At 40.8% G+C, this 101,097-nt stretch overlaps 1 protein-coding gene across 1 annotated transcript; it reads left to right on the top strand.

Moving 5' to 3' along the window:
• The first annotated feature begins 22,129 nt into the window (after window positions 1–22,129).
• ppp1r14c (protein phosphatase 1 regulatory inhibitor subunit 14C) lies at window positions 22,130–84,675 on the top strand. The gene is made up of 4 exons (XM_062977451.1): window positions 22,130–22,561; window positions 77,208–77,291; window positions 78,441–78,473; window positions 82,878–84,675. The coding sequence occupies exons 1-4, from the start codon at window positions 22,271–22,273 to the stop codon at window positions 82,950–82,952; spliced, it is 483 nt and encodes a 160-aa protein (XP_062833521.1). The 5' UTR covers window positions 22,130–22,270; the 3' UTR covers window positions 82,953–84,675.
• Window positions 84,676–101,097: the final 16,422 nt, after the last annotated feature.

The raw sequence follows: 101,097 nt of genomic DNA, 5'->3' as shown, positions 1-101,097 counted from the left end.
CAACAAGAGCCGGAGTCCCTTCACCTGCCGGATGTTGATGTTTGCCCTCAAGAATTCAGTAAACCAGGCCTTGGGCAGTATTCCCCTCCGTTTCCCAGGAAGGAATCTTATTCTAGAGACAGAGGAGTTAGAGAAGCTAATCGGAGAAGTCTAAGAATCGCTGCCAAACAACTGGCTGATTAGGTCTGCTTCCCTTGGGAAATTCTAAGGAGTAATGCATTTGAACAGAGTGGGTTTCGCTTCTCGTTCTCTAGGGAAAGAGATTGTTGGCGGGAAAACGAGACCCAATATAGGGGTTTGGCGCGAGAGATTCTTTGCGGAATCAATTGATCAGCTTCAGGAGAGAGATCGTGTGTGGACTTCGTAACCCCAGTTCCTTGCTTCCCGGATCAAGTTTTCGAGCCTTGCCTTGCCTTGCAGTTTAACCACGGACCCTGTTCCACGCTTCACGCTTTGCCTTGTTTCTAGTCACGGGCCTAGTCAAGAATCAAGTTTATTTCCAGCCTTGCTGTCAAGCTTCATTGGACTTCTAAGACTCTGACATTTCCCCACACTATTGCTTGGCAAGAGTGTGTGTTTCGGTCAAGTGGATTAAAACTTTGAACTCTAATATCATTTATGGGGCAATACATTTTTGGACTATATTTGACCTCTTTTGAAAGGTCTGTTTCTGAACTATATTCTTCACTTGTTTTTATTGCTTTTATATATTTCTTTAATAAAGATATTAGAGACTGGCCTCTGTGTAAGGTTATTGGTGCCCAGCAGCCAGGGTTCTGACACATATGCAGGTATAACTGAATGTATACTAGCATATGCCTTTGAGGACTTCATCACACGATGGACTGCAAGTGACCTAGGACATTTGCAGCACAGCTGAGTGGCGGAGCTCCACGCTGCCCATCACATAACATAGGCTCACTTCCAACGGGGCTCCATTGATGAACTGGGGCGCAAGCGTCCTATCACACTGCACCCAGAACACTGGAGGCTTCCCTTGTTTCACTGAAAACCACGGGGCCGGTGTGGGGAGAAGCCACATGGTGATGCTTCCCCACATGTAATGGAGAAGCATTGCTGCTGGTGTGATAGCGTGCCAGAATTGCCCAGCTGCTCCACCAATTCACCATGAAGGCTGGCAAATCTCCCCGCGGGCCCTCATCAATGTGATGAAGTCCTTTGTATTGTTTCAGAGATTGACATTCTATTCTGGATTCCAAAATCTGGGATGGAGTGGTGTTTTTACTGCAGGCTCTCCTTCACTATGCCTAATGAAGAGCAGAGAGAGGGATCAGAAAATGCCTGGCTATGTCTCCATTCTTAACACTAAATGATATAATCTACAGAGGATGTACTCATTTTGAGTCTGCTGATAGGGAAATTTGCAAATATCTTCCTCTTCCACCAGCTTCAGAGTAGACATTAGGGTGGGAGAATAGTCTGCAGTGGCCGTACAGTAAGTCTGGGAATGATGAATGTGCCGCTGTCACAGAGTTCTGCATGTAGAATCACTATGCTATGCTGAACCATATAGGAGTCCCAACCATCACATTATGTAACACATTTTTCCCCTGGGTTATGAATGTCATTTCCAAAATAGTTATATCATAAAAACATGAAAAAGTTTATTAAACTACTTTTTTTTTGTTTTTGCAGGGTATCCTGCAGCACATTTTGCTATAGCTTTTCAATGAATATCTAATAGACTATCAACCAATTCACCATAGTTTGTAGCCATAAAAACAAAGTTTCTGGACCATAAAAACTACTTTCAAAGTGAGTACTGCACAATTAAACAGGAACGAGCACTTTCAAATCAGGAACAGAACATTTTTTCAGATTTTGTTACATAGTGTTATCAGCCAATGATTCTATATCCTCCACCTGTCTCATGTTAGCAGTGATGGCCCTGGATATTATCAATAGCTTTCTTCTTCAGTTGCTTTTAAAATGTCTTGGTTTCTTCGCCCACTCTTCTTCTTCATCGTCACCAGCTTATTTCAATGTGTACAAACTGAGTTCAGAGTCCAAAAACAGTTTTCACACAATTAATTCATGAACGAAATGTGAAGAAAGGATGGAGTGTTGCTCTTCTCAATGGACTCTGGCAAAAGCAAACTGTTGCAGTCTTGAGTAACTTTTGAATGAATGAGTCACCAAATTGTTTCTTTGGGTAAACAAAAGAAATAAGCAAGGTAAGTGGAGAGCCTTGACCACTAAGAGGGGTTTCTGCTGAAAAATGCATCTACACTGTAGAATTAGTGCAGTTTGACATCACTTTAACCTCCATGACTCAATGCAATAGAATTCTAGGATTTGTAGTTTAAAGAGGCCCCATCACTCTTTGGGAAGGAAGGCATTGAGCTATGGCAGTTAAAGAGATTTCAAACTGGAGATAAGAAAACCAGTAAAACTACTTTTCTACAATGTAGATGCCCCCAAAGTGATTCCCTTTGCATTACAACCTGCATTTTGAATGAGAGTACCCTCAGAACTGTGCATCAGATGCTCAATGCTCTCTTGATCTATTTTTCTAACAAAGGCACAGATTTCATTTCTAATTTTCCTAATATAGGATTAAATATTGTAGAAGAGCATTCTTGATTTTTTTTGGTTTTTTCCCTTGACCTCTGATTGATGTGTGTTTTGCGATTTTCATAAAAACTTATATTTTAATCATTAGCTTTACTGGTTTTCTTCTCTCCAGGCCCCTCGTTTTGAATTATTAATTCTCCGTGTGTACCAGTAGGACTTACCTCTAGGTAAATGTGTATAGCAGTGTAGCATGGTATATTCTAAAAGGCAATTGAAATTCATGCATTTTTAAATGACAATCATGTTTTTTCCAACAATATTTCTCTTAACTAATTACATTCAATTTATTTCCAGGAGCCAAAAGTATTAGGAGTAATGTATAATATTGTATTTAGGAGTATTATACATTACTCCTACAAATAATCCTGAGAAGTAAGATAAGCTAAGAAGCTATGATTGGCTCAAGAGAATCACATGGGTCCTAGTTCATGGGGAAAATGATGTGACTTTATCTGTGTTGTATATTAGGCAGAGGATGTGGATGGATGTACATACAAAGTTCTTCCAACAGATCTGAGAGAAAGCGGTAATTTCCAGCAGGTCTAACAGAGACATCCTGTGTTTAGAGTATTGTATCTTTAATATTTCATTTATTGTTAATCATGCTGTGTGTATAATATGACAGAGCTGCATATAAAGGTCAAGGTAAAGGTTTCCCCTGACGTTAAGTCCAGTCGTGTCCGACTCTGGGGGTTGGTGCTCATCTCCATTTCTAAGCTGAAGACCCGGCGTTGTCCATAGATGCCTCCAAGGTCATGTGGCCGACATGACTGCATTACCTTCCCGCCGGAGCAGTACCTATTGATCTACTCACATTTGCATGTTTTCGAACTGCTAGGTTGGCAGAAGATGGAGCTAACAGCGGGCGCTCACTCCGCTCTCCGGGTTTGAACCTGGGACCTTCCGGTCTGCAAGTTCAGCAGTTCAGCGCTTTAACACACTGAGCCACCGGAGGCTCCTAGAGCTGCATATATGCACATACAAATGCATGAAAAGGTATTTAATAATTTGGGTATTTCCTTTTTTCAGGCTTTCCTAAATTCAGTGTGTACATTTCTAGGTTCCTCTGCTTAACAACAGTAATTTTTGATCATTAAAAGCTTGACTTGCCTGATGTCTCTGAATCAAGCTGCTGTAAAGGTACAGGAGCAGGTGATACATTCTTTCTGATCAGTTGGCAGCCCTGTCAGCTTCCATTGTTTCACAAATAATCAGAGAGATTCACATATCTAAAGATATTGTGCTATCTTTTGAACTTTAGAAAGTAAATTAATCTTATCAAGATAGCGTTTCTCTTTCTAAATAATAGGTGGTAACTTTTTCATACAAGAAAAAAGCTAAAACAATATTCTTTTGACGTGTTCAAGTTATCCGTTAATTAATCTATCACCTTGTTAAAAGGCAGAGAATACAAAAGAAAATAATCTTACAATCTGTTGATTGGGCCCTTATCTATTCTATTCTTTTAAACCCTCAAATCTCAAGGTAGATAACTCAATATATTGAGTACCAGCCAAATCAATTCACATAATAAAAGTGAAAATATAGCTCCCACTACTCAGGAGACACCTACGGCCCTCCCTCCAATGCCATTGCAGGTTATAGAGACTGCCATAATCATGTACAAGAGCCCTGCCAATGTCCTCCACAAACACCATACTGCCTACCACCCAAGTGAAGGCTTTCATAAGGGGACAATTTCATCCTAGATTTCCTGTTTTTCCTCCACCACAAACATCCCAGTGTTTCTTACTCTCTCCATTGGTGTGGAATTTGCATAACCCCTCCCACTGCCTCTCCCATAACCCTTTCCTATTATTTTCTGTGGCACACAGCAAACAGAGGATTTGATCAGCATCTGAACATACTAGAGAGGTTTGGGGAGAATTCACCAAGATTTATAAGAGTTGTAGGTGCTGGGATGTATAGTTCACCTGCAATCTGAGAGCACTCTGAACTCCACCAACGATGGACCTGGAAGTAACACAGAACCCCCATGACCAAGAAAAAAATACTGGAGGTATTTGAAGGAATTTATAGGAGTTGTATTTCACCTACATTCAGAGTGCACTATGAACCCAAACAATGATGGATCCGGACCAAACTTGGCATGCATACTCAATATGCCCAAATTTGAATACTGGTGGGTTTTCAGGGGAAATGGCCTGGACATTTTGGAGTTGTAGATACTGGAAATTATAGTTCACCTGCAATTAAGGAGCACTCTGAACTCCACCAAAGATGGAATTAATCCAAACTTGGCAAACAGTGCCCCCATCACCAACAAAAAAACCTGGAGATCTTTGGAAAAAATTCACATTGATTTGGGGGAGTTGTAGTTCACCTACATCCAGAGAGCACTATGAACCCAAACACCAATGGATTGTGACCAAATTTGGCACACATGCCCGATATGCCGAAATTTGATTACTGGAGGGGTTTGGGGGGGGGGACTGACCTTCCTTTTTGGGAGTTGTAGTTTACCCACAACCAGAGAAACTGTGACCTCAACTGATGATGGACCTGGACCAAACAGCACACAGAACCCCAATGACTGACTCAACCTACTGGAGGGATAGCAGGGGACTGACTCACCATAGTGGGAGTTGTAGTTAATCCTACAATCAGAGAGCACACTGAACCCCACTGATGATGCATCTAGAGCAAACTTGCCCAACATAATAAACTTTAAGTACTGATAGAATTTCTCCAGGTTAACCTGGCATGATGTCAGTTGTAACCAATCCACAACCTTATGCATTTTGTACAATTAAAAATTGACTTTTTCAAATAACCCAGGCAACGCCGGGTACCCAGGCTAATAAAAATAGAAACTTACAGTTTAAAAAATACTCCAAAAACCCCAGCCATAAATTAATTTCAGAGTAAAACTGTGAGAGAACAAGGCTGTTGGCAATGATTTGTCTGCATATCTGGGAAACAGTAACATTTTAATACCAGTTTTTAATTTGTACATAAGCCAAGGTAATGCATAAATCTGTTGTCTCATTTCTGTCATCCTTTTGCCTGGTTCTTGTTTGCAATGTTACATGGATTTTGACTGTGTAGTCCAGCCTTTGCACAACCTGTTGCTCTCCAGATGCTCTGGATTACAATACACAATCATAGTCAAGCACACCTGGAGGACAACAGGTTGGCGATGGCTAGCTTTCTCATTATTTTCGAGGCTCTGCGCTGTCTGCGATCATTCCCAAATCTACATATGCAGGCATGTAGCCGGGGGGGGGGGGGGGGCTTGAGGGTCTTCAGCCCCCCCCCCCCCAAATTCTCAGGGTGGTCTAACTGGGGTTCAAACAAGAATGTGAGAAACATACCCCAAGGCAAGATATTTTCATTGTGCAGGTCATTGACTAAACCTTGCATTGAGTGATACATTTTCAAACTCTTCTGTCAGAAATTGTCTTGAAACAATAAAAGAAATAGCAAATTTCTTCAGAAACAGTTCAAGTGCTAACAATATTTGCAGATTAATATTAGTGTTCATGTGCCAGAAACAAAGAAAAAAAGACTGACATGTTTATGTGAGACTCGTTTCATTGAGAGGCATGACAGTGCATTGACATTCATTGAACTATTTAAGCCGATTGTAGTTGCCTTAGAAGAAATCTCAGAGAAACCATGGAAAATCTCTTCTTCAGCTTCAAACTTTTTGACTGCAATTGAAAAAAGTGATTTCATTGTTAGCCTGTTTGTTTGTGAACAACTCTTCAGCCTTACTTTGCCCCTATCAATTTTTCTTCAGGAAAAAAGTCTAGATATGGCATCTGCCATAAACCACGCTAAGTCACTGTCTTTAGAAATTTTGAGAGCAGATGCAAAAGATCATTTTGTAAAACCCTTTGATTTAGCAAGAACAACATCTGAAACATTTTTTCAAAATAGCTTGACTATTCCAAGGCAAAGTTCAAGACAGGTGCATTGGGCAAATCCAGGAACTAATTCTGTAGAAGATTATTTCAGAGTTGCGGTGTTCATACCATGTGTCGATTCACTCATACAGAACATTACTGAAAGGTTCATGTCAAATGAAGACATTTTAACCAGTTTCCAGGTTTTCCTCCCTGGGTTTTCAGGTCTAGACAAAGTTCATCATACGGAACAACTGTCAGAATACTTTGAAAATGACGCAGCACTTGCTTCCGTCAAGGTTGAGTACATAATGTGGTGTAATATTACATCATCAATTAAGAAAGATACTGAGTTGAATTTTACAGGCAATGTTTATTTTTGTATATAGCAGCAGAAAGATCCAGTGATGGGGAAAACCCCATCTAATTAATATTTCCCCCTCTGCTTATAGCTTTTAACAGCACACAGCTCCATCAGGGAGAAAAAACCCCGGTGGCTCTGTGGCAAAGAATCTGCATGAGTATGCACAAGTTCTAGTCCTCTCACTTTCTGAAAGCTGACAAAATTACAGGAAGAGTCAATGGTGTTGTTGAATATTGTTGGAGAAGGGGAGAATGGAGCTAGATTATTTGGATGATAGAGAAGTAGGTAATCTCAGCTTGCCCAAGGAGGGGAGAAATGAGAGTGCCTTCAAATGAGAACATGCCATATCCCCCCCCCCCCCCCGGGAGCTAAGAGTAGCCAGATTTTCATGGTTACAATACCTCTCCTTTCCTTTTCTATGGGCCCTTCCAGACAGCCCTATATCCCAGAATATCAAGGAAAAAATCCCACATTATCTGAGTGTGGACTCAAATAACCCAGTTCAAAGCAGATATTGTGAGATTTTCTGCCATGATATTCTGGGATATAGGGCTGTGTAGAAGGGCCCTTAGAAGAAGAAGCAGAAACTTCTGCTAGCCACCTGAGGGCAAGAAAATATTCCTCTGTGCCCCATCCCAAAAGAGATCTATGTGCATAAGCTACACTGAAGTGCATGTAAATCACTAACAAGATGCTATTATATCTGTGTGATACTTCTCTCTGAAGAAGTATAATCACAGAACTCTGATTGTTAAGGGTCAAATTTAATATTTAATGATTAAGGGTTATTGTGCTTTTCTTCTGCCAAACAACTAATACATTTAGCATAAATCTGAATTTAAAACCAATATTTTATAATAAAACAAAGCTTTTAATCCAATCTACTAAAGAGATGCATGTTCTCTCTGTTCCTCTGTTTTCACTGACAGAGAAATAGCATCATATGTTCTCCAATGAAATTTCCAGAATCTTGATTATATATGCTGTCATCAGCTAGGTTTTTAATCTAGCAAAAAAATGCTGAAGGAATAAATATGCATCTGCATTAAAAATACACTGGACAAGCATAAAGGATGGAAAAGAAATAAGGAGACAGTTTTGATTTATGGAAATTAATTTCCAAGGTCCCATGTGTTGCCAGGTCACCCGGTCCAGAAAATTCCCACATCTCTTTTAACGATCTACAGTTATGACAGCTTTCATTTCTTGGCTCAACATCTACCCCCACCTGCTGTGTGGCAAAATTAGAGTCTATCATGCTGTACTGTTCGGACATCAGAGGATATATGACATCTCTCAAGTAATTCAAAGTCGCTGATCAAGAACAATGGATGAAATGAAAATATCTGAGCTAAGCAGAAGTCTAGACTGGGTCCTATGATAGGGCCTTCCACACAACCATATAATCCAGAATATCAAGACAAGGGATCCACAATATGTGCTTTGAACTGGATTATCTGAGTCCACATTGCCATATAATCCAGTTCAATGTGGATTTTATACAGCTGTGTGGAAGGGGCCCTGTCTCCAAGGCAGCTGTTTTTAAAAAGCTAATGGGGAAGTTTCCAAATTTTTAGGAACGTATCATGCAGTCATGTTGCCAATTGGTGTGAAATTTCATATACATGATATCCAAAGCAAAATGAAATAGCTGCCTCAGGGAATGGGCTTGGGATACCATGAAAGATCTTGCAGGCAGAAGGCCTGAGGAATTTTCTGCCTCCTGTGTCAAGATAACATGGCTGGCCTGGGGTACTGAGCACCTTTGTTTTTTTGGAAGAGTGCTCTTTGCTACTCCAACTTGGTCAGCAAAATGTTTGAGACAGCTCTTCCCCAAATGTATTTGAACCAGAATGAGATAGTTCTTCACAGAAATGCAAAAATCATTCCGGTCCAGGATTGCCATGAAGCCCTTAGTAGCTTTGAAGGACAGTGCTTTGCAGGGGGCAGTCTGTTACAGCAACAGATTGGGACAATGAATAAATAGAGAGACAGATACACACACAAACATGTGCAGGGCTACACATCTATTTTATCAGTGTGTCTCTGGTCTGTTTTTGCTCAACAGAATTAGGGCAAAGGAAGGACCTGTTGCAACAGACTCCCAAGCGTAGGCTTCACAAGCCAATTCTACTTGTGCTTGCTTAGAAGTCAGTTCTGCTCTATTCAGGGGAGGTCTTTTACTTAAATGTGTATAAGATCGGTGTATTACTGACTAGGATTCTGTGTTTACGCTGCACAAAATGTAAATTTAGCATATTTCTGACAATCTATTCAGTTGCGTAGTACTGAATGTAAAGTATTTTCTTTCATCAGGCTGTAAGTTTGTCAGGATGGCTCATAAACAGATGGCATATTGGGGTGCACTACAAGAAACAGCAGGATACTTTTTATATGTAAAAGCAAGCTTCTTCAGACTTCTTTTCTGAGATTTTGCCACCAATAGGCACAAACATTTCAATTTTCTTTTTCTTCTCCAACTATGAAAACATGAAGTTAAAAGAGAAAATTTGTTCATGATGCCATCTGTATGCATGCCTGTAAGCAGATGTTTTTGTTTCATTTGTAAGGGTCTGGATATATTTTATTTTTATAAGGAAAAGGTGAGGAATCAATAATGCAAAGAGGTTTTTAAAAAACAGTGCAGCTGTGATGGACAATTAAAGTCTTGTAGGCTCTGGTAATATTGATTTTTGTCCTGCCCTTGAGCCTCTGTGTTGTCTTTAAAGAGAAGTGTGTTAACCCTTCGATTTAAGGAGCAAGATGGAAAGAGCAGTCTTGACACCTGCATTTAGGCCAGTATTACTTCCAAGATGTAAGAGATGTTAAATCCTAGGGGAATGAATTGACACTCTGAAAAGAACTGACTGAAGCTGGAAAAATATTTTGTTTTTCCCCCATTCATTTGGTGGTGCTATTGTACTAATTGGTTATTTGCAGTTTTGCAACACACATGTATGTTTACACACACAAGTACTTTTCTTCTCTCATTTTGCCATACAAATATGACATAGGTAATATGAAATCTACATTTAGATGTTGGTTCTCCAAAGCAGGGGTTCTCAATTTTTTCAACCACCAAGTCCTTTTTTAAAGCAAAAGTTCCTCATGGAGTCCCAAGAAATGTAGATTATATTATAGTATATATGTATATATATCAGTCATAGGCAAACTTTTTGTCCAACATAAGCTTAACATTAACTTAACACTGGAAGGCCCCAGGGGCCATCCAGTCCAAGCCCCTTCTGCCATGTAGGAAAAGCACAATAACAGCACGCCCAACGTGTGGTCCACCAACTTTTGTAGGAAGAAGAAGAAGAAGAAGAAGAAGAAGAAGAAGAAGAAGAAGAAGAAGAAGAAGAAGAAGCAGCAGCAGCAGCAGCAGCAGCAGCAGCAGCAGCAACAGCAGCAGCAGCAGCAGCAGCAGCAGCAGCAGCAGCAGCAGCAGCAGCAGCAGCAGCAGCAGCAGCAGCAGCAGCGTATGATGTAAATGCTCTGAGCATTGGGCTGAGTATGGAGACTGGATCTGATTCCCTGCTCTACCATGTACTGGATGACCTTGGGTGAGCCATATACTCCAAGACACATAAACCCTTGTGATAGATTCACCTTAGGGTTGTCATAAGCTGGAAAGACTAGAAGGAAAGACACAATGGCAACAATATTATAGGGCTCCTAGAAGGTTAAAAGTGACCAATAAGGTGGTCAAATCGCTGATAATTACAATTATTCATGGCAATTGAAAAAAAGATTGTACATGGCTCCAAAAGGATATAGTCAAAATTGGCAATGATAAAATATAATGTAGAATATTAGAACCATACTATATCAAATCAAACTCCAATCTAATCCAGTATTATAAGAACTGAGGATGACAAGCATAATCTTAAAAAGGCATTTTCTTTATTTCCTCAGACTGGGAAAAATAACTCTTCTAAGATGCCTATTACAACACAAATATGTGGCATTTATAATCAAAGAAATACTGGTGTTACATATATGCAGATTAATTAAAATATAACCGACTGTTTAAAAATAATAATTAATTAAATGTATTTGTGTTCAAGTTTTCTTATGCTTTACATTTTTTATCTTTTTCTTGTTTTTAAAATGATTTTTTATTCATCACTTGTTTGTTAAGATGGTCTCTGTGTTTAGATCTCAAAAGAAACATGGGGTCTCCTCAGAGAAGGTGCAAATTTCATCCACCCCAAAACCAAATTGTACTGCTATAGATTTTGTGGATACATTTGATCAACATTAGGCCTGTTCCAAGACCAAGTGTCTTCTGGATGCTTGGCTGCCTCTCAAACCATCCTCAGGACCAAAAGAGCAAAGAGATAGCAAAGTAGGCAGGAACTTCAGGAATCACAGTGAAGCATCTGGTTAGATGAATGTGAATCTGTTGGGCTATTGGGGAAGACATATAAGCATTGGCCCAAACCAGTGTTTGTTGGACAGCCAACAATGGACAGGTTCTCGCTTTTTCCTGCTACTTGGCAGGGGGTTGGATTGGATGGCCCACGAGGTCTCTCCCAACTCTATGATTCTAAGCTAGGAATGAGTAAGCTATCCGGCCTGAGGGTCAGCTCCTATATGTAAACCAGTGAGGTTTTCGAAATAGCCTTTTGAAAAAAAAGGTTTTCTGCTACAATCAGTTATGGGGCATATCTTACTATGTTGCAGTAGTTCTTAATATTTGGTTCTCCAAATGTTTTGCACTTCAATTCCCAGAATTCCTGAGCATGACTATATTGACTAGGACTTCTGGAATTGAACTCAAAAAAAATCTAGAAGATCAAACATAGGGAACCATGGATATAGAGGTTTATAGAAACAGCAATTTCATCAGGCTTGAAATACACACACACACACACACACACGTCCCAGAAAACCTGAATTTTGCTGCTGTATATAAGGAACGTCATTTAGTTATATAATGGGACTTCAGCTTCCACAGGTTTTGACTTCCTTGGGGTCATTGAACCAAAGCCTGTAGATATCAAGGACACTCTGCAATTTTTAGCATCTTTTCCTTGGAGGGTCCCAAGACTCTCAAGAATATCCTTGGATGATTCATCCATCCACTGGCTCCCACGATTCTCAGCCCTGCTCTGCACTTTTCTATAGAACCACTCATGACTGTCTAGGGCAGTGGTTCTGGGGTCCCCAGATGTTTTGGTCTTCAACTCCCAAAAAAAAAAAAAAAACCACCTGGGGACCCCAGACTGAGAACCACTGGTCTAGGGACAGTGTGAATTCCAGTCCAGCAATATCTAGAAGGCTGTCCAGTTCTGATCCTTACCAATGAATGATGACTATATCTTCTGCTGTCCATGGCTAAATTCACTTGCTACAGCAAACTGCAAGTGGGTGAAAACCAATTTATCTCTGTAACACTTCAAGCGGAGGAGAAGATTGATGTTTAAATTTTTTTTAGTTGAATTTTTGGTTTAGAAACTACAGGATGGTCTTGGTGGCTATTCTGGGTGACGGGAGGATGGAACACTATCCAATTTTCAACAGTTGGAACTTTTTTGTTTGCTCTGGAGTGAATAATTGCCTGGAAAATTGAAAAAAGGTAGTGTGTCTGGGTTGTATGCATGTGGTGTTGTTGTTCTTTAGTAGATGCAAAATAGGGATCAGGGGCTACATATGGCTTGCCTGTCACACTTTCATGATTTGTTCCTTTATAAGATGCTTTTTAAATGTAAATTATGGCTTCCACCCTGTTTTCCCTTGGTTGGTACTCTATCTGCATTTCCCACAGCAGGCACTATTTTCACATCAATCAAGTGAAGAAAACATAAAAGTTTGCAGTCAAGAGAAACCAACTGAAAGTTCTATAGATTTGAGTGATTGTCTACCCACAACAACTAACCCGAGGCCCCTTTTACAGTGCCATATAATCCAAATTATCAAAGCAGATAATCCACATTATGTGATTTGAACTAGGTTATATGAGTGTACACTGCCATATAGGAGCCCTCGGTGGCGCAGTGGATTAAACTGCTGAGTTGCTGAACCTACTGACCAAGAGGTCGGCGGTTCGAATCTGAAGAGTGGGGGGAGCTCCTGGTGTTAGCCCCATCTTCTGCCAACCTAGCAAATGTGAGTAGATCAATAGGTACCACTCCAGCGAGAAGGCAATGGCACTCCATGCAGTCATGCTGGCCACATGACCTTGGAGGCATCTGCAGACAACATCGGCTCTTTGGCTTAGAAATGGAGATGAGCACCAACCCCCAGAGTCGGGAATGACTAGACTTAATGTCAGGGGAAAACTTTTACCTTTACACTGCCATATAATCCAGTACAAAGCAGATAATCTGGATTTTATATGGCAGTGTAAAAGTGGCCAGAGACTGTCATACTTTGGCTATATCGTGAGAGGACATGACTCAATAAAAAAGACAATAGTGTTTGGCATGGTAGAAGGCAGTAAGGAAAGTGGAAATCCACATGGCACATTGATAAACTTATTCAAAGAAGTTGCGGCCCCAAATTGCAAGACCTGAGCAGGACAGTTGATTGTGACTTGGAGGTCTCTTATTTGTAGGGCCATCATAGTAGTTAAAGTTAACAACAACCACTACCTTTATGGCAATGTCTTGCAGACAAACTCTGCAGAACATTTACTTGCACCATATTTTGGTGGGGCTCTCCTATTGTTAGCACTACTGTGATCATAGCATGAAAAAATGCCTTGGGATACAAGTTCACAGAGCTCCTGACTTCATCCTCATCCCTGTTCTAGCAAAAGGATTGGGCCCAAAGACAACATTCTTTACCAAAAGCATAGCCACTTAAAACCTCATTTCCTGTTGTCTTATGGATTCTGAGTTTGCAATCAAATCAGAGAAAGATGGGAAATAATGTATTTTTTCAGTAAATAAATACAATTAGCAAGAGACTATGCTTAGGAAAAACAGAATAGTGTTGGAACTATCCTCAGGACTGCATAATTATTTCACTATACTTGCTTGAATATATCAGAATGGTTCAAAGGACCTGATGCAACCTCTAATCATCACAGCAGCAATTACACCACAAAACAATTTGGCAGTCCATGGCCAACTATAAAACGTGGCATTCTTCTCCACCAGTCACTGCTTGCCTAAATGGTGGATTTGCAGCATTGTCTACAATTTTTATATGATATGATATGAAGGATTTGTTTTCCTCCAAATGTCTGCATTATGCTTATCAAACTTAATGAGAAGACTTTAGAGCAAACCCACTTCTTAATGCTGTTTCTGGGTTATATTTCTAATTTTTTTTAGCCAAAGCCTCATTATTACATGTCATTTTTGTTAACACAGTGCCTTGCCTGATCTTAACTGTGGATAACGTTTCATCTATTTAAAGGCTAATTTTAACAATGACGGAGTGGTCTTCCTCAGTGTGCTTCATGGTCTGTATCCACAGGCTTTTCATTATTAACTTGTGCATGTCCAGAGCAGAAATGAAGCTGCTATGGCTCTGTGCTGTCATGGAATTTTCTGCTGGTACAAGGTACAGATATACTGCAATGTTATCTTGTCCTGGCTCTATTGAAATAAATGTGCCACTCCTACTAATCTCAGTAAAGCATATATTTGTAGTAGCTTCTGCTACATGACAGATACATTGTTTTGTGAGTTCCTAAACATTGCCCATTATAGCAGACAAAGGCTACTTAGCGACATTGCATGTGCTTGTGCCTAAAATGTGATTGTAAATTTATGGGAACACCATGAATTTCATAGGATTTTTTTTGGGCAAGAAATATTCAGATGGGTTTGATAATTCCTTCCTCTGAATATAGCCCATTTATTGGCAGTCTTTCATCCAAGTATTAACCATGACTGACACTCCTTAACTTTTAAGATCAGATAGCCTTTAGGACACTGGTTCTCAACCTGTGGGTCCCCGGATGTTTTGGTCTTTTGTAGGCCAAAACACCTGGGGACCCACAGGTTGAGAACCGCTGCTTTATGACATCTACTTTAAGTGTATACAGCTTTAAAGAAGGAGCAATTTCCTAACCAACCCGTGCTCCATGTGTAATGATTCTGAAAACATATTCTGCTCTCTCCCTCATTAACTCTCAACCCATGAATAATGGATTCTGAGGCCCCTTCTACACTGCTATATAATCCAGATTATCAAAGCGGATAATCCACATTATCTGCTTTGAACTGGTTTATATGAGTCTATACTGCTATATAATTCAGTTTATAATCTAGAATATAATCTAGATTATATATGGCAGTATAGATAGGGCCTGAGGTGTATTTATGCTTTGAGAGACCTATTGGGTGAAAGCTGTTTTTCCACATGTGAACACTTGAAGCAGATTAAATATTTTACAACATGAGACCTGTGTCTATAATGTTATATGTATAATTTAGCCACTAGGTAGCACTGAATGTGGTAGTATCTGTGGTGTGTCCAATGCTTCCTGGGTCCATTCTAGTTTGTTTCTTCCCATTTAGCTCATTAGCTGATGTTGTCATGCAATCTGAAAGTAGCTAATAACTTTACATACAAAGCACATAATTCCTGCAAAACACATGGATCTATTCAGGTAGACAGATGTTGGAGCTGGGGTCTAGAACATACAGTCTTGTTCATTCCTCTACATATAAGCCCTATGTCTTTGTGTAAAAATAACAAAGCAAATAACTCAATGAACTGAGCCAAGCCTTAAACCACAGATTAGGTCACATATATAGTCAAAGAGATAAGCAAATTATTTATTCATTTTATATGTGTTGTCGAAGGCTTTCATGGCTGGGATCACAGGGTTGTTGTATGTTTTCCAGGCTGTATGGCCATGTTCTAGAAGTATTATCTCCTGACGTTTCGCCCACATCTATGGCAGGCATCCTCAGAGGTTGTGAGGTATGGAGAAAGTAAGCAATGAAGGTTTATATATTTGTGGAAAGTCCAGGGTGAGAAAACTCTTTGTCAGTTGGAGGCCAGTGTGAACGTTGTAGTTAATCACCTTAATTAGCATTGAATAGCTTCATCTCCTGGCTTCTTCCTGCCTGGGGGCATCCTTTGTTTAGAGTTGTTAGCTGCCCCTGGTTCCCATGTCTGGAAATCCTCTGTTTTCAGAGTGTTGCTTCTTATTTACTGTTCTGATTTTTGAGTTTTTTAATACTGGTAGCCAGATTTTGTTCATTTTCATGGTTTCCTCCTTTCTGTTGAAGTTGTCCACATGCTTGTGAATTTCAATGGCCTCTCTGTGTAGTCTGACATGATAGTTGTTGGAGTGTTCCAGCATTTCTGTGTTCTCAAATAATATACTGTGTCCAGGTTGGTTCATCAAGTGCTCTGCTATGGCTGATTTCTCTGGTTGAGTTAGTCTGCAGTGCCTTTCATGTTCTTTGACTCTTGTTTGGGCGCTGCATTTGGTGGTCCCTATGTAGACTTGTCCACAGCTGCATGGTATATGGTAGACTCCTGCAGAGGGGGGAGGATCCCTCTTGTCCTTTGCTGACTGTAGCATTTGTTGGATTTTCTTTGTGGATAGTTTGTAAGTTGTGTTTCTTCATCAGTTTGCCTATGCGGTCAGTGATTCCCTTGATGTATGGTAAGAACACCTTTCCTCTGGGTGGATCTTTGTCTTTACTCTCCTGGCTTGTTCTTGGCCTTGCAGCTCTTCTGATGTCTGTGGTGGAGTATCCATTGGCCTGTAGAGCCCAGTTTAGGTGGTTTAGTTCACCTTGGAGGAGGTGAGGTTCGCAGATTCTTTGTGCCTGGTCTGTCAGGGCTTTGATTGTGCTTCTTTTTTGACTTGGGTGATGGTTGGAGTTTTTATGAATGTATCTATCTGTGTGTGTAGGTTTTTTGTAAACTGTGTGGTCCAATTGTTGATTGGTTTGCAGATGACTAGAACATCTAGAAATGGCAGTTTTTTGGCTGCTGACCCATATTTAGCTTGTGGTCTATTAAGACTCCTAAATATGGAAAAGTTTATTTAGGAAAGGAACACATTGAAATGTATACCATGAACAAGTTACTCTTTTGGATTACAGTTCCCAGAATCCTCTCGCTAGCATTGCCAATGGATGTGAATCAGAATACTGGTTCATCCAACTATGATTCTACAAAGAGACAACTACCAGGTCAGACAATACCGAGAAGCCATAGAAATCCACAACAGAAAGGAGGAAACCATGAAAATAAACAAGATCTCTAAAATAATGACAGTAAATAAAGAACAACACTCAGAAGACAGGGGAATTCCAGGCATGAAACGATCAGGGCTAGCTAATACCTCACAACAAAGGATTCCCCCAGGCAGGAAGCAGCCAGACTTTGAAGCTGCAAGGGCATTCAATGCTACTCAAGGTGGCCACTTGCAACATTCACATTTGCCTCAAGCAGACAAGGATTCTTTCTCCCACCCTGTACATTCCACAAATATATTAACCTCACTGGCCTAGTTTCCAACAGACCTCACAACCTCTGAGGATGCCTGCCATAGATGTGGGTGAAATGTCAGGTCTGAATGCTTCTAGAACATGGCCATACAGTCCAGAAAGCTTGCAACAACTCACAGCCAACATACTGTGTAGTGTTGCCTTGAGAGAGCATCATCCACCTACATACTAGCAGGGATGCTTTGGTGAGAGCAGAAAAACTGCTTCTGTTGTCAGTCCTTCCAACATGGAATCCACAAAATCCACAGATTCTCACTACTTAACAATTACTGGGCTAGCATATTACACACTTGTCAGTTTATGGTTCATAGGCACCCTAATTTATATTCTATTGGCAGTATTTTTAGTCTTGGAACAATATTCTGAATCCAGAATCCCATTGACCTGATTCTATCAGTAGCATCTATACATGCTACAGGAGAGGTAGACAAACTGCAACACCCAGCATTCTTCAGCAAGGAATATGCACCTTTGCATCCTTCTATTTTAAAGTAATAAATGAATTGGGAGAGGGGAGTAATACAGTTTCAGAACACATACTTTTGGAGGTGTAAGATCCAAAATCCATCTTTGAGAAAGGTTTGGGGAGCAAGAGTAAACTGTAATAGGTGAGAGTGGCCCATCTACACTGCCATATAATGCAGCTTGAAACTGCATTATATGCTCAGTGTAGACTCGTATAATGCGGTTCAGTGCAGTTAAACTGTATTATACAAGTCTATAATGATCATAAGGAGCCCTGGTGGCGGAGTGTGTAAAAGCACTGAGCTGGAGACTGAAAGGTCCCAGGTTCAAACCCCGGGAGCGGCGTGAGCGGCCGCTGTTAGTTCCAGCTCCTGCCAACCTAGCAGTTCGAAAACATGCCAATGTGAGTAGATCAATAGGTACCACTTCAGTGGGAAGGTAACGGCGCTACATGCAGTCATGCAGGCCACATGACCTTGGAGGTGTCTCTACGGACAACACCGGCTCTTCGGCTTAGAAATTGAGATGAGTACCAACCCCCAGAGTCAGACATGACTGGACTTAACGTCAGGGGAAACCTTTACCTTATAATGATCATATAATGCTGTTTCAAACTGCATTGTATGGCAGCATAGATGGGGCCTCTGTAGAAACACAAAGCTGGGTGCTCCATTTGCTTTCCCGGCAGAGTTAGCAGTATCCTTTTCCATTGCCTTCTCGCTCTCTTAATAATGCATTATTCACAGGTGTAGCATCTTTGCTTACTGCCACTGCCGGAAGAGGAAATTGTAATTATCCACTCATGTTTCGGGACCTGCCAGTGTCAACCTAAGAAGGGGGAAAGAAAGGGAAGAGAGAAAAAAAGAAAAATGACATCACTTTTAAGACTAACCGGGTTTTTGTGTTTTGCATGAGCTTTTGTGGATATGAGACAGTTCAGTGCTACTCTGCTATCCTTATTTGGTGGGATTGGGAGGAGGAAAAAAGGAAACAGGAATTAAACGGAGTTGTAGAATGTAGCTTTAGTCTCACTCTTCCAAGAGACACTCCTGACGTTCCTCCTCTTCTCTCCCATCAGTTGATAGGGGGAAAACTATTTATGCAGCAATTAAAGTGAGAAAAGGAAGTGGAGGAAAGGATGAGGAGGTGACAAAAACGGAAACATTTTAAAAGCAAATGAAAGGGTGCGACGGCCAAGGATTAAGCAAACTGAAGGAACCCATTCACTAACTTTGTCATGGGAGGACTAATTTCCTTGGTAAGTGGTATTAAATTGCATTACATTTACAGTGTAGGGCAGGCAGTCCAGAAATCCTAACAGCCGGTAAACTGGCTGGGATTTCTGGGAGTTGAAGGTCAAAACACCTGGGGACCCACAGGTTGAAAATCATTGCTCTAGATTTTTTTGGAGTTCATTTCCAGAAGATCTAGTCAATATAGTCATGTCTGGAATTCTGGGAACTGAAGTGCAAAACATCTGGAGAACCAAAAATTAAGAACTACTGCAACATAGTAAAAAGTGCCCCCATAACTGATTGTAGCAGAATTTTTTTTTAAAAAAAAGACTTTTTAAAAAACCTCACTGGTTTACATAGAGCAGTGGTTCTCAACCTGTGGGCCTCCTAGTGTTCTGGACTTCAGCTCCCACAGTTCCTAACAGCTGGGATTTCTGGGAGTTGAAGTCCAAAATACCTGGAGGCCCACAGGTTGAGAACCACTGACATAGAGGATCTAACCCTCAGGCTGGATAGCTTGCTGATTCCTAGCTTAGAGTGAGAACTTGTCCATAGTTGGCTGTCCAGCAAACTCTGGTTTGGGCCGATGCTTGCCCGTCTTCCCAGGTAGCCCAACAGATTCACATTAATCTAACTAACCAGATGCTTCACTGGGATTCTTGAAGTTCCTGCCTACTTTGCTGTCTCTTTCTCTTTTGGCCCTGAGAAAGGTTTGAGAGGCAGCCAAGCATCCAGAAGACACCTACTGCCTCATCACACTAGAGTAGTGGTTCTCAACAGGGGGTCCCCAGGTGTTTCGGCCTACAACTTCCAGAAACCCCAGCCAGAAATCCCTTTCAGAATTTAAAGTGGAGTATGAATCCACTTTAAATTCGGTTTCTGCCTCCTGCAGAATTCTGGGGTTTGTAGTTTGGTGAAGCCCAGGACTTATCTGACTGAGCTGTTTAAAACCCCCTCCCTAAAGTGGATTTAAAGTGGATACAAGCTCTAGTGTGATGAGGCTACTGGTCCTGGAGCAGGTCTAATATAGATTTAATGTACCCACAGAATCTATAGCAGTACAATTTGTTTTTGGGGTGGATGAAATTTGCACCTCCTCCGAGGAGACCCCATGTTTCTTTTGAGATCTAAACACGGAGATCATTTTAGCAAACAATTCCCTACAGCTGTTAGGAATGGCGAGAGCTGAAGTCCAAAACACCTGAAGGGCCAAAGTCTGCCCATGAAAAGTGTGGAGGCAACTTGGCAAGGATGTACACCAGGTGTACAGTAGAGTCTCGCTTATCCAACGTTTGCTTATCCAGTGTTCTGTATTATCCAATTCAGTCTGCCTCCCGCCCAGAGCCATAGTTGTTTCTCTAGGCAGCAATTCTATCTTTATTTGTAGTCAATTTTTAGTAGTCAATGTTTTAGTAGTCAGTGTTTTCAATACACTGCGATGTTTCGGTGCTAGATTCATAAATATAGTAATTACTACATTGCTTTTTCTGTTGATTTGTTGTAAAACATGATGTTTTGGTGCTTAATTTGTGAAACCATAACATAATTTGGCATTTAATAAGCTTTTCCTTAACCCCTTCTTATTATCCAACATTTTTGCTTATTCACCATTCTGCTAGCCCATTTATGTTGGATAAGCAAGACTCTACTGCAGCATTTCTCAGCCTGGGGGTCGGGACTCCTGGGGGGTTGTGAGGGGGATGTCAGAGGGGTCGCCAAAGACCATCAGAAAATACATATTTCTGATGGTCTTAGAAACCCTTTCAGTTGTAGGTGAACTATAAATCCCAGCACCTACAACTCTCAAATGTCAAGGTCTGTTTTCCCCAAACTCCACCAGTGTTCACATTTGGGTATATTGTGTATTCGTGCCAAGTTTGGTCCAGATCCATCATTATTTGAGTCTACAGTGCTCTCTAGATGTAGGTGAACTACAACTCCAAAACTCAAGGTCAATACCCACCAAAGCCTTCCAGTATTTTCTGTTGGTCATTTATGTATGTATTTATTTATTTATTTACCTCAACCTCAGAGGAAGGCACAACCTACAAGCTGTCTACAGACTAAGAAAACAAATGCTTTGTTCAGCAAAGGACAAGAGGAATCCTCCCACCTCTGCAGGAGTCTACCGTATACCAGCCAGCTGTGGACAAGTCTACAGAGGGACCACAAAACGCAGCAGCATTGTCCAAACACAAGTCAAAGAACATTAAAGGCACTGCAGATTAACTCAACCAGAGAAATCAGCCATAGCAGAGCACTTGGTGAACCAACCTGGACACAGTATATTATTTGAGAACACAGAAATGCTGGTCCACTCTAACAACTATGTTAGACTACACAGAGAAGCCATTGAAATCCACAAGCATGTGGACAATTCATCAGAAAGGAGGAAACAATGAAAATGAACAAATGAAAAAACTCTAAAATCAGAACAGTAAATAAGGAACAACACTCTGAAAACAGAGGCATTCCAGACATGAATCAATCAGGGACAGCTAATACCTCCCAACAAAGGATTCCCTCAGGAAGGAAGAAGCCAGGCCATGAAGCTTTCAAGGCCATTAATGCTAATCAAGGTGATCAATTGCAACATTCACACTGGCCTCCAACAGACAAGAGTTCTTTCTCCCGCCCTGGACCTTCCACAGATATAGAAACCTTCCTTGCTTAGTTCCCCCCCCCCCCAATATATCTCACAACCTCCGAAGACGCCTGCCACAGATGTGGGCGAATCGTCAGGAGAGCATGCTTCTGGAACATGGCCATACAGCCCGGAAAACTCATAGCAACCCAGTGATTCCGGCCATGAAAGCCTTCAACAACAAAATGATATATATTTTTGATACTGGTAGCCAGATTTTGTTCATTTTCATGGTTTCTTCTTTTTGTTGATATACCTCACAACCTCTGAGGATGCCTACCATAGATGTGGGCAAAATGTCAGGAGAGTATGCTTCTGGAACATGGCCATACAGCCCGAAAAACTCACAACGACACTGTTCTATTGTCGGTAACATTCTGACCCCCAAAAAACGTTCTCTGGATGGGACGCCGAAGAATAGAGTATGATAACCAGGGGAATAGAGTATTATAACCGGGAGGAGGGGGTGGGGGTGGGTGCGCTCTAAAGCGGCGTAGGCCCCGCCCCCTTCTCCTCGCCCCGCCCAAGCCCCGCCCCCTTTCCCGGGCTGATCCGGCGGCGGCGGAGGGCAATGCGAGGTGGCGGCGCGCAGGTGCCGGAGCGGCCCTAGGCGCGCCCCAGCCTTGGCTCAAGGGAAGGAGGCGAGAGAGGGAGGAAGGGGCGCCATGTCGGTGGTGGCCGAGGCCAGCGAGTCGGGGCCCGCCGGGGCTGCTCCCGGAGGAGGCGGAGGAGGCGGCGGCGGGAACCGGGTTTTCTTCCAGAGCCCTCGAGGGAGCGGCGGGCCGTCAAGGGAGGAGGCGGCGGTGGTGTCCCCTTCGTCGGCGGCGCCCCCTCCGCAGCCCCGGCGACACCAGCAGGGCAAAGTGACCGTCAAGTACGACCGCAAGGAGCTGCGGAAGAGGCTGGTGCTGGAGGAGTGGATCGTCGAGCAGCTCGGGCAGCTCTACGGCTGCGAGGTAGGAGCCTCCCGCAGTGGTGTCGGGTTGCAGGACTTCTACGGTGTAGATCAGGCATGGGCCAACTTGGGCCCTCCTTCCGGGGGTTTTGGACTTCGACTCCCACCATTCCTCACAGCCTCAGGCCCCTTCCTTTTCCCCCTCAGCCGCTTAAGCGGCTGAGGGGGAAAAGGAAAGGGCCTGAGGCTGTGAGGAATGGTGGGAGTCGAAGTCCAAAACCCCTGGAGGGAGAGCCCAAGTTGGCCCATGCTTGGTGTAGATGCACCCACAACCTTGCTTTCTGGCTTGGGATTCTGGGAGTTGGAGTCCTTAGTTAGACACCTGTGGGACCACTGGCTTCGCCTCGGCAACATCTTCTGCATTTGCTCCTTCGCCTTCTCTTAATTTGCCTTCGAGGTTCCTTTGATGGAGCTCTCTCTCTCTTTCAAACCTGGCCCTTTGTATCTTGCCTCAGGCCCTCCCCTCGCCTCCAGTGCCTTTTAACATGTTATTAGCATTGCTGTTTCAATCTGTGTCCTTTAATAAATGGTCTTATGATTTATCTTTGTCTTTTTAAATATATTGTACTCCAGTTGGAGCCATGAGGAGATGTGGGTAATAAAAAATAATAATAAATGGTAGGTAAGGTAAAGGTTTCCCCTGACATTAAGTCCAGTCATGTCTGACTCTGGGGGTTGGTGCTCATCTCCATTTCTAAGCCGAAGAGCCGGCGTTGTCCGTAGACACCTCCAAGGTCATGTGGCCAGCATGACTGCATGGAGTGCCGTTACCTTCCCGCCGGAGCGGTACCTATTGATCTACTCACATTTGCATCTTCTCGAACTGCTAGTTTGGCAGGAGCTGGGGCTAACAGCGGGCGCGCATTCCGCTCCCGGGATTTGAACCTGGGACCTTTTGGTCCGCAAGTTCAGCAGCTCAGTGCTTTAACACAGGTGTGTGTTGTCGAAGGCTTTCATGACCGGGATCACTGGGTTGCTGTGAGTTTTCTGGGCTGTATGGCCATTCTCCAGAAGCATCCTCTCCTGACATTTTGCCCACATCTATGGAAGGCATCCTCAGAGGTTGTGAGGTATATTGGAAAACCAAGGCAAGGAAAGTTTATATATCTGTCCTAGGTGTGAGAAAGAACTCTAGTCTATTGGAAGCAAGTGTAAATATTGCAATTAATCACTCTGATTAGCATTGAAAAGCCTTGCAGCTACAAGGACTGGCTGCTTCCTGCCTGGGTGAATCCTTTGTTGGGAGGTGTTAGCTGTCCCTGATTGTTTCATGTTTGGAATTCTCTTGTTTTCTGAATGTTGTTCTTTATTTACTGATTTTAGAGTTTTTTTAAAAATACTGGTAGCCAGATTTTGTTCATTTTCATGGTTTCCTCCTTTCTGTTGAAATTGTCCACATGCTTGTGGATTTCAGTGGCTTCTCTGTGTAGTAAAACCATGAAAAGGAACAAAATCTGGCTACCAGTATTTTTAAAAAACCAACATCTTGACAGTAAATAAAGCTTAAGCGGCTAAGGGGGAAAAGGAAGGGGCCCGAGGCTGTGAGGAATGGTGGGAGTTGAAGTCCAAAACACCTGGAGGGCCCAAGTTTGCCCATGCCTGTCCTAGACTCACAGGGCCAGGAGAGACCCCAAGGACCAGTTAGTGCCAACCCATTCTGCCACAGAGGAACCCATAAACAAGACTTGCAGGGGGCTCTCTGAGTACAATATGAGGCCAGTTCCCTGATGGGGCTCTGCCTCCATACCAATTTAGCTAAAATGGTGAAACCCACATTCTAAGACCCTCTCACATAGTTGCAAATGTTTCCTCTGCTCATAATCGTCCTGGCTTCAAAATCCACAAACATCGCGGAATATTTCATTTCAGGCACCATGTGCTGTGGATCTTGCTCCCAGCTGCACTTTAGCTTGGAGGTTTACATTAAGCATAATGCTACAGTCTGGGGCTAAGCATGGTTTATGAAGTGGACTCTCTCTCGAATAATGCTGTGTAAATGGGGAAGAGCACACATTTGCACACTAACTTGTATTGCTGAATGTTTCTATTAAGAGAGAGGCTTGGCTAGGGATGATGAGATATATTTTTAAATCTTGACTGTTGCCTATCCTAATCTTGTCTTGAGCCAACTTAGTGCCTAGAGAGATCAAAGCCCAAGCAGGAGGTGTGTGTGTGTTCATTCATTTAACATAGCGAGCAGTCTTTTTTTCGAACCAGACTGCTGTTTTATCTGTGGAGAGTTCGGTAAAATGTGTCGAGGCTTGTGCAGGAGCACATTAAATGGGGCTCCGGCTTACGTTCTTACATGCTGGGAATCTTCCTGCTTAGAAAAGCAGTGACTGATGGCTCTGTGCATATGACGGTGAATGAATAGATGCTCGTGCTCTTTATTTAGGGAGCTGAACTATTGAATTTCCATTGTAGTTCTTTGCTTTTGTGCTGATTATTACTGAGTTTAAGGCCAAATTGCCAGTTGATGAATTCATAAATCCAGAATGACTTATTCTTTATTAAATGTTTTGATAAATAATTGCCAACCAGTGTCTCCAAAGCATTCTAGAGCATATTCATTGGAGGGAGGGGGGAAGAATAAAATGGTTTTGAAATAGAAGATGATGGGCTGTCCCCTGGACACAAAACAAGCAAAAAGTTCATCAGGTTATTTATTTATTTATTTATTTACAGTATTTTTATGACTTGCTTTTATGGTTTGATTATTGGTTTCATTGGTTTTTTGTCTTGTTTTTATTGTTCTGTTCGGGCTTGGCCCCATGTAAGCCGCCCCGAGTCCCTTCGGGGAGATGGGGCGGGGTATAAGAATAAAATTATTATTATTATTATTATTATTATTATTATTATTATTATTCCGCCCTTCTCACCCCGAAGGGGACTCAGGGTGGATCACATTGCACACATATAAGGCAAACATTCAATGCCATAACATAGAACAGAGACAGAGACAGATGCAGGCACGGGCTGGCCTTGAACTCACGACCTCTTGGTCAGAGTGATTTGTTGCAGCTGGCTGCTAACCAGCCTGCGCCACATCCCAGGTTAGTGACAGATTTAAGCAAGAGCAGCGAGAAGAACAAATACTTGACTTCTGCAGGTTTTCAGTGCATCCCTTGTGGACTCTGACCTTCTAGTTTTGTTAGAACAAATCAGCCTTCTGGCATCTCAGAGGTAAACATGTTTTATCATAGCATACTTTGTCTTGGAGTAGAGGTCATATTGGATCATATATCTGATGAAGAAGGTTCTAGTCTACAGAGAGGGAGACTTGATTAAGAAGGATTATATATTTTAAAAAATCTTTATAAAATGTCAGAAGACTCATAAGTCTGTCCCCATGAACAAACCAGTTTATTGACACAAATACTTTTTGAAATGGGAGAAACTGCTGTCATCCTTTCTGTCCTGGCAGTTGCTAAATCAGGGATATTTATTTATTTATTTATTTATTTATTTACATCATTTATATTCCGCCCTTATCACCCCGAAGGGGACTCAGGGCGGATCACATTACACATATTAGGCAAACATTCAATGCCTTTTAAACACAGGACAAAGACAAACAAACATAGCTCTGAGCGGGCCTCGAACTTATGACCTCCTGGTCAGTGACTCATTGCTCTCCTGTTGTTTTCTTGCCCTCAAATTATTTTTCAGCATAAAGGGACCTTAAAGTGGGAGTTTCTTCACAAGATTTATTCAAGGGGAGGCTTTCTCTGAGACAGAGGGAATGTGTCTTGCCCAAGGTCATCCAGTGAGTTTTCATGGCTGAGCATAGCCATGATCCAATGTTCAAACCATTACACTATGCTGCTTCTTGTAGTTGACTGCAATCCTCCAGATGTATTTTGATTACCACTCTCCTCATCCCTCAGTCAACTGGGCTAGCTAGAGGTGGGAACTGTAGGTCAAAAATGATCAAGAGAGCTATAGTGGCTACACTCTAAGCTACATAATTTATGGCCAGGGCCCAGTGATATATTTCTATCAATAATAATAATAATAATAATAATAATAATAATAATTCTTTATTTATATCCCACTTTTCTCCCTCACGGGACCCAAAGTGTCTTACAACATATTAAAATCACATGAACAACAATCAAAATACACCAATTATAAATATAAACATCATAAAATATAAATATAAACATCATAAAATTTGAGAAACAACTATAATATACAAGGAAGCTATGATTTACTTTTGCTTTTCTTCCTTCAGCAGTTGCTGACTCAAGTGGTTTCTTCATCCTTTGGATAAGGTTTTTAGGGTGCATAGAGTTTAAAAACAAATTCTGGCAAGGTCCTAATGTAGTATTGGATCCAGCCAATGTCAGGTTGCAGCAAACCACTTCCTGAACAATGAAAGAGCAGTGGCCAATCTGGATCAAGACCACAGTACTTAAAAAAACATATTTTCAACTCTGAACCATTCTCTTCTCCCCAAAAAGTTGATACTAGACTACAAAGGTGTATTTTACTTAAGAAGAGAGGGGCACAGAGGTATGTGGATCAAATAGCAGCTTGAGAGTAGGGACTGATCTTGATCTCAGAAAAGATAGAGAAGTATCCACCAAGCACCATGAACCTGGCCCCAATTTTTCATTCTTCTCTGAACCTGTGACGGCTATGAAGCTTTTTAATACTATAGCTGATGCCGTTAATGCAGCATCTTTATGCATCTTGTCTCTTTATCTCAGGAGTCCCAGTTTTCCTGGAAGTGCTTAACCTCTATCTGAGAGAAGAGCTCATTTACTGGAACTCCATCCCAAATCTCATGCATCTAGAAAATATATGTTAGGGAGAAGTGCTATCCCAATGCTAGCAGGTTTGCCAAGATTTCCTTTCACCTTCAACTTGTCTGTAGTCTTTTCAGCTGAAAGGTAACAAACATTTCTCCTTTTCTTCCCCTTTTTTGGTCAGAGGTGGTCAGCAAAGCTAGAGTTCCCAGCAAGTTCTGTAAAGGTCTTATGAGAAGAATGAAAAGAAAAGGGGAATGTTTATTTTCTACTCCACCCTGAAGGTCCAGTGGGTGAATAAATGAAAACAGTGGGCAGGAATAAATAGATGTTGCTTAAAGGTCATTCCCACTTTGCTTGATTGCTTTTCTGGTATCAATATAATATATGCACCCTGCTTTATACTTAAATATTGTATTTCATCATATAATTGTCGCTACTGCATAATAGTTGCACATCTATTTTCAGGGTGGCAAAATTGGTATATTTGGTATTCTTCACGTAATAGTTACATCCTTAGTTCATTTGAGTGTGACTATTATGTGAAGGGGGCAGGCACACGGGCAAGCAAGCTCACCCACTCGATCGCCTCTCCCCTCGGATCTATGGGGCTTACCTTGCTGAGACAAAACTCTGTAGCTGTGGAGGGGAGAGGTGGTGGGTGGGTGAGCTCATTTGCCTGTTCACCTGTTCCATTTGCATAATAGTCACACCCAAATGAACCAAGGATGCGACTATTATGCAAAGAATCCAAAATATACTGATTTTGCCATCCCAAAGCTCCAAGGGAAGTCTTGTAGCTCCTAGAGAAGGTAGGCATATGGGGGAGTCAAGCTTCACTTCACTTCCACACATGCCTACCCCTTTGCTTCCCTTAGCTGCCAGTCTAGGGACATCCATTATCCATATTTCTTCACTGCAGAATAGTCCCCCCCTTTTTGTAAAAAAGGGGGTGAGACTATTACGCTGTGAAATAAGGTATGTTAGTAATGAGAGCCACTCATAGGGCCCTTCCACACAGCCATATAACCCAGAATATCAAGGCAGATATTCCACAATATCTACTTTGAATTGCATACGAGTCCACACTGCCATATAATCCAGTTCAATGTGGATTTTGTACAGCTGTGTGGAAGGGGCCGTAGTGTTTGAGCATTGGACTAGGACACTGGAGATCAGAGCTGGAATCCCAGATTGATAATGGAAATCCACTGGGTGACCTTGTGCAAGTCATATATTTTCAACCTCAGGAAGACAAAAACAAACCTTTGTATATAGGCTTATATGTAAATGTGTAATATTACAGGAAACTGTAATCTTTCATCAATCCATATTTGTCTTCCTCTGTCCCTCACTACTTTTGCTATGTACTTCGTCTCATCACATGGCATTCAGTTTTCTAGGTCTTCCAATTTCTATACTTCCATTTGAGAGTTCCTTTCCCCGGACAAGCAGTCAACAAGAAAAGAGCATGGCATAGTGGCAAAATATGAGAGAGCAAGCAGGGCAGTAAGGCCAGTCAAATTGTTTTTGTGCCTTTGTTTTCCTGTGCTTCTGGAACTATGATTTGGAAAGTACAATTTGGGTTTTGGGGGACAGATGTATCTTTAGTCTCAAGGAAGTTCCTGCTTTCTGATAAGGAGGAAAGTTTCTTTTAAAGGACAGGGCCAGCTCAAATGTTGCACATGTGCTGAACAGCTCCTGAAACAAAATGTGCCTATTCTTAATATTTAGTGAGCCTGTGACTGGGGACCGGAAAAACAGCAAAAATGGAAAAAGATAGGAAGTCTTCCTCTAATATGTGTAAAGTTTTAACTACTACTTTAAAAAAAACCTCTTGAACATTCAGAAGTACCATCAATCTGCATGCAAGTCAATTTAACTTGTGGCCTTTGATTGCAATTGGGTGCTTGATTTGGCCTGAGACTAAGTCAGAGGGCACAATTCAGGTTGATTGTCCTTTGCTCCAAAACTCTGAGATCAAAACCAGCCTCAGCAATACTTCTGACATAAAGTATTAACAGTAAAGTACACCATTGAGTTTTATTGTACTTTCTCAGCAGTCTGTCAGCCTATAGTAAACAGTGAAACTACACTGAAGATCTGTTGTACAATTGGTCCACAATATTCACAGATTCTACATCCATGGGTTCAACCATGGACAGCTTGAAAATTTCCCCCACCCAACCCCTGTAAAATCCAAAAAGCAGATCTTTACTATTTTATGTAAGAGACACTATTTTAATACACCATTATTTATAATGGGACTTGACCATCTACAGATTTTAGGATCTGAAGGGGGTCCTGGAACCAGACTCCAGCAGATACCAAAGGACCACTGTATATAACCTTTTTCTGATCTACAACCAATATTGAGGTCCCAAACTTCTTTCATCACTAGTCATCATTTAAGGTCAGACAAGAATTGTATTGGTATCCAGCACAATTTTTTAAACAAGTTGTATTATGACTATGCAATATTCTGGTTAGCAAGTTAACTTCCTCAGTTTGTTCTCACTTCATCTTCTAAGTCATCTTCAAAGGCATCCTTGTGTACAGTGCATTGCAATACAATTGGAGTATCCCTCATCTGAATTGCTTGAGACCAGAAGTGTTACATATTTAGGATGATTTTTTTTTGGGGGGGGAGGGATTTTGGCATGCTTGCATATACATAATGAGATATCTTGGAGATGGGACCCAAGTGTAAACACATTCATTTATGTTTCTTATATACCTTTTTATATACATAGCCCAAAAGTATTTTATACACAACATATCTAATGATTTTGTTCATGAAACAAAAATTCTTTATTGAACTATCAGAGAGCAAAAGTATTACTGTCTCAGCCATCCAATTTTGGATTTTGGAATTCTGGATATGGGATACTCGACATGTAGTCTAATCAAGAAGTGTCTAGTTTATATATATTACTGTACTTATGTTGTTCGTATTCAGGAGAGGTTGTATTTTGTGGTCTCAGGCATTCTGAGTCACAGAGATCCCCTGCATGTTCAGAGACAGAATGAAGTGTTCCTACGCTGTCTCCTGCTCCTTTGAACAACTGTAACCCCAGCCAGGGCAGATCATTTACCCTGAGCATCGCCAGTTCACAGAGCCTCTATCTTATAAGGATTCAGCTTCCATTAATTGGCCCTTATCCAGCCATTACAGCATCTAGGCATGGGTCCAGCTTTTACACAGCCCAGCTGGCTCCAGTAACAAGGAGAAGTAATGCTGAGTATCATCAGCATTCTGATGGCACCCAGCTCTCAAACTCCCAATGACTTCATCCAGAGACTTCATGTAAATATTAAGTAGCACAGGCAAGAAAATGGGAAATCCCCCAATACCATTCTCTGAAACTGGCCCTGTAGATAAAAGCAGAAGCACCGCATCAGTGATTCCTACTGCAGTCCCATAGAGCCAAGCTGATAGATTATCATGCACAGTGATATTAAAAACTACTGAGGGAGGGATTGAAGCAATGAATATTAAGTACCTTCCCAAACTACAGATCCTTAGACTGGAACCATTAGAGCCAAATAAATATTCTGATTTTGGAGGTGGATACACCTTGATAGAGCTTACCAATATGAATTGAAAAATGACATTTCCAAACAATGGTTCTTTGTACCCTTTTAGGATCTTTGTCTCGCCTTCTGTCCTTAGTTATTTATGTCCGTTATCACACAGCTTCCAGTTTTTCACCTGCTAAAAGTGCATCAGTATTCTGTGACCAGTGAATGCACTCAGTCCTCATTGACTTGTCTGATGGGGTCAGGGGAGTTCCTTCTTTGCAGATAACAATTGCAATGTGCAGACAATTGAACTTGGATTTTGCTTTCTTTTTTATGTAGCAGGGAGAGCAAGAAGACAAGTTCCAAAAAGTGTGTGCCATGTTGTTTCTTTCCCCTGACAAGGCACGTGTTAGGGCATAATTCACATGGAATCATGTGGAGGGGAATGTAGTATTATTGGACCAATGAAATGGTAAAATAATTTATTTTACTTGAGACAATACCCAACTTTTTTTCTTTTGATGTGCACAAAGTAGATTTGAACAACTGTTAAAGAATGAACACTATTAAACTACAGGATGGAAAAAGATTGGCAGGAAACTGATTAAAGCTCACCAGAGAATTAGTTTAGAAGATAAAGGGTTTGCCAAACCAAATGTCTTTGTCAGCCTGTGGAAGGTATGTGAGAAGGGAGGCTGGCAGTCTAGAGTGTGAATGCAGGCAAGAATCTTGGCCACACTCCAACCAAGCACAGATGGGAGATGAAGGATTTCTTTTTTTTTGGTGCAGACTCATGGATAGAGGCTGTTCCTCTGGATGTCCTGGTCTTTACTTTCACCATTAAAATAGGCTTTCATGCAGTGGTTCCCAATCTTTGTTTTGACCAGGGCCCACTTGCTAGGGCCCACTTTGACCAGGGACTACTTTGACCAACATTAGTACCAAAAGGGTTACAAATCAGTTTTTGGTCAACTTTAGATTTGGTTTGGTTATTTAGGGTGCTGGTTCAGAAAATTGCATTGGATAGATCACATCAGCTTTAGTTTCTGATACAGAACATATGGCATCCAGTAGTCGTCATCTGCTCGCCCACAGAAAACCATATTTAATAATCTAGAGATGATGTGGTCTATCCAATGCAATGATCAGTTCTGCGGAAAGGAGAGGAAATAAAATAAATAAAATAAATAAATAAAGAGAAAAGAAGTTCATGGATTGGATTTTCATTCTTGTGACCCACTGCTCACAGGTTGAGAACCACTGCTTTAATAACTAGCCCTTGAATTGCACCCAGGCTTGAACTGGCAACCTCATAAAATAGAATGTGGGGTGGAGAGGAGTCACATCTTGGGATTGGATCCAAGCTTTAGCTATCCACAGTCCACCAGCAACATGTTTCTGGATTCTTCTTTGAAGGCAGTCTGAACTTTCCTTGAAGGCATTCTAGAGGTGCAGGACTGCCTTGTTTCCATCCATGTTACCTGCCTTGTTTCCATGACCAAACATCAAGTCCCAGGGTCCAATGGGATGCTACCATGTCAGTTAATGTGGAATTATAATGCTATAATTGTATAGTGTGAAAGGGCACCTGATTCAGCATGCATTTATGATAATCCAGCTGTAGAGCTGTGTTTTTATAGAGCTGTGTGACTCCATAGCAACTCAGAGCTTCAGCATCTGTACCAAATGATGTTTCCAGATTGTATTTTAATTTAGATCTGGAAATGTTACTTGTTTTAGCTTTACATTCATTGCCTTGTCCTTTCATCTATTCTCTCTGTTATATAAAATAGCCTGAGACTGTGCTACAAATGATTGAATCAGTTTGAAAACTAATTACGTAAGTGTGCTTTCCTGCAGAGAATGCTGGGAAATGTTGTTCTATGAAAATGTGACAGCTTCTTAACAGATATACTTAGGATTTTCAGAGCTCTATGTATTTGTTGTACATACGGGTTCATCTTTGTTGTAAGTCTTGGATCTTATATCAGAAACCAGAAAGATATAAATTAAACAAATCACTTTCCACTCCAAGAGCTCCTTGTTTAAGAACTGAACATACTGAATGTATGACAACTCCTTTCTGCCCAGGTATTTTCTATGTTATGTGTGAGGTCTGTAGGATGTCATTGTATAGTTTTAGGGAATATATGGTTCTTATTTATACTAATGTTGCATTTTTCTGAATGTCGAATCTCATAGGTATGAGAAATAACTACAGAAGGCATCGACTTATGAGAGGATTAGGAATGCAGCCTCTCCCAGTAAAAAAACTATCAATAAAACACATTTTTTTCACCTGATCAATTTTTCTTACTTTCTAGGAATCTCTAAATCCTCCAGTGTAACTCAGTGATCAACTCCTGTGGGACATTGACCATCAAGTTGCAGTGGAGAATCGAGAGATTCCTAGAGATCTCATCAACCAAATTCACAATAATCAAATCTTCAGAAGCTATTTTCTCTACCAAAGGGTGGGGCCAGCCCTGCTAGATACTGATGTTGTGGCTGGTTTACTTTACTCTTCTCAAAACCCAGCACATGCCACTTGTCCTAGTCAATTGCAGTAGGGCCATAAAATACTTGGACCAATCTGTTATCAAGTGGTCTGCTGGACACCTTAAGAGGCAGTTCCATGACTCCTGAAGGCCTATACTTTAAACAGGCTGACTTTATAGCCAAGTAATATGTAAGAAAGTTTGCAAACAATATGATGTTTCAAACTATAAATGAGATTTCACCCAAACTCTTTCGGGAGTGCATCATATCTGAAAGGCTTTAAAAGCCTTTTTGGCTTTTTATTGTGTGCATTGCTATAAAAATCTTGAAACCTCATGCAAGTCAGATAACTATATTTAGAACATAAATTAATCATTATTTAGGGAACCTTTTAGCTTTCGTTACAGTAATGGATACACTAAAACAGAAGGAAGTGATTTCAGGATGGCTCGTTCCTCCAGAAATAATGTTATCTAATTACAAGAAAAGAAAAAAAATAGCAAATCCACATATTTGTTTAAAACCCCCTCAATGCCTGACTGAAAGAATGAGAAATTGGATCACCATCACCTTCAGCTCTAACCACAATAAAACAGTCTCTGTATTGTTGAAACACAATCATATAAACTTCATAGGTCAACAAGTTTGTTATAGTGATTCAGAATAGAGGTGTTTGAATATATACCTAGTATACTTCATTGTCTTACAATATAAGAGTGAGTAATAGTTCATTTTATAGTTACAAGGAAAAGTTGAAACCATTGTTGATTGAAGAATCATGTTTGAAGAATCATGCTGTTCATCTGAAGGCTTCACATTCAGTAGTCTTCACAAGCAAAAATCAGGACAGTCATCCTGCTCTGTGTTGTAGAAGAACACAGATCTGATGGATCTGTCACTATTGCATAGCTCTCTCACTAGAAATGGGTGATCCTGTTAATTTTTTTCCTTTTTGCATAGTTCTGTTGTTATTATTTATTATGTTTCTTCATACTTTGCTTTCTCTCTACACAAAGGAGACTCAAAGTGGCTCACTTTAAAAGCATTAAATACTATTTGAAAACTACAAATATGCAAACATTAAAACAGATTCCATAAAAACTGCTTAAAAAGGTATTTGAAGCAAAAACTACAGGATCCCCTGACTTGATTTTAACAATCTCCGTCTTCAAAAGCCTGTCTGAATAAAAAAGGTTTTGGCCTGCCACCAGAAGGACAACAGGGAAGGGGCCTTTCTGGCTTTCCTGGGCAGGGAATTCCAGAGTCACTGGGCTGCTACCGAAAAAGAAGGCCTGTTCTCTCATTCCCACCAGCCGACCTTGCAATGGAGGTGGAACCAAAAGAAGGGCATCTCCTGAAGATCTCAGTGCCCGAGCAGGTTCATATAAGGGGATATGGTTAGCCAAAATAGCCTGGACCTGAGCCATCTAAGGCTTTAAAGGCCATAACCAGTACTTTTATTGTGACAGGAAACAGGTTGTCCACTCCCTGTAGCCAGCCCCAGTTAGCAGCCTCTGAACCATCTGAAGTTTCCGAACACTTTTCAAAGGCAGCCCCACATAGAGCGCATTACGGTTATCCAGATGAGATGTAACTAAGGCATGGACCACTTTGGCCAGATCTAGCTTCTCAAGGAATGGACACAGTTGGCATACAAGATTTAATTGTGCAAAGGCCCCCCTGGCCACTGCCAATACCTGGGCCTCCAGGTTCAATTCTGAGTCAAGGAGGACCCCCTAAATTGCAGACCCTTGTCTTCAAGGGGAGTGTAACCCCATCCAGCACAGGCTGGATCCCTATTTCCTGATGTGCCTTCCAACAGATCAGGAGCACCTTTGTCTTTTCTGGATTAAGTTTCAGTTTGTTTGCTATTAACCAGGAACTCTTTTAGAACTGTTTCCTTGGCTTTAGATGGGAAGGAGTAAAAGAGTTGGGTGTCATCTGCATATAGGTGGCACCGTATTCCAAAAACTCTGAATAACTTCTCCCAGCAGTTTCATGTATACGTTAAATAGCATGGGGGACAAAACAGAACCCCGAGGAACTTCATAGGACAATGGCCAGGGGTTCGAACAGAAGTTCCCCAGCACGATCATCTGGGTATGGCCCTTCAGGAAGGACTGGAGCCACTGCAAGACAGTGCCTCCCAGTCTCATCCCAGTGAGATGACCCAGAAGAATACCATGGTCGATGATATTGAAAGCCTTTGAGAGATCCAGGAGAACCAACAGGAAAACTCTTCCCCGTCTAGCTCTCTGCATAGGTCATCCACCAAGGCGACCAAAGCTGTCTCTGTTCCATAGCCAGGCCTGAAACTAGATTGAAATGCATCTTGATAATCTGTTTCATCCAGAAACCCCTGGAGTTGGGAGGCAACTACTGCATTCTCCAAAACCTTGCTCAAAAAGGAAAAGTTGTACACTAGCTGATAGTTATTCATTATGGAGGGGCTCAGGGATGGCTTTTTAAATAAAGGTCTCACAACTGCCTCCTTTAGGTAAGTGTACTTCTGCCTTGTTCCAAGAAGGCATTGGCCACCCCTTTCACCCATTTTGCCAGTCCACCTCTGGCCTGTTTGATCAACTATAAAATATGCTTTAGCCTGTGCTCGTTCAGATTCACTTGGAATTTTCTACCAACATAGCTCTAGTCTCTGTCTTACTTGCTTCATCACTGCCAACTCCTTGGAAAATCAAGGGGCTGGTTTGGCTCTGCTCCATGAGAAAGGAGCACAACCTCAGTACATTGCTGTATTGCGAGAGATGTATAGCTACCACCTAAACTGCATGGTATTTCCTAAATATGCTTCTCTCTTTTGAATCTCCTGAATGTGCTTTTTTCTGCTATATAAAAAACCAAATGTGATATCCATTTCTGTTTTGGCACTGGTTATATTGGAACTGGTTTGAATCTGCATTAAATAGTCAATGTAGTCCCTAGCCAGATGCATGTGACCCAGAGATTTGTTACCAGTTAAGAGTTTCCAATGCTGGGCTAAATGGGTGTCACGACCCAGGCTGCAGAGCACCAATAACCATACACAGAGGCCAGAATCTATCTAATATCTTTATTGAAGGAATATATAAAGTTAATAAAAACAAGTGTAGAAAATAGTTCAGAATTAGACCTTTCAGGAAAGGTCAGAATTAGTCCAAAAAAGCAATGTCCAATAAGAAATATTAAGGTCCAAAGTTGTAATCCAATAACCGAAACACTCACTTTGCCAGGCAAAGTGAGGGGAGATGACAAGGTCCTTTAGTCCATGAAACTTGAGCGAGGCTAGGAAATAACTTGATACTTGAAACAAGGCTTGAACGTGGAACAAGGTAACTAAGAACAAGAACAAGGTCCGTGGAATAACTTGATAAATCCGTGGAACAAGGCAAGGATTGATCCTGGGAAACAAGGCAAAGTCCGTAGATAAACAAGGCTGGGAAGCAAGGCGAAGGCTGGATAGCAAGGCAAGGCTTGAGCAGGAGCGAGGCTTGAATCGGAGCGCGCTGTCCAGACACAACTCGCTCCGAAGGCTGACGAATTGACTCCGCGAAGTTACTACGCGGGTAAAACACCTAAATAGAGTCTAGCTTTCCCGCCGAAGCAGTTCTCTGGGAATCAGAACCGAAAGCTAACTCTGAGACCAGATGTGAGACTCCCCAAAGATTCTCACGAGAAGCAGTCTTAATTGGCCACATTCTTAGCTGCAATCCTCGCACTCCTGCGCGAAGCTGAATCCAAACTTCTCTGTTGTTTACAAAACTCCCGGCGCAAGAATACGGGAGAAGTAGGCTCTGGGCTTGTTTGACATACTTCTGGGAGACAACTTTCTTGCAGGTGCAAGGTTCCCAGATCTGCCTGGGAAAGATCTGGCTGAGAGGAATCCAGTTCAGACTGGGAAGGTAAAAAACCCAAGTTTTCATCTTCATCAGGAATTACAATGTCCTGAGCAGGACTACAAGGCCCATGGGTCATCACACTATCCCCCTCCTCAAGGCCCCTCCCAAACTGGGGCCCTCTCCCCGAGGCGCGAGGTCGTGGTTTGGTGGGATAGGTCTGATGAAAGCGACGGGTTAGATCAGGAGCATGGACTGTGGAGGCGTCTTCCCAAGAGCGTTCCTCAGGGCCAAAACCCACCCAGTCAATGAGATATTGTAGGCGGCGGCGGTGAAAGCGAGAATCCAAAATGTCCTCAACCTCGAACTCCTCCTCCCCATTCATCAAAACAGGAGGGGGGGCCGGTTGGTCTGTATCAGGTCGCACACCATCCGCCGGAAGGAGCAGGGAACGGTGAAACACTGGGTGAATGCGCATTGAACGCGGAAGTTGGAGTTTGAAAGTCACGGGGTTTAATTGCGCCACCACTGGATAGGGACCAATGAAACGGGCATCTAACTTCCGGCAAGGGCGGTGGGAGGGCAGAAAGCGAGTGGACAGGAAAACCCGATCTCCTACCTTGATTTCGGGGCCCGGCTGGCGATGTTTGTCAGCGTGGCGTTTATAGTCCTCCTTGGCTTGATCCAGTTGCTGGAGCAAAAGTTGTTGCACCGCTGTGAGTTCCTGCAGCCAATCCTCTGCTGCGGGAACCTCTGAAGTTTCAATGACAGGGGGGAAGAAACGTGGATGGAAGCCGTAGTTTGCAAAGAACGGCGTTTCTTTTGTAGAAGCTTGAACTCCATTGTTGTAGGCAAACTCAGACAGTGGTAACAGAGAAGCCCAATTGTCCTGTTGATAGTTTACATAACAGCGAAGATACTGCTCCAAAGTGGCATTGGTGCGCTCCGTTTGCCCATCTGTTTGGGGATGATGAGCTGAAGATAAGCGAGAGTCTATGCCCAATAGTTTTTGTAGTGCCTTCCAAAAACGAGAGGTGAATTGAGATCCACGGTCTGTGACTAAACTCTTGGGCAATCCATGTAGTCTGAAAACATGTTGAAGAAATAGATCCGCAGTTTCCTTGGCCGTGGGGAGGCCTTCGCAGGGAATGAAATGGGCTAACTTGGTGAATAGGTCCACCACCACTAAGATCGTGGTGAATCCACAGGAAGGTGGTAGGTCAGTGATGAAATCCGCGGAAATTATTTCCCATGGGCGAGATGGGGTAGGAAGGGGGTGTAAAAGCCCTGAGGGCTTCTCCCTTCGTATCTTGGAGCGCTGGCATACTGGGCAGGTGTTGACATATTTTTCCACATCCTTGCGGATCTTGGGCCACCAAAAATCCCTTAGGATCAAATGCATAGTTTTAAATAGTCCGAAGTGTCCTGCTGGTTTGCAGTCATGACACAGACGAAGCGCTTTTTCCCTGCCCGGTCCGGGTGGGATATAAACATGATTTCTATAGCAGAGCAGCCCATCTTTAAGCGAAAAGGGGAAATGCAGACCTTGGCGAAGTTGGTCCTGCGCCCAGGCATCTGCTTGCTGACTAGCCCTGATTTCTTGAGCACAGATGGGTCCTGGAGTAGGGGAAGTTGAACCAATGGGAATGGATTTGGTGTTCCCCACCGTGAGCGTGGCAAAGTTCTCAGGTTGTAGCAGTTGGGATTCAAAGGTCTCCTTGCGTCCTGCAGCGTATTCCGGTTTACGTGACAGGGCGTCTGCTTGCTTGGTTTGGGCTGGGGTCACATAATGGATCTGGAAGTTGAAACGTTCAAAGAATAAAGCCCAACGTTGCTGCCTCTGATTTAGTTTGCGGGCAGTTCTTAGATGTTCTAGATTACGATGATCAGTGTGGACTTCAATGGGAAATTTGGCCCCTTCTAGCCAATGTCTCCAAGTTTCAAAGGCTGCCTTTATGGCCAGTAGTTCTTTTTCCCAAATGGTGTAATTCCTCTCTGGTGTGGTTAGTTGACGAGAATAAAAGGCACAGGGGTGGAGGTGATCTCCCACCGGTTGTAAGAGTACAGCCCCAATTGCCACATCAGAGGCGTCTGCTTGCACCACAAAAGGGGTTCCAGGATTTGGGTGCTGTAGAATTGGCTGGGAGGTGAATAGTTTCTTTAGTTGCTGGAACCCTTTCTCTGCTTGATCAGTCCAGCGGAAAGGCTGCTTTCCACGGATGCAGCTAGTGATGGGGTCGGACCAGCGGGCAAAATCTGGAATGAACTTGCGGTAGTAGTTCGCGAACCCCAAGAAACGCTGCACCTCTTTCTTGTTAGTTGGCGCCCGCCATTCCAATACTGCTGAAACTTTGGCTGGATCCATGGAAAGCCCCAGAGGCGAGATGCGGTAACCAAGGAAATCTACCTCTTGTAGATCAAAAGCGCATTTTTCCAGCTTGGCATAAAGTCCATGATCCCGCAATCGTTGTAACACCATTTTGACGTGGTTCTCATGTTCTGATTGTGATCTGGAAAACACCAAAAAATCGTCCAGGTAGATTATCAAGAACCTGTCTAGATAGTCCTGAAAAATGTCATTGACAAAATGCTGGAACGTTGCGGGGGCTCCGCATAAACCGAAATTCATAACTCGGGACTCAAATAATCCGAATTTGGTCTGGAAGGCGGTCTTCCACTCGTCCCCTTCCCTGATGCGAACTAAGTTGTAAGCCCCCCGAAGATCCAGCTTGGTGTAAACCTTGGCTCCTCGAAGCCGATCCAGTAGATCCGAGATTAAGGGCAGGGGATAGCTGTTCCGCTTGGTGATATTGTTCAATGCTCTGTAGTCCACCACCAAGCGTAGTTCCCCTGACTTCTTCTTCACAAACATCACTGGGGAGGCGGCTGGGGATTGAGAGGGTCTGATGAATCCCTTGCGAAGGTTTGTCTCTAGGAATTCCCTGAGAGCTTCTTGCTCTGGTTCAGTCAGGGAGTAGAGATGCCCTCGCGGGATCGGGGCCCCCTCCACCAAGTCAATGGCACAGTCATAAGGTCTATGTGGGGGTAATTTTTCGGCTTCTTTCTCATTGAATACATCCCAATACTCGGAGTACTTCTTTGGCAAGGTGATGATGGGCTCGGTGTCTGTGGCATGGCATACCTTGGCTACGAGGCAATGGTTTTGGCAATACGGTGAAGCAAACTGCAGTTCTCTGTTGGACCAGGAGATGTTAGGGTCGTGGAGAGTCAGCCATGGAATTCCCAAAATCACAGGGAAATGGGGGACCTCGGTAACAAAGAAGGAAATCTCTTCCATATGTTCCCTTATCCACATCCTGGTGGGTTCCGACCACTGACTTACGGGGCCCGTCTTGAGGGGACGGCCGTCTATGGCTTGCACCACACGGGCATTCTTGAAATCCTGATATTGTAATCCCAGAGAGTCGGCATACTCTCTATCGATGAAATTGTTGGTAGCTCCAGAGTCTATCATGGCGTGGATCATGACGGGTCCCCTTTTTGCTGACCATAATGTGACCACGAGAAGGAACAGGACCCCGGTTGGCGGCTCTTGGATGGATTTTTTGACCGGGTTGGCGAGCCTCTCTACACCCGGTCGTTGGCTTCCCCCGCCGGCTGTGTGCCAGTCGGCTCAGACGCCTTCGTCTCCGTGGAGGACGCCGCCGCAAGACGGGCGGCAGGCTTCCCTTTGGCTGGGCACTCTCTGGCGAAGTGGCCCCCGTTCCCGCAGTACCAGCAGAGGTTTAAGCGTTGACGACGGGCCTTCTCGGCGGCATCTAGTCTGGGACGCACATTGCCCAACTGCATCGGCACCTCCTCGCCTCCTCTGGGGTATGGGGTTGGCGGTGGGGGTCTCCACACCGGACGTGGCTGAACGCTGGCGGGAGCGGGGGGTTTTGCCCCGGCTCTACTGCCCTGGCCTCGAACCCACTGTTTCCTGTTGGCAATCATGACTTCAGCCCGTAAACATTGATCAATGAGTGCCTCGAGGGTCTGGGGAGGATCCACCTTGGAGATTTCTTCCAGCATTTCAATGTTGAGACCCTCCCGGAATTGTCCCCTGAGGGCTACATCGTTCCAGCCGGTGTTGTGGGCCAGCACTCGGAACTCGGCTATATACTGAGACATAGGTCTGTCTCCTTGGAAAAGGCGACGGAGTTTGTGACCGGCTGCCTCCAAATTGTCCTCGATTCCCCAAGTCTCCTTGAGGTGGTCCAAGAAGTGTTGCGCTGATCTTAGGTGTGGAGAGGCTTGATCGAACAGTGCCGTCGCCCAGCTGGCCGCTGGCCCGTCTAGAAGACTGTAAACCCATGCCACTTTGATGTCTTCTTGGGGAAACTCGGCAGCACGGGCCTCCAGATAAGCTTGACATTGGCGACGGAAGACATGAACCTTAGAAGCTTCTCCAGTAAACTTGGTTGGCAACGCCATGGCCGGAAGACGAACTCCGCGTTCCTTCAAACCCCTTATTTCTCCATCCTGTGCATTGAGCTTATCACGGATTCAGTCCACCTCTTCCTTGTCGATGGTGTAGGTAATCGGCTGGCCGCTCGGCCCAGGTACGACTCCGGTAGACATTCTGGCCGAGGTTAATTGGTGCTTAGGGTGGCGGAGTCAAACTGTCACGACCCAGGCTGCAGAGCACCAATAACCATACACAGAGGCCAGAATCTATCTAATATCTTTATTGAAGGAATATATAAAGTTAATAAAAACAAGTGTAGAAAATAGTTCAGAATTAGACCTTTCAGGAAAGGTCAGAATTAGTCCAAAAAAGCAATGTCCAATAAGAAATATTAAGGTCCAAAGTTGTAATCCAATAACCGAAACACTCACTTTGCCAGGCAAAGTGAGGGGAGATGACAAGGTCCTTTAGTCCATGAAACTTGAGCGAGGCTAGGAAATAACTTGATACTTGAAACAAGGCTTGAACGTGGAACAAGGTAACTAAGAACAAGAACAAGGTCCGTGGAATAACTTGATAAATCCGTGGAACAAGGCAAGGATTGATCCTGGGAAACAAGGCAAAGTCCGTAGATAAACAAGGCTGGGAAGCAAGGCGAAGGCTGGATAGCAAGGCAAGGCTTGAGCAGGAGCGAGGCTTGAATCGGAGCGCGCTGTCCAGACACAACTCGCTCCGAAGGCTGACGAATTGACTCCGCGAAGTTACTACGCGGGTAAAACACCTAAATAGAGTCTAGCTTTCCCGCCGAAGCAGTTCTCTGGGAATCAGAACCGAAAGCTAACTCTGAGACCAGATGTGAGACTCCCCAAAGATTCTCACGAGAAGCAGTCTTAATTGGCCACATTCTTAGCTGCAATCCTCGCACTCCTGCGCGAAGCTGAATCCAAACTTCTCTGTTGTTTACAAAACTCCCGGCGCAAGAATACGGGAGAAGTAGGCTCTGGGCTTGTTTGACATACTTCTGGGAGACAACTTTCTTGCAGGTGCAAGGTTCCCAGATCTGCCTGGGAAAGATCTGGCTGAGAGGAATCCAGTTCAGACTGGGAAGGTAAAAAACCCAAGTTTTCATCTTCATCAGGAATTACAATGTCCTGAGCAGGACTACAAGGCCCATGGGTCATCACAATGGGCCAGCACTCTGATTCAGCATAAGGCTCCTTTCTGTAACGACACTGGATTCTTCTTTTCTAACTTGTTACCATGATTGTTATTATTTTGCCATTGCATATGTTAGAAAAAGTTCTCTGGTTCCCCTGTCTATTTGAGTACAGTAGAGTCTCACTTATCCAACATAAATGGGCCGGCAGAATGTTGGATAAGTGAATATGTTGGATAATAAGGAGAGATTAAGGAGAAGCCTATTAAACATCAAATTTAGGTTATGATTTTACAAATTAAGCACCAAAACATCATGTTATACAACAAATTTGACAGAAAAAGTAGTTCAATACGCAGGAATGCTGTGTAGTAATTACTGTATTTACAAATTTAACACCAAAATATCACGATGTTTTGAAAACATTGACTACAAAAATGCATTGGATAATCCAGAACGTTGGATAAGCGAGTGTTGGATAAGTGAGACTCTCCTGTAGTTGTATAGAAGCAGCTTCTTAATTCTGTTTCTTTTGCTATCTTCCACTCTTGCAAAACTGGCCCTGGATGTCTCCCGTAGTTAATACCAATCCAGCCAGTCCTTGTGTAATAGTATTTTATTTATATATTTATTTACAACATTTTTACCCTGTCTTTCTCACCCAAGGGGACTCAAGGCAGCTTACAACAACCGGAAAAATTCATTGCCAACAAATCAATAAAAATCAACAACACATTTAAAACCATTAACAATAATCAATGAAAGTACATTATACAAGCATTAAAAACATATAAATGACTTAATTCCATTCTTCCAAGAACCTTGCACATAAACCTTAGTTCAGACCGTATCAATATAATGCTTACTCATTAAATGCTTGCGCACAAAGCCATGTCTTTACGTTCTTCCAGAAGCCCAGAAGAGTCGGGGCCTGCTGGATGTTACTAGGGAAGGCGTTCCACTACCGAGGAGCCACCACTGAGCAGGCCCTGGCCCTCATTCCCACCAACCGCACCTGTGAGGCAGGTGGGACAGAGAGCAGGGCCTCTCCCGATGATCTTAGCATTCTTGGTGGTTCATAGGAGGAGGTACGTTAGTACAGGTAAGTTGGACCAGAACCGTTTAGGGCTTTGTAGGTCAAAACCAGCACTTCCGCCCGTTATACTAATTGGAGCTTCCGGGCTGTCTTCAAAGGCAGCCCCACGTAGAGCGCATTGCAGTAATCCAAACGGGATATAACCAGAGCGTGGACCATCGTGGCCAAGTCAGACCTCCCAAGGAATGGGTGCAGCTGGCGCACAAGTTTCAGTTGTGCAAATGCTCCCCTGGCCACCGCTGAAACCTGGGGCTCTAGGCTCAGCGATGAGTCCAGGAGAACACCCTGACTGCGAACCTGCATCTTCGGGGGAGTGCGACCCCGTCCAACACAGATTATAACCCTATTCCCTGTTCAGCCTTGCGACTGACCAGGAGGACCTCCATCTTATCTGGATTCAATTTCAGTTTGTTTGCCCTCATCCAGTCTGACACAGTGGCCAAGCACTGGTTCAGGACCTGAACAGCCTCCTTAGTGTCAGGTGGGAAGGAGTGACAGAGCTGGACATTATCTGCGTACAGATGACATTGCACCCCGAAACTCTGGATGATCTCTCCCAGCGGCTTCATGTATATGTTGAACAACATGGGGGACAGTACCGACCTCTGCGGGACCCCACAAGACAATGGTTGCAGGGCCGAGCAGGTGTCCCCCAATGACACCTAGTATAGCTGGTGCCTGAGAGCCCTTTCACATTGTACAGTTAGAATGCTGTGATTACGCTTTAATTACAGCAGTTTCGAGAGCCCTATTCCAAGTTCCTTGACCTAAATTCATCCTATCATATAGTCTGCCCTGTTCTACAAAGCTGGGTTGTAGTCTGCTCCTGCTTTCTGGTGTGATCTATTGAATCTGAAGCTTAGAAGATTAATTTGCACTGCATGGTATTGCAGATATGTGGAGCCAATATGGTGTAGTAGTTTGAGTGTTGGTCTAAGATTCTGGACATCAAGTTTTGAATGCCCACTTAGCCATGAAATCCAATAAATGACTCTGGGCAAGTCATACTCTTTTAACTTCAGAGGAAGGCAAATTGCCAAGAAACTTTGTGATATGTAGCTTCACCTTCAGATCACCATAGGTCAAAAACAATTTGAAGGCACACAACAGCAGCAAAATGCAGATACATGTTAGTTTTCTAAAGTAAATGTATGCATCTAAACAAAAATGTACTTTTGGAGCTTTATATGGTAGGGAGACCTATATTTCAGTAGTTGTTTAACTGAATATATCATTGAGAAAATTGAGCAGCTTATGGCCCCAAAAGCTGTTTCTTGAGCCTCTGACCTCTCCAGACTCCTTGAACAGCCCCTTTTCTGATCAGAAGAGGGGAGATCTTAGATGCCCCTCCTGAAACCTTACCGCAGCTTCTTTAATAGATGTCAGCCCCTTCCCCATGGTTTGAGATAGATTTCCAATTACCAATGTATGAAAAGCCAGAAGTGTGTTTCCAGCCACAACTTTGAGCCACAACTCAATGGCTCCTCGACCACCGTCCCTACCCCTGTTATAGAAGGGCCTGGGTTGTATGTTTTGCTTGATCCGTATATAATGCATCTGTGTAGTAAAGGCATTCTTTTATCTCTCAGATAATTTGATCATAAGCACACATTGTTTCCAAGCAGATTTCAATGAATTCAGAGAGGGGTTTCAAATGAATGGTGTAGTCTTAGTATAACTTTGTAAAATGAGGCTACTTAGTTTCCTCTACTTTTGTGGATGTTCCCAGGATTATTATTCACCAGTGCCATGTATCTGGTTTATAGTACCCAAATTTATATAAAAATATCCTATGCCCTGAACCTCAATTGAACTTCTCAGTATTTCTCAGTATCTTTGGACTCAATTCATGCTAGCCAGTGGCTAATACAGGAATATTTCTATTTATCTCTACCTGCTTCAGTGGACGATCCCACCTGAATATATGCTGTGTGCACTTTGGAAATGAGCTGGTTGCCATGGTTACCAGCAGTCCTTATTTGGAGGTTGAAGAAAGCAGTACATTATAGGCCTTTTGCAGCGTTTGAGGGTGGTTCATACAGGCCATTGACATGCCTAATATTTATCCTCTCTGTCTTACTTCATGATCTGTTCTGATAATGTGCTGGATACTGATGGAGACAGGGAGGGTGCTGTATTGCTGAACTGATGTCTTGCAGTGATGGTTATGGGTACAGTGTTGATGCGTGGATGTGTTTATCCATTTGCTGTTTTAAATAACTATGTACAGGTCAGCTGGAGATTTGGCCATTCAAGGTGCTAGAGTGCCTCATTATCTTTTGGTCAGCGATCTTTTGGTCAGCTATGCTCTTAAGGGATTTTTGGACTAAAATTCTCACATCCACTGTTAATAATGCAGGTCAGGACTGTTGGAAATTGCAGCTGAATGTCATCTGGAAAGCTAGTTTCCTGTCCTAAGCAAATATTTGGATTTTCCCAAATATTGTCAGCCTTCTTGGGTAGAGCAACATTTAAGATGACAAAAGGAGATATTTATACATTTTGTTTTATAATAAATTTGAATAATGACAGTAAAAAAAATCAACTTTTGTTTTAATATAACACATGCTTAAACCAACACACTGGGTGTATTAAATACTACATTTCAAATCTGCTTTAGCATACTGGTAATTAACACAAATGTTGTCTACTATAATTTAGAATGACCTGATAAATTTCAGTTACTGCTATAAAAGGGATTAGCACAGTAATTGTAGAACACTTCTGGAGTTAGACTGACTTACATTCTTAGGTTCTTCCTCAAAGATGTATGTTAGCAGAATTCCTCAAAGGTAGGTGTTTGTGGTACTCTTTAGATGGCTATTAAGTACAGACATACTTCAGTAGACATAACCTCTGATAATGAACTGCTTTTTACAAAAAAAGCGATGGTTGCCCAGCCCTTCTTTTCTCCTAATCCTATTATATAGCTCAAAGGGGTTAAAAAAGAAGAAAAAACATTGGCATAGGAAGGATGGTGAAGGAGGGCAAGAGAAACACAGACTGTCGTCATTGGCTTGCAGACATATGTCTACAGTAAATAGTGGAATAAACAAAGCTTGTTTTGGGAAAAGAATGGAATTTTTCTCTAACTGAACCTACAATAACTGTATATGCCTATATAGTGATATTTTGACTTCAGAATTCGTTTCTTGACTGAGCTCTTTACGCAAAATGCTCTTATCTCAAAGTGAATTTCCCATTGAAATGCCCCAATGTTTTTGTTACGTGTTTTGAAATAAGAAAATGTATGTTATAAATAACAAATAATATATAAATGCACATTCACATGGAACAATAAAAAAGAAAGATAAACTTTAAAATGGTAGAAGCACAAAATTGTGGCAAGGAAGCACAAAGCACAAAGTGAAGAGGCATAAGCATCATTTTCTTCACACTGTACTCATTCCAGCCCCCCTCCCTTTCTTGCTCTCCCTCCCTCCCTCTCTTCATGAAGTCAAACATGCCAGGAATAAAAATCATACAAAATCCACTAACCCAAAGTTCCTCAAAGTGGACAAGAGCAAAGCAGACAGCAATCTCCCAAAGTGGACAAGAGCATGGGGCACAGAGGTTGCTCCCTTGAAGGTCTAAAGCCCTGTACTTATATATACGTTTTTAAGGTTTTATAATGTGTTTTAACAATGTTATTAATGGATCTGTTTATATTGTTTTGTTTTTATGGTTGCATCTTGGGCATGAAATTTTTCCAATTTTTGTAAGCCGCCCTGAGTCCCCTCGGGTGAGAAGGGCGGGGTATAAATGTTATAAATAAATAAATAAATTCTCCCATGCGAGCACTCCCTCTGGCAGTAGCACTTAATTCAAAATGCTGTTTGTATGTCAAAGCAAAGCCAGGAGCAGGCGACAGCTCTCAACTCAAAAGACTCTTAAGCTGGGATGTTAAATAGAAGTTTCATTGTATATAACAGGAGTTCTTTTGTGAGCATGCATGAATATCAGAAGAAGGGGAAGAAAGGGAAAATCACAAGAACAAAATTCCCTGTTCTATTTCCTCTACCCTGTAGAGAGGTTAATACAGGAGGCTTTTCCTCCAATACAACAATAGCTCTGGATATCATGATATATTCATTCACAGGAGTGGACAGCCATGATGCTGGAGAAATCTCCAATCTTTGGCAATGCTACTGCATTGATATTTCAAGTCCTGCAATGTTCTAGAGCAGTCCTGGAAGTTAGAGTCTCATCCTTATTTTCATGTCCATCTTGAGGGGGAAAATACATCTAGTGTGTAAAAAACAAAATATAAAAAGCAGAGCTCTGTAAATTCTATCAGTTTGGCCAGCAAAGTGGAAATTATAGAAAATGGCCTCGGATCCATTCCAAAATAAGCCTTTAAATTGTGTCTAGAAGGCTCAAAATGTTTTGTTTACTTATGATGTTTACCTGACCTGGTTATGTCATCTCACATGTGTATATCATTGACTTTGGATAAAAAGTTTGCGGAAACATATTGCACTTCTTTTGTTGGGTGTAGCAACCTATCCCTATCCAAGTTATTTTTGCCTCTGGTGCCAAATGTTCTGCTGAAGTAGCAGTACTCATAAACACACCTATTTCATTAACATATTAAAGGTAGTTTTGACTTTAAAAAGTTGCTTTTGAATTATTGTATAAGCAGGGTGTGGCAACTCTTTCAGAAACTGAGCCACCTGGTTAGATGAAGAAACTTGTGAACAATGCAAAAGTAGTCATGGCGTTTGGGTTGCATTCAATCTTTGTGATAAAGAGCTTCTTTAAATAGCCAACATTGAGATCGGTATAAAAAATGATTCTGTTGCACGTAATCTTATAGGTTCCAGGCAAAGTGTAAATTTGAACAGATTGCATGCTATAAAGAAAATTGTGTCAAGTAGAGATAGGTCATAATGCTATTTCATGTTATGAGTGAAGTGGGTCATATTTGTCAGCCCTCTTCTCTACATATGCTTCTTGCATCTAGTTAAAGTAGCATATTCAGGGATTATTATAAAAATATTCTGTTTGTGCTAATTGGCTGTAAGGTCTCTTGGTATATTCAAAATTAGCCCCTCTGAACTCCAAAGGGCACTTAATCAAAGCAGAATACTGATATGCCATAACAAAAATATAATGCAGAAGCATTTTTTTTTAAAAAAAATTGCTAATGGAGTTGCTTTTGTGACACCACAGTGGTATACAGCACAAAATAAATACAAATCATGATTCTCCAAAGAAGTAAAATTTTTGATTTCCAGAGTACTAAGAATTATAGACAGGGGAAGCCCTGGGGATGATGCACATTTGCTAGGGATATTCAAGCCCTAAATACTCAGCATCTACTAAGGCAACAAACAAACAATACTGCTAATCCTTTTTCTGCCTGGAAGAAAGAAAAAACAGCCAGTCAGTAGTATTTCACTAAGTTGTTTGCTTAGAGAGACACATGCTTCTAACATTATAGCCACTAAAGGGGAAAGCACCAAGATCTTTGAAGAACACTTGTCAAAGACATAGCCATATTAATGTGTTGCAGCATAAAAAGGCGGCGGGGGGGGGGGGAGAGATAAGGGGGTGAGATATGTGTACATGTTCTGGGGAGTAGAACTAAATTGACTAATTGCTTATTTTATCATAATATACATTTACTCCCTTAACTGCAAAGATGCAGTTGGTATTAAAGTAAGAGGTATAAATGATTTACAGCCAGCTCCCCACTCTCATTGGGGTTGGCAGCGCAGAGACCCCAGAAGACTGAAAAAAATCACAGATAAAAAAAAATATTTTTACCTCTCTAGGAATTTCTAGGTTCTCTACCACAACACTGTGATCAGTGTCTGCCAAAAACCAACTGAAGAATCACACTGAGGAAACACAAATGCCTAGAGAAATGTTCTCTTCGGAAATCTGTTGGTTCTCCAGTGAGCCACACTATAATGGTATAAATCAGTGGTTCTCAACCTGTGGGTCCCCAGATATTTTGGCCTTCAACTCCCAAAAATCCTAACCACTGGTTAACTGGCTGGGATTTCTGGGAATTGTAGGCCAAAATATCTGGGGACCCACAGGTTGAGAACCACTGGTATAAATTTACACTGTAGGACCAAGAAATTCCAAGCAAAAACATATTAATCAAATCTGTGAATAATCACATCTGCCAAAGTGAAACCTGCAAAATGTACATGTCTGTAGGTGTGGGAAAGGAAAGATGTGAATTGTGATCCATGTATCTTATTCCCATCATCTTATTATGTTGACCCCAGTCATACAACCATGTAACTGCCATATAACTTAGTGCTTAAATATTACCTCTATCAGTGTGTCTGGGCAGTTGGACTGAAACCTATGAAAGCTCATGCCAAAATAAAGCAGTAGTTTTTAAATATTCTGCTAGATTCCTTTCAACTCCTTCCTTTTTCCTTTTAATGATGAAAACTTGGTAATGCGTTATATTGCTTTATGCGATTTTGTTTCTATATCATAGTATTTAGGATTTTTCTAAAACTAGGTGCAACCTGCATATACTGCTGAAGATCACACATTTAGTGGCTGAGTGTTTGAAAGCTCTAATTCTGGAACATGACAAATGGGACGCAATTCTTTTAAGGTTGCTCTTTAAGACAATATCTATAACACCTATTTTCCATCCAGTGAATTTCCCATATGTTTTGATTGTAAGTGTTGATCAGGCCTCAGAACCATCTGATGCAATGCTGTTTAATCTTGTTTTGCTAGTGACACCTACCTCAAACAAAAATAACCTCCTCAAAACAGACATTTATCGTACGTCATATGTTACTGTGTTTCAGAAATAGGCACAGTATCTGGGTGAAACTGCTCTCTTAACTCTAGCAATACAGAGCCAATTGCAGAGTAGGTCAGGCTAAGCTCTTGATTCTGAACCAAGTTATTACAAGTTAGTGTAATAGAGTTTACTTGTGCTTCTGTCTAGGGGAAAGTCCAAACAGAAACATACCAACTACTTCTCAATAGATGACAGCAATTATGATTCCAGCATGGTGTTGCAAAAAAAAAAAAGTAGTACCACCATGTTTAGTAACTTTACAAAATTATTATTATTAACTGCATTTCTAAACTGCTTTTCTCACCCCTGGGGGGACTCAAAGCGGTTTACAACATAATAAATGGCAAAATTCAATGCCTTACAAATATATTAAAATATATCACATATCTAAATAAAATACATACAACTGTAGATTAAAACCATTCAAACTATAAAAACATCAAACAAAGACATATGTATAAAACATGCTATTACAGAAATTAGCATAGATTCCTTCTCTTCCCCCCATCTCGCTCTCCATAGAGTTTCAATCTTTCTTTATATACCCTCACTGCTCCCCCAGGGAGCAAGATGGTGGAAGCCCTCGATGACTGAGACTCCCACAAGCGTGGTCCTTTTATGCCCCAGCCTCTGGAGGCAGGCAGGTGTTCTTGCTGGGCCTGGCTTCGCAGAGTCACAAGGCCAGGGCCTCAGTTCTGCAAGGAGTGAGTTCCAGGAGCTGAGCCAGAGGCAACAAAGAAAACAAAGGCTGCCTCTTTCCTCAAAGCCCCTGGTGATGGTACCTTCACTCCCTTGATGGTCCTTGATGGCCCAAAAGTCAAAGATTTTGTGAAAGCTTTGCACATTTGCATTCAGCCTCACCCTGTATTGTGGAATCTCAACTTAAGAGTGTCCCAACTTAAAAGTGTTTTGAGGTAAGAGCCGTTGCTCAGCCTGGGTTTTGCTTTAACATACGATGTCACATACCAAGGAAGCGGAGCACCAAGAACCAAACACGGAGGCCAATAAAACTATCTAATATCTTTACTAAGGAAATATATAAGAAGGATAAAAGCAAGTAGAGAATATAGTCCAGAAACAGACCTTTCAAATGAGGTCTAAAATAGTCCAGGAATAGTTTGTCCAATAAATGATATTAGAGTTCAAAGATAAAATCCAATACCGAAACACTCACTATTGCCAGGCAATAGTGAGGGGAATTGTCCAAAGTCTTTCAAGGCACAAGGTAAATCCACAAGGAAGCTGGGAACAAGGCTTGAATCTAGGAAACAAGGTCCGTGGTTCAAAACGAGGCAAGGTAGTCTAAAACTTGATTCTAAGAACAAAATCCGTGGCTAAGGACAAAGCAAGGCAATTCTTGGAGACTTGAACAGGCGAGGCAAGGAAACTGGATTGCGGACTTAGCGAAGTCCACACTAGGCTGGAAACATGGAATTCACTCCCGAAGCTGAGCTGTTGTCTCCGCAAAGAATCAACAGAGCCCGATACTTTTATCTGGGTCTCATTTCCCGCCAAACGGGCGTCCAGCGTTCTCTTTCCCTAGAGAACAGGGAACGAAACCCAACTTGCAGGTGTGAGACTCTCTGGATTTTCCCAAGGGAAACATGGCTAATCAGTCTCTTGCTTGGCAGCAATTCGGGCACTCCTCCGAATTTTCTCTCTCACTCCCCTATCTGCCGAGAAGGATTGCTTTCTAGCGAAGGGAGGTGAGCGTTGATCAAGGTCAGTTTTAATTGGTTCTTGGACAAGAACCTCAGGCATCTGGAAAAACTCTGGCTCTGGCTGTGAAAACCCCATGTTTTCATCCTCATCTGTCACGGTGACACTAGGCACAGGACTACAAAACCCATGAGGCATCACATGCGAGCAGCATTTTGAGTTAAGATATAGCACAAGAGGGAGCACTAGCATAAGAGTACAGGGCTTCAGGACTTCAAGGGAGCAGCCTTCGTGCCTTGTGCTCTTGTCTGCTTTGGAAGATTGCTGTCTGCTTTGCTCTTATCAGCTTTGAGGAAATGTGGATTAGTTGATTTTGTGTTGTTTTTATTTCTGATATGTTTGGCTTCATGAAGAGAGAGGGAGAGGGAGCAAGAGAGGGGATGGAGGCTGGAATGAGTACAGTATAAAGAAAATGATGCTTCTGCCTCTTCACTTTGTGCTTCTACTGTTTTAAAGTTTGATCTTTCCTTTTTTATTGTTCCATGTGAATATGCATTTATATATTATTTGTTATTTATAAAGTACATTTTCTTATTTAAAAACACATAACAAAAATAATTGTGTATGTGTGTGCGCGTGTGTCAGGGGCCCGGAACGGATTAATAGCATTTCAATGGGAAAATTTGCTTTGAGAAAAGAGCAATTTGAGTTAAGAGCTCAGTCACAGAACAAATCAAACCCTTAATTCAAGGTATTGTATTTCCCTTTTAGGCTCAGCCACCTGAGATATGAAGGTGACACTAGTATCCTTAGCAGGTATGACAAGCAATATTGGATCAGGTATACCAAAACAGAGGCAATTCCTATAATGTTTTATGGAGGAGTAGCACAAAAGATAGCATTTTTAAGACAAGTCTTCGGGACTCTGCAAGTCCTCAATTTAGCATCTCCTTAAGACTAAAGAAGTATCTCCAACTTATACCACTATTAACTACAGATAACTTTACAGTTCATTTGAGCTACAAAAGGCTTCCTTGCACTCCTGTTGTCACTAATTTAGCCACCTTTGCTAATAGTGACGGCAATAGTGTGATGTGCAGTCTGTTAAAATATAATAATGGGTCGCTATTCCCTCCCCCAATGTTATATGCAGCTTCCTGCAGCTTTCATTTTCCCCAGTTGTTTTTAATATGATGATTCAATTGCATTTTAATGTTATAACAGTGTTTTAATTGTACAATATGACTAAATCCTGTACTGTATTTTTATGGTATGCTTCTGACAAGATGTTGACCATTGAGGGCCTGGAAATGCAACATGTAATCTCCAGGCACTTTTTAGGTTCTTCAGCATGATTTTATGGTATTCTTCCACTGGAGGCTGACCATGGAATTGTGCTGGAGTACCTAGAAATGATAGGGAAGTGTTACCTCTAGACATTTTCTAAGCCCTTTTAGCATGATTTTATGGCATGCTTCCACCAGAACTATAGCTTTTTGGGTAAGTGTGCAATAGATTAAATGTGTCGCACTACCACCTTTCCCATACAATTGCTGATCTTGCTGTTCATTATCAAGTTAAAAAATAATAATAATTCCCTGAAGGCCTGAGTAGATTGCTAATAGAAGGATTTTAAATTTTAGCTTTGTGCACAGGATTTCCAGCGAATGACAGCACAATCACTGCCTCCTAGTGAAAATCCTCTTATCAATCTGTTTCAAAAGGATTACTTCATGGTAACTGTAAGCTTTGCTTTTGATTTAAATGTTAATAGGGTAATTGTAGTTCTATAATAGAAAAAATGGGTCCATCCTCTTTTATGCTGTAAACCTATTTCTAGGTATGCTTCAGATTACAGGCTTAACAGCTGGCTGTTTGGTCCTGTTGATTTTTTTCTGCAGCAAAATAATAGCTTCCTGTATTCTGTATGTTGTATGTTGTTGAAATTCAACTCCCTCCCTCTCTTGCCTGAAAAAACATCCCAGATTTAAAGGCAGTTAATGTGATTTAAAGGTGGCTCCTGATCAGTGGGGGTAGAGCTAGGTGTATGTTGTCTAAGGTCCCTTTTATGTTACACAGTTATAATACTGCAATTCTACCTTAACTACCGTGACTGTAACCAATGGATTCCAGAGATTTGTAGTCTTTGGTGGCACCAGCAGAGTTCACTGGCTGAGAATTCGTAATTCTCCTCCATAAACAGAAAAAAAAAATCACAGTTATGTAGAGAGGAAGCATGAAGTTAGTGGAACCATAGTGCTATAAAGTTTCAAAGAAATCCAAGCCTGATTATTAGTTCACACTACAGGAGACTCATTGAATCAGGAAGAAGATGAGCATTCTTATGCAAATTAAATTGACTCAATTTAATCTACTGTACTAACTGGATTTATGTCACAGATGTTTGTAAGTATCAGAACAGAAAGCTTTGTTCATTGTTGTGAAATTGTTTTATCCTTTAAAAATGGACTCTACTAATGCCAAACAGGCTAAACCTTCAATGAAGTCAGACAGCCCAGTGTGTTTAATTTCCCATCCTGAGAATGTGTGCAAAAAGTATATAAAAATCTTACATTTTTAATTTTTAATTTCCTGGAGCATCTGCTGTTTACTTCCCAGGCAAAGGACTTAATAATTGGCAATAACTGAACCTTATGCTGTTGAAAACCTTATTTTGTTCAAGAGCCAAAAGTATTTTTGACAAGTAAGACTTCTGAGTTAGGTCTGGAAGCTTTCTTTTGCATAGTTCATTATGTCTTAAGTGCAATTATTAAAGTGGTAATGCTTCAATAGAACTGCCTGAAGTAGGAGATTATTCCATTTCCTTTATGAACAGGTGATTCAATAAATTCTATAAACTAATAGATTTCAATAGAATAGACATGGTCAGCTGTGGTCTTTTTAATGTGTTGGGTCACCTGCCCCTGCATTAGAGCACATAGCAAACTCTGTGATACTATGAATGATGTAACTGGAAACCACCTAGAGAAGCACAGTTGTTCACACCTGCAGTAGAGTTTCTTGATTTCTGGGCTACACATCTGAAATAGATGTGTATGAGATTCCATCATGTCCAAGCCTTTGTATATATGCCGGTCTGGTTCACTACTCAGAAACCCACATCCAGATTTGTATATTAAGAAAAAATGTGCCCAGAATGCATTCTATTAGGGGGAAATGGTTGTGCAAGCACAGAACTATGAGAAGTAGGTACAAAATCAATTTATTAGGAAAATGCACCTACATAAAATTCAACTTAATTTCACATAACTTTTGGGAGAAGTTATAAACTGATGTGAACTGGAGTCCAAACCAACATGCACTCAGTGGGAAGAATCCAGTTAATGCCATCTTCTGAAAAAACTGCTTCCATTAGCACATGGGTGTCAAACTCATTTTCATCAAGGGCCACATCAGCATTATGGTTGCCTTCAAAAGGCCATTCAATCCATGGACAAAGAATCTGTATATCTAGAGGGCCAACTATTTTTATATAATTGTCAATGTACTTTAGTTTTTACCCAAATTGTGTCCCCAGATGTTATTGAACAACAAGTCCCATCCCAACTTTTGATTATCCTCCATGCAGACTGGGGATAATGGAAATTGCAGCCCAAGAGCATTTGTGATCCTGAGGTTGGGGGAAAAGTTAAAGGACATTTGAAAGTCAGACATCATATCTACAAGCCTTGCAATGCAATTCAAACTCTATTATCCTGACTAAACAGAACAAATTACAGCCTTCCATATGGTACTGTATCACAATTCCCATCAGCTTTAGTCAGGGTGTCTAATGATGAGGAATATAGGAGTTGTAGTCCAGCACCTGAAGAGCCACACAAAATGAAATGATAGGCCAGATTCATCCCGCAGGTCTTACGTTTGACACATGTTCATCAGCAACATTGAGAGTTGGATGATCTACTGTTTTGTATTCATCCTAAAACCTCCTTTGGAGTGCTGACAACCCCTCTGGAGTTAGTTTCTAGGAGCTGCTGAGAGAAGAAAATTTCTTTGTGGACAAAAATACATTAGCTGTTGGATGTTTATGCACTGGATGATTTCTATCTGAAAATTGAACCAAAGATTATTTTGAAGGGTCTGTAGGGGACTTTGGGGATAGTAACAGAACTTTGTGGGTCACAGGAATTTGGATCCTGGGACCTCATGTGGGCCACTTGTTCTCCATCCTTATTTGATAACCTTTGAAGCATTCTGATGAGTTAAATCATAACTGTGAAGAATTTCTGTTACTTCTCATAGTTCCTGGATTCTAGAAATGACAACTCCTGTATATTCAAGATAAGACCTACCAACTTGTGGTCCTCAGATTTTGCCAGACTTCCACTTTCATGAGCTTCAGCAATCGATGACTAATGGTGAAGGATGCTTGGAACTACAGTCAAGCATCACATATCAGTCAACCCCAATTCTTAGCTTCGTTTCTTATATCTTTCCTTTATACTTTTGTGTGCATATGCCTTCAACTTGCATGTGCCATGAATTTCACACTCAGAGGACGTTTGCCTTTGCCTTCCTCTGAAATATAGCCTACAAACCCTAGAATTCCTTGGTGGTACATCATTCAAATGCTAACTGGGGATGACCTTGTTTAGTTTTCAAAATGAGACAGGATCCAGTGCCGTAAGGGCATTTAAGCCTTTGACCTTTATTCTTACTGGTAACATTGCTTCATTTCTTTAGTAAAAGACAAATCTGCTAGTTGGTTCCAAAATTCCTAATTCACCTCTGTTTAATTGGTCAGAATGGGATCTCAGAATGAGGTAACATTCTTAGTGCAAGGAAATTATTTCCATAGTATCAGATATAAGCTGGATCATGTCATATTTTCTTGAGTTAGAATTATTTTGTATGCAAACACTTTGCTATAATGCACTGGGCTGACCAGTGTCCAAGATAGGCAGTGAATACAACATGGGATCACATTTTCATGCCCATTGAGTGACCGGGGAAGATGAGGTGGATGGGATGCCTGTCTTTCAAGAACTGCTTTCTTAAAATGAGAAATGCAACTCGGTTGGAACTGAGAGATGCTCTCCCATATCTTTGCCCCAACCAACCCCCACCCCCCAAGCATTTTTTTGGTGGCAATCTCAACAACTTTTCTATCCATGACAGGATCAAAGAATGATGGCAAGTTTGTGTGGGGTCAGTTTTCAGGCACTGATCTTTTTTTGTGGGGGAGAAGCCCTTGGATTGCCATACAAAATGTTTGTGTGTGTGTGTGTGGTTTACAATTTTGAAATATTCTTGTTTTAAAATGTTAAAAGTAAGCCTTGTCACCAGTTAAGGTGTGCTTGATTTTCTTCTCACCTTTTGCCAAGAGTGATAGTATGCATTAAGATGGCACATTGTTCGATGTGGCCTGAAATGAAATGGTAAGGTCCATCTAGCTGAAAGAAAAGGAGTGTGTTTGTGAAATTTTCTGTGATGGATTAGGGCTACCTAAGTAAAAATGGAGAGTTCTCATCTGCCTTTAATAGTTATGTACCTGTTTTTCTGCAGGTGTTGCTTGTCAGATAACAAACAATAGCTACTGAAATTCCCTGTTCTACACAACCATTAATGGCACAGATGCCCTCTCCAAATTTCCCTCTGGCAGCCTAGCCTGGGCTTCCCAGAATGCCTAATGAGTTAGCCTGCTATCTAATTGACTCCCCAGGAGCCTCTTCTTCATGAGAGAACTGCAACTGCAGCACGTTCCTCTGTCAGCCCTTTTTTTTTGCAAGGTAAATATATGCTGAAGGATAAAAAAGGACCTGTGGTTGCTTCCTGCTTTCATCGTTGATAGGGCATAGCTGGCTCAGAGGGAATGTGTGTTGTCTACAGTCTAGACAGGCCCATACTATGAATGGAAATAGGTGTGGTTCTCCATTCATCTCTTTAGGCTCTTTGCTATTTTCTTTGACATGCTCTGTCTCTTATATTTTTGTTTAGGATATCTGGCTGTTTGCCCAGAACTAGCTAGTAAACCACTGTTTCTTATGCAGATATTTTTAATTCTTTAATATTCAGGCATTACGGGCTCAAATGTTGCATGTTAAGTATGCATCAAGAGTACAGATTTTCTGCAACTCCAATACAGTCTTGTTGGGAGGAGGAAATGGAAGATGGTGTGCATGGGACCATGTTTCAACTGTTCCACCAGTCCTATGTTTTAACTGCATGAAATATTGACAAGATGAAGAATTCCTGACACTTCTGTGATCTTAGAAACAAAACAAAGCAAAACCCTGATTTGTACTGTTTTTGAGACAGCAAAACTCATGGAATCATCTTGCCAAATCAATAGATAGTTTGATTCTCAAGGAACTCTCACTGATTCCAGAGTGAATATTAAATTTAACATGGTTCTTCAGTGAATTGCTTTCTTGAGTAATACTTTAAGGCAGAGGTGCCCAGATGCCGGGTTATAATTCCCAGAATCCTCTGTCAGCATCAACAACTTTCTCATTTTCCTGGGGAAACCTTGCCTTATCTTGTACTATTTGGTGTATCATGAGAATGTGATCTCTACAGTCACTTACAAACCTATCACCAAGACTCTACCCTTGGAAGACAATCATAGATGGCCAAAAGTGAAACAACTTGTTACAGACCTGTACAGATTTTTCCTTCAATTAATAGTATTTTTCAGTACGAAAAACCCAATGTTTACAGTGGCCGGGTAGAGGAGCACATGAGGGTAGCACACAAAGGATAGCACATGACCCACAACTTTGCATTCCTGCTATTAATGCAAGTATTTTCAGTAGGTCTTCATTCAGCTATAGTTTTTATTTTGGGCCTGTATCAACTTAAACACACACACACACACACATCTATTGGCTAACAAGCACACATATTTTAGGAGATGATTCCTGTCCCCCTCATCTCCTCCAAGACAGAATATCAGGCATTTGGTAAAGGCAAAGGAAGCTACAAAAGAGTGGACAGTTTGAATTGTGTGGAATGGACATGACAGAGCTTTATACTCTCGCAAACAGTCAATACTTCAGAAGATATGGGCAGGGCCCAGGAAGGGAGATGAGACAGATCTTAAGACTGACTGGAATAACTCAATCAGTTTATAGGCAATTATTTCCTGGAGGAAACTGATATAATAGTTAGGCTTCTTCACAGCCTTTCTAAATATTTCCATTAGTTTCAATTTTTCATCTACAGTAGGGCCCCTGTATTCATATATGTTCCAAGACCCCATGGATAGCTGAAACCACAGATAATAACAGATCCTATATTTTGACTATACTTGGGAAAGAGGCATACCATAATTGTAGTATTGGAGAACATAGAGAGGCTCCAAACACTCCCAGGAGGGATTTTTTTTAAATAAAAAAATATTGAGTTAAAGATTAAGGGAGTAGTAGTTTGTTTCCCATTGATGTATGAAGAACCGGTAAGCTGTGATCCATGAATAATTTGTCTTAGGGCTTTATGAAAGAATTGCAACCGAAACCTGTCCGCCCTCCCCCCATTGCTTTTCTCAGATATTTTTTAATTGTGTTGCTTGGTAATAAGACTGGAAATAGCACGAGGCCTTGATGGATAAGGGAACATGTTCTGCAGATATTTGCTTTATATTTTAGAGTTTAGTGTGCTTGGGTCTCATGATTAGCAAGTGATTTGAAACAGAACATTTTTAAAGAACTGGCAGCGGGGAGGGGATCTGTTTTGTTTTCAATGCTTTTGTATTTTTTAAAATGTATTGTTTTTTTATTGGTGAGTTGCCTTGCATTCTAACCCTGGTAAAAAGTGTGGTAAAAATAATGCTGATAACAATAATATGTAGATTAGGCAACCTGGATTTTGAGACTTGGAAAATGGCAACCCTTGATTTGCATGAGTGCACAGCATCTTGTTTTTTGAAGAATGAAGTCACTGGCTATGCTTACTTGCATTAATAAAACTTGCAAAAGAAAAAAAATCTAGAAAGCACCAAGTGTTAATTTGCACTTATCTCTGTAGTGCTGTCTGGGAAAATTTTCAGGAATGTTCTTTATGTCTAGCAATAAAACTAGAAAGTTAATAAGAATCCCTAGACCCATGTCTAAAACATTCATGATGCCTGACTTAAGATTTCATGACCCTTGGGTTCTCATTTAATGCAAACAAGATTTAATTTAGATTAAACATGCGTGACTTGTGAGTCTTGACAACAGGATGAAAAGCAATTGGCTTCTGGAGCAAGAATCAACATCTTTGAGAAGTGATATGTTTAATAGCCTCATATCAGCATTATAAATACAGTTCTTTTACCTAACATTGAAGACATTTGCAGTAGCATCTGGTAAATTTTCATGTATCCTTGTATTATTTACACTTCAGTTATAAATAAAGAGAAACAAGTTATCTGAAGGCTGTACTATTAAAAGAGATTATTTTAAGTAGAGGTAAACCACATTGGTTACAATTTGAAACCCCTAACTATTAAACTAGTTCAAAATTCTATTCTGCATAGCTTAAATATAAACACAAGATTCTAATGTAATAAATTAGAACCATGTGTAATCTTTCCTAACATGAATATATGTAAGCATGTATGGCTTTCTCTTGGCAGTGATTTCCTTGTACAAACTTTGAAACCAGTAGCTAAAATATTTTAGAATTTGTGACTTCACAGAACATAATTTGATACCTTTGGTATCAAAAACCTACGAGATGGATGACACAGCTCTTGTGTCCCCATGCTACATCAGTCCCAGACAAACTCATGACTACTTACAGTGTTCTATATCTGCAAATATTTTAGCAAGAAGGATTTATCTCAAGATGGAAGCCCACAAAAAGCCCAATTTTGCATCAAAATGAATGCATGTGGTTAGTTTTTTTCAGACATATAACAATTTCCAAATGCTACTCCCTCAGTCTCTCATTCCTTTGGTGTTGTTGTATTTGGGTTATATGGTCTTCTGGACTTTCTGTAAAGTTACGTGTTTGGGGCAGTGCAGCAACACAGGGCAATCTTTCCCAGGAAGCATCCTGAGTGTTTGTGTATGGTGGTCTCATAAAGTCATAAAGTCTCAGCAGTTGGAAAAAAGTAGCTTTGGGGGTACAAGTACAAACTTAGTTACTTTGTGAACACTCCATCTAACAGTCTATTAAATAATAATTGTAGTAATAGCAGTAGTAAATTTATTACCCGCCTCTCCTTGTGGCTTGAGGGGGATATAACAGAATTAAAATGGAGTTATAAAACATAATCCACACCAATAAAGTGTAGGTTAAAATTCACAAATTGAAATCCCACTTCCTGTATCCTCACTCCCCTCCAGCACTTCCTGTCTATCATCTTACTCTACCTCTCTGCTACCTATGGATTGGCCTTTTGCCTTCAGGTTTTGCTTGCTCTTCTTTTTGTTCAAAACACAACTCCCAGTCACTGATACCAATGGGTGTCTCTCAATTTTAGAACTTAACTCTACAGTACAACCCCTGTATCTGTGGAGGATATGTTCCAGGACTTGTCATAGACATGCAAAACTTCAGGTAATCGCAAAACCTATTGAAAGAATGACTTCTAGTGGAAATGTACCATGGAGTCATCCTGGAGGAAACATACCATAGAATTGTCTGGAGGACCTAGAAAATGCTTAAGAGATCGTGCATTTTGTCAGATGTGGGCAAATGAATCCACTGACGTTGCTCCTGTGGAGACAGGTATTGTATTCCTGGATCAACATCTCCTCTGCAGTTGCCTCCTGATACAAACATTGACTAAAAGCGATTATTGGTGTCAGAAGAGACCAAAATGTCACACAGTCCCTGAAAGGCTGACAAGCATGAAGTAAATCTATCACTTCTAATTGCATTCATATTAACAGTGGATTGTGGGCCTGTATACATTGCTTTCTTTTACATTTTAAAGTCCAGTCGCTCACTTTCAACCTTCCTGTTTTGCATTCATTCATGTGACTAATTTGTATATGGCCAGTACAGAGTTCTCGTAGTCCCATCTCATAGAATTATCCTTCATTTACACAGATAAATTACAGTATTGAATAATCTGATCTGTCACAACACAATTGCAGTTGTCTTGCTGAATAAGCAAGAACTATTAATGCATTTTAACTGTCCTGGCTATGACTCTGACAGAAGTGGTGTCATTCAATCCTGTCAGGCAAAGGGAGAAGAACAAATTGTGTGATAGCTTAAGGGAATATAGAAGAATATTTCTTGTACAGTCACCCTATTCAAAGAATATTATGCAGATCTAGGCATCATCTTTCATTTGTAGCTCTTCTTAGCGTTCCCATTGTTGCTTCCTTTTTTCCTTACCACCAAAAAATCCACTGTGGGGAAAAGTGGAATACCTGAATAATGCTTTGGATCTATCCGATCAGCAGTTGATTGTTTGGTAGCACCTTGAGAGCACAATAGTTATGGTGTAGAAAGCAGAATGACAAATGAAGGGATGCTATGATAAAGGAGAAAAACAAAAGACATCCTTTCCCTGCAACTTCCTGGTAATTGAAATAGGCCTTTTCATGGCATTACTCTCCCTTTTGAGATCTGAAGACATTTTAATCCATTTCATTCTTCTGTTTCAACTCTATCACCTCAGTAAGCTGGCATTCTCAGTGTCCTGTGTTTTCTGGGTGCCACTGATAATACTTAGTTGTCTTCTGACTTTTTGATGCTGGGGAGATAGAGTGTTTATTTCTCTTTCAATTAGCAAATCAATACGGGCAGTCCCTGAGTTACAAACATCCAGCTTGCATATGACTCCTAGTTACAAAGAGGCATGACAACAGGAAGTGAGAGGCGATATTCCCTTAGGAAGGGAAATTTACTCCTGGAAGAGTTATCATGTGTACAAGGTGTCTCCACTGAAGCTTTATCACCAATCCTTTCCATCACAGCCCAAATTTTTCAAAATCCAGGGACAGAAAGTGAGTTGAAATCTGAACAGAAGCACAGACAGTAAAACAAATGTTACATTTGTGTTAACTCTTCCTATGCAGTCCAAAACTGAAAAAAAAAACTTGTCTGGAGTTACACTTTAAAATGTACCTGTTCTGACTTATGTACAAATTCTACTTAAGAGCAAACCTACTGAATCTATTTTGTTCATAACCCAGGGACTGCCTGAGTGTCCCTTCATACCTAGGTAAAACATTACTACTTTGTTTGTGGATGATGATATTTTGCTGCTAGTGGATGGTATAGGACTACTGAGTCTGCTGTCAGAAGAATTATTAGTGAAAGTACTGCACTACATAAACCAAATATGACAAAGGAACTATCAACAGAACCTTTTGCATCCATAGTGGCTTCATAGTGGCTGCCATAGTTGGCAGTGGCAACTTCTGATTTAGAACAGCGAAAAATGAGAAACAGTATAAAGGTCTTGTCATGTTGTTGGAGCTTGAAGGTTATTGTCATTGTGTTAAAAATCCTGAACTCAGCAGCATTTTTAAAAAATCCTTAACTCATTGACATTGCTCGTTATACTGTCAGAAGACACATGTTATTTTTTGATTTAAGAAAAATCCTTAATGTTGGAGTATGGCCCCAGTCTCTGCAACTACTCTCTTCAAGTGTTATGTTTTGAAAGTGACAATCATGATGTGATGAGTTTGCTATAGATAACATTAAGATGGAAGCATTAACTTCAAATCTATAGCATAAAACCTAAAAAATGTATGCCCACATTATGTCCCCCAAATGACATTTTCCAGGTAGGATCATTACTTGTGATATTTTAATTCCAAGTTGTACTTGTCAAATTCATAACTCTGTTCAGATTTGCATTTTATTTCTTGCTTTCATAGTGAAGCTTGTGCTGCAAGATGAATGTGTAAATTCTTGATCAGTCCTCTGGAAAATGAGAATTTGAAAGCTCCTTGGTGTTTGGTCCATATGTTTGTTCAGATGTTAATTTCTTGGCTGAAAGGTTTGCAAAATTTGCAAGAGAAAGCACTGCAGCTTGGTGAACTTTAAACATTTGAATCTTGAGGATGTGGCTGCTACTGCAATTTTAATATTACTGATTCTAGAAAATGTATTGATGGAATGGTGGAATATTTCCAAGCTCAAATTTCAGATTTGTGTGTGTGTGTTTTGAAGATAGGTGGCCTTAGCAGTTTAATAGAGCTTATTGGCCATCTGTTCTGTCTAGTTCACCACATGGTAAAGTTGAACCGAGCCAAAATCTGACAGAACAGTATGTAGCAAAACAACTTCCCCTGGTACATTAGAAGGGGTTTTAGTTGAATTGGTTAGACAAGTTATTTCTCAGCATTTATTTTTAAACAAATGTTCTGCTCTCTTCATCCCTTCCAAGTACTCAGATGTTGTTATAAAGGGTGCTACAGGGTATTGGTGAACCAAAAACTGCTCACTGAAGTCAGCTCACTTCTAGTCTGTTCTCTTGCAGCATTCCTCTTCTCGCTGGGTGGTACCAGAGCCAATTACAGCCTCATAGGCTTAGTCTTCTCACTGCTACTATATCCTGCCGACTTGCAAGGGCACTAATGGCACCACCAGCTGTCCCTTAATTTGCCTTTTTAAAATGAAGGTGATGACAGTGTGAAAGCAATGCACTTCACCCCTGATGGGAAACTCATCTTCAGAGTTCTTCTAACATCCAGTCACAAAGTTTAGCCCTAGAGCAGTGGTTCCCAACCCGTGGGCAGTGGCCCAGCAGTGGGCCGCGAGAAGGAAAATCCGGTCCGCAAACCTTCTTTCTCTTTATTTTATTTTATTTTTGTTCCTTTCTGCAGAGCTTGATAGACTACATCAGCTCTAGATGATTAAATATGCTTTTCTGTGGGCGAGCAGATGGCAACTACTGGATGGCAGATTTTTTGTATCAGAAACTAGAGCTAATGTGGTCTATCCAATGCAGTTTTCTGAATCAGCACCCCAAATAACCAAACCGAATCTAAAGTTAACCAAAGACTGATTCATAACCCTTTTGATATTAATGTTGTAGTTTGGTCCCTAGTCAAGTGGTCCTTGGTCAAAAAAAAGGTTGGGAATCATTGCCCTGGAGGTTCCATAGGTGCCTTTTGCACTGAAGAATAAAGGTAAAGGTAAAGGTTTCGCCTGACGTTAAGTCCAGTCATTACCGACTCTGGGGGTTGGTGCTCATCTCCGTTTCTAAGCTGAAGAGCCGGCGTTGTCCATAGACATCTCCAAGGTCATGTGGCTGGCATGACTGCATGGAGCGCCGTTTCCTTCTCACCGGAGCAGTACCTATTGATCTACTCACATTTGCATGTTTTCAAACTGCTAGGTTGGCAGGAGCTGGAGCTAACAGCGGCTGCTCATGCCACTTCCGGGGTTTGAACCTGGGACCTTTCGGTCTCCAGCTCAGTGCTTTAACGCACTTCGCCACCGGGGCGAATAATAAAATGTAGTCATAATACAAGATATGTGTCCATATTGTTGATAAAGGGTTGGTTTAACCTCTGGTTTGCTAGTAAAACTGAATTACTGTGTTGTGAAGTGATGCATGTCTAAAAAGGTATGCCACCAACATGAAATGTTTGTAAAGCTCTCATCTAGACATAATACAGTAAGGTCAACAACTGCCATATGTTCCCTTTAAGGCTCTGAATATTACTGCTGCTAACATTTTGCATTTAGTCTTAGAATCATAGAACTGTTGAGGAGGAAGGGACTGCAAGGGTCATCTAATCCATTTCCTTGCCATGCAGGAATGAACTGGCTTTAGCTTGACTTAATCTCGTAGACTCTGTAGGTCCCCAAAAGATAGGACTAGACCTCCCCTTTAAATACTGGACTAAAATTGAGAGTTATATTTCCATCCAGTGCATAATCTGTAGTACTTTAGCTGAAAGAGAGAAATCACAGCAAGTTTTAATGTATACAGTGAGACTATGGGAAGTAATAAGGTTTATGTTTGTTAACATACAAAAATATTACCTCTTTAAAGGAAAAAAAGTATTACTAGCTGTATCATACATGCTGAAGAGAGACATGGCTATCATACCCTGATTTCTGAAACCCATTTCTCTAATTAGCTGGTTTCTATAACTTCCTTAGTTTATGGCATCATAAATCATGGCACATCAGTCCTAGTGAAGCCATTAAGGTTGTTTCTCTTAAGCTACAATTCAGCACACACATAGATCTTGGAGAAAGCCTCCCTGTATGCTATATACTGTATATTTTGTAAAAATAATTCTTACAAGATGCCATATCTATAGCATAGTCCAGGACTTTGGCTAGTGTGCATTTTAAGCAGAGGGGATGTTAAATCTAATGAGACAGTTTCCAAGTGCTTGGAAAACTTAAAGTGATGGCATTGATTTCAGAAGAACTACAAAATGTAATAGAATGAAACTCAATATATTTCCTTTTGTCCAGATAGTGCTAACAGAACTGGCTCTGGTCCCGAGTATCAGGTGTTGGTATCTCTCCTGGATTCACTACCAACAAGAAAATTTCAAAGACCAGAGGTGCATATATGCGGGGAAATTGTTGTGATGCTTCACCCAGAAGTCTGAGAAGTCTGAGCTAAGTGTGACTTCAGGGCCAACAGCATGGGTAGCTATGGTTTTTGACGCTGGATATGCAGTGAGTGGTAGCTGGAGGTCTTTTTGTTATTTGGGGAAGCAAATTTGTTTCAGGTTTCATTCTGAAGGGAGAGAGCTATCCCAAGTGCTGAACCTCCGAGTAATTTAAGTCCTTTGAATAACTCCTTAGTTCAGACTAAAAACCAGAGAAGATGCACCACATGACTGGCTTCCTTCTGCTACCGCTGAGGGTATTTTTCTTGGAAAATAAGATTTGAAAAAACAAATCCTGTGTAGTTTCTTGATTGTCAGTTTCTTTTAAAGTGATACTTAAACCAAAATTAGGGTGGTATATTAAAGATTCTAAAGATGTAGCTTCCCACCTTGAGATGTTGGTTCTTGCATTTAGAAAAGCACTGAAATCTGGGGTTTCATTTTCAAATGGTTACTTGACTTTGTATGACCCAGCTGTGCAAAGCACAGTATGAAGCTGGCACTCTGTGCCAGAGGTAATAGAAGTGTCAGAAGCCCTTGGAATTATAAGAAAATGAAAACATTGATTAAAACTTAATTATACTTAATTTAAAATCCACAATATTTTGTTCATCAATCCCTAGGCCAGATTTATCTGTGGTTGTTTCTGTTGCACTTCAGGCTTGGAAACACCTGTGACTACTGCACCACAGAAGAGTCCAGGAATATAAGCAAACAGTTTATTGTAAGAAAACATATAAAAAGCATATGAAAAATCAGGAATAAAAAAGGAAGATATGTAATCCGAAGAGGTTTAGCAAAAGGTGGGAACCAAACAATAATCCAAATGTCTCATAAAGTTCCAAAGGTGACAAGGTCCAGGAACAGCCTGGAATCACAGATACAGCATAAATCCACAATCAGGAAGATATAACTAGTAAAACTTGAACAGGAATACATGAACAGGAACATAGAAAACTTCCGAGATAGATTAAATCCAAAATCAAAGCTTGACTTGAACCAGGAACAAGAGAACCCAGGCTTAGCCTCTCACACTAACAGAGCATTGCCTGAACTGATCTTAAGTTAAACAGCTTGTTGCTTACTTTATAGATTCCCATAAAAGCATTCCGTTTCCTGTGAATTTCTTTCACAACTTTCCCATGTAATCTCTCTGAACAACGTAATCTATTTTTGGCTCTTCCCTCGATTCCTTATCTGCTATTGCTACTTCTGACTCCCCTGAATGCCCTTAAGGCCCTGCACTTTCAAAGCAGGTTTTCTCACAGAGAGAACAATTATTTCCCAGACTTTGTGCCACAGGAAAGCTCACAATCGTCTCTAAATCTTCAGTGAAACCATCAGCCTCTGGTGACTGATCTACAACAGTTTTTCCCTGTTCACCAGGATTCCAGAGGAATAGTACTGGGGCTTCCTCAGTACAATGAGATTCATTTATTTTTCAAACAATCTAGACTTTAATTTCTAGCAGTGTGCCTATAGTAGGAAAAGTTACATAGCCACAGTTGGAGTATCAGCTTTATTCTGAAGGCTTTTAGAAAGACAGGAAACCTTATGCTCTGAATTTTATACTCTGTAAATGTGATCCCTGTAGTGCCTACATGTCATACTTCAGTTTATAGCTTTTTTTTCGTGTCAGGAGCGACTTGAGAAACTGCAAGTCACTTCTGGTGTGAGAAAATTGGCCATCTGCAAGGATGTTGCCCAGGGGATGTCCGGATGATATTGATGTTTTTACCATCCTTGTTGGAGGCTTCTCTCATGTCCCTGCATGGAGCTGGAGCTGGATTGGATTCAAACCTGCCAGCCTTCAGGTCAGTAACCCAACCTTCAAGTCACAAGTCTTTAATCCACTACACCACTGGGAGCTCCTTGATAGATGCAGTGTGTTTATAACATGGGTGGGGAAAGTCTGGACCACTTTTGCAGGCCTAAAAACCTTCAGCTAGTGCCACAAAGTCCCTTGTGCCACTATTTTAAAAATATTTTTGTGCGATTTCGGGTGTGCCAAAATACATGCACTGTCTAAAATGTGGATGTTTGCCTTCTTTCACACTCACAACATCTCAACTTTCTGTCAGTTTTAACTGGCAACCGGAAATGACACAGCTCATCTGGCCATGTAGGTATAGCTCATGTAGCAGTCAGAAAGAAAAATTTCCCTCATCCCCTGCGTAGTTGCACACTTCTAGTTTATAGTCAGAACTGTATTACACTGGAGTGTAATGCAGTTATACTCCTTCTACGGCATACAGTAGAAAGGAGGAAGCCAAAATGTAATGGTATCAAATGACAGTTGCTCTTTGTGTGTGTGTGTGAGTGTGTGTGTGTAGGGGAGAAGCAGCTTTATTTTGCTTATAAGGGTTACTTTCTTTGAAGTAGAAAGAAACAAAAACCCTCTCTTTTGTTCATTCAGAAGAAAGCAAGGATTTCCAAACTTCCTCAATAAGATTATCTTCAAAGCTGGCATAGGAGGGACACTTTCACAAATGTTTCCTATGTTCGTTTAATATCTTCTTCTTGGCTAATGTTTACATAAATACATTTCAGATTCTTTGCGTTTTTGTTGTTATTGTTGTTCTTTAGCTGTATCTTGTGATGGACAAATATCTATATGAGGGTTAGGAAACCTGTGGTCCTCAAGATATTGTCAAATTACAAATGTCATGGACCCCAAACAGCCTGGCTAGTGGTGATATAGCTATCCGAAAGGTTACATTTTGGATAATATGACACCTACTTATTTAATATGTAAATACAAATGCAGAACGTGCAGGGCCACAAGGTCAAATTACTCACTATTGGTAAGATATGCTTCAGAACATGTTTAAGTAAGTAAGTAAAACTTTATTTCTAACTCCCCATGGGGACTCACAGTGGTTCACAACATAAAAGGCAAACATTTAATGCCGTAAAATACCACAGTAGACTAAAACAATTCAAAATAAACATAACAGAGCATTCGACAATAAAGTAAATCACATGAAAACAGCAACAATAAATTACACAATATTAATAAAGCCATGTCTAAATTCCATTCCTTATTTCATAGTGCCGAATCTTTTAAGTGTAAGAAAAATTAGATCTTGAGTAGATAAAAGATTTGAAAGAGAAAAAAAAAGATAAACACTGGATAATAAACAGTAAAAACCACATTATTTCTTTTGGGGTTTTTTTGTATTATTCATTGCTGATGTGTTTTTGTAATGTTGTAATTTATTTGTTACTATTTTTGTTAGTAAAATTAGTACAAAATGAAAATAAAATAATTAAGAATAAAGACAAACATCTTAATGGTTTCCTCAGTCATAATTGATATCACAATGTTTATGTGAGCCCCAGTACTAAATTTTATTCACACATATGTGTGAATTCCTTGTTATAGTATATGTATTTCAATAGTGTTCTGTTTTATTATGTTTTGTCCTGCCTTAAGCAGCAAGGTGAGGTAGATAATTAATAATAATAATAATAATAATAATAATAATAATAATAATAATAATAATAATAATAGTGTTTATGCAAGACTCAATTGTATCAAGGAGTGAAAACAAACTTTTAAGAACCTTTAATTTCTTGTGTTTGGTGATGCTGGTGGAAATTTCTGTACCTTTGGATACAAACACAACCCCTTCGGGCCCATGAACAATGGCTCAGCATTGCTTCTGGTTGTCTTTGTGCTCCAGTGGGAATGTTGTCCAAGTTCCTGTCATCCAGATTGATTGATTGTTTTGAGGCGTGTCTAGGCATTACCAGCCAGGGCTGGGGGTTGGGAACCTTTAACTAGTCATTAAAACAGCTGTGGGTCTGTTTAGGCAGATGGAGAGCCCAGATCGTAGAATGTCCATGGGATTCATGGCTATCACTTATTCTGGAAATTCATTAAAAAGGACCTTCATCCAGTTCAAATGTTGCTGTTATATTTTGTCAGAGCCTGAATGAAAATAAGACATGCTCACTATCTGAATATTATTTTCTTATCTTACAGACATACTTTTTGCTTTTATTAGATGGAGCTCCTTTTCCATTTGTTAGTGATATGAAGAATCCCATGTTCTTTGAGAAACTACTGCAGTAAACATATTCAGGAATAGCTGTGTTATCAGTACAGGAAAATATGTTAGACTCCAAAAGCCACAAACCTTTATTGGCCAACCAAAATGTACAAAATTCCTCATGCAAGATTTCAGAACTCTACTGACTTTAAAAATGCTGGAAATGCATCAACACTTAGCATTGAAGAGTGAAAAATGCCTCTCAGTGGGCTAGTAGTAATAGGGTTAGATAGTTTGAGTAGCCTGAAGCATCTTCCTTCTATGTCTCCCTATCCTGACCCCTCTAAGATATAAACTGTTAATCTTAGAGACATTTTTCCACTTCTTCTTCCCATGAGTCCTTTCTTGATCCTCCAAGATATCTCTAGGGGACCTTCCAGATAGGCCCTGTATCCCAGGGTCTGATTCCAGGATTTCTGTTTATCCCAGATTATTTTGCAGTGGGGATTCATATAATTCAGTTTAAAGCAGAAAACCTGGGATCGAATCCTGGGATATAGGGCCTGTTTGGAAGGGCCCTAGGTTAAAGTAGCACCCTGAGTAACTTTTATATTATTCTATCAGAATGGAACTCCTACAATAAAACTTAGTTTCTTTCTCTAAGCCATTGGTGTGTTTCTTCCTTACATCAAAATCTCTAACTACTGAACACACACTAACAAAAAAATGTACAGGAGAGAAACAGAAAATTAGAGTCAGGGGTCTACATTTTGTATCAGATCTTGTTTCTGTTGTAGTTCAGTTGGTTTCAAGGGATCTCAATGCAGGCAGAGGCCAACCATCTTTTTTGGCCATGTGGGGACTAAGACTAAAAACAGTAAACCCTATTGATATAATAGAATTACACTTTTTTGGAAAAAAAATGCTGCTTAAATAGAGTTTAAATGTTCTTGTTCTTTATTGGATTTTGTGATATAGTAAGAAGACTTGATTGCTTTGACTTCATTGAGAGAAACACTCAGGTTTTCCAAAGGTTTTCCAAACTTTTTTTCCGGTCACGTCTAAGGATGAAAATTCTCTATCAGGCATAAATATCTTTTCATCCCAACTTTAGTTGTGTATCTTTTTGCAACATGACTAGTTTCTTTAACAATTTTTGTTGATATTTCCAAATCCTTTCAAGCTTTTTGAGGTGGCAGGAATGACATGACACTGGTGAATAGTTAAAAATCAGGCAAGCAGAAACATAGAAACTTGAAGGTTTAATGTTTTTGGAAACTTCTGTACTCCATACCATGTTCACTGTTTTATTTTAACTTAACTTACAAGCTGTTTTGATTTCCACTTGGGAGAAAAGAGGTGTGCAAATCGAATAAGTCCATATATAGCAATAAATTAATAGACAGTGTTTTGTTCCTTTGACAATTAAATTTGCTAGGAACATATTCTTGCTTGCAGGAGCTATTTTTTAAAAGCCTTTGCTACAAAGTCTTTCATGAAAGCCCACCTCATGTGATAGCCAGATAATTTAAAACTCCAGTCATAATTGCAGTCATTTTGCTGCAGTAGAGTAGAAGTAATTAGTTTTTCAACTGTGCTGATCCCCAAGGAGATTGGCTGTCAAAGCAGGGAAAGTGCAGGCAGCAGCTTGGTGAGCTATAAACTCTTCTTGCATTACTAGCCAAGAGTGGTTTGTAGCTGGCAGAGGTCAGGGAAAAGCCATCTTTGGGCAAAGAAAAGGGAGCTTTCCCTGTATTTCCTTTTTTTAGAGAACAGGGGCATGGTATTCCCAGGGAGAATCCATCTTTTTATATACACTGTTGTTGGGATAGATCAACTATGCCAAAACAGCAGTTTCTTTTAATGAAGCTGTGTATAAAATGCATAGTTGATCCATATGACTTGAGTGGGAAATAATTTTGGTCCTTTGGATCCAATCCAGTATGTATAATATATCATATTCATACCCAGTTGAAACAGAGAGAGTTGGTAGAAACTGCCTTGCCAGTGTTGGAATCTCAAACAGAAAAATAATCAGAGAACAGTGAGAAACAGAAAAGACCATTCTTTGCTAAACAAATGTCTATATTTGTGCCTGAATATCATCACACTCTAAAAAAAAAAAGATGCTTGTAACATGAAGGTGTATCATTATGGAATACTTGTCAGCGTGCTCTAACACTAGAGACAGAAGATGTAATTTAGTAGAAAAGTTTTAAATTGCAAGTGGGTTTTCTGAACCAACTACCAACTAGTTGCTTTGATTTCTTTATATCAAATGCGTTAGGAGTATACGTTAGGAGGATAAAACAATCACAATACCATATATAATTAATTTTTGATAACTGATTTCTATTTGTATATAAGTATTGTAGGTCCCTGGTATCTGTTGTGGTTTAGTTCCAGGACTCTCTATGGATAACAAAATCTGTAGATGTACAATGGTGTATATAAAATGTCAAAATTAAGGATTCTCCCTATCTCAAATATTTTCAATCTGTGGATGGTAGAACTCATAGATGCAGAATTCGTGGATATGTTGAGCTTACTGCATTATTGAGCAATATTAGTATAGCACAGTGATTACGTGACACTACATAATACTGGTCAGAGAACCTTTCCAGCTGTCAGGAGCACAGAAACAGCTACTAAAGACAAGATTTTCTTTGGGGTGGTGGGTGGCAGTTCCACTGGTGGGACTGCTTTTATGTGTAGGACTAAGGCCCTTCCACACAGCTCTATAAAATCCACATTGAACTGGATTTTAATATCCACATTGATCCCCTCGATGGATTGTCACCTTGATGTGGTGAGGGGGCTTGTGTGTTCCAGTGAACCTGCGGGCACAACCACAGGAGTCACACATTCCCAGGAGTGGCCACAGGGGAGGATCCAGACCAAGAACAATCCGAAGACCCAAAGACCTCAACGGCAGAGCAGGCGGAGGATAACATGGTACATGTTACAACGGCTGTGAAGGCAGAAGAAGGCTGCAACAGACTGAGAAGCCACTCTTGTTGTGTTAATCACACCACTGCTGGGACCTCAATCTGTGAAGACTGTGTGTTGACCAGCCTTGCACCGACCTCCACACATTTAAAAAAAAATCACGCACAGGCGTCTTCCAAGAAATGAAGGACCATCATCCTTGAACTACGAGGGATCGCCTAAAGCATCTGTATGGTTGTATGGAAGGGCCCTGAGAAGGAGACAATTCCTTCTCTAAGCTGTAGCCTCATGTGTCCTCAAAACCAGATCTGTTCATCCAGAAATGTTACCTAAATGTAGCACATTGGCTTTAAGCTTGTGAGTTTGCCACAGCAGGCAGGATTTTACAGTTCAATGACACGCCTTCCTTCTGGCTTAGTATATTGCCTGGAGCAAATAAATTTCCAGATAGACACTTTCTTCTAGCATTTAACTAAGTACCTAAGCAATGTGGAAGGGTTTCAATTTGAGCTGTTTTGCAAACTCATACGTATTGGGAGATTTTTATAAATTCGACAAGTTCTGAAAATGTGAATCCAGTAACAATTAATTAACACATTTGGTACTATTTCTCGCGATAAGAACCTATTCTTTGATTCTCTGTTGATATGTTTCCAGCAACACTATTGCAGGGCTGCCCCTTTGAAAATGACATTGAGAGAATGGCACAATGTGATCTGCAATTAGTAGCACATTCTCATGAAATATTAAATAAAATAAACGGGCCTCTAGGCAAACATCATACTTTCATTTTAGAAGAGAATTGACTCTTATTCTAAGCATTGATGAGGGACAAGTATGTTAACAGGATTGGCCTCTGAGGACACAACACACATTTTTTACTTATTTAAAAACTCTAAACATTTGGGAGATTTTGCTTTGTAGCACACCAAGGATTTATATGAGACTTGACCTTAATAATGTTTGTTTAATAGTAGCTAGATTGCACCCAAGAGGGAGTCTAAGGCAAATAACATTATTAACCTAAGAGTTTTGGGACAGTTAAATGAGCTCTAAGTCTGTGTAGTGCCTGGATTCTGGTAGGAAGAGATCACAGCAATGTAATGGTTTATTCACATTGGGCTGGGGCAAAGGAAACACGCAACTGTCCATGAGGTATGCATGTACGTACATACACATATAGAGAAATGTGATTTCTCAAAATTCAAACTTGAAGCTAGAAATATAACTTGTTTGTTTATCACAACTATAGCCAACTTCTGGGCCTTTAAATGACATTGAATTTCAGCTTCCATTAAGCCAAGTCAGTAAAGCTAATGGCATAGGATGATGGGAATGGTTGTCCAGGAAGACCAAAAATTGCAACACTTCTGTATGGTTTACTGAGATGTAGTCTATTACATGTGTTCTATTTGGCTTTTTAGCTCCTCCCTTGTAGTTTATGCAGCTAACATTTATCTTTGTTCTACTTTAAACCATGAGTAATTTATCACCAAAGACTTTGCAACACAAGGTGTTTATGTTACTTGTTGTTTCCTACAAGTATCTAATTAATTTCACTGCGATTAATTTGTTTAGTTAATGGCCCTCTAATGTTCAAAATGGTGGCTGGGAGAAGTCTACATTCTCCAATCCAGTGTTTCTCAAACTCTGCTCCTCCAGGTATTTTGCACTTCAGCTACCAGAAATCCTAGATACCTTACCAGCTGTTGGGAATTGTGGGAATGGAAGTCCAAAACATTTGGAGGAGTAGAGAAATATTACTCTAGTCCAGTGGTTCCCAACCTTTGGGCCTCCAGGTGTTTTGGACTCAGCTCTCAAAGTTCTTAACAGTTGGTAAACTAGCTGGGATTTCTGGGAGTTGAAGTCCAAAACATCTGAAGGCCCAAAGGTTGGGAACTACTGCTCTAGTCTATACAGTGGTTCCCAGCCTTTGGTCTTCCAGGTATTTTGTGTTTCAGCTCCCACAATTCCTAACAGTTGGTAAGATGACTGGGAGTTGAAGTTCAAAACGACTGCAGGAACAAAGCTTGGGAACCATGGTTCTATAAAGAAACAACTACAGATTTGAAAAATATATAAATGCAAAGATGGCCATGTTAACCATAAAACAAATTCAAAGTCAATACTTTCAACCAGAAAGGTAGAAAAATCTTGGTGCTACTTTGCAAGACATAACTCTCCTCAGATGATGTTGATGATGATGTTTACTTCCCATCTTTTCCACAAAACTGGGATATCATAGGATTACCTTAGGTTAGAATCTATTTGAAAGCACATAATACAACAAATAAACCTTATGTTTAAACAGATTGGTCAACCCATTTCTTAACAGAAATGATTTCATAGCACTTGTATGAACTCTTTGTCTATGTGCCTGTAGGGGTTGTATTATCTCTTACTAAGACTGAACTCACATCCACAGAGCTACCTAAAAGGGAATTTTCTTGAACACACAAGAATCAAATGAGCAATTTTTCTCATTTAGATGCTATTTTAATGTGATTTTCATTCTGTTTTCCTATCAGAAATATAACAGGTCAGCGATTTAACTAATCAGTAGTGTTTCAATTGTTGTTTATTCGTTCAGTCGCTTCTGACTCTTCATAACCTCATGGACCAGCCCACGCCAGAGCTCCCTGTCAGCCATGGCTCCTTCAAGGTCAAGCCAAGGATACCATATAGGTCAAGAATACCATATAGGTCATTATGACCTATATATAAGTATATTTAATTTATCCCCCCCCCCCCCCAAATATGAACACAGATTTAAGATTTCTAGATTTCCCAGCTCTGTGAATTTCCATAATCTCATTTCCCCCTAAAGAGATCAACACCTATGTCTGATGAAGAATCCTATGATTTTCAGTAACTTTTGTATTGTATTTTGCACCCTGAGCTATCTTAGTATGTATTTTGAAATTTGATATAATTTTCTGGATTAAAATATTCTCTCTCATTCACACGCGTGCACACAGACCTTCCTATCTGTTAAGAGTTCCTGTCCATAATGCATTGCTTCCCAGCTGCAAGATGACAGGATGTGGCCTGGGGATGGCATATTCATATTTCATGCCTGATTGACTGCTCTTCGCAATATCCTGGGAACATTTAGCAGATGTTTACTGTCGTTAGAGAGCTATTGTTCTAAAATATTCCCTGAGGTTAACTTGAAGACCTGGGGGAGATTTCTTTTCAGTTGTTTCATCACAAAAGATGTCCAGCAGCACCTGAAATTTTTATACATTTATACTCTCATATGCAATTGTATGTCTTGGCAGGAGTTTTGTGCAAATGCAGCTACTTTAGCAATACAATACAGGCCTGGACTGGACCTAAAACTATCAGGTGGCAGAAAGAGACTGAGAAAAGGAAGGCAGCGTTGTGAGTGTTTCTTTGTGTGTTGTAGAGAAAGAGGGAGAAGAAAACACACCACTATTTCATGTTTGAACTTGGCTAAAATGAAATTGAGTCTAATACTTTAACTTTCTCTTTTGCAGGAAGAAGAGATGCCAGATGTAGAAATTGACATTGATGACCTTCTTGATGCTGCTAATGAAGAGGAGAGAGCCATCAAATTACAAGTTAGTTGGGAGAGTGGGCAAATTACTTAAATAAAGGTAAAACCTTTCCCCTGACTCTGGGGGTTGGTGCTCATCTCAATTTCTAAGCTGAAGAGCCGGCGTTATCATAGACACTCCCAAGGTAATGTGGCCCGCATGACTGCATGGAGTGCCGTTACCTTCCCCCTGAGCAGTACCGATTGATCTACTCACAGTTGCATGTTTTCGAACTGCTAGGTTGGCAGAAGCTGGGGCTAACAGTGGGAGCTCCCCCCGCTCCCCAGATTTGTACTGCTGATCTTTCGGTCAGCAGTTCAACAGCTCAGTGGTTTAATCTGCTGCACCACTGGGGGCTCCCATTAATTAATTAATATTTATTTATTAATATTTATTTATATTTATACTCTGCTTTGTGTCAGGAGATCTCAGGACCACTTACAAATAGAATTAAAAGATGAGCCGATGCTATCTAAGTCAGAAGCCTAAAACATTCTTTGGAAAGGACACTAATAAATCATGAGGGCTGCAAGGTTAGAATATTAAAAATTAAGTTCTTATAGCACAGAATGATGCAGCATTTATTGGAGGGCTTTAGTTTGGATTAGTGATGTGTGCCCAAAGACTTGCATGCATGGTTTGCTAAGAGCATCTTACTGCCAGTTAGTCAGTTTCCATTTATTATGGTCAGGGAGGAAGGGAGCTCCAATGAAGGAACCACCCCCTTCCTCTGTATGCATAACTTACATGTGGATTTTGAATAAGTAGGAGTTATTTCTGCAGACTAGATTCAACAATGCTGAATACTGAGGTTTTCATGTATGAGAGAAGCCTGTTTGATGTACACTAGTGCCAGCACGGTGTAATTGTTTGAGAATTAGATTGCAACTCTGGAGAACAGGGTTTGAATCTGCTCAGCCATGAAAACCCAGTGGGTGATCCTGAGCAAGTCACACACTCTTTGCCTCAGAAAATGTCACAATAGCTTTGCCCCAATGTTGCTATAAGTTGGAAACAATTTAAGGCACATAACATATGATGTACTGCCTTCATCTGCTAGCAGGTGCCATAGCTATTCTAGAGTATTCAATCCTCTGATATGAGAAAGATTGAGAAAAAAAGAAGGAAAGGCTGTTCATATAACAACAGATGCTCTTATCATCTTATTTCTAGGAAGCACTTGTGGATTGCTACAAACCTACAGAGGTAAGCAAATTTTACATGAAATTAGAAGCTTGACATATTCTAGTGTGTTCTAAGAAATCATATTTACTGGAATGTCTTGAAGAAATAAAAATGTTCGAATGATCAGCAATTTAGATACTTGTGGATTTCAATTTTGTTAGCCAGTAATAATTTCAAAAGAAGAAATTGTACTTCTCTAATAACCTGTGTGTATGTGTATATATGTATGTCCTCAAGTCACCCATTGATTTATGGTGACCCCATGAATTTCATAGGGTTGTCTTATATAAGAAATACTTAGATGTATTTTTGCCAATTTCTGCCTTTGAAATATAGCCAATGGGACCTGGTATATGTTAAAAGTCCCCTATTCAACAACCAACCAGGGTTGAACCAGCTTGATATGGGATCTGTGTTTTTAGGATATGAGTGTGTAAATTATTGCATTCTGGTACATGTAAGATATACTTAATTTATCTCCCCCCCCCCCCCCCCAGGTTTTGAATGTATGTGGTAGGGAAGATAATAAATCCTTAATTTTGTTGGAATATTTGTTTAATCATAGAAATGAAACTTTCCCTTATGCTAGGAATACTTTGGTGTTTAGGGGCAGGTTGTAACATAACTTTAAATTGTTATTACAAGTAAGTAAAGCAGTTGACTTGGTTAATCTGATGTTTAAAAATGAATTTCAGTTACTCTAAAATGCATGGAAGCTTTGTTTACTGGGTAAATTGCTTGAAAAGTTGCCTACTAGTATTGATGTTCAAGTGAAGTAGTGTCTGATATTGTGCTTATCACTTGCAAAAACTCCTGGCCAGTTTTTTTTGCATCTGACTCTGTAACTGATATTCAGACCTAGTTGTTACACTGGCTGTAAGTGGGGCTACACAAACATTCTTGGCATTTTGATCGGTTTCAAAAGTAAAAGTAGAGGTATGCTGCCCTTTTAAAATACTGGTGGAATGAAAAAGGTGGGCTAAAAAAATCCCAATGCTCAGAATCCGTCTCATATTGTTTTCAAAGAGGAACATAATAAAATTGAAGTTACCTTTAGGTTTCTATGTGGTAAGAACAATATCCAGGGACCACTTGGTAATGTTGCTTTCATGCCCAAACTTCAAAAGGTGTAAGATGTAGGGAAATATAGATTTGTGTGTGTGTGCTTCATCTTTGATTTATTCATCCTGCAGTATGTAGTTGCTTGCATACTGAATCACTGGAGTTTAGGGCCTTATTTAGTGAGCATAGTTTGGTCAACATAGATAATTAAACTACAAACATAGCCTCTGAGCAAAATAATGCTAGCTTTAAAGGTACATTTAAGAAGCTTGCTGTTGTATGTTTGCAGTAGTTTGGTCTATGCATACAGATGCTATGTTTGGAAAATGCCTACAATCAAAATAAACATGGAAAGGTAATGTGGAAGTTCTTTAAATGATGCAGGTGTTTTTCATTTAGTGCCACTTTAGCATGGAAGTTCTGACAGTGAAATCTGTCAGGTGGAGATGTATGGGATTTGTTTTAACTGCTGCAACCTGTGGCCTAAATCTAGCATAAGTCTCCAAACGAATCAATATAATTTATTTATCAATTTCACACTAGCCAGTGGGCCTCCTCTCACTGGGACTAGCAATTGGATGTATGTTGCTGTGAAACAAAAGATTGTAAGGTAAAGAGTCACAGGAGGGGTTCCCAGGATCTCCAGATTGGGATCAAAAGAAATCTCCCTCTCCAAACCCCAGGAGATCTCCAGCCAGCCATTGGAGACAGCACAGCGTTAGATGGGTCTGACTAAGACAGTTTATTTGTTACTCAGCTGGGTTGTGCAGCTGCTAAATGCAATATGTTTGGACATCTTCCATGTGTTGTAAAACAATGGCCACTTGATACACCAGCTTTAATACTGCACTAAGCAAACATGCATAACTTCCAGCTTTTTTGTCTGCTGTTTTCATGGCACTAGGCTCTTAGGATTAAATGTTTTTCAGCTATTTAAGGAGAAAGAAAGTCCCTCCCTGCCTGAATATTGGTCTGAGAGAAATGAATACTGTACTTCGGTGTGTTTTGAGGTTGAGGCTGTCTTATCTCAAAAGTCAGCTTATTGTTGGGTGCCAACATTTTAAAATACTTTCTAGGCAAGTGGCACTATTGTGGGAGAGAGGTATACTTTGCAAGCTGTTTGCATGTACAATACACTTCTAGGACATTCCATAAGGGAATATGACAGTAGATGAAAAATGAAAAAGCAGGAGCAATGGGAACAATACATACAAAAGCAGTAGGCTCCTGTGCTCTATAGAAGTTGACTAATGTGAGAGCAATTTTAAGATCAAACCAGTCCGTACTCCAGGAAAAAATGCTGACAGCTCACTGGAGGGAAGGATATTAGAGGCAAAGATGAAGTACTTTGGCCACATAATGAGAGGACAGGAAAGCTTGGAAGAGATAATGATGCTGGGGAGATAATGATGCTGGGGAAAATGGAAGGAAAAAGGAAGAGGGTCTAGACCAAGGGCAAGATAATAAACAACAACAACAAAAACAGCCTGTATTTCAAGCTATTGGATTCTTTCTCTGAATTGAGATGAGAGTCATCTAGCACTCCAGATGTTGCTGTTTGGCAATTAGCAGTGTTTCTTAATGTACTTGCAAGAGGTCACTAGATTTGGAGATGCTTTGTAGTTCCTATTGCTAATGTATAGCACAGTTTCTTATATTCTAGGTACCAACCCAAATGGCGTCACATAACTGAAAATGGGGGGTCACAAAAATTTTGGCAACAGTAAAAGGTTTCTCAACGCCACCTAATGGCTGTTTAGATATTACATGAACCTGTTAGGAACAACATGCAGTGTTTATAGTGGACTCTGCAAAAATGTTTCAGCTGTACTTCATAAAAAAGGGAAAATCAGCCCATTTATCAAGGCTTGCAAAGGCTGATTTATTACCAGTTAATGGTTGGTTTTATATTTATTTGATTGATCTAAACTACGTATATGCTGCTTTCTCTGCTCTAAGGTTTATGCTGCTTTTAGGCATCCATTCTCTAGGCCTTTGAGGTTCATCTAACTGATCCTCGGGAGCTTTCACGTCTCGGGAGGGATTTTTGTTTATCAGTGGAGAATGCAAAGGGCAGGGAGGCAATTCAGACGATGAAGATGTGGCTGGTCTGAACTCTGAAGAGAAGAGAAGGGAAGTGAGCATATATTCCATCTGTGAGCAAGCCTTCATTTCTCTCCCATGGGCTAAGACCAACTGCTTCTTCCTTCTTTGAATTGCCTCCCTCCTTCCCTAGCAGTAAACAGTAGCAACAGCAGCTCTGTGGAGGTTTGTCAGCTTCTGAGGTGAGCAGGGGCATACAATTACATGAATGGAGCAGTAAGCTGACCCTGTTCAACAGAGGATCTCAGCCCTTCTGTGCAGTTGTAAGCGCTGCCATTTGGATTAACAAGTAGTGCCTGTCCTTGTCGCAGTTTCCCTATGGACATCTTTGAGATGTTTAGAAAACCACATAATGTATTGCCTAGAAAGAGAGGTCCCGACTTTACATGCCTCTAGGACTGTTTGAGGATTGTAAATGATGAGTGCCTTTGTACTATTAATAAGTCCTCTGTTCTTTTTCCAGTTACCAAGCTAGAAATAGAAACTCTCTGAAACTTCATAGCAAAGCAGATAGTGTTTAATGATGAAGGTGCTATTAATGTTTGAACAGGAAATGTATGTAGCAGTGTTTGATTTATTCTGATGGAGCCCAGAATGGGGCCATAAGCTGTCTCTTGTAGTAGGCGATGGCACGTGTTTCAAAACACATTTCCATGAGATGAATATATTGAGTTGGCTAGAAATTCAGTACAAGCTCACATTTCCGGAGTTTCTATTTCTTCCACAGATGGTTTTGAGACCCTATTTGATTAAATTCATGGTTTCCCCCGTTCAAGATTTCATCTTTTAGAATTTTCTGAGATGATCTTATCCAGAAAGGTCAATGGAGGAAACAGCTTACACTAGCCGATTTTAGCATTGTGAGATACCTTTTTATTTTGGGGTGGCAATGGTTCTCTGAGGAGGGGTGTTCTCTTGGGGTAAGAGCTAAGAAAGATATAAGTATCTCCTCAGTAAGGAGTAAACAGCCATATCCTTTGACCAAGAGAGTTACCGTGGAGGAAATAAACTTTCCCACCATCTTTTTGAGGGCTCTTGATTGTACAGTTTTATTGGCAAGTGTGTTCCTTCAAAGTCACTGGAATTTGAAAGTTGTGTTGTGACATACGTTAGTGAAAAAGCTTCTCAGTGCTTCCCTGCCTTGAGAAATGGCTGACATTAGTGTAACAGTGAAGTATTAAAAGTTAAGCATGAACTATGCATTCCCAGTGTTATTTCCTAATTTAAAAAAATCTCTTTTCTGTTTTTGTTTTTTTGTAGGATTTTATCAAAGAACTGCTAACTCGGATAAAAGGAATGAGAAAACTGAGTCCTCCTCAAAAGAAGAGTATATAACTGAAAATGGTGCCCTCTTGAGAGACGTGGCCATGAAACTGGGACATTTTTTGAATAGAACAACTTCTAGTTTGGTCTTTATGAGCAATTTATTCTTACCTTTTTGGTTGAGTTCTGACATTTTATTGAATTTGACCACATCTGTTTTTAAGTCTTTTTTTAATTGTCATTTTTTTAAATCATGGATGTCGACATTATGGATGCTGCTTTTACTGCTTGAGATTGATCACACCAGGCGGGAGTCCTTAGCTGTCCCAGGCAGTAACCTACTTGATGAATTCTGTAAGGGACTACTAGGTGAAGCTGCTTCCTTCAAACCAGTTGGATCACCAACATTGAGCTGTATACCAGACTTATGGATGTTAAAGTTATTGTGATTGTGTACATAAATTGTCGAGTGAGTGTTACTATTAATTCACATGAATGGAAGGAAAACATGGTCTAGATAACAATTTAATTGAAATTGTAGCAACAGGGTGGGGTGGGAGAGAGATCCCATCTACGGAAAATGGATACTACCACTATTTCTAAATGCATATAAAGCATTTGAGTGAATATCCTCATTCACAATACAAACTGGGGGGATTTCAAGGGCTTGATTTTGTAGGCTTTCAACTTATTTTATTGATGTCATGCTTGGCCAGGTCATCTCCTCTTCACCTCATGCTCTGTTAGGATTGTATTATCCTATTGCTGAAGGGTCTGATGCAACAGTGAGAGGATTAATGCCATTTAGAGGAGAGGTTCTTAGGGAAAGTGTGAAAGGATGAATGTTGTCTTGCCCCAGTGCAATTTCCTTTCCAAGAATATTACAGAATGGCCTGTATCTGAGCTTGGAAAGTTCTTTTTTGAAAGCAATTTGCTCCTATTACTTCATTGTAATGTTTAAAATAATTCATTACTGTTACTTGTGTTTTGAAAGGTACTTGTTGCATTGCTTTTCATTTTGCATTGCTTTCTTTTACTCTTTTTTTTTAAGTCTAAGCCTTGATAAAGGAATGGCATAAAGTTTGAAATATTCCTGTTAAAATAGCTCCAAAAATAACTGTTGAAAGCATTGAGGGAATGTTGCCAAGACATATCATTATACTACTTTTGAAAGGTGCTCTGTTCTAGTTTCTTTAACAGAAAGTAACTGCTTGCAGGTAACTATGTTGCTTTTAATTACTTCCAAGCTCTGCCCTGTACTCAAGAGGGTATTTCTGCTGATGGAAATAGTTTTATCAGTGGGATGTAGCGGTTAACCCTTCTTCTATCTACAGCTTCCCATGTACCCCAAAACCTGCTCTGGTGTGGTTTTTGAGAACTATAGATAGCTTCAGGATGGGATGGAAAGAAGGCTCTGCTGCTGGAAGGTTTCAGTGTTACGTGACTTTGGCTTTAGGGCATTTTTCCAGCTTTAACATCAGACCTGGCAGGCTGGGGATTGGATGGGGTTGTTGTGGTGGTGGTGGTTGTTGTTGTTATAAGCAGGATCCCTGTCTCTTCAGGAAGCCATTCTTCACTAAAATGTTTCACAAGCTACCATCTGCTGGTAGATGCTAGTCTGGCATTTTATATCAAGGGTGCTCTGAACATAATCTTATTTTTTAAAAGAAAAAAATACATGTTTGTGAACTTTATGTATACTGGCAAGCTTTTTAAAATGTATTTAATTTTGTAACGTTTTATCAATGAACTTTATTTACCAGATATTTACTCAAATAAATGCAACAGATTGGGACCTTTGTTTTATGTATGCATTTAGCAACGATCAGAGAGCTGGAAGCTAAGAGTGACTTTGAATTAGTAGCTTTAAACTATGTTAACAAAAGATGCTCTGTTCTGCAAACACCTTTCAGGGGGATTCAACCACATAAATTCGCAGTCAGAAAATTGTGGACAACGGGCTGCATGAAAACCCAAGACCTCTTTCTTTTGTAATGCCCAAAGTCACTCACAAGTCTTGCAAAGTCCCTCCCCAACTCTCATGAAAACATGCAAAAACAAATACCAACTCAAGCACATCAGAACAGTGTATTACCACCCAATACCCAATTTCCCTCAAATCCTGTTGCCATTTTGGGAAGGACTGCAAAGGAAAATGAAGGTTTGGGGCTTACTGTGGGGAGAAGTGATGGAGCCTGGGAAGAAATTGGCTTTTGGGCCACACACAGTTTTCCAACTGCGGTATAAATGCTGCCAAGATGTTTCTCCATCAGAAGTGGTGGAACATTTGTCTTGAAAGATGCGTGCTTTGCTTTAAAACATTTTAACTGCATTTCCCATGGTGTCTTACAATCAGCCTTGTTAGATGGCAACTGTAGGCCAACCTGTGCGAGGAGGCAAATCTTACTGCATTTTAACACTTAATCGTGGCTCTTTTTTCAGAATTAATTTTCAAGAGAGAATAAGATAGCTATCAGAAAGTTTCCTGTTATCAGGGAAAATACTTTAACAGCTAACAGCTGATCCCATAATGAGATACATTTTCTACCAAGTGCAAGGAGCATTTGTTATTTTTTTAAAGCAATACCTACTAATAGTTTTAATATGTGAATTTCACTGAAAGATTGTTGGAACTGAATGATTAAGAGAAGAAACTCTAGGAAAAAGAAAGCATCCCATTCCCATACTTACAAGAATACTAAGTGTGTTTTAAAAAACACAAATATCAGCCACTTGTGTGCAACTGTTAAAAGGATGATACTCTCTAGGATTTTTTTTTGTTTGTATGAAATTTCTATTTGTGTCCCATTTGAGAGAAAAATGTGTGGAACAAATATGTGGGAATAATTTTTTTTAATAATGGAAGAGTTACAAACACCTGTTTATGTATTTCCAAAGTGTAAGCAAACAATGCCGTTTCTTTTTCTTGCCACAAATGGAATTATTCCTAACAATAACAACAAGTTGTTTTAACTGTCTTTATGAGCATCTTTCTGACTGGAATCATGAAATATGCTTTCCAAACGTAAGAGATGAAAATGATAATATTTAAGAAAATATTGTACCTTTCTTCTAAATTCCTGATTCATATTTTTGTCCGTTGCAGTGCTTTCATCCAATAGCCAGAGAGAAGTAAAAAGGTAATCTCTATAACTTCGAAAAATAAAATGGCAGCATATTAACTGCAGATAACATTTTCTCTATTTTAAAGGAACAAGAAAGGTAAATAGCTTGTATACCTAGACCTAAGTGAGGGCAGTCTCTCTGTGTATCTCTCTTTCTATGTGTGTGTGTGTGAGAGAGAGTGAGTGTAAGTGAAATACGGAATACATGTGTCCCCAGTATGGTTTTGTGAACACCACCTGAGTGGAGGAAAAAGTTATGCAGTTTTCTTATTTGTTTTTCCAGAAGGCCTCTAAATGACCTCTGGGGCACTTACCCCATATTTGAATGTCCTTGTCCCTTCCAAGATAACAATCCTTTTGCCCAAAAGGACATTTAGGGGCCATTTTCACCATGTTTTGGTGTCTGCCTGGGCCAACTTCAACCCAAGAAATACTTTTTTAAAAATAGGAAGCAAAGACGAAATAAATTCAATTCCCTCCCTTTGGTTAAAAAGAGGGCTTTCCAAAAACCTGGAGGCAAAATGTTCTATTTTATTTATTGTTGCAGGGGTGGTCAAAATAGATTATGTGTGCAGCCCTCCAGGTTTTCTTATGGGGTTAATCTGCCCCCCCCCCCAACTTTCCACGGTTGCCTATCCTTTCTTTAGAGTATTTTTTCAGTTATTTTCCCCACTGCCCCTCTTCCAGGTTTCCAGATACAGGCTTATGAGCTTAGAAAATTGAATTGAAAGATACATTTGGAATAAACACACCATCTTGCAGGTCCTGCAACCTTTCCACTCAAAACCAGTGTATTTGCCCTTCTTGATGGCAGTGGGAGCTTTAACTTTCCCCACAGTTTGGAGCATAGCAGATTTTTTTTTTCTTTATCACATGAGACTCATTGTAGAGGTCTGCATTATCACCTTTTGATCCCCTACAAGAATGAAAAATATTCTTACGGGAAGTCAAGGGATGAAAAGGGGCCAAAGCAAGCTACCTGTTGCCATGGTGATGGGCAACTTCTCCCGTCTTTAGGTAGCTTTCCTGTTCTTCTAAGAGGTCTCAGCTTTTTTATAAATGGAAGCCAGACTGTCAGGCAGCCCAGGAAGTCAAGTCCATCACATGAAAGCAGAGTGGGCTTCCAAATGCCTGAATAATTAGAAAGCGCTTGCTGCCTATTAAAAACACAGCGAAAGAAAATAAATAAGCTTCCAGCGAGGCTAATGATTTCACTTTTAATGATCTCAAATTTTGAATCATGGCAGTGGCACAACATAAAGCAGGACTAAAAAAAGTCATAAGTGGCGTCAGACCAGTTTAAGTTGTCTTGTGAACCCCAAACTGCACAGCAAAGTTGCACAGAAAAACAGCACACTCTGCAAATTTGGAGGCTGTGAGCTAAAAGGCAGTATGTGTTTCCTTTGCCTTCCAGGATCATGTGTGAGCATAAAACAGTCAGTGTTGTGGCTCACACTCCTACAGGCTGCACATGCTGAAAATTCCTTTGTCCCGCTAGAGCGTGTCTCCAGGCAGAACTGAATTTTTAATCATTTCTTGGCTGGTTTTACTCCTGGAATTAGGGAGGGTTGGATCCTTTCCTTGAGCAGCAGTGTAATGGCAGCGATCTTGCAGAAATACTTCTGGTGATAGCAGAGATCTCATTGAGATTGGCCTCTTTTATACTGTGTGGGTGTTCTCCAGCAGCTGAGTGACAGTTCAATAGCAAAGCTTTTTAAACTGTAACAGCAAGGAAGCAGTTCTCAAGGCATGGCTCTTTAGATGGGAAAACCCGGCATGAGCAGTCACATTAGGATGAACTGTAACTTCATTTGCCTTCTGAAAATAGGAGTGCCATTAAGCTTAATCTTGGCTAGAAATGAATAGTGTCTGATGCCCACTTCTGGCTTTTTCTTTTGAAATCAGCCAAAAACAAGGGCTTTGAATGCTTTTCTGTATTCCCCATACACAGTTCCGAGTACTGGGCTTGTCGGAGTGTTGCCAGTTGGGTGGGCTTCAGAGCAAGACCAAAGGGACTATAGATTTTAGTACCATACAACTTCAACTACCCCCCCCCCCCAACTTAATTGTTGAGTCCAAGTCTGGGACTAAAGGGAGCTTACCAAATGCAGAACAGATACAGCTAAAAACATTACATCATATACAAGTTTAAAGTATAGTTGAAGTATCAATACATTTAAAAGCTGTTAAAAACATAACTATTACAAAGAAGAACTACAAGACACAAAAGACCCTTTTGTCTAAGCAACCAACCCTCAAAGACCTGCTAGAACTAAAAGGTCTTTCCTTGCCTATAAAAAGATAATAAGAAGGGTGCCAGTCTAACCTCTCTAGGAAGGGAGTTTCAGAATTTCAGAGCAGCCACCAAGTAGGTCCCTTCCCCTGTTCCTCCAGATGACCTGAAAGCCCACAATCCCATCTGACTCTTAAGTTATCAGTGAACCCATCAGCCCCTGACTTCTGTGACTGCTGTCAGGCTACAACAATGTCCAGGAACTGGCTAGAAGCCAGTGGAGTTGTTGTAAAAAAGCAGTTTTGTACTCCTTGCAGCCAGCCCTGATTGAAAGTTGTAGGGAGCACATAACTGATAATCTGGATCAACAAAAACAACACTCTTCAGAGACTTCAAAGAGCCATATAGTGTGTGTTAGAGTAATCCAAATGCGATGTAACTAAGGTATATGCCACCATGGCCAGACAATATCTCAATGGAAAAAAAACTGGCGGAAGTTTTAACTGCAAATGCATTTCTGGCCACTGCTAAAACCTGAGTCTCAGGGTAGATTCTGGGAATATACCGAAGCTGGAAACCTGTATTAAAAATAAACAGTTAAAACCAATTAAAAATCTATTCATAGCTAAAACTACAGCATCCCCTGACTTGAACTTAAAAAAAATCCTTGTTTAAAAGCCTGCCTCAATAAAAAGGGTTTATCCTTTCGGCGAGAGGCAGCCAACGAGAAGGTCTCCTCTCTCGTTCCCACCAACTGAGTAACGATGGAAGTGGGACCAAGAGACCAAGAGAAGGGGGCCTGGGCCAATTCATACAGGGAGAATTGGGACTTGGAAAGTCCAGGTGCCAGTCTCCAATGATCCAGGAAGACCACGGGAAAATATTTGGAGAGAGACTCTTAACATGTCCTGCCTTGCAGGGATGTTGTGGGGATGAATTGGAGAGTATATGGAGTGGATACAAATGTAACTAATAAATGAGGGACATGTAGAATAAGTTTAGAAGAGCAAATGTGTGAAAAATGTTTTGTACCATCTCCCTCCTGGACATGGGGCAAGATGGAATCTTTTTGTGGAGGTGTTTGCCACCCTCAAGTGCCTTGAATCACATGTGCTGTACTTTGTTCTCATCTCAGTGTGTTGCATATTTATTCTTCAGTGTACAGGATCCAGTTACACGCATAACAACAACAACAACAACAACAACAACAACCAGCAGGGACTCGGAGCGGCTCACACGGGGACAAACCGAATATAGTGATATAATATCATAAAATCAACAATTAAGACATCAAGCAACACATTTAAAAACAGATTAAACAAGTCATAGTTTAAAATAGGCATAATTAAAATATTAAACAATAATCAAAGGGTTAAAAGGTCCAATATAGGACCACAGTCTGGGCGACAGTCAAACTGATGAAGGGAGTGTCTATTACAGAATAGAACATACATCAAAAAGACACAAGTAGGGAAGATAAATCTGAATGGAAATCAAACTATAAAGTGACAGGGCAAGTTTCAATGTGGATATGGGCCAGGTTATAATGGACTTGTCTACTCAAAAGCACAATGGAACAGCCATGTTTTTAATTGCTTCCGGAAGACAGTAAGAGTTGGTGCTAAACTTATCTCCCTGGGGAGGGAATTCCAGTGCTGGGGAGCCACCGCAAAGAAGGCTCTCTCCCACGTCCCCACCAACCGCATTTGCGAAGAGGGAGGAAGCGAGAGAAGGGCCTCCCCGGAAGATCTTAGAGATCACACAGGTTCGTAGGGAAAGATGCGGTCATGAAGATAGGCTGGTCCCGAGCTGTTTAAGGCTTTATAGGTAAGCACCTGCACCTTGAATTGGGACTGGAAACTTAATGACAGCCAGTGTAGCTGTTTAAACAGAGGAGTTGACCTCTCCCTGTAACTGGTTCCAGTTAACAATCTGGCTGCTGATCTTTGAACTAGTTGTAGTTTCCGAGCCGTCTTCAAAGGCAGCCCCACGTAGAGTGCATTACAGTAATCCATTCTAGAGGTAACTAAGGCATGGACCACCCTGGTCAAGTCAGACTTCTTGGCATACAGTCGCAGCTGGCGCACAAGCTTTAATTGTGCAAAGGCCCTCCCAGCCACCGCCGACACCTGAGCATCAAGCGTCAGCGCTGAGTCTAGGAGGACCCCCAGACTGCGGACCTGCACCTTCAGGGGGAGTGTGACCCCGTCAAGCACAGGTTGCCACCCTATACCCCGATCGGACGAGCGACTGACCAAGAGGACCTCTGTCTTGTCAGGATTAAGTTTCAGCCTGTTAGCCCTCATCCAGTCCATCACAGCAGCCAGGCACTGGTCCAAGACCCGAGGGGCTTCCTTGGAGTTTGGTGGAAAAGAGTAGTAGAGTTGGGCATCATCTGCATAGAGATGGCACCGCACTCCAAAACTCTGGATGACCTTGCCCAGCAGTTTCATGTAGATATTGAATAGCATAGGAGATAGAATAGAACCTTGCGGGACCCCACAGATCAAAGGCCAGGGGTCCGAGTAGCTTTCTCCCAGCTTCACCAACTGGGTACAACCCTCCAGGAAGGAGCGGAGCCACTGCAGAGCAGTGCCACCAATACCCATTCCTGAGAGTCGACACAGAAGGATACCATGGTCGATGGTATCGAGAGCCGCTGAGATGTCCAAGAGAACGAACAGGGACACACTCCCCCTGTCAAGTTCTCTGCGGAGGTCATCCACCAAGGTGACCAAAGCCGTCTCGGTGCCGTGACCAGGCCTGAAGCCAGACTGAGATGGATCTAGATAGCTGGCCTTGTTGAGGAAGCCCTGGAGCTGCGTGGCAACCACCCGCTCTAGAACCTTGCCCAGAAAAGGGAGTTTGGAGATTGGGCAGTAGTTGAACCATAGGATCAAGAGACGTCTTCTTCAGGCAAGGCCTTACTATTGCCTGTTTAAGGCATGATGGAAAATGTCCCTGATCAAATGAAGCATTAATGATTCCAATGAACCAATCTACCAATCCCACACTGGCGAGTTTAATAAGCCAGGAAGGGCAAGGGTCCAGAGCACAAGTGGTCGCCCTCACAGCCCCGAGGACCCCCCCCCCTGATATCATCGGGCTGAACCGGCTGAAACGAATCCATCAAAACCAGACAAGCAGATGCCTCTGTTACCTCATTTGGTACTGTGACTAATCTAGCGTCTAAGTTGGAGCGTATCTGAGTGACCTTGTCTGCAAAATGATGTGCGAAATCGCAACATCAGGTTGCTGGATGGCCGGGGACCCCCTCCCCTTCATGAGGATGGAGAAGCTCCCCAACCACTCGAAACAACTCAGCAGGTCTATTTGTTGCAGATGCGATGCGGGCAGTCAAGAAAACTTTTCTGGCTGCCTTCATCACTGCGGAGTAGGCCCTAAGTGAGGCTCTAGCCCGTGTTTGGTCAGGTACACTATGAGTCGTCCGCCAGCGGCACTCTAGCCTCCCCCTCGTCCTCTTCATCATCGCCATCTCCTCAGAGAACCAAGGAGCCGGCTTGAGTCTGGAAGATGAGAGGGGATAGCGATACATTTCAGATGTTTGTTTTAGATTCAGTTGAATAAATGGCCTTATTACATTTTTGTAGCTATTCCCTGCATTGTAAATTCTTTGAAGGTAGAATCTGGTGACAGAGGATAGTTTACCAACAAAATTAAAGAGAATGCTGTCAGAAGTAGTTGTCTATATCAACAGTGATTTTCTTTTCTATATGAGTCATAGCTGTAATGAAAAACTGGGACTGTGTTTGCTTTGGTCTGTGTTTGAAAAGTTCAAGCACACCACAGAACAGGAAGAAATGACATTTGGTATTTTCCTCCTTGTACAAGGGCTGTGAGCACCCTTTAAAAACCAAAATCTTGTTCTCAGTTAAGCCAAAATACGTGCCAAGAATAGTTGGAAATTTTTTTGCATCTCTGTGTATGCCTTTTAATATCTAAGCATTGAGAAGTTTGAGTCATAAATATACATTTCACTAAGGATCCATATATTACTTTTTCATATTGGTAATGAAAGTCAAGTCATATTAAAGTAATGTAAATACTTGCGTTCTTCTCCACAAAGACAAAATCAATGGGCCTTTCCTTTCTTGGATTTCCTAGATAATTAGAGACGGCATTGTTTGAACATGGATTCTTAGTGTTTGCACTCTTTCAAAAACTTGAGCCAAGATTTAGGGGTTTTCTTACAAGATCTTGTTTGCAGTATTGCTGTAAAAAGTAGATTGAAGGATAATGGAACGTACTATTATACTGCAAGACACATGCCTTCAAATTGTAAGGGTCTTGCTGTTGGTATGCATTTTAGCAATTGCCAGGACTGGTGAATTCTTTTACTGTAATGCTAAAGCAGTCAGAGAATGTCAGGCTTTTCCTTCCTAACTCAACCCTTCTCTCTTTGTCCTCAGCAGTGACATTGACTCCAATCTGTCAGTTGTATTGACTTGCTTCTTCACCTTCTCGTTTGCTTCTCAGGCTTGAATCTGCTTCTCCTTTTTGGGCTAAGACATCTATCTGTCATTGATGCAAAAAGCCACTCTGTAAATCAGCTGCTGTGGCTTTTCACTTCTGGAATCTTTGACATTTGTAAATACAGGGGAGCCATTTGTTGTTTTAACAATCTGGGATAATGGGGAAATCTGCTTTTCTTCTTCCAGTTTTGATCAGAATTTACAAAACCTAGAACTATTTTTTGTCTCATTTTGACTTCTGCTTCTCTTTGTTCTCCTGTCAAGGCTACAACTGGCAGCTGATTAAGTCAAAGGAATGCTTTTACTCTCCTGTGTGAATTTATTTACCAGGATGCTAGTCAATAAAGCAGCTTTTGAATGCAGGCTTTCAGGTCCCTCTTGGGGGCTGGAGCAGAGAGAAAGGTTTGCTGCATTTAATGCCATTTTCTTTGCGGCAATTTCACTGCAAATACTGTATAATAATATAATTTTAAAAATTACCTAGAAATTGTGCAATGGATTTTGGAACGGCTTTAGATGATGTGTCTTATAATGGAATGTATTTTAATTATGTTTTATGTCTGTTTTAATTTTTATAATTTTATTTCATGTCTGTGTTTAATGCCCAAGGCACTGTATAAGTACCGTTTGTAAGCCGCCTTGAGTCCCCCTCAGGGTAGAGAAAGGTGGGATATAAATATGGTAAATAAATAAATAAATAAATAAATAAATAAATAAAATAATAACTTTATTCTTATAACCCGCCTGGGCAGATTTCCTTAATAGGAGCCAGATTATAGGGGGTTGTCTAATCAAATGCACAATGAAACATCCATGCATTTAACTCTTTGCAGAATATGGAAAGGGTGGGTTCTAACCTAATCTCCCTGGGGAGGGAGTTCCAGAGTTGGGGAGCCACCACAGAGAAGGCCCTCTCCCACGTCCCCTCCAACTGCGCTTGTTAAGGAGGAGGGAGCGAGAGAAGAGCCTCCCTAGAAGAACCTAGAGATCACACAGGTTCATAGGGGAAGATGCAGTCAAGAGATAGGCCGGTCCCAAACGGTTTAGGGCTTTATAGGTAACAACCTGCACCTTGAATTGGGACCGGAAACTTATCAGCAGCCAGTGGAGCTATTTGAACAGGGGGGTTGACCGCTCCCTGTAACTGGCTCCAGTTAGCAACCTGGCCACTGATCTTTGAACCAATTGTAGTTTCCGAGCCGTCTTCAAAGGCAGCCCCACGTAGAGTGCGTTGCAGTAATCCAGCTTACATTTTGACAAGGTAAAAAGAAGCAAGGCAAAGGGAGGGGGAAAAATCTAGTAGCACTCTGAGGATTAACTAATTTTTATTTAGCACGAGCTTCTGTAAGGTATCATTTCACTTCTTAGAATGCAATGCAGAGAGATACTGAAGCCTCCGGTCATTTTATGCTTGTTTATACAGTTGTGGGAATCTACAGAATGAAAAGGTTAAGACAGATGCACTCTGCTCAATGGTAGAGCATCTTTCTGTATCCTATTACATCCTACGGTATCATATTTTATTTCCATAACTTATAAATATGCTTAATAACCTGAAGCTTTAATAATACCCGGTATTGCATCTAAAATAGTGGAATAAAAATCAGTTAATCCTTTTAAAAAATCTATACTCATAATAAAAGTGAAAATGTGTGCGACTGGGGTATTCACTTAGACAAGCTCCTGCCTCTACAAACAGCTATAATTCCCACTACTCACTCAGGAGACACCAAAGGCCCTCCCTCCAATGACACTGCAGGTTATAATGAGCACCATGAACATGTACAAAAGCTCTGCCAGTGTCCTCCACAAACTCCATGTTGCCCACCACTCAAATGAAGGCTTTCATACAGGACAATTTCCTTCTAGATTTTCTGGTTTTTGTCCACCACAGACATCCCAGGGTTTCTCACTCCTTTCATTGGTGTGGAATTTGCATGATCCCACCCACTGCCTCTCCCTTAACCCTTTCCTATTCTTTTCTGTGGCACACAGTGAACATACTAGAGAGGTTTGGGAAGAATTTGCCATGATTTATAGGAGTTGTAGGTACTGGGATGTATAGTTCACCTGCAATCTAAGAGCACTCTGAACTCCACCAATGATGAACCTGGAACTAACTTGGCATACAGAACCCCCATGACCAACAAAAAATTCTGGAGGTCTTTGGAGGGATTTATAGGAGTTGTATTTCACCTACATCCAGAGCACACTATGAACCCAAACAATGATGGATCTGGACCAAACTTACCCGATATGCCCAAATTTGAATACTGGTGAGTTTTCAGGGAAATTGGCCTGGACATTTTGGAGTTGTAGGTACTGAGATGTATAGTTCACCTGTAATCAGTGAGCACTCTGAACTCACCAAAAATGGAATTGGACAACACTTGGCACACAGAGTTCCCACGACCAGCAAAAAATGCTGGAGGTCTCTGGGGGAAATTCACCTTGATTTGGTAGTGTTGTAGTTCACCTACATCCAGAGAGGGGTTTGAGGGGAATTGACCTTCCTTTTTGAGAGTTGTAGTTCACCCACCATCAGAGAAAGTGTGACCTCCACTGATGATGGACCTGGACCAAACTTGGCACACAGAACCTCCATGACTAATTCAGCCTACTGACTGACTCACCATAGTGGGAGTTGTAGTTTACCCTACAGCCAGAGAACACACTAAAACCACTAATGATGCATCCAGAGCAAACCTGCCCAACATAATAAACTTTAAGTACTGATAGAGTTTCTTGGGACTAACCTGGCACGATGTCAGTTGTAGTTAATCCACAATCTTTGTACCATTTTGTACCATTAAAATTGGCTTTCAAATAATCTGGGCAATGCCGCATACCCAAGCTAGTATTAAATATATTAAATATTGCCCATAAACACATGCATAACCAAAATATAGAAAACAGCTAACAACACAAAGCACAGTGCAACAGATAGTAAGTAACCAAAATGAAATAAATAATGTCATACATACACATAGCCTCCCATCCCATTATGAAAACAATTTCTAAGGAAATCCATCTTAGTCCACTTCTACTTTTTGCTATATTGTATACATATATGCCACACCTTCGCATTTGTCAAGAAAACATTGTTTTTATCCATTAATTATTCTTTTCATATCTTACACTGTGATATTAAGTTCATTCTGGGGTCATTCCTTCTACTTCCATCTCTTTCCTAAACTAAATGAAAAGTCATTTGCTCTTCAAAGCCTGCTGGCATTACTTCCTAGAATGTAAACAGGTTCCAGTCTTGTGCAAAGCTATCCTTCAGTAGCTGAGTGGAGTAATCAGTCTTAAGCATGTTCCTAGAATCCTTTCTTACCTTCCTCTTCTCCTTTTTATGCAGCTACAGACTAACTTGGCAATTTCTTTTTTAAAAAATTAACAGGTTGTTTCTTTGGTTCTTTTCCCTTATTTCACACCTCCTAAACAATTTGAACTTCTGCTCTACTTACACACTAGTGAAAGTATTGATTTAATTTAACCTTGCCATGTATTTATTTACAACATTGACATATTGTCAACATCCATAAATATTAAATATAAAAGGAAAAGATTTCTAACCCTCCAAGAGCATTCTTATAATGTACATCAGGCAATCCTATCCTCCTTGAAAGCAGAAGGATACTCATGTGGCTTTCCTTAAAACTAGTACTACATCTCACAACAAATAGGGAGGTATTTTATGCAAGTATTAACAGGTACAACAGTTTTCAATTCATGGTTTCTATGGCTTTTTCTGTGAGGTCTCGAGGATGTTATTCTGAATTCCCTTGGAGGAATCTGTGATCTGACTGATCAAAATATAAAATGCCAGGTCTTCTCATTGTTCTTAGGTTTACACGCCTATAGACCCAATGTAGGGTCATCTCTACCATTAGGCAGAATGAATCAATGGCCTTAGATGACAAATGCTGGTGGAATGGATAGCCTTCCATCCATTTTCACCTGAGTCTCCCAACTATTCCTCTCATTTACTCCATAAACTAATGTGCTTTCAGGTGTAAAAAAAAATGCTTTAGTCTGCCAGTAATGAATTCATCATCATAGGCTATCTCTTGTGGACAAGTATGATTGTCTTCCAGTCTTGGAAGTGGATCCATAATTGACTGTGACGATCTATTCTGGATCCACATGGTCTTTCACATTGAGGACATAGATTTCCAGGTGGAAGACAGACATGATGAGGGTTTGCTTAATGCACCATCCTCCCTTTCTCCCTCTAATAATAATAATCAATTAAAACAGCAATACAGGATAAAAAATTACATTAAAAACACATAAAAGGTAAGACCGTAATATTTGTGCCTCTTCCAAATCCACAGCACTGTTGGGAACAGCTGACCTCCATTTAGAGCAATTGAGGGCCAGGGCTTCCTAGTTCTTAGGTAACCTTTAAGCCCATCTTTAAATATCTTTTGTTGTCCACCAACATTTTGTTTTCCATTATTAAGTTGAGAATAAATCATCTTCTTTGGGGAACAATGATTGTATATTTGGGCAATGTGGCCAGTCCAGCAAACCTTGATTTTGCCATTTTATATAAAGTTCACCATTTCATTACTCCATTGTATATAAATAGGACTCGAGCATCCATTGATTTTAGTATCTATGAAGGGTCCTTGAACTAAACCCTAATGGATATCAAGGACCTACTAAATGTTTTCTTGCAATAGCTTTGCCAAAAAGGGACTCGGGAAGTTAATTCTGATTACAGTTTATGAAACTAGTAGTCAGAATGTAATGTATTTCCAGTAGGCAAATTTCTATTATACTTCAATAGTGTAATAAATAATGTAATGAATAATCATTGTTATTGCTCCAGAAGTAGCAAAAGACCTAATAAAATATTATCTTTGACACCACATATATTCTCTCTCTCTCCACACATAATTTTTTGCTTGAAAATGGCAGGTCTTAGTACACATCCAGTGTGTTTATCCCACATAGGTAACTGTGAAAACAATAATACAGACAATAATGATTGATAAATGCTAGTAGCAAGCAAACTCCCCCAGTTACAGTAAGTGCTCTGAGGAAAACCATCTAAATCCTGAGTAGTTTGTCAATGCATTTCATGTATTGTGCTTTAATAACCCCTGCAATGTATATGTTATTTATATAAACAAAATGACAAAGATGAAGATCTTGTATTTCTCATTTGAAAGTGTACACATTTGCCTGGAAATGGTTTTTCCCATAGAGTGCCTTTGCACTTCACTATACATTGCTAATCACGTTTTTTCTGCAAAAAAATAAATAAATTGTTCAAGTCAGATATATAATATATGACCTTGGAACAAACACAAAATGGCTACCTTGAGCCCTTCCTAGGACTTTCTCTATTTTTGCGCAGTCCGTTGTACTTTCAAGAATCTTATCCTGCAAGGAGATTTGTCAGTAGTGCAGTCATGCTGTAATAACAAGACACTATTAGCCTGCTATACATAGAAATAGTTAAGAAATGGAAAAATGAATGGAACTTTCCCATCAGCTAGGCCAAGGAAACTGACAGCATTCTCATGGTTGAGTAATGAAGCCATCAAGAGCTATTAGCACCCTTTAACAAACCATGATGTGCAGATTGATGAGGGAGTTCACGGACAAGCTGCCCTTGTTTTTCCCGTTGGTACCTCTTCAGTCTGAATTTGACTTTTTCTAGTAGTTTATGGCCAGAATTGAGCAGGCACAGCACAGCACCGCAGTCCATGGTCTTTTCACAGATCTTGAAGGATGAGACCTTTCCTAGAGCCTGTCACATTATTGAAATCAAGTAGACTCCTAAGAGTGTTGTCAAAGGCTTTCTTGGTGTTGTCAAAGGCTTTCATGGCCAAAATCACTGGGCTGCTACGAGTTTTCCAGGCTGTATGGCTATATTTCAGAAGCATTTTCTCCTGACGTTTTGCCAACATCTATGGCAGGCATCCTCAGAGGTTGTGAGATGTTGGAAACTAGGCAAGTGGGGTTTATGTATCTGTGAAATGTTCAGGGTGGGAGAAAGAACTCTTGTCTGCCTGAGACAAGTGTGAATGTTACAATTGGCCAGTTTGATTAGCATTGAATATCCAGGCAGCTTCAAAGCCTGGCTGCTTCCTGCCTGGGGGAATCCTTTGTGTGTTATTTATCAGTTTGGTTTCACTTAGCCCATAGATATACAGTATGGACACAGAATAAGGATAGGAAACATGTAATCTTCTTGTGTTTGTTCGATTGCAGTTCCCATCAATGTCAACTCTAATAGACAGTGGGCAGGAATAATGAATGTTGGGGATTAGCAACTTCTGGATGGCTACATTTCTCTAGCACGTTTGAGCTATATAAAGTGGGAACTCTGGGACCAGTAGGCTCATGCCACTTTCATAGAGCTCTGTAAAAAACAGTGGCAGTGGTGCGATTACCAGTTTAGAGACCTGTGATTTTTCTCCCCAGACTAGGGATTAGTTAGGAGATTTCCCCTAAGGATGATCCCCACCAAGTCCATGGGGATGGAGGCAGTTGATCACAAGTGAAGTGGCACGGAGCATGGGATGAATTCCACTAACTCACCTCTTTATGTGCACTCTTTATTAACTTCAAGCTAACAAGCAATTTCTTCTTCTTCTTTTTTTTGCAGCTACCCAAAAAATTATTGGATCTGTTGTATAAAGGATATTGAAATCAATGGTCTCATCAATGCCTAGATGAGTTTCCTGCCTTCTCTAGACAAAAGCTCACACCTGGAGAAGATAACAGCATTAGTAAGCAGCAAAATAGAGTTTAACACTTAAGTAGCCAAACATATCCTTTATGTCAGAGATCTCAAATACCCAATATGATGGACAGACCTTCACCCAGGACTGTAGTAAAAGCTGTAGAAGCTGCCCCAATCCAGAACCAATAGATCCCAAATGTAGCACTTTGCAGACTCAAATTCTGTAAAGACTTGGAAGTAAGACTTTTTAGTTACAACTAGTTTAATCCCTGTGGATTTTGACAGGGCTTCTTCTGGGTAGGACTAAGGTTGGATTTGGTTTAGAACAATATCCTGTCATTTCTTGCTGTGCAGCTGTTTTATTTGATCCAGTCTCTGTGGACTGACCTGCCGAAAAGTTTTTTCCAGAGGGGTTTTAGCTGGAAGACAAAAAATAAAAAGTTTATCAACCATAACATAATGGTTTAGGTTATTTTTAACTCTTGCAGGAGTGCTGCACATATAAGGCTAATGTTAAGGACAGGAGATGCTTTACATTTTATCCACCAGCAAGAGATCTCAGGTTACTGAGCTAAACCGGAATAACAAGCCAGTGTGCTAATCCTGCTGTTGCTATTTTAAGATGCTAAATGAATCTGATGGATGTCTGTTATCTTGATCCTGCCTTACTGTCACCTATACTTAACAGCCAAAGTTGGGTCCAGTCAGAAGGGGTTCTTTCTTCCAGTATTTTACTAGGGGTGGCTAAACACAGTCCCTCGCAATGTCTGTTTCTTCACAACAAGGGCTGGGATGGGTTGCTTTAATGGATTTGTATATAAAGTTTATAACTGATTGGTTTTTGGGTTTGTGCTATTTCACATATAGCATATCTATATGTAAATCACTTGAAAGAACATTTCCCAAGAAACGGGAAATACGTATGTAATCCTCCATGGACTGCAGTTCCTATCAGTCATAGTTACAGGATTCATTGCCAGGTAAGGATTTTGAACCACAGTCTTACATCAACACTCTAACCCACTATCTATCTGTTTTATTATAGCATTATTTTTAATACAGTTATGGTGAAATAGCAAAAATGATGCCTCCAGAAGTGCTTCTACACTACACAGTTATAATGCTGTGGGGCCCACTTTAACTATTGTGGCCACATCTTATGAAATCCTGGGATATAGTGGACTAGAGAACACTAAATGTCCTTCCTAAATTGCAAATTGTAGTACGGCACTTAAAGTGGAATCATAGTACTAGTACTGTCTAATGTGCAAGAGCCCCAGTTCTACTATGTGCAAGAACAGAAGCAAAGAGGATCCAGTACATCTGTATCACTTCTCTGAAACGATGTGCTTTATTTCTGTCCCCATTCTGAGCACAAAGCAAAGTGCTGTATTACCTTCAATGGATGGAATGATTTGGCAATTGTCTTCTATTCCTTTATTTTGTCCTTCACTAATGAAAGGTGCTAGTTATGTCCTATGCAAAGTTTGCATCTTCATGATTTTAATATTGGCACATCAATAAAGTCCGTATCTTGTGCATGTGATTTCTTTACAACATTCATATTTAGCTGGTTACATTGGGTTCCATTTTTATGAAAATTAGTTTAAGCTTGTAGAAGCACATTTTATACTGAAAAATCCTTAAGCTGATTTAAGCC

The sequence above is a fragment of the Anolis carolinensis genome, chromosome 1 (assembly GCF_035594765.1).
Source record: "Anolis carolinensis isolate JA03-04 chromosome 1, rAnoCar3.1.pri, whole genome shotgun sequence".
Lineage (NCBI taxonomy): Eukaryota > Metazoa > Chordata > Lepidosauria > Squamata > Dactyloidae > Anolis > Anolis carolinensis.
This window is presented reverse-complemented; position numbering and strand designations above follow the sequence as displayed.

What these genes read in the sequence shown, in the direction of transcription:
- ppp1r14c (XM_062977451.1), top strand. Translation starts at nt 22,271, where the DNA reads ATGTCGGTGGTGGCCGAGGCCAGCGAGTCGGGGCCCGCCGGGGCTGCT. An exon ending in GGCAGCTCTACGGCTGCGAG is followed by an intron (nt 22,562 to 77,207) that starts GTAGGAGCCTCC and finishes TCTCTTTTGCAG; the next exon opens with GAAGAAGAGATGCCAGATGT. An exon ending in ATTGCTACAAACCTACAGAG is followed by an intron (nt 78,474 to 82,877) that starts GTAAGCAAATTT and finishes GTTTTTTTGTAG; the next exon opens with GATTTTATCAAAGAACTGCT.